Here is a 121896-nt window from a genome sequence, read left to right as displayed (position 1 = left end):
TGCGCACAATGAAATTACCGGGTAGGGCAGAAGTGAAAGGCGAAGGCGATAGTATTGTAAGCCCGGCTGTACCAGCCTCTTGAGCTGAGGTCAGTTACCCATTATCAAAAACTGAGCTGTTAAGTATAAAAGCAGAATTCCCAGACCCAAGGAAAAACTCAAATGCCACCTGCAAGTACCTTTCACAGGAGTATTATGTACATAAGTTTACTTGCACTGTAGGGGGGGGGGGGGGGGGAAGCAAGAGCTCATGAACTAAATCTTGTCAAACCCACTCCAGTCCTTGTTGTAGATCACATTCCTCCTGCACAAATTCAGCAACAGACAAATATAACAAACCCACAGACAGTTCAAAACAGTCAGGGATCACCTGCACAAAGCCATTTGGGACCCCAGGCAGCTAAGACATAGTCAGCAAAAGAGAAACTCATGGCAGGGACCGCAGGGAGGTAAGTACACACCTAGAAACATAGGTCCAGTTAAGTATACCATGGCCCTAGACACCAGACCTAATGGCATGCTTTACATGTGGTAAGTACGGCCATAGAGCTAGATATTGCAGGAGTCAAGTAGCCTCACAGCACAGATTATACCCACATGGAAATGCAGGGACACCCAGCGGCCTCACACAGACTCCCTACCACCAGTATGATAACCAAGGACCCCAGGTGGGCAATCATGCCCCACACAGTGGCACACACAATCAGATGTCAGCGGTAGGAGTCTCAGGGCAAATACAACACCTGCCAATACTTGCTGATAGCAATATACAGATAGGTCCATTAAATGATACACATACTTTTGCTAGCATCCAATGCACCAGCAAACTTGCTGGGCCGTGACCTACTATGCAAACTCAAAATCACTAGAAAGCAATGCACAAGCGCTGTTAGACACACCTGTCACAGCTATCACCCAACATACACACACTCCTACTTCTAAATCACATAGCCTTACCACAGAGCAAACAGTTTCTACAGTAGGTAATGAACCAGAGTTGCAATATGGAATAAAAGAACTTATATCAATGACATCACCTGTATATAGAAAACCCAACATACCCCTAGATGAACAACAGCTCATATTACTTATAGACATCTTCCCTTCAGTCATTCACTGGAAGCTATGTAACTCCTTAAACATATACTTCAAAACCTTATTTCATAAATATATTTGTCATAACTTTATATGCAAGTTAAATGTTTTGTTTTTGGCACAGCGTTTACAGTACAGTACAACATTTTTTCTATGTGTATGTATGTGTAGGTATGTGTATGCATGTGTATATACGGTATATGTGAATGCATTTATGGAAAAAAACATTTATGTTTCTTGTTACTATGAATTTTATGAATTATATTAACATTACTATTTATTTTCACAGTGTTTAAGCGCATATAGTTTGGACGATGATGAAATATTTATATATTTTTTCCACCCACACATTCAACCCCGGGTGTATTTTTATTACCAAATACATGTGGTGAATTTTTTAAACTTGTTCCTTTCTTTTGGCTACCGCCCGCTTAATTGAGTCACCTGTTATTTCAGACATCTCCTTCTAAATAACGCCAAGGACATACCACAAAGAAGTAACGTATCTACTGACATAATTTAATTTTTTCTCTACCTAATTTTCCTCATATTGCTGTTTTTTTCTCTAAATATTATATTTTCAAACCTTAATGGTCATAACCCTTAATTGTATTTACCTGTAGTTACCCTAGGGTTATTGTTATAATCTATTTCTGTTGTATCAGCTTACCATGTTTTTTCCCATTCCCAGATCATTTTAGATTTCTGCATGTTTCTTTGCGTTCAGCTTCAGCTGAAATATAATGAGGAGTTTTGTCTGTGTGTAGCTGAACGGGTGCATTAAGTCTCCTTATCAGAGGGCCTAGTCTCCCTGGCTGCTCTCATTGGGTATTATCTCCTGTATATGTGTTTCCCTACTCTCATCCCATGCTGGTCATAGTTCCTGGTTGCTGCAGGAGCCCTCATCACTCTGTTCCAATCTCAGGCGTTAGAATTCTCACCCGCCTCTCAGCATCCATCAACAGTGTCAGCTCTAGTGTCCAGCTTTTGCTCCGTACCAGCCTTCTATAAAATTACCTTGCTGTATTATGTATCTTTATTTTTTTCTTTAGTATTAGTTAAGCACTAGCTGCTACATATAATACTATTCCTCCCAGCAAGGAGGTTATCTCAGTTAAGCTCTCCTCAGTATTAACCTCTGCCCGAGAGTCCCTCATCCCCTCAATACTTTAGTTTTAGTTATTATGCAATGCACTTGTTTGCCTTCCCTCCTCCCACTGATCCTCACTGCCCATGTAGTTCTCTTAGGGTTCAGTTCCTGCCGGCTTTGATCCAGGTCACCTAGGGGTTGAGCTCACACTACCGCCAGTGGCGTAAGTCCTGGTGGGCATCCCAATACCGGTAGACATATAGAGTCTTATGAGAAAAGCGGCTCTTATAGGCAAGAAGACCTGCTGAGTGTGTTCTATGAGTCTCAATCCCAGGTGTACAGGGGTCACTGCTTAAAGACCAAAGCACCATTGAATTCCAAAGGAAGATCTCCATTCCGATGTAACAGTTATTTAACCATATAACAACACAAGAGTTTTATTATTGTAATGGGGAAGTCAACAAAGTGGTACAAGCATTATAAAATAACACAGGTTTGGTTTTGTGACAAGGTTGTCCCAAAAGGGAGGGAGAGTAGAACATATTTGGTATACACGAAGATATTGTTACTTTCAATAGCTGTATGACGCATATTTCAGTAAGTTATACATTAGAAAAGATATAAAAGTGAAAAAAGGAAAAGTATGTAGTATAATAGATGGAACAATATGAATGTTGCGTGAAAGTTTGAAAACTAGAAGAAGGGTCCGTTTTCAGAAGGACAAAAGAAAGAGACTATTGTAGTAAGCAAGATAATGAGATACCACCTAGTCATCCCACACACGACAATGATATTGCAGTGTCAAAGGAAACTGTACAGTCACAAAACACAATAAAGACACTGATTCCATGTTACTTGACAATGAACCACTATGAGAAATATAGAAATTATCCTGTTCATATGGAAAATAAATATTGTATAATAGTGAAATGTTAAACCTATGAAAAAACAACTCAGACAATTGTACCAGTCTTGTTTATAAAAGGAAATATCATTATGGAAGGGAAAATGGATGTGTACCAGATAATAAGTTATTAATAACGGTATCTGTAGAGATCTGTACAGATAACAAATAACAGTTTAGTTTTCTTTTCCTATGAATGTAATGTAATGGGAGAGAATACCCCGCTCTACACAAGCAATATAGAATAACTCTCTCCACCTTATAAGAAATATGTTTTAGTATATTATAAAGTGTTTAGCGGGCAGCCAGAAACACTGGTTGGCCACATTTTGATAGACAAATATGTATATTTGATAATAAGAGTCTAATCCACAAGCACACTGCCCTATAGGTCTTTGGCCTAGGAGGGTTCCACCATGGTAATAAGTTTGTTGTCAACAGTCACAGGGAACACAGTGTGGAGTTGGCGTAGTCTTCCATACACACCAGTTGATGTCTATTGCTCCACTAACCCTGTTCCCAAGAACCTGTTTCCATATTAGATTTTCATTGGCACATGCTCAGATTATAGAGTAAACCCGAAAGAAGATCATGCTGAATGAAATAACAGCACCACAAATTATATCTATGCCTTAAAGGAAAAAGATACACCAGAGCGCAGTCTCCTCACAGGCAAACAGCAATGCTGGGACAAGCTGGCATGATATGAAGCCTGGTGAGTTTATGAATGGTCCACAATTCTCTTTTCAGGTCTCCTTATACAGTAGATCACTGGGGAAGGACCAGGTCAAGGACTACCTCCACCTAGAAAGTTGCTGAGAGAAACCCACCTGGAGAAGCTAAAAGCACCAACGAGGGGGGCTGATCTCACCCTAGGTTTGGAAGAACTGTTCAAAGGACAGTAAATAGTTTAATGCCTTGTTTGGTAAGGATGGTAAAATGGAAGAATGTGGGACAGATGAGAATGTCCTGCAGCCCTGAACCTGATAAATAAAAGGAATCACAAATCCCTATAAGGTGTATTAAGTTTAAGAATAGACCTGTCCATGATAGATTGGATGGCAGATAATATATATTTCATACAAGATCGAACAAGGGGGGAAACAGGATGTGGAGTGGAACCAGGTTCCTGGTGATGTGGCAAGTAAGGTAACAATTCACTTGTGGGTTCCATATGACTGACAACATTTTTCCCTACATCATGGTCCATAATGGTTTAAGGAAAATAACATACAGTACAGTATGTTCCCCACACTGACCATGGCATATGAAAATATAATGAACAACGCTAGGAATATGTACTAAATGATGTATAAATAAGATACTGATCAATATAATCACCTATCAATTGAGACACGCTTATCAAAAGTATTTATATCCCGTGTTTATAGAGCTAAAATACAATTATTTACAATTAAACTACTATAAAACCATACCCGTACTGATATGCCTTTTGGCTTGTAATATAGACTTGTGATAGACCTAGTAAGTTTAACTTTTTTATACTAGCTACAATTATCAATGCACCAAGTTCAGCTATAGGTCTGATAAATGAAGAACTCAGAAAAGTAAGAGATGGTATGATGCAAAATAGAGTAGCCATTGATTACCAGTTACTTAAAGCAGAAAGTGGTTGTGAACAATTTAAAGGAATGTGTTGTTTTAACATCTCAGATAATTATAACCCCATTGAACAGAAGGTTAAGTTGTTGCAGGATATACAAGAACATATGGCCCAATCGGCTGATTGGGACCCCTTCGGATGGATGGGAGCCGGAATTTCAAAATGGCTTTACCATATACTACACTATGTTATGATAATAATACTTATAATTTTTATAATTTATGTAACAATCAAATGCCTGCCTATTCTTGGACGATCGTGTGGGAAAATACTCACATGGCCTGAAAGGAAGCCACGAACCAAGCTTATGGTAATGACTCCCATTACCCACACTGCAGTAGCCCACTCATAGTGAATCAGTAGTGTTATCACACATAGTCAGATTATCAGAAATATACCCTAATAGGTGCTTACACGCTCATGCATCATATATGTACACTTAGTAAGAAGGAACCTCAACCTATAGCCAGGTTGAAGAAGACAAGAATACATCCTGTCGCTACCTCTTTCATTTCTCTTATCTATCCAAGTTTTCTGGAGGGTTGAGACTTTTCGCATCGATACTCAATGGACTCGTGCCAGCGATTGCATCCAGAGAACGGATTTTCCTTTTCCTATCTCACATCTCACATCACACTCATTTGAAAATTAATTTGAATTATGATGAATATTTGATTTACTATATGTTGTGTTTAGAGACTAAACAAAAGACAGGAATGATGGAGAAAAATCAAATATACATCTGTATTGCCTCAGAAATTGTGCTTTCAAACTTATAGTTAAATATCTGTAACTAGCACTTTAATTCCCATAATGGTCAGCCATTCTTACAGTGAAGTTTTCTGTCAACCTTTGTCCTAGCTTGTGACTAAGAGCATACGTGCTTAGATAAAGACCCTTGTATTTAGATAACCAGAACTGAATGACATTTTATGGGGTTTGATAAATAAATATCAGATGAACCTTCGGCTCTGAAAAGAGCACCATGACACATGAACAGGAATAACCTCTTTGCTGATGAAGCTTATTGAGAGACCCTATTGGTGTGAATGGGAGATCCAAGACTCATGGAACCAGTCTGCCATCTTCAGGAGAAGATCAGCCATTACATCTAGCCCAGCTGACCATATTTGAGATTTCCTGTTGGTGACCATCAACCAATCAATGATCCCCTTGTTATCTGAATACACGCCCCATTGATTAATCAATTATGAATTATTGTATAATTATGTACTATATAAGTAAGCCTGAAATCCCCTGAAGGGACGGGCATCATTGATGAAGTCTGTCTTGGGTCACATCTCTCTGCGCAGAAAATAGTAGGCGTGGCCTCTTCTTTGATAATAAATACTATATGCTGAATATCATCACAATGGAGACTCCCCAATTCTTTTAAAATAATTAGGCATTAACACCTTATATACCTAAGTGGGCGCACTTTAACTTTGGCCTAATGCCCTCTAATGCCCTCTAATGTAGGGGTAATATCAGGCCTAATGCCTGATATTACCCCATGGGCCTAGTGCCCGCCTGCTGCGCCAAAAGGCCTGTGGCCTGACTGTCCCCCATGGGCCTAATGCCCGATCTCTGGTGGTCTAGGGAGGGGTGGTGGTAGCAGGGGGCACCTTAAAAGGGCCTACCTGACCCAGTGGGAGAGGCACCAGGGGGAGCTTCGTCAGCTATTTTCTTCCCACCCCTGGTGGCCTCTCCAGCCCGCACCTCAGTCTTCTGCCGCTGGCCCGTCCTGGCCAGTTGCGCTGCCGCTTCTCCGCATCCAGCCACTGCTGGTCATCTTCTCTGGTGCCGCCCAGGTCTTCAGGCCTCTTCTGCGGCTTTAGGAACTCCCTCCGTGACGTCCTCTTCTCTCCAGCGCCGCCTGACTCTTCTGCGCTTTTCCGCGTGGTCTTCCTCTCCCTGCTCCCGGCGGCGTCTGACGTTAGATGCCGGGGCCATGGTACGGCGCTGTGAGCTCTGATTGACTCGCCGCAACCGCTTCCTATTTGCCGGCGCTCCGCAAGCCGTGATTGGCTCACGGAGTGCGCCTGATTTGAAAGGCCGCAGGCGGCACTTCCAGTTGGCTGCCGAATCGGCACCAAGTTTGAAGTGCCGCTCCCTCGGCACTGCCCGTCGCCGTACTTTGACCAGCGGTGGGAACAGATACACCGTCCCAGCGCCAGCCACCGCCGCACCCTGCAGGGGACGCAGATCTTCTGCACTCCGCCGCTACACTGATGTGCCCTGTGATACAGGGCACATCTCCACAAATGCCCGTGCGATCGTAATTTTCGCACCATCCTGTCACTGACAGGCGATGCCTGTTGTTGTTGTCCGATGCGCATATGCATTGTGGTGCATATGCATGCGTAGTTAGTACCTGGTCGCCTGCTGTTCGAAAACGTACAGCAGCGATCAGGTCTGAATCACCCTCTATATTCAAGCTGCAGAGCAGCACTTTAGTTCTTATTGGATGCAGCTATCTGCAACAATTATTGTGTGCAGTACAGTGGTGAATGTCTTACCAGTCCTTTCTTGCCAGTCTTTTCTTGCTGGAAGATCTATAGAAGTGAAGGTTTAATATGTTCTACTTCTACCCTAATCTAACGGCTTTATATTGATCTCAAAAAGCCGTCCACATACAAATTTTAATCAGAGGAGCAGGAAACACCTTGGAGAATTGCAATAGTCAGGACATTTGTATGCAAACACCATAGTTCTATATCCTGCCGGGAATTGTACATAAGGTGTTGATCTTGATACACTTTATTATAAACACTGCATATTTATGATCAAATATTAATCGTTATTTCCTTGTATCATGAACAATACCATAAATAGGATGAAAACTGTTTTGACTAGAGATGAGCGGGTTCGGTTCCCTGAGAACCGAACCCCCCCAGAACATCCCGTCCCGAGCCCAAATCCGAGTCCTTCTCAGGACTTCCTGCCAGACTCGGAAACCAGAACGAGGCAAAATGTCATCAGCCCGCTGTCGGAATCTCGCGGGTTTTGGATCCCATATAAACAGCCGCGCGTCACCGCCATTTTCACTCTGGACTTGGAGAGTGAGGGAGACAGATCTCTGTTTCTATCTGTGGGTGGTGGCATCGGGTGGGTTTAGTGTGTGCTCTGTACGCAGGCTTGGTTCTAGACCTTGTGGTGCCCAGGGCGAAAGTTTCCTGTGGTTCCCCCCCAGGTAAAACAGAGTTGGTGCGCGCAGAAGGCGCGCGTCCAAAAATAGGGGTGTGTCTTCTTCATAGGGAAGACCCCTGTAGCTGTGCCCCTGGCACCTGTGACCCCTGTAGCTGTGCCCACAGTAGATTTGCCCCCAGCAGCTGTGCCCACAGTAGATTTGCCCCAGTATCTGTGCCCCCTGTAGCAGTGCCCCCAGTAGATTTGCCCCCTGTAGCAGTGCCCCCAGTAGTTGTGACCCCAGTAGCTGTTCCCCCCAGTAGTTCTGACCCCTGTAGCTGTGCCCCCTGTAGCTGTACCCCCAGTAGATTTACCCCCAGTAGCTGTGCCCCCCTGTAGCAGTGCCCCTTGTAGCTGTGCCCCCAGTAGTTGTGCCCCCAGTAGCTGTGTCCCCTGTAGTTGTGATCCCAGTAGCTGTGCCCCCAGTAGTTGTGACCCCTGTAGCTGTGCCCCTGGCAGCTGTGCCCCCTGTAGCTTTACCCCCAGTAGATTTGACCCCAGTAGCTCTGCCCCCATTTGATTTACCCCCAGGAGCTGTGCCCCCCTGTAGCAGTGCCCCTTGTAGCTGTGCCCCCAGTAGTTGTGCCCCCAGTAGCTGTGTCCCCTATAGTTGTGATCCCAGTAGCTGTGCCCCCAGTAGTTGTGCCCCCTGTAGCTGTGACCCCTGTAGCTGTGCCCCCGGCAGCTGTGCCCACAGTAGATTTGCCCCCAGTAGATTTGCCCCCAGCAGCTGTGCCCACAGTAGATTTGCCCCTAGTAGCTGTGCCCCCTGTAGAAGTGCCCACAGTAGTTGTGACCCCAGTAGCTGTGCCCCCAGTAGTAGTGCCCCCAGTAGTAGTGCATCCAGCAGTTGTGACCCCTGTAGCTGTGCCCCCAGTAGCTGTGCCCCCAGTAGTAGTGCCCCCAGCAGTTGTGACCCCTGTAGCTGTGCCCCAGTAGCGCCGCTTACAAACACACAAAAAAAAAAACAAATAACAACACAATACTTATCAGCCCTGCTCCTGATTCCCAAATGCTGCTGCGCTGCCCTCCGTCTCTGGCCACCGGCTACTCTCTATGGGAGAGACGTCATGACGTCACTCCCATAGCAGCGCCGCACAGACACTAGAGGTCAATTATGACCTCTAGTGTCTGTCACTGGAGCCAGCTGCAGTGGGCAGCCAAACAGCCCATGGCGCCTGCTGCAGCCGGGGAGTGGGGGTCAGTAGCAGCTCTTGCCATGACAGCGGCGCCCCGGGCAAAAAGCCCACTTGCCCATGGCAAGAGCCGCTACTGTCTGTACAGGTGCTGCTGCAGTCACTGTGGTGTACCTGTGCTGTGTTAGGGGTGCTGTCCTGGCTGTCACTGGTGTTTCATGTGCTCCAGCTGTACATGGGTGTTGCTGTCCTAGCTGTCACTGTGTTGCAGGGGCACTGTATGCTGGAAAATATAGGGGTGCTGCTGGCCCTGTATGTTGTAAAAATTCAAGGGTGCAGTTTTTAAAAATTAAAAGCACATGTGCTTCTGTATGCTTTAAAATATGGGGTGCTGCTGTTCAAATAACATTACACTGGCTCTATATGTTGTAATAATTCAGGGGTGCAGTTGTTAAAAATTAAAAGCACACTGCTGTATGCTGTAAAATATAGGGGTGCTGCTGGCCCAGTATGTTGTAAAAATTCAAAGGCGCAGTTGTTAAAAATTAAAGGCACACTGCTGTATGCTGTAAAATATAGGGGTGTTGCTGTTCAAATAACATTACACTGGCCCGGTATGCTGTAAGTATACAGGGGTGCTGTGAAAATAAAGGGGCACTTTTCTGTGTGCTGTAATAATAAAGGGGGGCTGGCCTGTGAAATGAAAAACAACAATATGGAGGAAAAAATAGTGGAAGATCAGGAACCACTTCCAGTTCCTAGCACTAGTGCTGAAGCCGCTGCTGCCACCAGTCATGACATTGACGATGCAATTCCATCAACGTCGTCTGCTGAGGCCGATGCCCATTGTCATAGAGAGCATGTAAAATCCAAGAAGCAAAAATTAATAATCAGAAAAAAAAGAAATTATGTGATGAGAAACGTAAAATGTGCAATATGCCATTCACGACACGAAGTGGCCTATGTTCATGACTGGTGGCTCAGCCTCTCATGAGGATGGAAGCCCTCCTCCCTCTCGAAAAATTTAATAAATTAAGCTTGTTAAAGCACAGGAAAATACAACTGTGCGTTCAGAGATATCACAAATTCCCAAGGAGAGTTCAAGTGTGTCCGCGGTTGCAATGTCTAGGCCTGACCTTCCCAAGACTGTATGGAAAGAGGAGGCTACTACCACCATTTGTACGCCCCCTGCAAGTGCTGGAAAGAGCACCGCCAGTCCAGTTGCTGATATTGAGATTGATGATGTCACTGTAGCTGTACACCAGGATGAGGAGGATATAGGTGTTGCTGGCGCGGAGGAGGAAGTTGACGATGGGGATTCTGATGGTGATGTGGTTTGTTTGAATAAGGCACCAGAGGAGACAGTTGTTGTCTGTGGGATGAGAAAGTCCATTGTTATGCTTGGGCAAAATACCAAAAAAGCCAGTGTGGAATTATTTCTCCACAAATCCAGACAACAGGTGTCAAGCCATGTGTTTACTTTGTAAATCAGTAATAAGTAGGGGTAAGGATGTTAATCACCTAGGAACATCCTCCCTTGTACGTCACCTGCAGCGCATTCATCAGAAGTCATTGTCAAATTTAGAAACTTTGGGTAAGAGCGTAAGCAGTCTACTGACACCTAAATCCCTTCTTCCTGTTGTACCCAAGCTCCTGCAAGCCACACACCACCAACTCCATCAACGTCAATTTCCTCCTCAGTCAGGAACATCAGTAGTCCTGCAGGCCATGTCACTGGCATGACTGACGAGTCTTCTCCTAACTGTAATTCCTCAGGAGGATCCTTGAGTGGTACGCCTACTGCTAATTTCCTGCTACTTACTGATTGGATGTTCCTATTATAAATATGGAGACTCCTCACAGTACAGTCAGTTCTTGATAAAGGTCCTGTTAAAGACCGAAATGCGTTGAACAACGGTACTGTGAGTAGCCTTGGATGACCTAAGTCGGACTTTTAACCATTGGAATCTTGCTGAATGTTTTTTTTGTTGTTGTTTTTTGTTTTAACATTTAATTTTACTGAAAGCATTTTGATGTACTTTTTGGACTTTTGTGAATAAATCCCCTTTTTAAACATATAAAGAGGAACTTTCTCCCGTGTATCTTTACTTGAAAATATTCTCTGCCATAAATCATGTGACATCGGACAAAGATACCTTGATAGGAGTTAACTATCCATATAACCAGTGAGTTGTGGTACGCACATCATTGATTTTAGAAAAAAAGATACCTTTATGTGCATGTTTTATCTACATCTTGTGTAAGTTGGGGTACGCATCCGACTGGCTATAAAGATACATTTATGTGATTTATCATCATATTTTTAGCGTGAGTTCTGGGTACGCTTCTGATATCTCTATTCCAGTATTACAAGGACATCTATTTGTCAAAGATACCTTTATGGGTTTCCACTCACTTGTCTCTGTGTGAGTGGGGTACGCCCTTTTTCTTCTAGGGTTGTGGAAATTATCCTGATTGATGTGAAACTGTTCTACACATTTGTTCCTTCCTTTTTGTTTTTTATGAATATTGGGATAACCACATGATACTTCGAGAGGAGGAAAAACCAATCAGAGAATTTCCCAAGTTTCCACATGAAGGATACCCTTTCTCTTCAGCAATAAGGGATGTATTTTGCATATTAAGTGTTTTATGTGCACCCTGGACACAGAAAAATTCCACTCCATTCTGTTATTGCTTATTGTTTCTGTAAAAACTGTGATTTTTACTTCGGTATTTATAATGGACGGGCAGCAACAACAGCAGCGGCACCAGTAGCAGCATCTAACAAACACCAACTCGTTCCTAGGCAAACTATGCTGTGTATCACCAGTTTCCATAAGAGGCGCACCGCTGACAACCTCTTACAGAAACTGAGGGACATCATCGCACAATGGCTTACCCTTCTTAGACTCTCCTGGGGATTTGTGATATCGGACAACGCCACCAATATTGTGCGTGCGTTACATCTGGGCAAATTCCAGCATGTCACATGTTTTGCACATACAATTAATTTGGTGGTGCAGATTTTTATTTTTAAATGACAGGGGCATGCAGGAGATGCTGTCGGTATTACAGAAAATAGCGGGCCACTTTCGACATTCAGCCACTTCGTGCCAGCAAACACTACTGAACCTGCCCTGCCATCACCTGAAGCAAGAGGTGGTAACGAGGTGAAATTCAACCCTCTATATGTTTCAGGGGATGGAGGAGCAGCAAAAGGCCATTCAAGCCTATACAGCCACCTACGATATAGGTAAAGGAGGGGGAATGCACCTGACTCAAGCGCAGTGAAGAATGATTTCTGTGTTGTGCAAGGTTCTCCAACCCTTCGAACTTGCCACACCTGAAGTCAGTTCAGACACTGCCAGCTTGAGTTAAGTAATTCCCCTCATCGGGCTTTTGCAGAAGCAGCTGGAGAAATTGAAGGAGGAGCTAGGACAGAGCGATTCCGCTAAGTATGTGGGACTTGTGGATGGAGCTCTTCATTTGCTTTGCCAGGATTCAAGGGTGGTCAATCTGTTGAAATCAGAGCACTACATTTTGGCCACCGTGCTCGATCCTAGGTTTAAAGCCTACATTGTATCTCTCGTTCCAGCAGACACAAGTCTGCAGAGGTGCAAAGACCTGCTGGTGAGAAAATTGTCAACTCAAGCGGAACATGACCTGTCAACAGCTCCTCCTTCATTTTCTCCGGCAACTGGGGCTGGGAGGAAAAGGATAACATTTCCTAGCCCACCTGCTGGTGGTGATGCAGGGCAGTCAGGAGCAAATGTTGACATCTGGTCCGGACTGAAGGACCTGCCAACAATTACTGAATGTCTACTGTCACTACATTGATGCTGTTACTATTGAAAGAATAGTGGACTATTATATCATTGAAAGCATCCAAGTAGGCATGTCAGACAGTCCGTATGTATACTGGCAGGATAAAGAGGCAATTTGGAGGCCCTTGCACAAACTGGCTTTATTTTACCTAAGATGCCCCCCTCCAGTGTGTACTCCGAAAGAGTGTTTAGTGCAGCCGGTAACCTTGTCAGCGATCGGCGTAGGAGGTTACTTCCACAAAATGTGGAGAAGATAATATTCATCAAAATGAATTATAAATTCCTCCAGGAAGACCTTTACAAGCAATTGCCTCCAGAAAATACACAGGGACCTATGATGGTGGATTCCAGTGGGGACGAACTAATACTCTGTGAGGAGGAGGAGGATGTACACACTGAAAGGGGTGAGGAATCGGAGGATGAGGATAAGGATGACATCTTGCCTCTATAGAGCCAGTTTGTGCAAGCAGACATGAATTGCTTCTTTTTTGGTGGGAGGATTAATTGCTTCTTTTTTTTGTGGGGGCCCAAACAACCCAATCATTTCAGCCACAGTCATGTGGCAGACCCTGTTGCTGAAATTATTGGATTGTTAAAGTGCATGTCCTGTTTATACAACATAAGGGCCCAAGGACAATTCCATTTTGCACCTCTTTTTTTCTTTGCAGTATGTGCTCTTTGGGGCCTAGTTTTTAAAACTGCCATCCTGTCTGCCACTGCAGTGCCACTCCTAGATGGGCCAGGTGTTTGTGCCGCCCACTTGTGTCACTTAGCTTAGTCATCCAGCAACCTCGGTGCACCTCTTTTTTTTCTTTGCAATATATTATCTTTGGGGCCTAGTATTTAAAACTGCCATCCTGTCTGCCACTGCAGTGCCACTCCTAGATGGGCCAGGTGTTTGTGCCGCCCACTTGTGTCACTTAGCTTAGTCATCCAGCGACCTCGGTGCACCTCTCTTTTTTCTTTGCAATATATTCTCTTTGGGGCCTAGTTTTAAAAACTGCCATCCTGTCTGCCACTGCAGTGCTACTCCTAGAGGGGCCAGGTGTTTGTGCCACCCACTTGTGTCGCTTAGCTTAGTCATCCAGTGACCTCTGTGCAACCTTTTGGCCTAAAAACAGTATTGTAAGGTGTGAGGTGCTCAGAATAGACTGGAAGTGAGTGTAAATGAATGTTATCGAGGTTAATAATACTGTAGAATCACCCCCAAATTCTGTGATTTTAACTGTTTTTATCAAATACCATTTAGATCCAAAACCAAAACCCAAAAGGGTGGTTTTGACAAAACCAATCCAGATCCAAAACACAAGCGTGTTCCAGATCCAAAACCAAAACACAAAACACGAAATGTGCCCGCCGCACATCTCTAGTTTTGACACATTAATAAATTGTGGTAATCTCATACTCATGCAGTAATAAATGCAGTGATAAATGGCATTAAATTATATTTATGATTCTGAGTGTACCTGAAACATAAAATACATTTTGCACCAAATAGTTTAAATATAATAACACACCGATTGCACCTACTGTATGTGTGCTTACTTTGTTTTATATTTACATTTTATTAACCTAGATCAGTGGCAAATGCAGGATTTATAGAGGGGGATTTCCAAATGCAATCCACAATTTCCCACTCTGCGGAACAATGTACTAAGGGGGTCATGTACTAAGCAGTGATAAAAGTGGAGAAGTGAGCCAGTATATGTTTACAGTATTCAAATTATAAATGTTACGTCAATGCTGATTGGTTGCCATGGGCAACTTCTCCACTGGCTCACGTCTCCACTTTTATCACTGCTTAGTATATGTCCCCCTCAGTGCCGGAGTCTGGGGGAGCGTTATAACAATATAATAACAACCCTAAACATTGGTCTTTTTATATACTGGAAACTGTATGGAATAGAGTATTAATATTTACATTATACATTATAGATGGTCTACAATATAGGCTGTATCAAAAATATTTAAAAATAATATAAATAAGTGGTCAGAAAAAGCTTGAACATCCCATAATAGATAAATACGCAAACATAACAGAACCAGTACTGCACTTTCTAATTCTTCCACCTAATGGTAAGGCTCCTGTCTCTTATTCCTGTCTCTTATTCTCTTTGGTCCAGTGCATTGATTGAGGATCCACACACACAGCAAACTTGGTAGAAGTAGCTGCTACCACTGGGCATGTTCAGCAGTTCTGCTCTGTCCCTTAAACTGCATGATGTGGCGGCAGCTCTAGTAATTGTATTATGTAGCATTACTATTGTGGTCATAATTTAATTTATGTAGAGTAAGTAACTTGAGGATTTTGCATAGACAACAAAACCCCTGGCTGTTACTAATTGTAAGGACTTGTATGCCTGTCCCAGGGTGAGTTCAGGCCTCTGAATAGGGGGGCTTGGCTGATCACCAAGAGGGAAGGTGAGCCGGTACATAGTATCCAGGCCTGACTGGGGGTCCAGGGTAGGACAGGTATGCATAATACACCACCAAGTTGGCTTGGCCATCTTGGTATTGGGAAGGGGGTTGGTATACCTGAGAGCTCCAGTATTCACAAAGGGTGTGGCTATGGCCCATCTACTTCAGGAGCCTAGCCGAGAGCTTGGGTAGGCTATAACATGTGTCTGCAGGCAACAAGCCTGGTGGGTACTGGGTTAGATACCTGGCATTGTCCCAATTTTCAGGACCTTAATCTGTGGATGGCTATTTATTTTTGGTGTTGTCACACGCATGACACAAGATGCAATTTTTGAAATTATAAAATGTTTAAATTATTGTTTGAAATCCAAAGCGTAATAGAGATAAATTAACAAGATTGTGGTATATATTCAGCATGCTTGCCATACCATATACCAGTGGTTCCCAAACTGCATGCCTAGGCACCCTGAGGTGCTGCGAGGATCTTGCAGGGGTGCCTCGAGTTGGTGTTCCAGGTCCAAATCAAAATATTTATGGTCAAAGTGATAGGCAAAACCAGTGCTAGCGGCTGCCCATCATAAAACATGTGGACTATCAGAAGCACAACTGTGCACCACCACATAACGGACCTTAAGGGTGACAGATAACCACAATTAGGGAGGCCAATCCAGGGATCGGGATCGCCGCGATCCTGGCATTTAGGGACAAAAACGTCCGGGATTCAATCCCTGGATTGGAAGCTCCAATCCTGGGGATTGAGGGATCAGCGCTAGCGTCCTCAGTACGCTCAGACGCTGCCCGGCTTCCGCCTCCTGGCTCCCCAGCGCAGCATGAGAGGTCACACACCGCTGGGAACAGCCAGGAGCTGCCGGGAGAGAGCAGATGAAGTGTCCCACCCGCCCTCTCCGGTGTATGGTGAGTTATGTGTGCGGGGCGGGACGGGTTGAGGGGGGCGGCCACACAGGGAAATGCTAATCCCAGGGATCCTGGGAATCCTGGGATTGACCATTTTTCAATCCCGATACCTGGGATTGAAAAAATGGCCCGGGATTGGCACAATGTACTTAATTTTATATTTTTTTCCAAATTGATCAAAAAAACTTTTACCCTAAGGTTGCCGTGAAAACAATGCTGATATTTTAGAGTGCTGCAATTCAAGAAAGTTTGAGAACCACTGTCATATACCATTTGTATAAAATTAGAAGATAATGCACTATTAGTAATTTTCCCTGTTTTCCTCCCAAAAAGAAGGCAAATAGACACAGTGGCAGATGTATTAACCTAGAGTAGGTATAAGGAAGTGATAAACCAGTGATAAGTGCAAGGTGATAAACGCACCAGCCAGTCAGCTCCTAACTGTCAATTTGCATATTGGAGTTGATTGGCTGGTGCGTTTATCACCTTGCACTTATCACTGTTTTATCACTACCTTATTCCTTCTCCAGGTTAATATATCTGCCCCATAGTTTTATAGTGGACATATTGATAAACATACAGAAAATCAAGTTAAACCATAACCTTTATTGTATTCAATAACATGGTCAATAATATGGTACAGTAGGCAACTCAATTGATAGCTAAATATTAAAAACAATAGCAAAGTGTAGAGGATTAAAGAAGTGGCTAAAAAAATATTTCAGAAGCTGAAGCGATAATGTTGCGCCGCATAGATGGCTCAACAGCAGAGGCAAAATCTACCGACTAATTGACGGTATCCGTTTGATAGATAGACAGTGTCTAGTTAGACAGTCAATAGATAGACACCATCTGTTAGACAGACATTAGGTTGACAGGGTCAAAAGGTCCACATGAAAAGGGTAGACAGTACAAAAGGTCGACAGGTCAAAAGGTCGACATGGTCAAAAGGTCGACATAAAAAAGATAGACAAATGTTTTTTTTTTATGTAACATGTTTTTGGACTATTTCATACCTTCTCTATCCATGTCGGCATAGAGTTGGTTATAAACCTTGTGGCGAGTGCAGCGAGCCACCGAGCCTGAAGCGTGGCGAGCGCAGTGAGCCCCGTGAGGGTATGCCTTTCTACAATTGGGGGTCCTAGATGACAAAACTATCCACACAAACCACAAAAATGCAAAAAACATGGTGTCTACCTTTTTCATGTCGACCCTTTTCATGTCGACCTTTTGACCCTGTCGACCTAATGTCTGTCTAACATATGGTGTCTATCTATTGACTGTCTAACTAGACACTATCTATCTTTCATACCGGAACCCTGATTTACATATTATACCTTGTTGTGGATTATTGTGTCAATGAATAAAGATAATTCTTCTCAAATGTTGTAAGTAGTGGTTAAATGCTTTATAACAGATCTTTTAGTATTATGTTAATTCATTTATTCTTATTGCCTGCATTTAGTGAAGCATGTGATTGTATCATATTTTAAATATCAGGCATATTAAACTTTTGCTCAAGTATTATCAGCAACCTAGGGGCAAACCACGGATCAGTGACTACTATGTCTATATGAAAGAATGTATGTGTTAACCCCTACTTGCTTACTTTATACTATATTTTTCTACCAACGGTTAGATCTCAACAGCGAGTGCCTATGTTACTAACACGGGACACTTAAAGGTTATGTCGACTCAATTTATTTGTATATCTCTATGGGACTGTTGGGCACAGGCAGCAACTGCCTTTAATACAGTACCAATTATTCTATTATGAAACGCAGTGATACATACTTGGAATAAGCTGTCTCTATACCCATTTATGGAATACAACGACACATGCTTAAAACAGCTATCACTTATCTTCACTGGTATATAGACTTAATTGGGCATCACATTGTTATTTAACAGCAGCAGCAGCAATTTATTTAAATTGAAGTCAATCAATGTTCATAGCATCTTATACGTAGGAAGAATGCATAGTGAATACTTACGTTGCATAGGACATTGAAAGCTGTAACAACTCAGCAGGTAACCGTGGGCACAAAAACTAGTACTGACAATTTTGTCCATTTATTTTTCGGTACACACATACGGTGGATGTTGAGAGTATTTGACATGTATGAGAAGTGTAGGGTGAATACTTACGCTGTATAGGATACTGGAAGCTGAAATTATCCAGCAAGCTGTCAGCTGTGGGCACACAAATCGGTACACACAATAGATTAATCTGATATTTGAGTACATTCTACATATACCCGATATTGGCAGTTCTTGCAATCTTCGGAGTGGATATTTTTAATTCTTATCACTTTTCTATCTTTGAGCACAATTTCTTTTGGATTCTGTATTCAATTTTACCTATATATTTCGCTATGCTGACCGATATACGGCCTCCTCACTGAATCACAAGTGAAGTAATTAGCTCCACCTGTGGATCTTTTAAAATGTGTCAGTGAGTAATGACTGCACCTGTGCACCAGCTAGGTGGTCTGGAAAACATGAAATGTTGGTAGCTTTCTAAGACCTGGGTTGGCTACCCCTGGGTTAGGTAGTTAGAAAAGAGTCAGCTTCTGAAATGCTTGATGCGCGTTTCGCATAGTCTTAATGATGGCCCATGATTTCTGTAAGAGCTTTGAGTCTTTTTGGAGAAAAGCACTATATAACTAAAATCCTTATTAATGAATATTGATGTATCTTGGGGCACATGCACTGTAAGAAATACATATATTCGCAAATCAGAAATTGATGTACATCTAACTCTAAATGACCCCTACACTTCTGAAGCAGTAAAGTGAAAACCATTTTTGAACTGATTCCAGTGAATGTACAGTCAGCCCATTGCTGCCGGCGGTAATCAGGTGTCAGGTTATCGGTAAAACATCAGCACAGCAGATTCTGTAATCTCTTTGCTGCTGCTCCATTCTTTGTGTGTCCCATAACCATCCCAGTCAAAGGCAGCAAAGTCTCCACACTGTTTGGGGTTTTCTTGCGGAATATAGCCCCCGCCTCCGATGCAGTGCTGAAAACCCCAAAATATAAATAAGTTTAAACAAATCTCCAGGGGAAAAATACATTCTCAGTCAGTGTCATTCGACTTTTCATTAATCCCTAATACATTTTCAATCTCTTCAGGGATGTTTATGCATCGATGGCAGATTCTAGTGGCAACTAGCAGGGGCAGATTAGGAATGAAGATTGGCCGTGGAAAAATTTGTACAGGTGGCCTTACATGGGCAGCAGAGGTGTAAGGTCTAGCCAAGGGCCATGGCAGCAACACCCTCCCTACCAAGACTTGCCATGTCCAACATAAAGGGGAAAGTTAAAAGAAAATAAGATTAAACATTAGGGGAACATATACGATACATATTTAAAATTAGGGAAACTATATAATTCTTTAGAAAAATTTATTTTTTAGCTTATTACACCAACCGTATGCCAATTACCATTTACTCAATCCTATATGTCAGCCAAACTGGCAGACAGCAAATACACTAGATCATCCTCAATCACAGGCTAAGTGGCAAAGTCATTTTTATATTCTGTATGCCAATTGTTTTACAGCTATACATTACAACTATAAATGGGACCATGTCATTGAAAAAAACAGCCCCCCCCCCCCCCTTCCCCCCGTAGGCACGTCGGCCCACCGGGGATCTTCGCTGTGGCCCGATGTTAGGGGGGAGTGGCGGACCTGCACTCTTGCTTATCCATCTAAACAAGCCTGCCCCCCCCCCCCCTCCCCCTCCTCTTGGCCATCCTGATCATATTAGTGATCACTTCACTTCACACACTGCAGCGTCAGACCCTATCAGAGCTACAGTCCCTGCGGGTGTATTTTATTACAGTACATTGCCATGATAACAATTTAATTATCGGGTCTGAAATCGAATAATTGCTAAATATGCTACAGATGAAAGAAAAACATGTGAATGAGGAAAACAAACCTCCTCAAAACAAATAATTTTAATTGTTACTCTGTTTACCTCTACTGAGACTTAAAAGCATTAAGTACAGCAGTAGTCCTGACCTATGGCTCAAAATTATTCTCAGTGGAGATAATGAAGACACAATCAGAAGACCAATAATTTATACCAATAATTCTTTCCTTTTCATTTGTAATAAACTTCAGTACCTGTTCTGTATCACAGGCGGTCACTCTTATTCCCGCACACAGAGCCAGTGCAGCCTTTTCATTGTTAAAGACGCGGAACTGAACAAATCCAGCAACAAACTGACCTGTGGAATATAAAATGTTAGTACAATTATTTTTCTATAAGATGTTCCTCTTGTATTCCAGGTGGATAAAACTTACTTCTTCCATTAGGCGAGTAATAATTTGCTGTCTTCTCCGCATTTCCAAAATCATACACAACAGGTACTGCAGGTCCATTGTTTGTTGGGCAGCTGCCAGCATTGTATATAACTGGGTATTTCTGAAAGAGGATAATGGCTTTATACTCATGAAATGTATATCTACGTATGACAGTATGTATAAAGCTGCTACAAACACAGCCTCACTTCTTTCTCAGCCCCCAGTGATCACTCCTTCATGAAAGCCCCCCACACTTGCCCTCCCCAAAAAACACGATCCCTCCACATCAATGGGGGAGGGGCAAAGATGAGGGGAAAGTGAGGGACCCGAGATGAAATAGAGGGGGATAGCCATCCCCATGGTCCCACCCACAAATTCTCTCCCCATGCAAAGGGAATGGGGGGGGGGGGGTACAGATGAAAGTGTGGGGTGTGTGTGTGTGTGTGTGTGTGTGTGTGTGTGCGTGTGTGTGCGTGTGTGTGTGTGGCAGAATGGGACACAGTGACAGAGTGGCAGAAAGAGACAGAATGGAGAACAGAGATTAAAGAAACACAGGGTATGTCATGAGGCTGAAGAGACACCAGGGGATGGAATGAGGATGTAGAGATGCATTGGGTGGCATGACGCTGGATAGACTTAGGAGGTGGCATAGGGTTGGAGATAAACAGGAGGTAGCTTTTGGCTGTCGAGAACATTGAGGGATGTTTCTGTAGAAACACAGAGGGGGTGAGACTATAAAGCCGCCACTCTAGCTAGCAACTCAGTGAATGACGGGTTTAAAATTACTAGTCGGTATAATATTCCTGTAATGCCTCTGTATATTGTCTTGTCCCTGCACCAGAGACAGAATTAATAGTGTCTAAGATTCCCATGGCTGTACTGTGGGTTTCTCTAAGCTGAATTTAATGGATACAGATATCTGCAATAATCACTATGTACACAGTGTTATCTTCATGGATAATAAAAAATATACAGTATTACATTTTGTTAGAAAGCAGGACACTCGTGCATCCCCACTGTTCTTACATGCTGGGCACTAGGACCAAGGGAGGTCTGACCTTCGATCTGATGTGCTGCTGTACCATGTGAGTACAGAGGTACCATGTAAGTACAGTGGGACTGTGTGAAGAGTGACACGGTGGAGACACAAGTCTTCCAACTAACTCCAGAGAGACCCCACTAATTACCTGCATAAAGCTGTTCCAGCAACCCTCCACCACTACCTGCAAGCAGCATACACTTACCGGCTGGTGGCTGTATATAACCCCACTACACCCAAGCTCTGCCATCATCAGTGTGTATACAACAGTGAGTATGGCTGTACCTGTTATTCTTCCATAAACCAACACCAATGGTTAAGTAACTGGGCTGTTCATAGCTTGAGTCATCCTCTGATGTGTGCCTATATAACTATGCAAAAAAACAACCAATGCACACAAATCATTCACAACACATTTTACCTTGTACAGTTTGAAAAGGTTTCCACCCTCAGCAGACAGGAAGCCATTATCTGTGTGATATCGTAGAAGGGAGGAATCCCTCCATTTGGATATTGGTGTCTTGTTTGGCACATGCCATATCCCCACGTCATTAGCAGATATATCATAATAGCCAGGATTCTGACCACATAGGAGTAGACATATGTATATATCAGAGAAGTCTCACCTTCATAATACAAATTAAATACAATCTTAATAAATAACAGAAATCTTGAGTGGTATGGCATCAGTGATTCTTACCTTGTAGTCATCACTAGTGGCTCCATCTGGCAAACCAAATGTGGCATAGTTTGCCCAGTTACCATCTCCTTCAGGGTTATTTATATTGTTCCCCTGTTGGCTAGACCAGCGATCTCCAATAGTGCATTTCCCAAACATATTGTTTTCATGGACACTGGCTACCAAAGTCCAACCTCCTCCATTGGTGGTCATGTCACAGAAGGTTTGATAAGACACACCATCTTCGCTGGTTAGTGTATAGATTCCATCTGTAGTAAAAGCCATTAACACTCATTCTACTTCAAATAAAGTGAGTGTTATACATTTATAAGCATTTATTCCAAAGCGTAACAAAATTTTGAACTTTCCTATGCATATTAGGACTTCTCCTCAGTGCATGCTTGATAAAACGTTGATGTCTACATTGGTAGCTACTGTATACAATACATCCATCAGCCAAAACATTAAAACTAATGACAGGTAAAGTGAATAACATTGATTATCTCATTACATGACAAGGTGTTGACCTGGCTTCCAAATTACCCAGATCTCAATCCAATCAAGCATCTGTGGGACGTGCTGGAAAAACAAGTCCAAACCATAAAGGGACCACCTAGCAATTTACAGGAATTAAAGTATCTGCTGCTAACATCTTGATGCCAGATATGATAGGACACCTTAAGAGGTCTTGTGGAGTCCATCGTTCAATGGGTCAGGGCTGTTTTTGTTGAACAAGGGGGGCCTGCACAATATTAGTCAGGATGTTTTAACGTTAAGGTTTTTGGATGTTTGTACTATGTTATCTTCTACCATGAATCCAGGGCCGGACTGGCCATAAGACCCACCGGGGAGATCCCCGGGAGGCCGACACTACTGCGGGGCTGGCCTCCGGCTGAGTGTCTTTTTTTTTTCTTTTTCCCCAGTGTGATTTTTTTTTTTGCTGCCGATAACCGGCAGAGCCACCTAGTGGCCATCAGCAGCACTGACAGCACAACCTCTGCTCAGCCTCAAGCAACACAGGAAACGTCATGTGTGATTACTTTAAGGTTAGGGTTAGAGTACATAACCTACCCCTGTCGGGATCATCATCTGGATGCCGGCGTTGGTATTCTGAGTGCCGGCATCCTGTGCGCCGGGATATTCTACCGAACCCAACACAGCTAGTGTCATCGACGTTTCGATGCTTTAATGCAGAGGTTCTCAAACTCGGTCCTCGGGGGCACACACAGTGCATGTTTTGCAGGTCTCCTCACAGAATCGCAAGTGAAATAATTAGCTCCACCTGTGGACCTTTTAAAATGTGTCAGTGAGTAATTAATACACCTGTACACCTGCTGGGTTACCTGCAAAACATGCACTGTGTGTGCCCCCGAGGACCGAGTTTGAGAACCTCTGCTTTAATGTCTCGTCGTCAGGATATAAAAATTGCAAAACACTGACCTTGCAAAATGATGTATAATGACATCCAAAGAATCCATAATAAGAATACATAGTAATATCTACAGTATATCGATAATACATTAAAAACATTCAGCTTTAAGATAGAAACATCTATAATACATTACATATTATTATTATTATTATTATTATTATTATAGATGTTACTATGTATTCTCATTATGGATTCTTTGGGTGTCATTATGTATCCTTTTGCAATATTGTATTTTTGTTTATTTGCTGGATTATTGTATGTTTTATATATCTATTATTTGTTGTATTGTAGCCACGGCTACTGGCTGGTGATGGTGACGGCATTAGTGGGCGTCATCGCAGCTGGCTTGGGTGCCGGTGGCGGAACACGTGGTGATAGTGGTCAGTGTTTGTTTTCAATTTTTATATCCTAATGATGAATCATTAAGAAACTTGACATTAGCTGTGTTCTAGTTTTCTTTCTTTATTTGAGTTCTGCCGTTGTGCTGTTTATATTGGACTCCCCGCCAGGGATACCAAGGAGGGCATCGGGATCAGAGATCATTTCAAATTGTTAGTGCTGCCCTTTGTTGCACCTGGGCCCACCACTCACTAGTTCCGCCGCTGCCCAGCCCTGTATGTGTGCCAGCCCCTTCTCCTGAACTCAGCCCTGTGTGTCAGCCCCTGCACCCAGCCATGTGTTTATTAGAGATGAGCGCCTGAAATTTTTCGGGTTTTGTGTTTTGGTTTTGGGTTCGGTTCCGCGGCCGTGTTTTGGGTTCGAACGCGTTTTGGCAAAACCTCACCGAATTTTTTTTGTCGGATTCGGGTGTGTTTTGGATTCGGGTGTTTTTTTCAAAAAACACTAAAAAACAGCTTAAATCATAGAATTTGGGGGTCATTTTGATCCCAAAGTATTATTAACCTCAAAAACCATAATTTACACTAATTTTCAGTCTATTCTGAATACCTCACACCTCACAATATTATTTTTAGTCCTAAAATTTGCACCGAGGTCGCTGTGTGAGTAAGATAAGCGACCCTAGTGGCCGACACAAACACCGGGCCCATCTAGGAGTGGCACTGCAGTGTCACGCAGGATGTCCCTTCCAAAAAACCCTCCCCAAACAGCACATGACGCAAAGAAAAAAAGAGGCGCAATGAGGTAGCTGTGTGAGTAAGATTAGCGACCCTAGTGGCCGACACAAACACCGGGCCCATCTAGGAGTGGCACTGCAGTGTCACGCAGGATGGCCCTTCCAAAAAACCCTCCCCAAACAGCACATGACGCAAAGAAAAAAAGAGGCGCAATGAGGTAGCTGTGTGAGTAAGATTAGCGACCCTAGTGGCCGACACAAACACCGGGCCCATCTAGGAGTGGCACTGCAGTGTCACGCAGGATGGCCCTTCCAAAAAACCCTCCCCAAACAGCACATGACGCAAAGAAAAAAAGAGGCGCAATGAGGTAGCTGTGTGAGTAAGATTAGCGACCCTAGTGGCCGACACAAACACCGGGCCCATCTAGGAGTGGCACTGCAGTGTCACGCAGGATGTCCCTTCCAAAAAACCCTCCCCAAACAGCACATGACGCAAAGAAAAAAAGAGGCGCAATGAGGTAGCTGTGTGAGTAAGATTAGCGACCCTAGTGGCCGACACAAACACCGGGCCCATCTAGGAGTGGCACTGCAGTGTCACGCAGGATGTCCCTTCCAAAAAACCCTCCCCAAACAGCACATGACGCAAAGAAAAAAAGAGGCGCAATGAGGTAGCTGACTGTGTGAGTAAGATTAGCGACCCTAGTGGCCGACACAAACACCGGGCCCATTTAGGAGTGGCACTGCAGTGTCACGCAGGATGTCCCTTCCAAAAAACCCTCCCCAATCAGCACATGATGCAAAGAAAAAGGTTAGGTGGTATACAATTATGGACGGACTGCCTGCCGAGTGCAGACACAGAGGTAGCCACAGCCGTGAACTACCGTACTGTACTGTGTCTGCTGCTAATATAGACTGGTTGATAAAGAGATGTCGTAGTAGTATGTATGTATAAAGAAGAAAAAAAAACCACGGTTAGGTGGTATACAATTATGGACGGACTGCCTGCCGAGTGCAGACACAGAGGTAGCCACAGCCGTGAACTACCGTACTGTGTCTGCTGCGACTGGATGATAAATGATATAAAAAATATATATATATCACTACTGCAGCCGGACAGGTATATATTATATATTATATAATGACGGACCTGCTGGACACTGTCTGTCAGCAGAATGAGTTTTATTTTTATAGAATAAAAAAAACAACAACACACAAGTGAAGTCACACGACGAGTGTTTAACTTTTTCAGGCAATCACAATATAAGTATACTACTAACTATACTGGTGGTCAGTGTGGTCAGGTCACTGGTCAGTCACACTGGCAGTGGCACTCCTGCAGCAAAAGTGTGCACTGTTTAATTTTAATATAATATTATGTACTCCTGGCTCCTGCTATAACCTATAACTGGCACTGCAGTGCTCACCAGTCTCCCCCACAATTATAAGCTGTGTGAGCTGAGCAGTCAGACAGATATATAATATATATAGATGATGCAGCACACTGGGCTGAGCCTGAGCAGTGCACACAGATATGGTATGTGACTGAGTCACTGTGTGTATCGCTTTTTTCAGGCAGAGAACGGATATATTAAATAAACTGCACTGTCTGGTGGTCACTCACTATATAATATTATGTACTCCTGGCTCCTGCTATAACCTATAACTGGCACTGCAGTGCTCCCCAGTCTCCCCCACAATTATAAGCTGTGTGAGCTGAGCAGTCAGACAGATATATAATATATATAGATGATGCAGCACACTGGGCTGAGCCTGAGCAGTGCACACAGATATGGTATGTGACTGAGTCACTGTGTGTATCGCTTTTTTCAGGCAGAGAACGGATATATTAAATAAACTGCACTGTCTGGTGGTCACTCACTAGTAAACTCTCTGCACTCTCTACACTTCTACAGTACTCCTCCTAGTCCTAAGCTCCAGTAAATCTCTCTCTCTTATAATCTAAATGGAGAGGACGCCAGCCACGTCCTCTCACTATCAATCTCAATGCACGTGTGAAAATGGCGGCGACGCGCGGCTCCTTATATAGAATCCGAGTCTCGCGAGAATCCGACAGCGTCATGATGACGTTTGGGCGCGCTCGGGTTAACCGAGCAAGGCGGGAGGATCCGAGTCTGCTCGGACCCGTGAAAAAAACCATGAAGTTCGGGCGGGTTCGGATTCAGAGAAACCGAACCCGCTCATCTCTAGTGTTTATGCCAGCCTCTGCTCCTGTACTTAGCCCTGCTCCTATACCCAGCCCTGTATGTGTGCAAGCCCCTTCTCCTGTACCCAGCCCTGTATGTGTGCCAGTCCCCTTTCCTGTACCCAGCCCTGTGTGTCAGCCCCTTACCCAGCTCTGTATGTGTGCCAGTCCCCACTTCTCTACCCAGCCCTGTATGTGTGCCAGCCCCTGCTCCTCTTCCCAGCCCTGTGTATGTGCCAGACCCTGCTTCTCTACCCAGCCCTGTGTGTCAGCACCTGCACCCAGCCTTGTGTGTGTGCCAGCCCCTGCTCTTGTACCCAGCCCTGTGTGTGTGTGCCAGCCCCCACTAAAGGGTCAGGAGTTGCTATTAACTGGGTTTGAACTAGTGATGTGCACCGGAAATATTTCGAGTTTTGTGTTTTGGTTTTGGATTCGGTTCCGCGGCCGTGTTTTGGATTTGGACGCGTTTTGCCAAAACCTCCCTGAATTTTTTTTGTCAGATTCGGGTGTGTTTTGGATTCGGGTGTTTTTTTTTACAAAAAACCCTCAAAAACAGCTTAAATCATAGAATTTGGGGGTCATTTTGATCCCATAGTGTTATTAACCTCAATAACCATAATTTCCACTCATTTTCAGTCTATTCTGAACACCTCACACCTCACAATATTATTTTTAGTCCTAAAATTTGCACCGAGGTCGCTGGATGGATAAGCTAAGCGACACAAGTGGCCGACACAAACACCTGGCCCATCTAGGAGTGGCACTACAGTGTCAGGCAGGATGGCACTTCAAAAAAATAGTCCCCAAACAGCACATGATGCAAAGAAAAAAAGAGGTGCACCAAGGTCGCTGGATGGCTAAGCTAAGCGACACAAGTGGCCGACACAAATACCTGGCCCATCTAGGATTGGCACTGCAGTGTCAGGCAGGATGGCACTTCAAAAAAATAGCCCCCAAACAGCACATGATGCAAAGAAAAAAAGAGGCGCACCAAGGTCGTTGTGTGACTAAGCTAAGCGACACAAGTGGCCGACACAAACACCTGGCCCATCTAGGAGTGGCACTGCAGTGTCAGGCAGGATGGCACTTCAAAAAAATTGTCCCCAAACAGCACATGATGCAAAGAAAAAAAGAGGCGCACCAAGGTCGCTGTGTGACTAAGCTAAGCGACACAAGTGCCGACACAAACACCTGGCCCATCTAGGAGTGGCACTACAGTGTCAGGCAGGATGGCACTTCAAAAAAATTGTCCCCAAACAGCACATGATGCAAAGAAAAAAAGAGGTGCACCAAGGTCGCTGGATGGCTAAGCTAAGCGACACAAGTGGCCGACACAAACACCTGGCCCATCTAGGAGTGGCACTGCAGTGTCAGGCAGGATGGCACTTCAAAAAAATTGTCCCCAAATAGCACATGATGCAAAGAAAAAAAGAGGCGCACCAAGGTCGCTGTGTGACTAAGCTAAGCGACACAAGTGGTCGACACAAACACCTGGCCCATCTAGGAGTGGCACTGCAGTGTCAGGCAGGATGGCACTTCAAAAAAATTGTCCCCAAACAGCACATGATGCAAAGAAAAAAAGAGGCGCACCAAGGTCACTGTGTGACTAAGCTAAGCGACACAAGTGGCTGACACAAACACCTGGCCCATCTAGGAGTGGCACTGCAGTGTCAGGCAGGATGACACTTCAAAAAATTGTTCCCAAACAGCACATGATGCAAAGAAAAAAAGAGGTGCACCAAGGTCGCTGGATGGCTAAGCTAAGCGACACAAGTGGCCGACACAAACACCTGGCCCATCTAGGAGTGGCACTGCAGTGTCAGGCAGGATGGCCCTTCAAAAAAATTGTCCCCAAACAGCACATGATGCAATGAAAAATGAAAGAAAAAAGAGGTGCAAGATGGAATTATCCTTGGGCCCTCCCACCCACCCTTATGTTGTATAAACAGGACATGCACACTTTAACGAATCCATCATTTCAGCGACAGGGTCTGCCACACGACTGTGACTGAAATGACTGGTTGGTTTGGGCCCCCACCAAAAAAGAAGCAATCAATCTCTCCTTGCACAAACTGGCTCTACAGAGGCAAGATGTCCATCTCATCATCAAACTCCGATTCCTCACCCCTTTCACTGTGTACATCCCCTCCTCACAGATTATTAATTCGTCCCCACTGGAATCCACCATCTCAGGTCCCTGTGTACTTTCTGGAGGCAATTGCTGGTGAATGTCTCCACGGAGGAATTGATTATAATTCATTTTGATGAACATCATCTTCTCCACATTTTCTGGAAGTAACCTCGTACGCCGATTGCTGACAAGGTAAGCGGCTGCACGAAACACTCTTTCGGAGTACACACTGGAGGGTGGGCAACTTAGGTAAAATACAGCCAGTTTGTGCAAGGGCCTCCAAATTGCCTCTTTTTCCTGCCAGTATACGTATGGACTGTCTGACGTGCCTACTTGGATGCGGTCACTCATATAATCCTCCACCATTCTTTCAATGGTGACAGAATCATATGCAGTGACAGTAGACGACATGTCAGTAATCGTTGCCAGGTCCTTCAGTCCGGACCAGATGTCAGCACTCGCTCCAGACTGCCCTGCATCACCGCCAGCGGGTGGGCTCGGAATTCTTAGCCTTTTCCTCGCACCCCCAGTTGCGGGAGAATGTGAAGGAGGAGCTGTTGACGGGTCACGTTCCGCTTGACTTGACAATTTTCTCACCAGCAGGTCTTTGAACCTCTGCAGACTTGTGTCTGCCGGAAAGAGAGATACAACGTAGGTTTTAAATCTAGGATCGAGCACGGTGGCCAAAATGTAGTGCTCTGATTTCAACAGATTGACCACCCGTGAATCCTGGTTAAGCGAATTAAGGGCTCCATCCACAAGTCCCACATGCCTAGCGGAATCGCTCTGTTTTAGCTCCTCCTTCAATGTCTCCAGCTTCTTCTGCAAAAGCCTGATGAGGGGAATGACCTGACTCAGGCTGGCAGTGTCTGAACTGACTTCACGTGTGGCAAGTTCAAAGGGTTGCAGAATCTTGCACAACGTTGAAATCATTCTCCACTGCGCTTGAGTCAGGTGCATTCCCCCTCCTTTGCCTATATCGTGGGCAGATGTATAGGCTTGAATGGCCTTTTGCTGCTCCTCCATCCTCTGAAGCATATAGAGGGTTGAATTCCACCTCGTTACCACCTCTTGCTTCAGATGATGGCAGGGCAGGTTCAGGACTGTTTGGTGGTGCTCCAGTCTTCGGCACGCGGTGGCTGAATGCTGAAAGTGGCCCGCAATTCTTCGGGCCACCGACAGCATCTCTTACACGCCCCTGTCGTTTTTTAAATAATTCTGCACCACCAAATTCAATGTATGTGCAAAACATGGGACGTGCTGGAATTTGCCCAGATGTAATGCACGCACAATATTGCTGGCGTTGTTCGATGTCACAAATCTCCAGGAGAGTCCAATTGGGGTAAGCCATTCTGCGATGATGTTCCTTAGTTTCCGTAAGAGGTTGTCAGCTGTATGTCTCTTATGGAAAGCGGTGATACAAAGCGTAGCCTGCCTAGGAACGAGTTGGCGTTTGCGAGATGCTGCTACTGGTGCCGCCGCTGCTGTTCTTGCTGCGGGAGGCAATACATCTACCCAGTGGGCTGTCACAGTCATATAGTCCTGAGTCTGCCCTGCTCCACTTGTCCACATGTCCGTGGTTAAATGGACATTGGGTACAACTGCATTTTTTAGGACACTGGTGACTCTTTTTCTGACGTCTGTGTACATTTTCAGTATCGCCTGCCTAGAGAAATGGAACCTAGATGGTATTTGGTACCAGGGACACAGTACCTCAATCAAGTCTCTAGTTACCTCTGAATTAACGGTGGATACCGGAACCACGTTTCTCACCACCCAGGCTGACAAGACCTGAGTTATCCGCTTTGCAGCAGGATGACTGCTGTGATATTTCATCTTCCTCGCAAAGGACTGTTGGAAAGTCAATTGCTTACTGGAAGTAGTACAAGTGGTCTTCCGACTTCCCCTCTGGGATGACGATCGACTCCCAGCAGCAACAACAGCAGCACCAGCAGCAGTAGGCGTTACACTCAAGGATGCATCGGAGGAATCCCAGGCAGGAGAGGACTCGTCAGACTTGCCAGTGACATGGCCTGCAGGACTATTGGCTTTCCTGTGTAAGGTAGAAATTGACACTGAGGGAGTTGGTGGTGTGGTTTGCAGGAGCTTGGTTACAAGAGGAAGGGATTTAGTGGTCAGTGGACTGCTTCCGCTGTCATCCAAAGTTTTTGAACTTGTCACTGACTTATGATGAATGCGCTGCAGGTGACGTATAAGGGAGGATGTTACGAGGTGGTTAACGTCCTTACCCCTACTTATTACAGCTTGACAAAGGCAACACACGGCTTGACACCTGTTTGTCCGCATTTGTGTTGAAATAATTCCACACCGAAGAGCTGATTTTTTTTGTATTTTGACCAGGCATGTCAATGGCCATATTTGTCCCATGGACAACAGGTGTCTCCCCGGGTGCCTGACTTAAAAAAACCACCTCACCATCAGAATCCTCCTTGTCAATTTCCTCCCCAGCGCCAGCAACACCCATATCCTCATCCTGGTGTACTTCAACAGTGACATCTTCAATTTGACTATCAGGAACTGGACTGCGGGTGCTCCTTCCAGCACTTGCAGGGGGCGTGCAAATGGTGGAAGGCGCAAGCTCTTCCCGTCCAGTGTTGGGAAGGTCAGGCATCGCAACCGACACAATTGGACTCTCCTTGGGGATTTGTGATTTAGAAGAACGCATAGTTCTTTGCTGTGCTTTTCCAGCTTAAGTCTTTTCATTTTTCTAGCGAGAGGATGAGTGCTTCCATCATCATGTGAATCTGAACCACTAGCCATGAACATAGGCCAGGGCCTCAGCCGTTCCTTGCCACTCCGTGTCGTAAATGGCATATTGGCAAGTTTACGTTTCTCATCAGACGCTTTCAATTTTGATTTTTGGGTCATTTTACTGAACTTTTGTTTTTTGGATTTTACATGCTCTCAACTATGACATTGGGCATCGGCCTTGGCAGACGACGTTGATGGCATTTCATCGTCTCGGCCATGACTAGTGGCAGCAGCTTCAGCACGAGGTGGAAGTGGATCTTGATCTTTCCCTATTTTAACCTCCACATTTTTGTTCTCCATTTTTTAATGTGTGGAATTATATGCCAGTATCAATAGCAATGGCCTACTACTATATATTCTGCGCACAACTGAAATGCACCACAGGTATGGATGGATAGTATACTTGACGACCCAGAGGTAGGTACAGCAGTGGCCTACTGTACCGTAATGCTATATATTATATACTGGTGGTCAGCAAACTGTGCAAAACTTAAATGCACCACAGGTATGGATGGATAGTATACTTGACGACACAGAGGTAGGTACAGCAGTGGCCTACTGTACCGTAATGCTATATATTATATACTGGTGGTCAGCAAACTGTGCAAAACTTAAATGCACCACAGGTATGGATGGATAGTATACTTGACGACACAGAGGTAGGTACAGCAGTGGCCTACTGTACCGTAATGCTATATATTATATACTGGTGGTCAGCAAACTGTGCAAAACTTAAATGCACCACAGGTATGGATGGATAGTATACTTGACGACACAGAGGTAGGTACAGCAGTGGCCTACTGTACCGTAATGCTATATATTATATACTGGTGGTCAGCAAACTGTGCAAAACTTAAATGCACCACAGGTATGGATGGATAGTATACTTGATGACACAGAGGTAGGTACAGCAGTGGCCTTCTGTACCCTACTCCTATATATTATATACTGGTGGTCAGCAAAATTATGCACTGTACTCCTACTATATACTACAATGCAGCACAGATATGGAGTGTTTTTCAGGCAGACAACGTATACTGATGGTCACTGGTCAGCAAAACTCTGCACTGTACTCCTCCTATATAATATACTGGTGGTCCCCAGTCCCCACAATAAAGCAGTGTGAGCACAGATATATGCAGCACACTGAGCACAGATATGGAGTGTTTTTCAGGCAGACAACGTATACTGGTGGTCACTGTCAGCAAAACTCTGCACTGTACTCCTCCTATATAATACAGCTGCTCCCCAGTCCCCACAATTAAGCAGTGTGAGCACAGATATAGGCAGCACACTGAGCACAGATAAGGAGCGTTTTTTACAGGCAGAGAACGGATAAAACTGGTGGTCACTGATCAGCAAAACTCTGCACTGTACTCCTCCTATATTATACAGCTGCTCCCCAGTCCCCACAATTAAGCAATAAGCAAGCACAAATATTTGCATCAACAATAAACGGAGAGGACGCCAGCCACGTCCTCTCCCTAACATTTCCAATGCACGAGTGAAAATGGCGGCGACGCGCGGCTGCTTATATAGAATCCGAATCTTGCGAGAATCCGACAGCGGGATGATGACGTTCGGGCGCGCTCGGATTAACCGAGCCATACGGGAGAATCCGAGTATGCCTCGGACCCGTGTAAAATGGGTGAAGTTCGGGGGGGTTCGGTATCACTAGTTTGAACCTATTTCTGGGGTGATTCCTGGCTCCACGGGTGGGGATATTTGTGATTTTTGGGCATTGAGTTTGGTCTCTTTGTTTTAATGATAGTATGTCTTTTTGCTGCAGGTTTTGGTGTCTGTGTTCAGTCTCGGTGGCGGTGGCTGGGTGTTATTTGGAATATGGAGGTTTGGGGTTTGTAACTGCAGGTTAAAGGTCTGTGAGTGTTGGGGCCACAACTACCAATAACATTGAAACCAACATCTTCCACACAGTAGTGATGTACTTATCTTGCCTGCTTTGGTGTTTGTTCCGCCTACAATTAATTTGGTGCCGCCCATGGGGGCCACTTCTAGAATTTTTTCCAGGGCCACTTTTAGTTCCCAATCCGCTCCTGCATGAATCCATAAATCAAATACAATATACTCTACACCTGATGCAGAGCAGGGAGCAAGACTGGAGAGAATGGGAAATGGCATATGCTGGGTTCCTTTACTAGTAATATAATAATCGGTTATGGTCTGTCCTGTCTCTGTCATACACTCCTGATCCCTCCACTAATGGGTTACTGCATGGGATGGAGGGAAGGTATAGCGGAAAGTAAGGGGTTAGCAGAGTTGAGTTCAGGAGATGTGGATTGGCTGAAAGATTGAGTGGCTGGGGTAAGTAAGTAGGGCGTAAGACAGAGAGACCCCTCAATGCGGTGAATTATGTGTCCAATATGAGAGGAGTTATATTGGATGGTCTGTGTATGTTTTCCAACATGTTCTTTATTTAGGCTGGCCAATAAAGTCCAAAGTTAAATTAATGCCTGTAGCATTCTTCATATAAGGAAGACATTGCCCTGTGATATCACTAAATCACAGACCAAGTGAATAAATATATCTTGTAAATTTATGGTATATAATGTGCTGCATTTCATATTTTATACTATGCACTGTTCCTATATACCTATCTAAGAATAGAGCCTAGGTACCCCTGCTGGATATTGGGCATGCTAACGGCAGTCAGTAATCAACTTCCACATTTCATTATCTTCTAAAAAGAAAAATGAAAGAGAGCCTAATAAATATAAAACAGTTTCTAAATTTAAAGCATAACAGTATGCATACAATGACAAAAAGTAATATGTATTTAAAGTACTGTACCTTGTTGTAGCCTATCACAACACATAACGCCAGGGAAAGACACTTCATATAGACCAATTAGGCCCATGGTTATGGCACTGTTATTAAAGGGGCAGCAGAAAAACAGCATAATGATAGCTCTTTAACATGCTGTCCTCCAGCTCCTGTAGAACTACAAATCCCAACATGCCCTGCCACAGTTTTAGCATCCCTTAATAGCAAAACTGTGTCAGGCATGCTGGAATGTGTAGTTCAATATCTTCTCTTATTTTTGTAGACAGATGGTTATTAATCAGCGACAATTTTATTTGATGGGAATGAGGTAACAGGTGTGTTGGGCATTGACACAACAGGTAGAGTGCACAACATGTGATTTTGGTAGATATTTACATAATTTCAGACCTTATTAGCTGCAGATTGCTATTGGTACGGGCCCCACAAAACAGCTGATCGAGATCAACCTCTGATGTTGCTCTGTATGGAAAGTAAATGTGACTCGACATTGTCCACATCAGAGAATGCTGTCCTCATTTGACTGCCCTGATGTACCACTGTTGGATCTGTCCATTTTGGTGGCACCCCAGGACCCCTCCCCCGTATACATTTTGGTGGTTATACCAGGGGGTTAGATTTGCCAGTGAATGTGGCCAGTTTAAGGATCCAAAGCTTCTCTTAGGGCTTCAGTTCAATCAGGACAACTCTAGGGGTGGGATGCAGCAATCAGCATCCTGCCACTCTCCGCATGCATATCGGCGTTTATTAAAACTAGGGGGGTGCACCGGGCCATTTTTCGGGTTTTGTGTTTTGGTTGGTTTTTCCAAAACTACCCTTCCAGGTTTTGAATTTAAATCTGGATTTTTTTCGAAAAAATAATCAAAACAGCTAAAATAACAGAATTTGGGGTGTTTTTGTTCCTACAGTATTATTAACCTCAATAACATTCATTTCCACTCATTTCCAGACTATTCTGAACACCTCACAGCTCACAATTGTTTTTATCCAGTTTAAGCCAAAAGGTTGCACCGATGTAGCTGGACAGAGCAGCAGCAGCCCTTGGATGTATATACTGGGAGGACAAAATCTAAAAAAAAATAATGTATTTAAAAAAAGATGCATTAGGCAAGGCTCAAGATTTCAGTTCACAAAAAGATGATTAAGGCAAAGAAGAATAAAAAAGACAATATTTTAGATTTAATTTAATTTATTTGAATTTCAATTTATTTGAATTTAATTTCTTTAACTTATTTAGAATCAAATTCTTCATTTCCTCAAAGATATCTTCGATATGCAGAAAGTCGTGTGGAGAGTTTATTTATATTCATTTAATTTAAATTTATCTAATTTATAATTATTATTAATAATATTAATTTCAATTAATTACAATGTGGTGATAAGAAGAGTTATGGAAATAGGACAATAAGTTATAATAAGAATATGTGCTACAGACACCACACCCTGAAATGGACGGAGCATGCCTGAATGTAATCTGGGAGGATACAGCACAAAATATAAAAAAATAGATGTCTTTTATTTTGGGTGGACTGACAGAACACCCCTAGATGGATGGAGCAGCTGCAGTTTCTGGATGTATACTGGGATGACACAGCACAAATATTAATTTAAATCAAAAGATATTCTTTTTTATATCACACACCGGTGGTTACAGTGTTGCACAAATGAATCAGAAATATATATAATAATTACACACTGCAGTTGACTAAACTGACAGCGTAAACAATGCGTTTATGAGTAGGAAATAATATACTGTGTCACAGTATTTATGAAAATAAAATAAAAATTGTATAGTACACTGGGTTACAGCACAAACTAAAAAATAATATATATTTTTTATAAGGATAATTTTAGGCTTTTTGTTTTTAGCTTTTATTATTTTAATTTTACACTGTGGCGGAGCCACTGGATGGATGGACAGATCACCCCTATCAGATACAGCAGACAGAGCACCCCTTTGAATACATAATAGAAATATATTTTTGACTTTGGATCACACACAGATATATAGCAGTAGTGTACGGCAGCCGCAGTACTAGTTGTCACTGAGTGACGCACCAATAGAAATATATTTTTGGCTTTGGATCAGACGCAGACATATAGCAGTAGTGCACGGCAGTACTGGTAGTCGTCACTGAGTGACGCATCAATAGAACTAAATTTTTTGCTCTGGATCACACCCAGAGGACATATAGCAGTAGTGTATGGCAGCTGCTGTACTAGTAGTCACAGTGATGCACCAATTAAAATATTTTTTTTGCTTTGTATCACACACAGAGGATATATAGCAGTAGTGTATGGCAGCCGCTGTATTAGTAGTCACAATGACGCACCAACAGAAATACATTTTTTGCTTTGGATCACACACAAATATATATCAGTAGTATACAGCAGTACTGGTAGTTGTCCCTGAGTGACGCACCAATACAAATATATTTTTTGCCCTGGATCACACACAGAGGATATATAGCAGTAGTGTACGGCAGTACTGGTAGTTGTCACTGAGTGATGCTCCTATAGAAATATATTTTTTGCTCTGGATCACACACATAGATGATTTATATAGCAATAATGTATGGCAGCCGCTATACTAGTAGTCAGTGTGACGCACCAATAAAAATACATTTTTTGCTCTGGATCACACACAGATATATATAGCAGTAGTGTACAGCAGTACTGGTAGTCATCACTGAGTGACGTACCAATAGAAATATATTCTCTCCTGCCCCCCTTCCCTAACCTGCCTATCCGATTACAGCACAGAAGGAACACATCCTTACTGTGCACTCTCCAAGTCTGGGGTGAAGATGGCGTCGATCACCAGAAGTATATATAGAATTCAAAACCCACGAGATCCAACAGTGGGATGATGAAGTTTTGCCTCGTTTTCGGATCCGAGTTAGGCATGAAAAACCGAGCCTGACTCGGATCCGGGCTAGGATCTCAAAGTTTGGGGGAGTTTGGTTCTCAGAGAAGCAAACCCGGTCATCCCTAACTAAAACCACAATGGACAGCTCTTGCAGTAAGAGCTGTCCTTTGCGATGTGTGGAATTCCAGGTTTAGGAGCCAGGAGTCCGTCTACGCAAGGGGTGCAGGAAGGGATCCAGTTGGATCCCTCTCAGAAGGGGCAATCTGATAAACGACCTTAGGCTTCTATAGGACAAGGCCATCTGAAGATGGCATTGCCCACTGCATCCAAGCGCCTGAATCTATCGCATTTCAGGGCTTGGTACATATGTGGTACCCGGCTAAACTCTATAAACAGCATTTAGGGAGGTTTGGACACCCTATGTGCGATAGGCCGTCTGCACACATATCACTCGTTGCTGTCATGTGTAAAAGGCGCGATTTATCCGAGTTGCAAAAAGGGATGATTATCGGCTTTCAGACCAAGGGTGGCAGTATTTCTAAAACAACGTAGTTTGTGAACTGTTCGCATGCTGCTGTGGTGAAGGTGTATTGTGACTGGACAAATAGCACCATTGCGAATAACCAACGTGGAAACTGCAGAGCACTACGTACCATTGATGTGAGAGGTGAACGTCGACTATGAAGGTGCGTTAAGGCTGAAGACACGCTACAGTGGAGCAGCTCACCGCCAAAATGAACCTGGGGACTACCAGACATGTGACTAGAATGACAGTTCAGCCCGTCTAGCTGCTGTCTGTGCTCTGGCTACTAGCTGGTGGTCATAATAAGTATGATCTACCGGCTGACAGGATGCCGGCTGTCATTATCCCAACAGCTGCATCCTGTCTGCCTGAATCCCCGGCAGCAAGTCCCTCGCCGTGCTCACCACGCTGCGGGCCTGGTGGCGAGCTTTGGTTCTATTCCTACTTGGTTGGTGGTGCGGGAATTAGGGGCGGATGTCGGGATGCTGGCCACCAGCAAAATACCAGCTGTCGGGATTCCGGCGTCGGTATCCTGAATGCTGGGATCTTGACTGCCGGCATTTTGATTGCATCCCCATAATAATGTGACTTGACCATGTACAAAATGTGTATGTGTATGTGTACTGTCACATTACTCACCTCTAGCACCAGACTGAGATTGCTTAATTTCCTTGCAGCTCCTATACCGGTAATAACTTCCCCCATTGTTATTCGACTGGCTGAAGCAATTGTGATCATCTTGCCAGCATGCCAGTAGATTCAGAATGCTCAGCTTCTTCTCGTGAAGGGATGGACCATCTGAGAATACAAGAAAAATGTTAAGATATCACACAGCTTTTATTTATTTATCTATTTTAAAATCCTTCTCTCATTTTCCTTTTCTTCAGTATTGCATAAAGCACACTCCTCTTCATTGGCTTTGAGTGTGTAGGTTTCTGCCCACATTTAATGTATGAATTTTTAAGCCCGGGGGCATGTAGGAATTATGGGCCTAATTCAGAGTTGATCGCAGCAGCAAATTTGTTAGCAGTTGGGCAAAACCATGGGGGTCATTCCGACCTGATTGCACGCTAGGTTTTTTTTGCAGCGCTGCGATAAGGTCACAACTGCGCATGCGTATGCACCACAATGCGCAGGCACGTCGCATGGGTAGAAAGCGGATCGTTGCTGAGCGATGGATTTTACGAAGAATCCATTCACACAGCCGATCGCAAGGAGATTGACAGGAAGAAGGCGTTTGTGGGTGGCAACTGACCGTTTTCTGGGAGTGGTTGGAAAAACGCAGGCGTGTCCAAGCGTTTGCAGGGCGGGTGTCTGATGTCAATTCCGGCCCCGAACAGGCTGAAGTGATCGCAGCGGCTGAGTAAGTTGTGGACAACTCAGAAACTGCACAAACTTTTTTGTACCGCTCGGCTGCACATGTGATCGCACACTTACAAAGCTAAAATACACTCCCCTATAGGCGGCGACTATCTGACCGCAGCGCTGCAAAAAATAGCTAGCGAGCGATCGGGTCTGAATTGTGCACTGCAGGGGGGGGCAGATATAACATGTGCAGAGAGAGTTAGATTTGGGTGGTGTGTATTCAAACTGAAATCTAAATTGCAGTGTAAAAATTAAGCAACCAGTATTTACCCTGCACAGAAACAAAATAGCCCACCCAAATCTAACTCTCTCTGCACATGTTATATCTGCCTCCCCTGCAGTGCACGTTTTTGCCCAACTGCTATCAAATTTGCTGCTGTGATCAACTCTGAATTACCCCCTATGTTTTATTGTTGGATTACTGTAGGTGTAGAGTGATAGTTACTGGTAGGCACACCCCTACCATTATGCCAGGTACGCGGCTGTATAAATCTGTCTATACACAATACTATCTATTGTACAATACATCTGCCGCCGTTTCTTGAATCATCCCATTGGCTGTCAGGCATCTACATTCAGTGATATGGAACATGCGCAGGCAGTGCGGTGGCCACCGCTCCCTCTCCTCAAGTCCTCTCCTCCTACATTTGGAGTTCCAGTCTGCATGTCAAAATATGAAACTCTGCTGCTCCAGACTACACAAACCGAGGAGCTGGCATCAAATAACTTATTCCTGGAGAGGAGAATTGACGATCTATTCCATTAGGTATAAAATGCTCTGCTTCTGAATTTCTCTCTTAATTTATGATTGCCATAACCTGTGTTGAACTAGTTCAGTGGTTCTCAAACTCAGTCCTCCGGACCCCACACAGTTCACATTTTCTAGATCACCTAGCAGGTGCACAGGTGTATTCATTACTCACTGATACATTTTAAAAGATCCACAGGTGGAGCCATAGCCGGCCATAGGCAAAGGCAAACTAGGCAATTGCCTAGGGCATTTGATATGCCTATGGGCATCAGCAGCTTCTGCTGATTAAAATGATATGCAGCATGCCTATATTCTGTGTGTAGCATTTCATATGCAGATACAGCCACAGTCTCACACAGTATATAGGCATGCTGCATATCATTTTAATCAGCAGAAGCTGCTTGTGCATCCTAGCCACATAGCAATGCAAATAAGATGCATTTTCATAAAGAAAAAATGTGCCCGACGTTAGCATTGAGGCAAGATTTATGAGGACACATCTGTATCCAAGCAGAGGCAGAGGTCACAGTGTTAGTGGCAGTGTGAGTGCTGTGTGCATGTGAGTGGGTTGTGCAGTAGTGTTTGGAATATGTATAAGGAGCATTATGTGTGTCATGTAAAAATGCATTAATAATGTGCAACATATGTGTAAGGGGCACGATGTGTGTCATTATGTGTATAAGGGCATTAATAATGTGCGGCATATGTGTAACAGGGTACTACTGTTTGTGTGTCATTATGTGTATAGGGGCACTAATAATGTGCAGCAAATGTGTAGGGGCACTATGTGTGTCATTATGTGTATAAGGGCATTAATAATGTGCAGCATATGTGTAAGGGACATTATGTGTAAAAGGGCATTAATAAAGGTTGTCAAAATGTGTAAGGCACATTATGTTTATAAGGACATTAATAATGTGTCTCATATGTGTAAGGGGCATTACTGTGTGGCATTATGTGTATAAGGTGCTTTACTATGGCATTGCATATAGAAAGGGCACTAGGGTGTGGTGTAATGTGAATAAGGAGCAATTCAGTGTGATGTAATGTGAATAAGGGACTCTACTGTGAGGAGTAATGTTTATAAGGTAAAGTGATACTACTGTGGGATGTAATATGAATTATGGACACTATCGCATGATCTAATGTGATTAAAGTTGCAGTACTGTGTGGCGTAATTGGAATTGGGGTTACTATTGTGTGGCCATGCCCCTTGCCAGCAAAAACACATCCCTTTTTGGGCTGTGCGCCAAATGTGCCAACTGTTCCTATTTAAAATATAGGGGGTACAAACACCAAAATAAGGACTGCTATGGATGAGGGGTGGTGGTGCTGGGAAAGAGGTACAAGGTCAGAGGCGGAACCAGCGGTGGTGCTAGGGGGCACCAGCCAAAATTTTGCCTAGGGCATCATGTTGGTTAGGGCCGGCTCTGGGTGGAGCTAATTATTTCACTTGCATTTCTGAGAGGAGACCTAGAAAACGTGAACGGATTGGGGTCTTGAGGACCAAGTTTGAGAACTTGTGCACTAGTTGATGGATAAGAAAAGTGTTTCAACACAGGTGGTAGCAATTATAAGTTAAAAGAAAGGGAAGTACAGGAGCAAATAATTTTGTACCTAATGGAATGGGTCATGTTGGAGGGTATGAATGAGTGCTGACAGGGTGAGTGAATGTGTTTAATGGGTGCTGGGAGGGTGAAATGACTAATTAGTGGGTTAATTAGTGCTGGTTAGTGGGAAGTTATTAGGTGCTCAGTGAGGGTGTTAATGGGTTGATGGGTGCTTTATGGGAAGATACAGTGGATAGAATTTGGTAATGTGTGCTGGGAGGGTGAAATGATAATCAATTGGAGAATAATAGGTTAATGGATTCTCAGGGGGGATTGATTGGTACTTGAGTGAGTGGTTTAAGAGGGGGCTAATTGATTCATGAATTCTTGAGGGGAATGGGTGATGGCTGGGGAGAAGTTAATGGTTGCTAAATGGGGCAATGGGTACAGGATGGGTAAAGGATGGAGGTGAATGGGCATATTGGGTAATCTGAGTATACAACAGTGTTTAATAGATTTCAGACAGGATGTGTGTTGTGTAGGTTCATGCCAGGTTGCTTTAGCAGGGTGACGCTTCCTGCTCATTTTGCAGATGGAAAAATGCGTCCTGACCCCTTTTGGAGGACTACATTTAGCTCCAGATGAGAGTCATTTGGCTTGTAGGGGGAGGGTGCCACGCTACCTCCTGTACTGTGAGACCGGGGGTTGGACTTGGATGTGTTTACATGTGTTATGGTGTAATTCATTAATGGAAACACTGATGATTGACATAATTATGTATTGTGCGCACTGATGTGTGACAAATTGTGTATTGTGGGCACTGATGTGTTGCATATTATGTATTGTGGGCACTAATGTGTGGCATAATTATGTATTGTGGCACTGATGTGTGGCATAATTATGTATTGTGGCACTGATGTGTGGCATAATTATGTATTGTGGCACTGTTGTGTGACAGATTGTGTATTGTGGGCACTGATGTGTGACAGATTGTATATTGTGGGCACTGATGTGTGGCATAAATAATGTATTGTGGCACTGATGGGTGACATATTGTGAATTGTAAGTTAGAGGAACTCCCGCACCAGATTGTACATTAGTGATCCTTTATAGGGAATATTATAATATAACATATTGTGCTGATAAATATTTCAGCGCAATTGTATTCAAGTGGTGCTGCTTGTTGATCTGAATATATGAATATGTAGAGAACGAAGAAAAGCAAATCAACTTTATACAGCAGCACTCATTCCCTAAGTTCTTTTTTCATAGCAAATGTACTTTATTCAAATATTTTAATAGAAATAATATAAACTTGGAAAAAGATTCTCAATACCCATATGTGATGTAAGTGCCTTTATTATTATCACATATGATGTATTATATGTCCCCTTATAACAAAGGGGACAACTGAAGTGAAATATTAAAACAATAGAGACAGAATAACGTGTAAGAAAAAATTAAATGTATGTGTATAGAGATGAATTTAAAAGAAAATGCTGATACGCTGTCTTGATTTATAAATCAATAAATGCCTGTGATAAGAGATTGTCAAATGATTTGTTTAATTTATTGAAACAACCACTGACTCCTTTTGGCCAGTGATGTTTGTTCAGGGTTACAAAATGTATCAGTGTTGTAACAATTCTAGTACATTCTCAGTTTTGTGGATCAAAGTGCAACATTTGTTGCTATATGGTAATGCAATAAGAATGTTAGAGACAACACTGCATATATCCGGATGACAGTTTGTCTGTCTATTTATCTACAAATTTAAGGCTGTTGTTGCCTTCAGTAATGCCGGTATATGATTGCACGCTGACAAATGGTAATTTGATATAATCAAATAATAATATCAAATTACCATTTGTCAGCGTGCATTTGTCTCTAACATTCTTATTGCATTACCATATAGCAACAAATGTTGCACTTTGGTCCACAAAACTGAGAATGTACTAGAATTGTTACAACACTGATACATTTTGTAACCCTGAACAAACATCACTGGCCAAAAGGAGTCAGTGGTTGTTTCAATAAATTAAACAAATCATTTGACAATCTCTCTAATCACAGGCATTTATTGATTTATAAATCAAGACAGCGTATCAGCATTTTCTTTTAAATTCATCTCTATACACATAAATTTAATTTTTTCTTACACGTTATTCTGTCTCTATTGTTTTAATATTGCACTTCAGTTGTCCCCTTTGTTATAAGGGGACATATAATACATCATATGTGATAATAATAATAAAGGCACTTACATCACATATGGGTATTGAGAATCTTTTTCCTAGTTTATATTATTTCTATTAAAATATTTGAATAAAGTACATTTGCTATGAAAAAAGAACTTAGGGAATGAGTGCTGCTATATAAAGTTGATTTGCTTTTCTTCTTTCTCTACATATTCATATATTCAGATCAACAAGCAGCACCACTTGAATACAATTGCGCTGAAATATTTATCAGCACAATATGTTATATTATAAATATTCCCTATAAAGGATCACTAAAGTACAATCTGGTGCGGGAGTTCCTCTAACTTGAAATTCTAAATTATTAGGGTGTTTGCATTGCATAAACCCCTCTCTTTCCCTGCACAGAATTGGTAGTATATATATTTTTAGATCAAATTGGTCCAAGTTGCCTGATCTCTTTCAGGACAACAGGAAAATCTTATTTAAAGAGGAAAAAGAAACTATATCCAGTGTGTAGAATTATGAGTGGTTTCAGCCTCAGCAAAGAATTGGGAAGTAGGAGAGAAAGATGGAATGAAGAACAGGGATCACTATTTAGTGATGCCCACATTAACAGCAAACAAAGTCATTGGATGGAAAATCTAGTAGAGCTAAAAAACCTACTATACAAACAAACGAAGGCACATTGGAGTAAGATCACATTCGATAATTACATCAAGTATGATATGACACCAAGAGGTCTTAGACCCAAAGTATTCCCATCATTTGAATTGGAGGAGCATTTAAAAAAGGAATGGGAACAGGCACTCCTTAAATGCTCCAAGAATCTTATTGACATCTTGATAAAGCATGATAGCAGACAACTGGAACATTGCTCCAATAAAATAGAGAAAATTGGTGAGAAACTTAAAACATATGAAAAAGAGGAAGAATTTCAGAAAATGTATGAGAAATATAAAAATTATCTTGACAAATTCGAGAATGGACTTATGGAACGAAAGAGAAATAAATTCCTTAGGGATAAGAATGATTATATTCAGAACACTGTTTATAAATGGAATCTCAAACCAAGAAGGCGGGATGTGGAGGGTTCGGTTAATTATAGCTCCTCAGAATTAGAGTCATCTGAAGGGGAAGGAGCAGTAATACATCCAGAGATAAATGGCAATGGGCCCGTTTTTTAGGATTTGGTCCCAACCCCAGGGAAGGAGACCGCGGACCAGACGATCTCAGAAGACCAGACGGGGAGGCAGGAAACACCAGAAAAAAAGATGCCAGGGATTGGAAGAGATATCCACAGAGAACAAAACGACCTTACAGGAGAACATAACAGATGATGAGTTACAAATCATCAACCTTACCAGCAAAATATTAAATCCAGTCCAATTAAAGCTTTTGTCCAGAGGTTTAAGTTTCTCACCAGTACATGAAATAGATCGGTTTGATGTCCAAAAGGACCTATGTCTATATGTTAGAAAATTACTCCTAAAGAAATTCCATAGTAACAGGGAAAGAGAACGAGAACACACATCCAACATAAATCAGGAAACATCATTTGTCCTCAGTGAGGAAGAAAGACAAGCCTTAGCCACGTTGGAAGAATTGGCAGAGAATTTTCAAGCAACACAAGAAGAAAATCCCCCCACTGCAAGACCTATTCTGAAGAAAAAAAATCAACTTTTTTTCCCAATTCACAAATCTGTCCTCAAGTACAGGTATTTTTAGATCTGGTTTCACAGGAATTGGATAGGATTTTTATCCAAAGACGAATAAACAAGGAAAATAATGTCAGCAGAGAAGAACAGAGAGCCTTGAAAGAAATCACTAGTTGGGATGATGTATTCATAAAACCCTCAGATAAAGGGGGTAACATTGTTCTGTGAAGCAAGGAAGCGTATATTAAAGAGGCATACAGACAGCTATCTGATGTCTCTACATATAAGAGACTTATCTTTAACCCCACTGCCAATTTTCACAAACAATACAGTATTCTCATTCAAAATGCCCTGAAAGATGGGATCATTACTAAAACGGAAGCAGAATTCTTGGATGTGAAAGATCCTAAGACACCCACCTTTTATATGCTACTGAAGGTGCACAAACACAGAGATCTTCCACCAGGAAGGCCCATAATATCTGGGATTGAAAGCTTAACAGAAAAAGACAGTGTATTTGTAGATGAGAACCTTAGACACTTTGTCCTGGAATTACCTTCACATATAAGGGATTCTATGGACGTACTAAACAAGTTGGAGAACTTGGACCTCCCACCAAACACATGGTTGTGCACCTGTGATGTGGAATCGTTATACACGAGTATAAATCACAACACAGGAATCAAAGCAGTTGAATATTTCTTGAATATGAGGAGACATGAGGAGTTCAGTGGTTTTATTCTACAATTACTTGAATTTGTTCTAACCAAGAACTTCTTTCTCTTCGACGACAAATATTTTCTGCAGGTCCGGGGCACAGCTATGGGCAGCACGTGTGCCCCGACGTATGCTAATTTATATCTAGGATGGTGGGAGAAGGAGTGGGTCTTTAACCATACCAATGAAAAATATACAGATCACATCATTGGGTGGCATAGATTCATTGACGATGTCCTTATCATCTGGGAAGTGGAGCAAGAGCTATTTGAAGAGTTCATGTCAGCCCTTAACAACAATGAATTCAATTTGAGGCTGACATTTGACATTAACTTTCGAAGTTTCACGTTCCTGGATCTCACTATCACGAAAACAGAGGATAACAAGTTGGTCACAGACATCTTCCGCAAAGCTACAGCTACCAATAGTATCCTACATCATAGTAGCTCACATTTCCCAGCTACCTTGAAGGGTATACCAAAGGGAGAATACATCAGGCTGAGAAGAAACTGCTCTGAAGATATCACCTTTGAAGAAAGAGCGAAAGAACTTAAAAATCGGTTGGAGAAAAGAGGATATAAAAGAAAAACCTTGGAATCGGCATATAAGAATACCAAAAAGATGCCAAGAACCGATTTATTAACACCAAAACAGAAGATCGAAGGATAAACCCAGACCAGGTTTATAGGCACCTACTGCAAGGAATGGAAAAGTATCAACCAAGCCTTGCAGAAGCACTGCCATGTCCTTATGACAGACGAAGACCTCAAGAAAGAAATTGGCAGCAGGATCCAAATTAGTTGGAGAAAATCTCCAAACTTACGAGATAAATTAGTGCGTAGTCATTTTATTAGAGCAAAGAAACAAGATCCTCCAGTGGAAGGTTGTTATCAATGCGGAAAGTGTAAAGCTTGTGGCTTCATACAACCAACTAAAACTTACTCTAACAAATATAATGATGCAGTCAAAATTCGGGGTTTCATCAATTGTGCCACGCAAGGTGTCATTTATTGCCTGACTTTCCCTTGTGGGCTAAGATACGTGGGCATGACCAAAAGGCAGCTAAAAAAACGCATATTTGAGCATGCAAGCCACATTAAGAATGCCCAGCGAGATCATGAAAACATGAAACAACTTACAAGTGTTGCCAGGCATTTCAGGAGACAACATGGAAGTGACCCCACTAAGATGAAAGTCTTTGGACTTGAGAAAGTAGAAATGGGGATAAGAGGTGGTAATATCAATAAAGAGCTCCTGAAAAGAGAGTCTAGACAGATCTTCCTACTCAATAGTCTTACGCCGTTAGGACTAAATGAAGAAATACACTATTCAGCCTTCCTGTAAATGTCAGAGGATGGGGGTGTCATCAATGTAGCCAGATGGGTCTAACTGAATAGACCAACATCTGGACAATTGCTAACATGCATATATATTTAAATTCCACTCTAAAAACATGCAAAATATTGGGGGGGGGGGGGGGGGGGGGAAATGAACAAAAATTGGCCTCTATACAACATATACATACTTACCTTGGGAAAAATAAGGGTTTCTATATGAACGATAGCATGTGTACATTTGATTCACATGTACCTGAAATCCATGCACTTACCTGTAGCTTATATTTTCTCAACACATACTTATGTGAAGGTCACTTATCTACCTATAGTTTATATGTACTTACCTGGAGTCCACACAAGGAGAAGAAAATTGGTGTAAATTTATTGGTATATTTAATATATATTCATCAGAAGTTCATTAAGATATTTACAGTTGATATACATTTATTGGAACCCATGTAAGAAGAGGTATATTACTACAAATTCAAAAATTAACAAAAATTGATAGTTCAGCTTCAACTGATGGATGTAAGGGGAGGTAAATTCTAGAAGTATGGGGGGGAAGAAAATGAAATACTAAGGGCCTAGATAAATGGTGGCCACACAACCAAGATACATTTGTTACCTAGCCACAAAAATAAAATAGCCAATGGATATATTTCTGGCCAATAGAAGGATCCGGAATGATAACAATAAAATGACATTAATGTATCCGAGGTTTCCACAAAATTGGCACCACTGGAAATAGTAATAAAATCAAATACTATTTTCTCGGTGATTGGGTTAAAAACATAAGACATATTTAATAAATGTATGTATAGGTCACAGAACACTTATTTATAAGGAACACAATCCGTAAGGAATAATCATATTTTTATGGGCATTAGGAACACTATAAAGGCACTTTATTATAGACACCAAATACATTGTTGTCATGTCTTTAATTTATTTTTATTAAATATAAATTGATTAATAGAACACATTAGTTCTTACACTACTGAAAAATAGCGTTACATCTATAACAGGTTCTTATAAAAGTAGAAAATATTGAATAATTAATAACACTTATCTGCACATGACCATATAACAATAAAATTTATGTGGTCAGATAGCTGACAGTAGCTATTCTTTTAAACATAATAAAATCACGTTCACACTATAATTTATTTCTAAGACACTACACATGATCATATTACATGATCATATAATTTATTTTATCACACTCATCATTAATCACTTTCTAATTTATGTAGATAACACAAGCACAACACAGTTTGGTTTTTCACTCAGTTTATTTGTAATAATTTATTTGCACACACGGTCACTATTTTAAACGAAACTTGTTTATTTTACATTTCACAGTTTATTTAATCTCTCACTTTTATCACCGTTTGATTATTCAGTATAACAAAAACCTTGAATACAGAACTATAATCAATAGAACATGTTTTATCCCTCCAATTTCCGTAACAAATACATTATTAAAATTAATTAAATGTATATAGGCACACCATCTGTATATATGTGGTAAGATCTTTCTATTATCACAAACTAATGCATGTTTAGAAGTGGTAATCCCATACAGAATGTCTAGCCCAGCATGTAGGAACTGAATTTGTCGTGATTGTGGGATTGTCTGTCGTTTCCCAGGGTGACGAGACTTGACAGATCTAGTAATTACAGATTCCAGGGCGCTCTCAATCACTCAGGAACAGGCCTGCTCACTCATTCAGGGATGGGGAAAGGACCAGTGCCGCGGGTGGCTGCAATTAGCGGCTATCGCTGAGCCGCTTAGTAATCACTAACCAGAGAGAAGGTTAGATGCGCTGCAGCTGCCGGCAATTAGCGGCCGCCGCATACAGAGTCTCTGAATACAACAGACAGGGATTTGAATTCCCTGTCCGGATAATAGGATTGGCCCATCCAATGCTGCTCTCCTCGGATTGGCTATGATTAACAATAAATATGCTCCCTGAGGCGGGCGCCCATGACTATAAGCCCTGACGAAGCTTAATAAAGTGAAATGCGCATCGGCTCAGCTGTGCGCTGTCAATAGAAATATTATCATGTATTAACAACCTGTGCATACCAGAATATTAGGAAGGGGTATTTGTTAAACTAATAGATACATGCTGGCAAAATATATATAGAAGATAGGAGGGTTTGCTCTTAGTACTAGCCACTTGCCTGCAATCAATTCTACCATACATACCAGAGGGGTAACTCTTAATGTGTACCTGTGCTGCATGGCAATACCAGCCAGACTTTGCAGGCAGTAACAGGGACCTGAATTGTTATATGTGTATATGGGAAATCCAAACAAGCTATTTATATCTTTGAAAATTCTGACATGCTTGATTTACTGTGAACACATGTCACTGGGATAACAACTAACAGTGATTATGTAATGATATAACTATCTATCTGGAAACTACATAGGTTTGGATTAACTGTTTATCTATGACAGCATACTTGCAGTAGTATTTAAACATATACATAAATCCTATAGAAGATTGCATATAAATTAAGATCGCTTGTTTAAAGCTCTCCAATATGCACTAAGGTGTTTTTTTTTTATGAGGGCATGTTTGTGCCGCTGTGCAATACCAACTTGATACTGAGATAATAACAGGTCCTGTAAATGGTCACATTAAGATATAAGAGAATAAAATAAACCATCTATATCTCTCAAAAATCTGGCATGCTCCCCCCTGTTTTATTGTGAACATATATCACTGGAACCATACAGGGGTCATAAAAGGATTAAATCACCAACTCGAGATTCATATGTGCCTGGATTAGCTGCACACGTTTAAACAGCAATTTTTGCAGCAGCATTAATATGCATACATTTACTTTATATTCCCCTCTTATAGAATCCCATAAAGAGGTGTCTAAGCAGGCTTATTCTTAAAACAGCACAGTACTAAATTGCAATCTTCATCCTAGGTATTGCTGTGATAGCAGGATACCAATTTAGGAGTAGTGGCTAGTGAGCATACATTCCAACAGGGGTAACTTATAATACCCAATATCAAATTACCATTTGTCAGCGTGCAATCATATACCGGCATTACTGAAGGCAACAACAGCCTTAAATTTGTAGATAAATAGACAGACAAACTGTCATCCGGATATATGCAGTGTTGTCTCTAACATTCTTATTGCATTACCATATAGCAACAAATGTTGCACTTTGATCCACAAAACTGAGAATGTACTAGAATTGTTACAACACTGATACATTTTGTAACCCCGAACAAACATCACTGGCCAAAAGGAGTCAGCGGTTGTTTCAATAAATTAAACAAATCATTTGACAATCTCTCTAATCACAGGCATTTATTGATTTATAAATCAAGACAGCGTATCAGCATTTTCTTTTAAATTCATCTCTATACACATAAATTTATTTTTTTCTTACAAGTTATTCTGTCTCTATTGTTTTAATATTTCACTTCAGTTGTCCCCTTTGTTATAAGGGGACATATAATACATCATATGTGATGATGATAATAATAAAGGCACTTACATCACATATATAGGTATTGAGAATCTTTTTCCAAGTTTATATTATTTCTATTAAAATATTTGAATAAAGTACATTTGCTATGAAAAAAGAACTTAGGGAATGAGTGCTGCTATATAAAGTTGATTTGCTTTTCTTCTTTCTCTACATATTGTGAATTGTGGCACTTATGTGTGACAGATTTTGTATTGTGGCACTAATGTGTAGCATAACTATGTATTGTACTGTTTTGTATATCAGCACAGTGGCCCTCTGCATGAAGGTGCTTGTCTGTCTCCTATACTACATTGGGCCACTTGGGAAAAAAATTCTTCAAGTGTGCAGGGCCATCCAGGTCCCACCCTCTGACTGAAAACAAAATGTGCAGACTAACTCTACTACCTGTTAATATTGGGGGGGATTCATGTTGGTAGAGTGTTGCGGTTTCTGATAGGGATGTTAGTCCACACAATGGCACTTAACCAGGATCATTGATTTTTTCAGATAACAGAGATAACACCTTGTAGTATATAGAAGATGTTCTGCAGCAGCAGAAACTCACAGTATACATGTGAAGCAGTACAGCAGTAACACAGCATCTCAGTACACACAGGGTGAAGCTGTGGGGTAGACAAGGTCACACACATGGGAGAACAGAAGCTACACGTTAGTGCAGTTGTCTCTCCCAGGAAGAACTCTCTCAGACTGTGCACTAAGCACCTCCTCATGCAATCACTAACTCAAGGAGGGAAAACACTACAGCAGGGAAGCTGCCTCTAGTGCTGGGAATGGAGAAAGACAGCAGAGTAATCCACTGTCTAACACCCCGCCCCCCCCCCCCCCCCCCCCTCGCTCAAGGCTGTCTACGGTTACATACATTTGCAGAACACCTTATCAAAACATTTCTCAATGTAGTTTTCCTGTAACCGAAAACACATTCATAAAGCATGGTAAGCAAACAGTAAAACAAATCAATATTTCTCAAAAGTATTCCAATCCACATTTTGTCATGAACATATTCAGTAAGTGTGATGACAGTCCCTTTTTCAACATATCAGCAGCATTGCTCTCGCTTGCTATGTGCTATGTAATCCACATTGACAGACTTGTTACCCACTAACTCACGGATAAAGTGATGTCTAATGGCAATGTGTTTGGACCGTCCATAATGCTTGGTGCTAGAAGACAAATCAATTGCTTCCTTGTTATCACACACAATGTAGATAGTCTCACTGTGGTAAAGAAGGCTAAGCTCACATCCATAAAGCTTATTTTGCAGTTTCTGTAAGTGCCATGTACTTCGCTTCAGTGGTGGATGGGGCAACAGTGGGTTGCTTTCTGCTCGTACAGCTGATGGCTGCGCCTGCCAAAACGAACAAGAATCCCGTATAGGAACGACAGTCATCCTCATCTGATCCCCAATCGGCATCACAGAAAACTTCCAAAGTCGTACCTTTTTACTTTGTAAACCATCAACTTTAATGAACTTGTACCTTTTAAATACCTTAAGATTCTTTGGACTCAGGGCCGGCGCTACCATTAGGCAGCTGCCTATGGGCGGCAGCCACTAGAGGGCGGTACAGAACTGCTGAGTAAGTTTTACTTAAAAAAATATTTTGTGCTAACCTAGCGGCGGTCGCGGCGCAAGTCTGGCCAGCCGCAGCCACCATTATCAATCATCTTCACCCCCAGACAGGGCCGCCTAGGTGAAGCGTTTGCTGTGGCCGCCACCCCCCCTCCCCCCTCCCCTCCCCTCCTCCCCTCCTCTCCTCCCCTCCCCTCCTCTCCTCCCCTCCTCCCCTCCCTCCCTCCTTGCTGATCGATCCCAGAAACAACCGCCCGGGCCAGCAGCCAGCAGGAGTAGCTGCGGCTCCCGTTCACCTCTGCAGCTACACTGGCAATAACTCAGCCAGGCAGGCTGCAGTGAGGGGGCGCATCTCATTCTCACCAGAGGACAGCTGATGGGCCTCCGGAATGCTAGCACAATACGAGGGAGAGAGCCTGCACACGTGTGATAGGAGACTACTGAAGAGAACATTACATTGGAAGGTATGCGGTGCGTGCACCAAGAGATTTACAGCCGTAAATACCAGCTACTTTAACCCTTAAAAGGGTACTGTACTGTGGGGGAGTCTCTTTTGGGACACAATTATCCTGGGAGCAACCTGACCTAAAATAGCATTTTTTTTACTTTCTATCTTATAGACTGGCAGACATATTATATATATATATATATATATATATATATATATATATATACATTTTGCAATAAGGCAGCACTCTGGAGACTTGAAATTATGTGAAATGATGGTGTATTTAATTTATATACCATTATATCAGTGGCGTAAATATTGCCCCCGCAGCCACTGCGGAGGCGCAGGGCTGCGGGGGCGCCGCAACTGATTCAGAGCAGATTGACATGCGGACGACTCGTCCGCATGTCAATCTGCTAAATGTGTCTTCCAAAATGGCCGCCACCATGGAAGAGACATGCTAGAGGTCATACTTGACCTCTAGCGTCTAGGAAGTGCCGGGACCCACGATAGAGCTGGCCACAGCCGGCGGTGACCTGCCGCCCTGCTACCGTGGAGCGGCGGGGGCAGCAGCAGCAATGGGGGGATCGGGCAGTGGTGCCCGCGGCACACGGAGTGGTTTGGGCAGCTTTACTCCCCATGAAACCCAGTGCATGAAATCCCTAGCAACAAGCATTACCCCCTGGCAATGAGCGTGACACCCTGAGCAGGAAACCCCCGGCAACAAGTTTGACACCCTGAGCATGAAACCCCTGGCAACGAGCATGACACCCCGAGCATGACACCCTGAGCATGAAACCCCTGGCAACGAGCATGACACCCTGAGCATGAAACCCCTGGCAACGAGCATGACACCCTGAGCATGAAACCCCTGGCAACGAGCATGACACCCTGAGCATGAAACCCCTGGCAACAAGCATGACACCCTGAGCATGAAACCCCTGGCAACGAGCATGACACCCTGAGCATGAAACTTCTGGCAACGAGCATGACACCCAGCGCATGAAACCCCTGGCAACAAGCATGACACCCTGAGCATGAAACCCCTGGCACCGTGCATGGAACCAAGATCATGAAACCCTTGGCAACGAGCAGGTCATTTAAAAGTAATTAGAAGCCTTACTGTAGGGCTTAATGTGTAGTGGGCATTGCGGTGTGTGGCATAATATATAACGGGCATTGCAGTGTGTGGAATAATGTATCACGGACATTGTGGTATGTGGTATAATGAATAACGGGCATTGCGGTGTGTGTCATAATGTGTCACAGACATGACGGTGTGTGGTATACTGTATCATGAGCATTGTATGTGGTACAATATATAAGGGGCATTGTAGTGTGTAGCATAATGTATAACGGGCATTGTGATGCATGGCGTAATATGTCACAGGCATTACAGTGTGTGTCGTAATGTGTCACAGGCATTATATGGTGTGTGGTATAATGTCTCAGGGACACTGCAGTGTGTGGCATAATTTATAATGGGCATTGCGGTGTGGCATAATGTGTCACAGGCATTACGGTGTGTGGCATAATGTTTAAGGGCCATTGCAGTGTGTGGCATAATGTGTAATGGGAATAATGACAAATAATGTGAAGGGCATAAATCAGGATAATTTTTTTCCCTATGGTCGCCAATGTCTCGGCGTGCAGGTTGCAAAACCGGGGTATAAGGTAGTGTTTTCCTACAACACCACGCCACTTTCAGCGAAGCCACACCCATTTTAGTGAAGCAACCCCTCTTTTTTGACACACGCGCCCTTGGCGCACGCACATTCTTCACTTTGCCAGTGCCAAATATGGGGGGGGGGGGGGGGTGCCAGAGAGTTTTTTGGCTTGGGGGAAAAATTTCTAGTTACCCCACTGCAATATATATATATCTCTATATATCTATATATCTATATATATATATATAATATACAGCAGCAGGCACGGCACTCCCCATGGATGGTCAGTCAAAACACCGGTGCCTCCGTGAACAAAACAATCCACAGCATACAAACATCACGGTGATATAAAAGAAACTTCACAATTCACATGATTTTGCAGCAACTAAAATTTCTAGTTACACCACTTCAATATATATATATATATATATATATATATATATATAGTACAAGTTCGCACACACTTAATGTGAATGAATCCTTGGGTGCTCAGTCAAATACATCCAGTAATCATCTCTACAGAAGTCCGCAATGGACAAACAGCATTAGACCAGCACACCACCTCTTAGAAAAGTAGAAAAAATAGCATTCTTTAATTTGTAAATCGCTTCAGGCCTTCAACAAAGGGTGTAGTACGGTATGCCGGCGCTCGGGCTCCCGGCGACCAGCATACCGGCGCTGGGAGCCCGATCGCCGGCATACCGACAGCGTGGCGCTCGCCACGCTGTGCTGGGCACGGTGGCGCGCTACGCGCGCCACACTATTTTATTCTCCCTCCAGGGGGGGGTTGTGTACCCCCACGAGGGAGAATAGTTGTCGGTATGCCGGATGTTGGGATTCCAGCGCCGGTATACTGTGCGCCGGGATCCCGACATTCGGCATACAGAAGACCACCCTTCAACAAAACATAGCAGCATTTATACTCATCCGAATATCATGGATGCAGTCAGCATATTGGCAAATGGCTATCCCTACAGCCCGTTTCGGTTATTGCACCTTTGCAAATTAAAGAATGCTCTTATATATATATATATATATATATATATATATATATGCATTTCTGTACTGGTGCACATTTTGGTTTTACATGCCAGCTGATTTCAGCTGGTGCGCTAGCACACAGCCTCTCAGCCATGTTAGCGCACACAGCCTCTCAGCCATGTGAGATACAGTGATTCCTTCATTCTGAATCTGGAGCCATCCGCGGGCCAATCGGCGCTCACGAACCGGCAGCCAATTTTGATGTGGCATAATGTGTAAGGGCATTACTATTGTGTGGCATAATGTTATAACATTATATGTCGTACAGTAATGCCCTTATAAGGGGCAGTCCTACTGTGTGTCAAGACATGAATGGGCTCTACCAGAATGTGACTGGGCTCTGTGTGGCAGAACTTGAATGGGCTCTACCTTGCTGTTTAGCCTAAATGGCCTCTACTGTGGTATAACGTGAATAAGGGGCACTACTGTGTGACATAACCTAAATAAGGGAGGGGGGAGTAGGTTTAAGATTTGCCTAGGGTGCCGAGAAACCTTGCACCGGCCCTGTTTGGACTGCAATCCAGTGTTGCCTCCTAGGGTTAAATGCAAACTGGCTTGCCCGGCTCACTGCATGTGTGATGTTGGGGTGAGTTCCAATACTTGCATACATCAAGCTACCAATAGCACTTTAATAAGCAACCTCTCTCATTTCCTCTGTCTCCTCCTGGCTGGTTGGTGACATGGCCTTTACCATCTTTATGCTTTTGTCAATAGGAGTACTCACTGGTTTTGCATCAGACATTCCATACTTGCAAAGTATTGCTTCAATATATGTCTGTTGATCAATTGTAAATGTCCCATCTTTCAGGTTTTGTACAATGCTCATGCCTAACAAATGATTTGCAGGGCCTAAATCCTTTAGTTTGAATCTTTGGGGGTAATTCCAAGTTGATCGCAGCAGGATTTTTGTTAGCAGTTGGGCAAAACCATGTGCACTGCAGGGGAGGCAAATATAACATGTGCAGAGAGAGTTAGATTTGGGTGTGGTGTGTTCAATCTGCAATCTAAATTGCAGTGTAAAAATAAAGCAGCCAGTATTTACCCTGCACAGAAACAAAATAACCCACCCAAATCTAACTCTCTCTTCAAATTTTATATCTTCCTCCCCTGCAGTGCACATGGTTTTGCCCAATTGCTAAAAAATTTCCTACTGCGATCAACTTGGAATTACCCCCTTTGTTTCAGCTGCTGTTTTACATCAGCAATGTGCTCTTCTTGACCTGCTAGCAATAGATCACCCACATACACAACTATGATGAACCACTTTTCTTCTTATTTGGCCAATCACATCAGTCCCTGCCCCAGTGGAGCTTACAATCTATATTCCCGCACACACATTCACTCTAAGGTTAATTTTGTTGGGATCCAATTAACCTACAAGTATATTTTTGGATTGTGGGAGGAAACCGAAGTACCCAGAGGAAACCCACACAAGTACGGGGAGAATATACAAACTCCACACAGGTAGGGCCATGGTGTGAATCAAACCTATGACCTCAGTGCTGTGAGGCAGTAATGCTAACCATTACACCATCCGTACTGCCCACTATACTATAGTTTTATAAAACTATAGTTTTGTGATATAAGCAGTGATCAGTCTCTGACCTAACAAAGGTTATCTTTAGCAACACAGCATCCAGCTTTACATACCAACAATGACCACTTTACTTTGAAATATATTCTTGTCATAATGTTCAGGTGGAACCATATAAATCTCCTCAATTAACTCTCCATTTAGGAATACAGAATCAAAGTCTAACTGGTATAACAATAAATCATGAAGTGTAGCAATGGCAATGACTAACCTCAAGTTGCTGTACCTTGCAAAAATATCTCTTAGTAGTAGATCCCGTATTTTTGTGTGTATCCTTTAGCAACAAGGTGGGTTTTATAACGAGCAATAGTCCCATCTGCATTCAGCTTTCTGCAAAAGACCCTCTTGTTCTTGATTGTCTTACGGTTATTCGGCCTGTCAACTACAGTCCATGTACTGTTATCATCCAGAGCTGACAGCTCTGTATCTATTGCTGACTTCCATTCTTTCCAGTCGCTACTTGATTTTGCTTCCTGTATATTTTGGGGTTCTCGGTAAGCTATATTTGCATATTCCTCACTATCTTTTGGATGGAACACCTTTATTGCTCCTCATGGAACTTCTGTTTCCTGATTGGGTATCCGCATTAACACATTCAGGTTCAGGCACGCTTTCCGCTGCCTGTAAATCCAGCGATACATATTGTTGCTGTGATTTCTGTTTCACTGTTCCAGTGATTGGTGCTGTCTTATGGAACACCACATCTCTAGACTTTAGAAGATGTTTGTTTGTAATGTCCCAAAGCCTGTTTCCTTTGCTTTCTTCACAGTATCCTAGCATAATACATTCCACTGACTTTGGATCTAATTTCTGTCTTTTCTCCTTAGGTATATGTGCAAAAGCTTTACAACCAAAGACACGGAGATGATTGACAGCTGGCTTTTTCTTTGACCACGCCTCCAGTGGCATTTTATCTTTTACAACTACTGTGGGCACACAGTTTTTAAGATATACTGCAGTAGGCACTGCTTACAACCAAAAGCTTTTCTCCAGGCCTGCGTCACTCAACATAGTTCGTGCTCTCTGAACAACTGTATGATTTGCACACTCACTCACACGGTTTTGTTCTGGCGTGTAAGCAATTGTTAGTTGATGCTATATGCCATATTTTTTTAGGAACTGTGCTAAAACTCTGTTGTCATACACTCCACCATTGTCGGATTTTAAGACTTTTAATTTCAGACCCATCTGAGTCTCCACCGGGTTCTTGAATTCCACAATTTTATTGACAACTTCACTTTTAGCTTTTCATGAAATACACGTGTCATCCTTTTGGCATCATCAATAAATGTTATAAAATACCAGTATCCACTCATTGATTCCATCTCCATCGGACCACATACGTCAGTATGCACTAGGGCTAGTGGTATTTCCGCTTTACTAGTAGACTTAGGAAATGGGGTGCGAGTCTGCTTTCCTTTTATACAACTCTCACACACAGGTCTCTCAGTATTACTCACAGTGATTCCAGTTGCCATTCCATCGAGTAGTTTCTGGAAGTTGTCATATCCCAGATGCTCTAGGCGCCTGTGCCACAGCTTCATCGACTGGTTTGAATCAGAGGCCACCATTGCAGAACACTGCTCGGTGTCTAGGACATACAGTTTGTTGCACCGGGTTGCTGAAGCAATTACAGTCCCTTTCTCATTTTGCACCATACATTTGCCCTTTGCAAACGGGACTCTGTAACCCTTTTTCTCCAGGACGCTTATAGCAATGAGAATGCGTCCCAGCTCTGGCACGAACAAGACTTCTTGGATGTCCGTAATAACTGTTTCACTTAGACGCACTGTGATTGTCCTAAATTTTGAAGCAGTAAGGACTTTGTCTCCAATCCCTTTTACTGTAATGGGTTCACATGCTGTCAGTGAATTGAACCATTCCTAATTACAACTGAAATGCCTTGTGGCCCCCGAGTCCATGTACCAGCAATCCTTCTTGTGACTATCTGCTACATTCAATGCTGACTCATTTGGTTTGTCACACTTCTTCTGCATACCACTGCAATTTCTCAGTCTGCAATCTGAGGCCTTGTGCCCCACCTTGTGACATATAAAGCACTTGATCTTGAGCTTTCTGGACTTAGTACCTTTTGTGAATAAGCAGAACCCTCAGCATGTGTCTCGACACGTTCTTGGAACTGCCGCAGCTTGGCTCTTGCAATTTCTGTTGTCAGTTTGGTATCATTAGACTCCAAAGCTACTACCAGGAAATCGAATTCTGGTGTCAAGTTCTGTAACATCGCCACCACAACTTCCTCGTCGTCCACCTGTGCCCCACAGATGCCAACTGCTGAGGTATTGACAATATTTTATCAATATAATCGTTCATGTGCTTACAGGCACTTAACTTTGTCCCGTACAGCGTTTGCCTCAAGTTTATTCTTCTCTTTAGATCTTTGTCCTCATACGCCATTTGCAGAGTTGCCCACATATCTTTGGCTGACATTTTCCCGCTGATAATGGAGTAGACGTGTTGTTCCATGGCAAACCTATCGTCCCGATGGCTCTTTCCACTTCAACTGGGTTTGGGTCTGCTCCTGGCCCAATTGTGACTTTCCACAACTTCTCCTGCTTAAGCTGCTTCTCCATGGCGAATTTCCACGTTGTGTAATTCTCTGAGCTTTTTAGCTTTGTAAAGTTCACGGTGTTCCCTGTACTGTACATTCTTCTCTATATCTACTAAAAGTACTCCTTCTTTAATCAACTGCACTTTTATTTCTTATGTACCTCTGTTTTAGAATGCCTTTCCAAATTTGGGTCTTGGGCCCATAACCTGTTGGCAGAGTGTTGTGGTGTAAGATACGGATGTTAGTCCACACAACGGCACTTAACAAGGATGATTGGTTTATTCAGATAACAGAGATAACAGCTTGTGGTATATAGAAGATGTTCTGCAGCAGCAGGAACTCACAGTATACATGTGAAGCAGTAGAGTGGTAACAAAGCGTCTCAGTACATCCAGGGTGTGGCTGTGGGGTATACAAGGTCACACACACAGGAGAGCAGTAGCTGCACATCAGTGCAGTTGTCTCTCCCAGGAAGAACTCTCTCAGACTGTGTACTAAGCACCTCCTCATGCACTGAGCTAACACTAGGAGGGAAAACACTAGAGCAGGAAAGCTGCCTCTAGTGTTGGGAACGGAGACAGACAGCAGAGTGATCCACTGCCTAACAATTCAGACCTAATGCTGCTGTGCATTTTCGCACAGAGGGCGATCAGGTCATAACTGCGCATGCATATGCACTACAATGCACACGCATGTCGGACAACAACAGGGCATCGCCAGTCAGCGACAGGATGGTGCGAAAATTCTAATCGCACGGGCGTTCGCAAGGTGAATGACAGTAAGAGGCCGTTTGTGGGTGGTAACTGACCATTTACTAGGAGTGCCCGGAAAAACGCAGGTGTTCCCAAGCGTTTTCAGGGAGGGTGTGTGAAGTTAGCTCCGGCCCCAATCAGCCTGATTCTATCCCACTGAAGGAGTAAGTCCTGGGCTGCACAGAGACTGCACACAGTGGATTTTTGCAGCTCGGCGTATACATGGGATCGCACACTTGTACGTCGAATTTACACTCCCCCTGGGGGCGGCGACTATCTAAACGCAGGACAGCAAAGTTAGCAGCCCAGCGATTAGGTCTAAATCACCCCCATTGTCCACAACAATCTTTCAAGCATACATAGTTCATGCAAAACTTGACATTTCTTTCTATACTAAACAACCTACTAACTCACATAGGGGGTCATTCAAACTCCTTCTTCTTGTCAATCTCCTTGCAATCGGCTGTGCAAATGGATTCTTCGTTAAAGCCATCGCTCAGCAACGATCCGCTTTGTACCCGTACGACGCAACTGCGCATTGCGGTGCATACGCATGCACAGTAGTGACCTGATCACTGCGCTGCGAAAAACGGCAGCGTGCGATAAGGTCGGAATGACCCCCATACAACACTGGTGTGTGACTAGATCATGTAGCTCTGCTAAGGATAATTCCCATTAACAACTGGCTGGACGAATTGTTTGTGGCAATTAACATTAAGGGCTGTATTCAATTAAAGTTGGAAGTTCCGACAAGGCGGAAAGCCGGCACTTTCCTTCGATGATCAGAACTTTCCGACACTTCAATATTCAATTGAAGTGCCAGTTTTCCGCCCTGTCGGAAATTCCGACATTTGAAAAACACATGGATGAGTGGAATCTCTGCTCTTCCATGTGTTTTTGACACCGGCGCTGAAATGAATGGTTGAAAGGGAGGGGGAAACGACCTCTACTGAATAGGCTGCAGTCGGATCCTCTCCTTTGGAGTGGATCCGACTGTAATTGAATATAGCCCTAAGTATTAAACTGCTATTGCCCTCTTGTCTCTATATCCATTTATTAATACTCTAAGTGTAATAGCCTCTGAGTTGCTGGAGGTGTGGGACTTTGTGCGAGTCTGCCTGTTTTTTTTTAAAGCAGCAATCATTTATATGGCAAAAATTCCTGCTTTTGCTTTATAATTGATTGCTGTTTTTAAAAAAATGGGCAGATGCACGCCAACTCTCCTGCCTTCTGATTACCTCCTTCCACACCTGCCTCCAAGATTTTGCACGTTCTGCTCCCTTTCTCTGGAATTCTCTCCCTCTCCCCCTCAGACTCTCTACCTCTCTGCAAAACTTCAAACGGGCTCTTCATAATCAAACCCAGCAAACTCTATCCTAAGCCCTAGGGCCCTCATTCAGAGTTGTTCGCTCGATCTTTTTCATCGCACCGCAGCATTTTTCCGCAAACTGCGCATGCGCAATGTTCGCACTGCGGCTGCGCCAAGTAAATTTGCTAAGAAGTTTGGTTTTTTACTCACGGCATTACGAGGTTTTTTCTTCGTTCTGGTGATCGTTGTGTGATTGACAGGAAGTGGGTGTTTCTGGGCGGAAACTGGCCGTTTTATGGGAGTGTGTGAAAAAACGTTGCAGTTTCTGGGGAAAACGCGGGAGTGGCTGGAGAAACGGGGGAGTGTCTGGGCGAACGCTGGGTGTGTTTGTGACGTCAAACCAGGAACGAAACTGACTGAACTGATCGCAGTGGCAGAGTAAGTCTCGAGCTACTCAGAAACTGCTTAGAAATTTCTATTCGCAATTTTGAGAATCTTTCGTTCGCAATTTTGCTAAGCTAAGATTCACTCCCAGTAGGCGGCGGCTTAGCGTGTGCAATGCTGCTAAAAGCAGCTAACAAGCGAACAACTCGGAATGAGGGCCTATGTGCCATGCTCACTGTCTACCCCTCCCCTTTAGAATGCATGTTCCCATGAGCAGGGCCTTCTTTTCTCATGTGATTTTCCTTCTTTTACTTAAATCATATTCTATTCCATACTAGCTTTGATGGCACCAAATCCCTCGGTTTTCTGCCACCCTAATACTTATTTCCGTGACGTCTGATGATGCAGCTATGTTAATATACTCTGTACTTGTCCTATACCAGGCATGTCCAAACTGCGGCCCTCCAGCTGTTGTGAAACTACATATCCCAGCATGCCCTGACACAGTTTTGCTGTCAGAGAATGCTAAAGCTGAGTCAGGGCATGCTGGGATGTGTAGTTTCTCAACAGCTGGAGGGCCGCAGTTTGGACATGCCTGTCCTATACTGTCTTCAGTTGTAAGTCACTGTTTTCTTGTTTTGTTTATATGTTTATGTACTCTGTAACTGTGCGCTGCGGATCCCTTGTGGCGCCATATAAATAAAGGATCATAATAATAATAATAATAATAATAATAATAATAATAATAAATAAAAGCTTGACCATACTGTATGGATTCACTGTAATTAGTTCACAGGTTTGATTGCATATAACCTAACTCCAGTGCTAAAATCCATCATGTGTAATTCTTATGTGTCTGGGATTATAAGGCTGGCCTCGTACCCCTAGCTAAATGGAAGAATTATATCAAAGTTTTAAATAAACTGGGATAAAATGAGAAAGTAAGCGTGCAGGTGAATAGGAAAGAAGGAATTTAAGGAAAGTTGAAACTGAAACAAGAGATGAGGTTTAGGGTAAACTGAAAGTGGCAGTAATTGGCAATGACTATAATGCAGAATTTTAGATTTGACTCACCACATGAGTGTCGACCAGGGATGAGCAGAGCCGGCAGGACCACCAGAATGTACACGGTCATCTCCTAGAGGGAAATCATTGATTAATCCTTTTATAATACAAGTACAGTACAGTACAGTATAGTTCCTCCATCACTATGCTGTAAAATGACCAGTCACTAAGTTCTTACCATTCCTTCGCTTATTGTCTTCTGGAATGATATTGAGTGTTCTGAATATTACGTTTTAGCCTTCAGAGTACAACCTCCCTCATTCCAATGGTAAAGGGTCAAACATCTAATGCTGCCAATCAAAGGGGAAGCCTAATATAGTGTATCACTGACTTGATGTGTAAGCTATTCATGCCTTGAGAAGATCTTGTTTGTTGATCTTGAGCATAGTTGTTATTATTTAGGTCACACAATGAATAGAGCTTTTGATTATTATGCAATGCCTTTGCTTGTCATGCATAGTCACATAATCACCATGTTCTGTACATACCACACATCAGACAATCCAAAAAATAACACATTAATCCAATAATTAGTTTCCATTTAAAGGGGGGTATTCTATTAGCCGCGATCATGTGATTCATGATCGCGGCTAATATTATCGCACCTATCTCCCAAAAAACGGAATATTGCACCCAGGTGGTCATTCCGAGTTGTTTGCTAGCTGTTTTCAGTCGCTGCACAGCGATCAGGCAAAAAAGTGGCATTTCTGCGCATGCGTATGCGTTGCAATGCGCACGCGCGACGTACTTTCACAACAGCCGAAGTAGTTTCACACAAGGTCTAGCGACACTTTTCAGTCGCACTGCTGACCGCAGAGTGATTGACATGAAGTGGGTGTTTCTAGGAGGTAACTGACCGTTTTCGGGGAGTGTGAGGAAAAACACAGGCGTGTCACATACAAACGCAGGCATGCCTGGGGAAACGCAGGCCGGGCTGGCCGAACGCAGGGCGTATTCGTGATGTCAAAACAGGAACTAAACAGTATGAAGTGATCGCAAGCTAGGAGTAGGTCTGGAGCTGCTCAGAAACTGCACGATGGGGGTAATTCCAAGTTGATCGCAGCAGGATTTTTGATAGCAATTGGGCAAAACCATGTGCACTGCAGGGGAGGTAGATATAACATGTGCAGAAAGAGTTAGATTTGGGTGGGTTATTTTATTTCTGTGCAGGGTAAATATTGACTGCTTTATTTTTACACTGCAAATTAGATTGCAGATTGAACACACCACACCGAAATCTAACTCTCTCTGCAAATGTTATATCTGCCTCCCCTGCAGTGCACATGATTTTGCCCAATTGCTAACAAAAATCCTGCTGCGATCAACTTGGAATTACCCCCAATATTTTTTTGTAGCAGCGCTGCAATCCTTTCGATCACACTTCTGCTAAGCTAAAGTACACTCCCAGAGGGCGGCGGCTTAGCGTTTGCACGGCTGCTAAAAGCAGCTAGCGAGCGAACAACTCGGAATGAGGGCCCCTGCGCGCTTCCGTTTATCGCACCTATCCTATTCCATAACGGGATTCGCATGATAATTCTTGCCGGCAAAAGTGGTAATAAGTATAGGAGAAAATGGGGAAATCTGCCTGTACCCCCAAAAAGCAAAACTAATATATGAAAACATTATAGAAGTCTATTATTGATTACAATAAAAGTATTTGGTGTAATTAAATTAAGTGAAATGTCTGTTATATGCATTTTCTTAAAAAAATTTAAAAAAAATTATAGAAAGCAATTTTTTACAGCAAAATAAGTGTGTCATTAAATTCAAGGTACATTAAAATGGGTATAAGTTTATATATGGGTCATTTTAGAGGACTTAAAAAAAAAAGTAGAAACAGACTGATTACTCCCATCTGCAAGTCTAAAAACACTTGTCCCACTCAAAACGCACCCAAATATACCTGTCCCATACCTTGTACCCCAATTTCCATCACTTTGCATTTTTTGACCCCAAAATTACATGTAATTATTAGCAAATTAAAAATAATTGAAAACTTCTAAGTGTCTAATTAGTCATTCAGGGGGGTATCCAAGGGGTTCTGAACCAAAACCCGCCATTTTAGCTCAAAATAGGGATTCTGCACTACTTATCACCAGCTCTGAGCTGGTGAAGAAAAATCCGTGATAAGCCCTATGGAAACATCGCTGGTAACAGGATACAGAATTATCGCATTTCTAGCAATTAATCGTGAAACCACGACATCACGACTAATAGGATAGCCCCCAAAGAGACACTAAGGCAGCTGTGGTCACTGTGGGGACATGTGTATCTGGCACTGGGGGCATATCTGGCACTGTGGGGACATGTATATCTGGCACTGGGGGCATATCTGGCACTGGGGACATGTGTATTTGGCACTGGGGGCATATCTGGCACTGTGGGGACATGTGTGGTGCCCTGACTAAGGGGATGCCCCTTTGGGTGGGCCTGGACAGAATACCACAACCAAGGCAGTCTGTGAAGCCTTGCCATGCAGAGACTGCGGGGGTTAAAACTCCCTCCCTGGTTGCTAGGCAACTGCAGTGCAGAGAGAACAGAACCAGGACAGCTTTGGGACCCAGGGGCAAGTGTCCGTATCCCTACAGAGCGGGAAGCCTAACAACTGCCCTGATTGGAGAGCACGACACGGCAAAAAGGAGAGGACGGAGAGCGCCGTGCTGGACGGAGTGACAGCCGCTGTCTGAACCTGTGCCCCCGGCGCGTGACGGAGTGCAGAGACGGGGCGTGCTGCCACTGGTCGCTGGACAGGAGAAGAGGCGCCGCGCTAGAGAGAGACGGTGTATCTGGCACTGTGAGGACATATGTGTATCTGCCACTGTGAGGGCATATATGTATCTGGCACTGGGGGGCATATCTAGCACTGTGGGGACATGTGTATCTGGCACTGGGGGCATATATGTATATGGCACTGTGGGGCATATATTTATCTTGCGCTGTGGGGCATATGTGTACCTGGCACTGTGGGGCATATATATCTCTGGCATTGGGGACATGTGTATCTGGCAGTGGGGGCATATCTGGCACTGTGGGGACATGTGTATCTGACACTGGGAGCATATCTGGCAGCATATCTGGCACTGTGGGGACATGTGTATCTGGCACTGGGGACATGTGTATCTGGCAGTGGGGGCATATCTGGCACTGTGGGGACATGTGTATCTGGCACTGGGGACATGTGTATCTGGCAGTGGGGGCATATCTGGCACTGTGGGGACATGTGTATCTGACACTGGGAGCATATCTGGCAGCATATCTGGCACTGTGGGGACATGTGTATCTGGCACTGGGGGCATATATGTATCTGGCACTGTGGGGGCATATATGTATCTGGCACTGGGGGCATATATGTATCTGGTACTGTGGGGACATATGTGTATCTGGCACTGTGGAGGCACACATTTTTGGCATTTTTATATGTATGTGGCACTGTACTGGGGCATTATATGTATGTGACACTGTACAACATGACAAAAAATGGGGTTATGACACAAGGTGATACGCCTACAAATGTCATACCAAAAGGTGTGCACACAAAAATGGAGTGTGGCTTTGTGACAACTAGGCCACGCCCCTATTTTATTTGTGTGTGCCTTTGGCACGCGCATGATGGTGGCTTTTGCCCTTGACTACAGATCTTTTCTGGCTCTTTGCCTCTGGCAGGTTGGCCACCCATGCACTAAGGGGTGTATTTACTAAGCATTGGTTTAGGCTTTTTAGGCAGATTCCTGGTGGTTTTACAATCAGATGATCTACCAAATGCAAATCTGACGGGGATCAGACATTAGAAGACAATTGAACTTAGGCTCACAATTGATTTTTTTTTAATTATAGAAGTATAGAACACCCTGAATTACTATGTGGTGGGTTTCGAACCCACTGCAAAGCCAACTGGAAAGACGCCCAAATAGACCTGCCACTGGCATATGAGTTTGTGACAAGCACTGACCAGATTACTGTAATCTGCAGGCTTTGTTTACACTGTAAAAATGTGTTTCATTTAAAAAACAACATTGTGGGATTATCCCCCTAAAATGATAATCTATCCCGTGGTCTCTGAGCTAAGGCTGGGGTGCACAGAGATGTAGCCCATACATGACTTTTGCTGGGTTTACCATGTGCTAAAGAAATAAAAAGATATAAATCAAGGAAACAAAATATTTTATGTGGCTGATTGTTGTTGGGGCATTACACAGAGCCGTTGTCAATGCATGATGTTGGGGCATTACACAGAGCCATTGTCAATGCGTGATGTTGGGGCATTACACAGAGCCATTGTCAATGCGTGATGTTGGGGCATTACACAGAGCTGTTGTCAGTGCATGATGTTGGGGCATTACACAGAGCCGTTGTCAATGCGTGATGTTGGGGCATTACACAGAGCCATTGTCAATGCATGATGTTGTGGCATTACACAGAGCCATTGTCAATGCGTGATGTTGGGGCATTACACAGAGCCATTGTCAATGCGTGATGTTGGGGCATTCGACAGAGCCATTGTCAATGCATGATGTTGGGGCATTACACATAGCCATTGTCAATGCATGATGTTGGGGTATTACACAGAGCCATTGTTAATACATGATGTTGGGGCATTACATGGAGCCGTTGTCAATGCATGATGTTTTTGGCATTTCACAGAGCCGTTCTCAGTGCATGATGTTGGGGCATTACACAGAGCCGTTGTCAATGGTGATGCTCCTTTGGGTGGGTCTGGACAGAATACCACAACCAAGGCTGTCTGTGAAACCTTGCCATGCAGAGACTGCAGGGGTTAAAACTCCCTCCCTGGTTGCTAGGCAACTGCAGTGCAGAGAGAACAGAACCAGGACAGCTTTGGGATCCAGGGGCAAGTGTCCGTGTCCCTACAGAGCGGGAAGCCTAACAACCGCCCTGATTGGAGAGCATGACGTGGCAAAAAGGAGAGAATGGAGAGTGCCGTGCTGGACGGAGTGACAGCCGTTGTCTGAACCCGTGCCCCCGGCGCGTGACAGAGTGCAGGGACGGGGCGTCCTGCCACTGGTCGCTGGACAGGAGAAGAGGTGCCGTGCTAGAGAGAGCCTGGACCCGATGGTTATCTCCCCGCCTGTCAGCCGCTAGAGAGAGCCGCAGCCGCGGGAAGGGGAGCGCAAAGCCGCCGGCTGCAGCCACAGCAGGGGAACGGAGGAGCAGGAGATTCCCCACAGTACACGGCACTACCACGCAGCACACAGGAGGATCCCCAGCAGTCAGTACACTGTGGAGTCTGTGACTGCGACCACCAGCCCCTATCAGTAGCCACAAGCAGCAGAGCAAACAGCAGGTACTCACTGCTGTACAGGTACTTGTTTCCTATTTACCCCAGTCAGCTTACACACAGTGGGGTCTATTATTACAAGGGTCCCCCCTTGAATTAAGAAGGGTAATGTCATGCCCCTCAATATTCCAGTAATTGACTTACCTTTTCCGTGGATACAAGTACCCCCAACACCCAGTTATTTATTGTTGCTGTGTTATCGTTAAAGTTACCCACCCTGCACGCCTTCCTACAAATACTTACCTGGTGTCCGCTGACACTATCTCAGGAGTTCATCAGTGTCGTGCAGGCCCTACTAATCCGAGAACCGAATGTTATTAATGGGCGCACGGTGCCACCCTGTGAACAGTCTACGTATTGCGCCATTCTAGCGCCAGAGCATTTCTTGCTTTACAATCCTTAAAGTTGGTAATTGTACCATAATGTCTGATGTTGTATGTGATTCATTGACTAAACCAGTTCGTAATTTGTGATTGATATTTGCCGTTTTCAGATACCTTAGTAATAAGTTCTGATATGCTGATACGTTATGTATGTGCCTCACTCTAAACACGATTGACCTTATAGCGGTGACCAACTACCTCATTTAAAATAAACTTGTTGACACCATCCATTTGTATTTTTCTTAACTGTGGGGTCCTCTTTGGGGTATCCATCCTCCTGCCACAGGCTCCGACGGAAGAAGCTGGTAGAGGTCTGGAATCAGCCAGCGCCATCTGAGAAAAGCAGGTACGACTCTTCTCCAACACAGGGGTGATATCGCAACTGTGTATCTGGCAGTGGGGGGATATCTGGCAGCATATCTGGCACTGTGGGGACATGTGTATCTGGCACTGGGGGCATATATGTATCTGGCACTGTGAGGACATATGTGTATTTGCCACTGTGAGGGCATATATGTATCTGGCACTGGGGGGCATATCTAGCACTGTGGGGACATGTGTATCTGGCACTGGGGGCATATATGTATATGGCAATGTGGGGGCATATATGTATCTTGCACTGTGGGGCATATGTGTACCTGGCACTGTGGAGCATATTTATCTTTGGCACTGGGGACATGTGTATCTGGCAGTGGGGGCATATCTGGCACTGTGGGGACATGTGTATCTGGCACTGGGAGTTTATCTGGCAGCATATCTGGCACTGTGGGGACATGTGTATCTGGCACTGGGGGCATGTATGTATCTGGCACTGGGGGCATATATGTATCTGGCACTGTGGGGGCATGTGTATGTGGCACTATTGGGGCATGTGTATCTGGCACTGGGGGCATATATGTATCTGGCACTGTGGGGACATATGTGTATCTGGCACTGTGGAGGCACACATTTTTTGGCATTTTTATATGTATGTGGCACTGTACTGGGGCATTATATGTATGTGGCACTGTACAACATGACAAAAAATGGGGTTATGACACAAGGTCATACGCCTACAAATGTCATACCAAAAGGTGTGCACACAAAAATGGAGTGTGGCTTTGTGACAACTAGGCCACGCCCCTATTTTTTCGTGTGTGCCTTTGGCACGCGCATGATGGTGGCTCTTGCCCTTGACTACAGATTTTTTCTGGCTCTTTGCCTCTGACTGGTTGGCCACCCATGCACTAATGGGTGTATTTACTAAGCATTGGTTTAGGCTTTTTAGGCAGATTCCTGGTGGTTTTACAATCAGATGATCTACCAAATGCAAATCTGACAGGGATCAGACATTAGAAGACAATTGAACTTAGGCTCACAATTGATTTTTTTTAAATTATAGAAGTATAGAACACCCTGAATTACTATGTGGTGGGTTTCGAACCCACTGCAAAGCCAACTGGAAAGATGCCCAAATAGACCTGCTACTGGCATGCGAGTTTGTGACAAGCACTGACCAGATCACTGTAATCTGCAGGCTTTGTTTACACTGTAAAAATGTGTTTCATTTAAAAAACAACATTGTGGGATTATCCCCCTAAAATGATAATCTACCCCGTGGTCTCTGAGCCAAGGCTGTGGTGCACAGAGATGTAGCCCATACATGACTTTTGCTGGGTTTACCATGTGCTAAAGAAATAAAAAGATATAATGCAAGGAAACAAAATATTTTATGTGGCTGATTGTTGTTGGGGCATTACACAGAGCCGTTGTCAATGCATGATGTTGGGGCATTACACAGAGCCATTGTCAATGCATGATGTTGGGGCATTACACAGAGCCATTGTCAATGCATGATGTTGGGGCATTACACAGAGCCATTGTCAATGCATGATGTTGGGGCATTACACAGAGCCATTGTCAATGCATGATGTTGGGGCATTATACAGAGCTGTTGTCAGTGCATGATGTTGGGGCATTACACAGAGCCATTGTCAATGCATGATGTTGGGGCATTATGCAGAGCTGTTGTCAGTGCATGATGTTGGGGCATTACACAGAGCCATTGTCAATGCATGATGTTGGGGCATTATACAGAGCCATTGTCAGTGCATGATGTTGGGGCATTAAACATAGCCATTGTCAATGCATGATGTTGGGGCATTACACAGAGCCATTGTTAATACGTGATGTTGGGGCATTACATTGAGCCGTTGTCGATGCATGATGTTTTTGGCATTTCACAGAGGCGTTGTCAGTGCATGATGTTGGGGCATTACACAGAGCCATTGTCAATGTGTGATGTTGGGGCATTACACAGAGCCATTGTCAATGCGTGTTGTTGGGGCATTACACAGAGCCATTGCAAATGCATGACTAGGTAGGACATAAGCGCATATAAAAATAATGAAATGTTTCTGTTAGCTATTCATGCCAAGTTCTCAATGTATTCTGGTGCTATATACTGTATATTCTGATGAAACCACTGAAATATAGAGATGAAGAAATACGACAAGGTTTACATATGATCGGCAGTCCAGTGATCAATGCTATATTGTTATTGGATGGTGCAAGTTATCCATTAAGGACATTTGCTTCTGTATTGGTTTTGGATGGTTAAGTGGACAAACTTCACTAGCATGGTATGCACACCTGAGTTTAGTGAAACCAAGTACATCCTCTGGGTAGCTGTGCAGTTGGTACAATCAGCACCTGTGAGGTCACAGTATGCTATACAAATAGTTTCATTTGTTATAATACCTTGTTATACGTAATTTTTTGTATAAGCTACTAATTGCAACATTGAAGCATGCTTGTCGAACTGACCAGTTCTTTGAATAACTAATTCTGAATAACTAAAGCTGGGTACATAGTGGGTGATATAATGGGCTTTCTAGAGAATAGCCGATATATCGTTAGCGGGTTGGTGGGTGTGTACACTCTATATGTTTGTGAACGACTTCGGTCACAGACAGATTGCGTCGGCTGTGCAGCACTGCAGATGTCCGATATATCTGAAGATATATCCGTGCTCTTGATGTGTGTAAGGGCGGTCCACTGACCACCAGTGTACTTGCTGTAGGGACTGACGTCAGGACAACACATTGACTGGTCATAAGTGTATATCCTTACCTGAATCAGCCACAATGTCGGTGCAGTGTGTACCCAGCCTGACACTCCATATTGGCTAATAAGCAGTGCTAACAAAGGACCCTCCAGTGTCCGGCTGCAGCCTGGGTCTGTCCAGAGGAGCCTGCTAGCTGATCTACAATGGTGCTTCCATAATCACTGAACCACTCACCAGTGTTGTGACGCCGGTGGGAGGTTGGTGGAGCAGCAACGCTGGCATCCTATAGGACAAGCCTAGCGCTGCCTGCTCTGAGGAAAATACACAAAAACAAAAAATAAATAAAAGCATAAAATAAAGCTCGGGGCTGATTAAATGCAAATTAGAAAATAAAGTAGAAGAATCCATAGCAAACAGTAAATACATATTTTTGAAGCACCAATGTATACTAGGAAAATCTTAACACACCTCTACAGGTCTAGAACTTGTGTCTAGCCTGAGAATTATCAGTGATTAATAATCATTAATTACCTGTCCTGGGTCTCCTACTGCTGTGATTCATCTTTGATCATTGCCATGAGACATTTGGAGTCAAGGTGGCCTTGCAATAGTCCGCGATGTACTGTAGTTTGCTTGATGTTCCCCTTCATATGTTGTGTCATGGAGTAGATCCACCTGTAAAAAGAAAGAGACATGATAATATGTTCCTGGTGTACATTGATACTTAGAAAATAGATTATATGTGCATCTATCTATGTATCTATCTAAAAGCAGCAAAAGAGACCTAAAAAATACCCATTTGAATGCACCCGCCCAGTTGTGTTGTCAATCACAGTAGAAATAATTATGTTTATACAGAAACAATTAAGGAGCGCTAGTAGCATACATATATATATATATATATATAAATGTAATAACACAAAAGTAACAATAATAAACATTTAGTAGAAATATAATACAAATACAATGTAGTTTAGCAGTAATAATGATATATGTTTGCTGACCTAAAATAGCTTAATTAATAAGCAAGTTTGCAGTCCATGAATAAATGGTGCTATGCTGGTAACGTCCAAAGTTAATAAAGCAGGTGTGCAATAGATATGTCAGTCCCGGACCTTGAAGCAGGTATGAAAGAGTAAGTTATGCTCACCCCTGCTCGAGATTTTATTTCTCACCCGTAGTTGGTATTGGTTGCTGATTCCCGTCAGTAGCGGTGCTGCAGAGTGAGCTCCAAGCGGCTGCTGGATATCCCTTTCTTGGACGTATCAGGAGGGAATGCCACGAGCTCACCGTGGCGGGTCTATAGACGGGGCTCCTCAAGCACAGCGGCGGTCAATTGATGTAGTGTGTCCGGCAGTACGGGCAGCAGGGGAGAGCATATTCAGACTTTGGTTTAGAATAGGTCAATGATAGTTTCCAGCAATGGACCCGCAGTGACTGCAACCCTCAACGCGTTTCCCCACCAAAACAGTTGGCGGTTTTTTCAGGAGGTGTGGATAACCATTAGGCAGGTGGAGAAGTATTTAAATTCGTTATAGCCAATCGGCTCAAGAGTCTCGTTACTCACACCTGGAAGATGTAATTAGGTTCCACTCGTTGCTAAATTGGTTATATAGAGTCCATTCATTATTAGAAGTAAGACAATGGCAATAAAAAAGGGGAAAGATTTGCTTTGTATATGTATGTATACACCATTATAGCTTGATATATAGGTTCATAAAAGTATAAAGAACATAACAAATAATAATAATAATAGACAGCAGTGAAAAACATAAAAAAACTTACACATATATATATATATATATATATATATATATAAGTATGGTATATAGGCGGCACTCGTGGACTTAATTCAAATAAGAAACCCGGACACTCCTGGGTTGAATACAACGTTTCGGATTTATTATCCTTCATAAATCCGAAACGTTGTATTCAACCCAGGAGTGTCCGGGTTTCTTATTTGAATTAAGTCCACGAGTGCCGCCTATATACCATACTTATATCAAACTCAGAAGGAAGGCACCGGGCAAGATGTCTACATTTATTTGGCGGAGTGCCGAGTATATCTTTACTCTATATATATATATATAAATATGTAGGAGTATAAATACAATCAACGTATCCTAATAGGACACATCATATTAATATTCAGATTAAACTATTTTCGCCTTAGATTTATTTAAAGATCAAGTTTTACTAGTTTTATTTTTATTTTTATTAGTTTGTCCGTTTTTCACCATTCTCTAGAAACAAATAACACTTAAAATAAGTAGATACGGCATCACAGAGGAGTCTCTTAGTTAGTCCGTCACTGCAGTACTGCAAAGTATATTTATATTTATTCAAGGATCCTCAGTTGTTGTCAAGGATCCTCAGTCTACAGTAGCTCAATGAGTACGTTGCAGGATTACAGTGAGGGAAGTCGCCGGTTCAATGCCAGCAAGTCACATTCAATTTATATATTTTTTTTGTATAGAGTAAATTAAATTATAAATTGATGTATTACATTCTAAATGTATAAATGTATAAATGTATAAATAGTTTTAGTATATACGATTTATAAGGTAAAACATTTTATCTACCTCATTAATTGTGGGGGCATATGGAGCCTCCAATATTGAGAACTGTTTCTTTTTAAACAAAATAATAAGTAATATGCCAGTGTTTCTCCGGACAGATGAGATCTTTGAACCTTACTTATTCCAAAGGTAAATAGAAAAAAGAAAACAAGAAAAATATTGAGGGAGTAGAAGGATTGGGATACCAAAGGAACTATACAGGTAACCATATGAAGGGTAATCGTAACAAAGGCATCGACATTCAGTATTTGTCAGTTTTCTTAGTCTCAATATTATACAAAGGATGCCTATTATTATTATCTAACAGATTTTAAGAGTGGATTAATTTTTCGTGACACGATGTTGGGACATGCCACATGATAGGTCAATCACTATAACTTAGGTTAAAGCAAAGTAGTAAATAATCTCATTTGATCTTTTGATTTTATTTTTCATTTTTCATCTTTGTTTTTGTTTATTATTATTCTTTAAGATCCAGTGAACAACAAACTCACACTCAAAGTAGGTATAGATTCCGGCATAGCGCGGTCACAACCGATATGGTTAAAAAACCAATGTAGGCACAGACCGGACTAAATTCGTACCCATTGCAGGGTGGACTCGTCTGGAGTAGATATTATTAATTAGCCATTGGATCTTAAATTCTACAGATAATTATTTAAAAGGGAAAAATGGGAAAAAATGGATGGGGTAAATGGGGAAGGGGAACCACATAATGATGGCAATAGCTAGTTTAAACATTATTAAGCTCAATGTTTTCGTTAAGACCTAAAGGAAACAGAGTGTCTAAGTTACAAATCCAGTATGCTTCCCTACTACAGAGATGGTTATATCTGTCCCCACCTCGAAATGTCTTATTTATGTGTTCCACCCCTTGAACAGGTAGTACCCCACAATCACCTCCATGTAGTGAGTTAACATGTCTAGGTACGCTGTGATTCGTTGATTTCTTTAGAGTTAATCTTCTATGTTATAGAAACCTAGTATTCAGTGTACGGATGGTTCTGCCCACATATTGAATCCCACAATTACAGGTGATTAGGTATATTACAAAGGTAGTTTGTCAGTTTATGTTGCCTGTTATATCAAATAATTTCTTAGCTCTGGGTGATAAGAACTGTTGACTTTCGTTAATATATCTACAGGTGATACATTTTGGCTTCTTACATCTGTAGCAACCTGTTCTCAGTGTGCTTGTTCCAGGGATAGATATAGGTATCGGAATAGCGTTTTTCATCCTAGCGGAATTGGAACTGGATGATGGTATATCATTAGATATTTCAAAATCACTAGGGGACAGATAATTTTGAAGGTTACTGGCCTTCTTAAAGATGACTTTGGCTTCCTTTTCTAGGTAGCTTGCAAGGATTCTATCCATTTTGAGAGTTGGAACATTTTTGTTAATAATTTTCTTAATTAAGTGTGAAGCAAATGCATTGATCCTCGAGGCTCCCCATATATAGGTTGGCAAAACTTGGTGCGAACCTGGTGCCAATGGCAGTACCATGTGTCTGAAAATAATAATTAAATTTGAAATAATTACGTGATAATATGAAGTGAATAGCACCTAAAATAAATTGATTTAAATTTACAGAGATGGAGGTATCAAGATCTAGGTAGTGTTTGATTATTTTCAATCCATTACTGTGAGGGATATTTGTATAGAGTGATTCGACGTTGCAGGTGGCTAATAGATAGTTTTCCTGCCACTTGATATTCTTGATCAAATGTAAAAAGTGAGTAGTGTCCCTAATATATGATTTAAGGCTTTTAACAGAAGGTTGCAGAAATGAATCCACAAATGCTGATAGGTTAGAGGTAAGTGAACCTACACCTGAAATAATGGGACGACCAGGAGGTGAGGTGAGAGACTTGTGTATTTTGGGGAAGTGATAGTAAGTAGGAGTGATAGGGTGAGCATTAAACAGAAAGTGATATTCAGTTCTGGATATTGCGCCACACGCCAGAGCATCCACAAGTATCCCCTTGAGTTCACTCACAAAACCCAATGTAGGGTCTCTGCTTTGTTTGGAATACAATTTTGTGTTGTTGAGTTGCCGATATGCTTCCTGTAGATAGTCGGAGACATCCTGAATGACCGTTCCTCCCCCCTTGTCAGCAGCCTTAATTATAATTGATTTGTCCTTTTTTAGAGATTTAAGGACACGTCTCTCATTGATATGTATATTATCCCTACATTTCTCTGACGTCCTAGTGGATGCTGGGGACTCCGAAAGGACCATGGGGAATAGCGGCTCCGCAGGAGACTGGGCACAAAAGTAAAAGCTTTAGGACTACCTGGTGTGTACTGGCTCCTCCCCCATGACCCTCCTCCAAGCCTCAGTTAGATTTTTGTGCCCGAACGAGAAGGGTGCTCACTAGGTGGCTCTCCTGAGCTGCTTAGTAAAAAGTTTAAGTATAGGTTTTTTATTTTCAGTGAATCCTGCTGGCAACAGGTTCACTGCACCGAGGGACTAAGGGGAGAAGAAGCGAACTCACCTGCGTGCAGAGTGGATTGGGCTTCTTAGGCTACTGGACATTAGCTCCAGAGGGACGATCACAGGCCCAGCCATGGATGGGTCCCAGAGCCGCGCCGCCGGCCCCCTTACAGAGCCAGAAGACTGAAGAGGTCCGGAAAATCGGCGGCAGAAGACGTCCTGTCTTCAATAAGGTAGCGCACAGCACCGCAGCTGTGCGCCATTGCTCTCAGCACACTTCACACTCCGGTCACTGAGGGTGCAGGGCGCAGGGGTGGGGCGCCCTGAGACGCAATAAAAACACCTTATATGGCAAAAAATACATCACATATAGCTCCTGGGCTATATGGATGCATTTAACCCCTGCCTAATTATTCCTTAAAAAAGCGGGAGAAAGGCAGCCGAGAAGGGGGCGGAGCCTATCTCCTCAGCACACTGGCGCCATTTTTCCTCACAGCTCCGTTGGAGGGAAGCTCCCTGACTCTCCCCTGCAGTCCTGCACTACAGAAACAGGGTAAAACAAGAGAGGGGGGGCACTAATTTGGCAGATAAATCTATACAGCAGCTATATAAGGGAAAAACACTTATATAAGGTTATCCCTGTATATATATAGTGCTCTGGTGTGTGCTGGCAAACTCTCCCTCTGTCTCCCCAAAGGGCTAGTGGGGTCCTGTCCTCTATCAGAGCATTCCCTGTGTGTGTGCTGTGTGTCGGTACGTTGTGTCGACATGTATGAGGAGGAAAATGGTATGGAGGCGGAGCAATTGCCTGTAATAGTGATGTCACCCCCTAGGGAGTCGACACCTGACTGGATGGTCTTATGGAAGGAATTACGTGATAGTGTCAGCACTTTACAAAAGACTGTTGACGACATGAGACAGCCGGCAAATCAGTTATTACCTGTACAGGCGTCTCAAACACCGTCAGGGGCTCTAAAGCGCCCGTTACCTCAGATGGTCGACACAGACCCAGACACGGACACTGACTCCAGTGTCGACGGTGAGGAAACAAACGTATTTTCCAGTAGGGCCACACGTTACATGATCACGGCAATGAAGGAGGTTTTGAACATTTCTGATACTACAAGTACCACAAAAAAGGGTATTATGTGGGGTGTGAAAAAACTACCCGTAGTTTTTCCTGAATCAGATGAATTAAATGAGGTGTGTGATGAAGCGTGGGTTTCCCCCGATAAAAAACTGCTAATTTCTAAAAAATTATTGGCATTATACCCTTTCCCGCCAGAGGTTAGGGCGCGTTGGGAAACACCCCCTAGGGTAGATAAGGCGCTCACACGCTTATCAAAACAAGTGGCGTTACCGTCTCCTGATACGGCCGCCCTCAAGGAACCAGCTGATAGGAAGCTGGAAAATATCCTAAAAAGTATATACACACATACTGGTATTATACTGCGACCAGCAATCGCCTCAGCCTGGATGTGCAGTGCTGGGGTGGCTTGGTCGGATTCCCTGACTGAAAATATTGATACCCTGGACAGGGACAGTATATTATTGACTATAGAGCATTTAAAGGATGCATTTCTATATATGCGAGATGCACAGAGGGATATTTGCACTCTGGCATCAAGAGTAAGTGCGCTGTCCATTTCTGCCAGAAGAGGGTTATGGACGCGACAGTGGTCAGGTGATGCGGATTCCAAACGGCATATGGAAGTATTGCCGTATAAAGGGGAGGAGTTATTTGGGGTCGGTCTATCGGACCTGGTGGCCACGGCAACGGCTGGGAAATCCACCTTTTTACCCCAGGTCACCTCTCAGCAGAAAAAGACACCATCTTTTCAGGCTCAGTCCTTTCGTACCCATAAGGGCAAGCGGGCAAAAGGCCACTCATATCTGCCCCGGGGCAGAGGAAGGGGAAAAAGACTGCAGCAGGCAGCCTCTTCCCAGGAACAGAAGCCCTCCCCCGCTTCTGCCAAGTCCTCAGCATGACGCTGGGGCCTTACAAGCGGACTCAGGCACGGTGGGGGCCCGTCTCAAGATTTTCAGCGCGCAGTGGGCTCACTCGCAAGTGGACCCCTGGATCCTGCAGGTAGTATCTCAGGGGTACAAATTGGAATTCGAGACGTCTCCCCCTCGCCGGTTCCTGAAGTCTGCTTTAGCAACGTCTCCCTCCGACAGGGAGGCGGTATTGGAAGCCATTCACAAGCTGTATTCCCAGCAGGTGATAATCAAGGTACCCCTCCTACAACAGGGAAAGGGGTATTATTCCACGCTGTTTGTGGTACCGAAGCCGGACGGCTCGGTGAGACCTCTATTTTAAATCTGAAATCCTTGAACACTTACATACAAAGGTTCAAATTCAAGATGGAGTCACTCAGAGCAGTGATAGCGAACCTGGAAGAAGGGGACTATATGGTGTCTCTGGACATCAAGGATGCTTACCTCCATGTCCCAATTTGCCCTTCTCACCAAGGGTACCTCAGGTTTGTGGTACAGAACTGTCACTATCAGTTTCAGACGCTGCCGTTTGGATTGTCCACGGCACCCCGGGTCTTTACCAAGGTAATGGCCGAAATGATGATTCTTCTTCGAAGAAAAGGCGTCTTAATTATCCCTTACTTGGACGATCTCCTGATAAGGGCAAGGTCCAGAGAACAGTTAGAGGTCGGAGTAGCACTATCTCAAGTAGTACTACGACAGCACGGGTGGATTCTAAATATTCCAAAATCGCAGCTGATTCCGACGACACGTCTGCTGTTACTAGGGATGATTCTGGACACAGTCCAGAAAAAGGTGTTTCTCCCGGAGGAAAAAGCCAGGGAGTTATCCGACCTAGTCAGGAACCTCCTAAAACCAGGCCAAGTGTCAGTGCATCAATGCACAAGGGTCCTGGGAAAAATGGTGGCTTCTTACGAAGCGATTCCATTCGGCAGATTCCACGCAAGAACTTTTCAGTGGGATCTGCTGGACAAATGGTCCGGATCGCATCTTCAAATGCATCAGCGGATAACCCTGTCTCCAAGGACAAGGGTGTCTCTCCTGTGGTGGATACAGAGTGCTCATCTTCTAGAGGGCCGCAGATTCGGCATTCAGGACTGGGTCCTGGTGACCACGGATGCCAGCCTGAGAGGCTGGGGAGCAGTCACACAGGGAAGAAATTTCCAGGGCTTGTGGTCAAGCATGGAAACGTCACTTCACATAAATATCCTGGAACTAAGGGCCATTTACAATGCCCTAAGTCAGGCAAGGCCTCTGCTTCAGGGTCAGCCGGTGTTGATCCAGTCGGACAACATCACGGCAGTCGCCCACGTAAACAGACAGGGCGGCACAAGAAGCAGGAGGGCAATGACGGAAGTTGCAAGGATTCTTCGCTGGGCGGAAAATCATGTGATAGCACTGTCAGCAGTGTTCATTCCGGGAGTGGACAACTGGGAAGCAGACTTCCTCAGCAGACACGACCTCCACCCGGGGGAGTGGGGACTTCACCCAGAAGTCTTCCACATGATTGTGAACCGTTGGGAAAAACCAAAGGTGGACATGATGGCGTCCCGCCTCTACAAAAAACTGGACAGATATTGCGCCAGGTCAAGGGACCCTCAGGCAATAGCTGTGGACGCTCTGGTAACACCGTGGGTGTACCAGTCAGTGTATGTGTTCCCTCCTCTGCCTCTCATACCCAAGGTACTGAGAATCATAAGAAGGAGAGGAGTAAAGACTATACTCGTGGCTCCGGATTGGCCAAGAAGGACTTGGTACCCGGAACTTCAAGAGATGCTCACGGAAGACCCGTGGCCTCTACCTCTAAGAAAGGACCTGCTCCAGCAGGGACCCTGTCTGTTCCAAGACTTACCGCGGCTGCGTTTGACGGCATGGCGGTTGAACGCCGGATCCTGAAGGAAAAAGGCATTCCGGATGAAGTCATCCCTACCCTGATCAAAGCCAGGAAGGATGTAACTGTGCAACATTATCACCGTATTTGGCGTAAATATGTTGCGTGGTGTGAGGCCAGGAAGGCCCCTACAGAGGAATTTCAACTGGGTCGTTTCCTGCATTTCCTGCAAACAGGACTGTCTATGGGCCTAAAATTAGGGTCCATTAAGGTTCAAATTTCGGCCCTGTCGATATTCTTCCAAAAAGAACTAGCTTCAGTTCCTGAAGTTCAGACGTTTGTCAAGGGGGTACTGCATATACAGCCTCCTTTTGTGCCTCCAGTGGCACCTTGGGATCTCAATGTAGTTTTGGGGTTCCTAAAATCACATTGGTTTGAACCACTCACCACTGTGGACTTAAAATATCTCACATGGAAAGTGGTAATGCTGTTAGCCCTGGCTTCAGCCAGGCGTGTCTCAGAATTGGCGGCTTTATCCTATAAAAGCCCTTACCTAATTTTTCATACGGACAGGGCAGAATTGAGGACTCGTCCTCAATTTCTCCCTAAGGTGGTTTCAGCGTTTCACTTAAACCAGCCTATTGTGGTACCTGCGGCTACTAGGGACTTGGAGGATTCCAAGTTGCTGGACGTAGTCAGGGCCCTGAAAATATATGTTTCCAGGACGGCTGGAGTCAGAAAATCTGACTCGCTGTTTATCCTGTATGCACCCAACAAGCTGGGTGCTCCTGCTTCTAAGCAGACTATTGCTCGTTGGATTTGTAGTACAATTCAGCTTGCACATTCTGTGGCAGGCCTGCCACAGCCAAAATCTGTAAAAGCCCATTCCACACGGAAAGTGGGCTCATCTTGGGCGGCTGCCCGAGGGGTCTCGGCTTTACAACTTTGCCGAGCAGCTACTTGGTCAGGGGCAAACACGTTTGCTAAATTCTACAAATTTGATACCCTGGCTGAGGAGGACCTGGAGTTCTCTCATTCGGTGCTGCAGAGTCATCCGCACTCTCCCGCCCGTTTGGGAGCTTTGGTATAATCCCCATGGTCCTTTCGGAGTCCCCAGCATCCACTAGGACGTCAGAGAAAATAAGAATTTACTTACCGATAATTCTATTTCTCATAGTCCGTAATGGATGCTGGGCGCCCATCCCAAGTGCGGATTGTCTGCAATACTTGTACGTAGTTATTGTTACAAAAATCGGGTTATTATTTGTTGTGAGCCATCTTTTCAGAGGCTCCTCTGTTATCATGCTGTTAACTGGGTTCAGATCACAAGTTGTACGGTGTGATTGGTGTGGCTGGTATGAGTCTTACCCGGGATTCAAAATCCTTCCTTATTGTGTACGCTCGTCCGGGCACAGTATCCTAACTGAGGCTTGGAGGAGGGTCATAGGGGGAGGAGCCAGTGCACACCAGGTAGTCCTAAAGCTTTTACTTTTGTGCCCAGTCTCCTGCGGTGCCGCTATTCCCCATGGTCCTTTCGGAGTCCCCAGCATCCACTACGGACTATGAGAAATAGAATTATCGGTAAGTAAATTCTTATTTTTCCTCCCTTTCCATTTCTGTTTTTTTTTTTATAGTTCTGTCCCTTTTTCCTATTCTTTACGTTTTCGCAGAGATTTTTTAGATCTTGTAAAGTAGTGGAATAGAATGTTTCAATATAGACACTTTTGTAATACGTGGGATAGAACTCACTTTTGTTACGAAATATCTTTATATTGTTCATACTATGTGTATCATTGATTGGTACAGTTTGCAAAGTGTCTCCCTCAGTTTGTAGATCTAGCAAAGTGTCTAGAGCGAATTGGTCATTTAAATCCAATGTTATAGGAGTCCCCGTGATTCCATTCTTTTTTAAATTCTTATTTAGAAAATATCTTTTTCTACAAAGGTCACGTGTGTATCTATTTAATTCGATCTAAAGATTGAAAAATTTGGGATCTTTAGCAAACTTTAAGCCTTTGACTATAATAGCCTTCTCACTCTCAGATAGAGATCTAGATGATATGTTAAATATCCCTTTATTTCTAAGTTTTGTTTTTGAGTTTTTTTGCGGGATTTGTTTCTTCCTCCTCTACATCCTCTAGATTGGGGGTCTCTTCCTCTCTTTGGCAACTTCGAATCTAGAGGACTGAATCTGTTTTGATTCTTCCAGATGGGGTATAGCTCCTGTTCTAAAAAATGTGAGGAGTCAGCGGTTTTACTTGTCTCCTCACATCTCGCAGAAGTTTGATATGGATTTTTTGGTCTCGCTCCTTTTTGAGCGTACTCCCTCTTATGTGTCGAGGTTTCAGCATGGGTAGAGGGTGCTACCCTTCTCTCATTTCTATAGTCTACCTTCGGACTTCCTCTATTTTTTGGGGTGAATACATTTGTGGCCATAGTTCAATTTAGTATCTTTATTCGGTGGATCTGCTATTTTCTTTTAAAGGTTAGTTTGTTTATATATATATGTGGTTCTTCTCCCACCTCTATTGTAGGTATTGTCTATATTATTAGTGTAGTCATACCTGTCTCGATCTAATTTTTTGTTTTTATTGGAGATAATCTCCTTCTCAAATTTCTCTACTCTTTGATTCAAAGTATAGTCAAGATTATTAAAATCCCCCCTTATGGCGAAGGGTTTTAACATATTTTGGACTTTTTTCACCTCTATACATATATTAGTAACTTTGGTATCGCGATATGCAACAAGAAGTTCCATCAAGGAAAAGGAACAGCTGTCCAGAATCTCGTTCCACTTTTTTGTGAGGTCTGCATCATCCTTAAAAGAACAAGTCTTATGTATCCTTAGACCCCTGGAGATCATTTTTACTTTAATATATTTGGATAGAGTCATTTTATCAAGTCAGTGTCTAGTTTTGGCTTTCAAAAGGCTTTCTAATCTATTAAATAGATGATGCATATCTAGTGGATTTGCCTCAGTGGAAAGAGATTTTGCAGCTATACATTCCTGTAATAGTACATTCCATCTCTTGTTTCTCTCAATAAATCTCCTCAGGGATGCCATTAGCCTAACAATAATATAACCTCAAAATACAATATAGCAAGAAGCTTCCCAAGTAGTTTAGCCAGAATCTAAACAATTTATACAAAATATTCGCCCTGCTAAATCGGGCGCTAGAGTACTATTACAACAAGAGATAATAAGATTAAAAAACCTATATAAGCAATTGGTTTAATAGCAGCTCCTATAGGGCAAACTGGATGCCTAAATAAAAATAGAAATAATTATGTTTATATAGAAACAATTAAAGAGCGCTAGTAGCATATATATAAAAATTTTATAACACAAAAGTAACAATAATAAAAATTATGTAGAAATATAGTACAAGTACAATGCAGTATAGCAGTAATAATGATATATGTTTGCTGAGCTAAAATAGCTTAATTAATAAGCAAGTTTGCGGTCCATGAATAAATGGTGCTATGCTGGTAACGTCCAAAGTTAATAAAGCAGGTGTGCAATAGATATGTCAGTCCCGGACCTTGAAGCAGGTATGAAAGAGTAAGTTATGCTCACCCCTGCTTGAGATTTTATTTCTCACCCGTAGTTGGTATTGGTCGCTGATTCCCGTCAGTAGCGGTGCTGCAAAGTGAGCTCCAAGCGGCTGCTGGATATCCCTTTCTTGGATGTATCAGGAGGGAATGCCACAAGCTCACCATGGCGGGTCTGCAGATGGGGCTTCTCAAACACAGCAGCGGTCACTTGATGTAGTGTGTCCGGTAGTACAGGCAGCAGGGGAGAGCGTATTCAGACTTTGGTTTAGATAAGGTCAATGATAGTTTCCAGCAATGGACCCACAGTGACTGCAATCCTCAACACGTTTCATGCCAAAACGGTCGGCGGTTTCTTCAGGAGGTGTGGATAACCATTAGGCAGGTGGAGAAGTATTTAAATTCGTTATAGCCAGTCGGCTCAAGAGTCTTGTTACTCACACCTGGAAGATGTAATTAGGTGCTGTCAATCACTGCTGGCGTGTGCAGCGATTGTATGGGCAGTCAGCTGACTGCCCTTACACAAAGCACGATGCACCAATATATCTTTTTATATTTAGCCCATCAATTGTGCTGCAGGGCCAATGCAAAGGGCCAGAGTTCAGCGGCCAAGCAGGACGCCAGCCGAACTCAGACTTTGTTTAAAGGGACAAACACTTACAAGGCAAAACCATGCCTTGTAAGTGATGTCCCTTTAAAAAAAGTCAGAGTTCAGCCGGCATGCCTTGTAAGTGATTGCCCCTTTAAAAAAATGTCCACATTCGGCCGGCATTCTGCACAGCCGCCAAACTCAGTCGTCATTATGTAACAGGGAAGTACAGTGTAGTGTTGTTGCGAGTGCAGGTGTCAGTTGACGTACCTGGATTCTTTGCCCGGGATCACCTCTTGGACCGGATCTACTGTTGGAACCCTAGGCAAAAAGGCGAGGAACCCCAACCCCAGAGGACCCAACACATACAGTGAGTCACCAGACTTTAGGACGGTGACATAAAGATTTATTATTCAGGATCAGAGTGGTCACTGCTGTTGAATTAATTAGTTAAGAGGCAAAAACAATTCACAATATAAAGCAAGTAATGCAAACTCAGATATACAGTAGTATTGCAAAAAATTTCCTTAAACAGGTATGAAGCCACAATATACTGTTCACATTTACACTAAGTCATTAATCCCATGAAGTGACCTTAAATATCCACTGGGTGGCAGTCTAACCCTTCTTGGTCGCAAGTTGTTTAACTAATGCCTGTACCTAGTTAAGAGTTCAAGTTCAGAAGCAGTGGAAAGATATACTAGAGTTCAGAAGCATTAGAGTTATATTAATTGCAGGCTCAAAGATAACAGGTCAGGGTAGTTGCTGGCAGTCAATAAGCATTATGTAATAATAAGTCAGGTAGCTTAGAGATAAAGCCAAAAATACCATTCAGTTCAGTTGCTCCTAATAAGAGATGGGCATGCAGTTAGTTTAATACACAGGCAGGTGAGAGATGTCTGTTAATAGCAGATGAATAGCAAAGAGTGTCGCAGTCCAGTTCAGAGCACTTTCCTCATAAGACAAACATAAAAGGGTCAGCTGATAAGCAGAAGACAGCGTGTATTCAAACAGCGAAAGCAAAGCCATGCAAGTTCTTTGGGTGAGCCTATAAGCTGGCCTGTATCATAAAGGGAGAATTACCTTTCTTTGACTTGTATGAATCTCTCCCCGTTGGGACAGTAACAAAGGTCTCTATGTATTTTATGCAGATGTAATTACTGGGTCTCCAACTGCTGAGTGTTAACCTGAGGGACTGGTGCAATTAGGGATACTTCAACGTCTGTCTCTACGGTTGGCAGCTTTGCTGAGGGGAGGCAAGGCTCTATAGTGTATACCACAAGACTGGGTGCTACTTCAATCTGTCAAACCCAAAACCGTGTTTCACCGGTGGGTCTCTGCTGCTGCACGGAGTGACGTGCCGTTTCCCCCTCACAGCTCAGCTTCTCCTCTGTGGGATTCGTCCGTTCAATTTGACATGGCGGGTGGCGGTGTTTAGCTCCAGCTTCTGATCCCTCAGCGGTGGCTCCGCTCTCCTTAGGGCACACCCTCCGTGCCCGCTTCTCCTTATCACACACTGGCGCGAACTCCACCTCCTGGATTTCCGCTCTGCTCCAGCCAATCACTGCTCTGTCAGACTTCCTGCTCACCTATCAGTGACAGGTAAGATCCAGGGTCCTAGTGCCTGCCAGGTTCAGATTGTGGTGCTGCTGACGTCACTGGGTCCAAGTCAAGGAGCGGCACTAATCCTTCTTGGGGTCATCAAACTAGCCAGTGAATGAGACTCCATCAAGATTACTTAAGGGGCTCAATTAATGAGTGATAGTGCCTGCATGTATATATGACCCCCCAAGCGTCCATATAACAGGGGTCCATTTCCAGAGTGTCACATATTACCCCGCTAGAAGCATGCATGTCCTTACGCAACATTGCCGAAGGCAAAAAGTTCTGAGCAACAGTTTTGCAAATGCACACTCAAGTCTTCAGTGTGGCACAATCACAGGGTGCATAAGCAATATATTCAAAATAACCACATACACATTATATACATTTCAATTGGTACATAGCACAGAAATAGCAATTATGAAGACATGTTACATCAAAAGAGATCAATCACAGTACCTTCGAGGTAACGTACCTCTTGTACTGCGTTCTGGGCTCTTATGGACTGGGGACAGCACCCCCTCGGCCGGATAGGATACAATACAAAGTGTGTCATCATATGCAATAAATATCTCTTTCCTGGGTCTTGGGGCTACTGGATTCAATGAGCTCGGAGTTGTGCTGCCCATAAATAGTAAGAGCTCTATGGGGTCATGGAATAGAATGCCCCCTGGGGTTCCCCGCCCTTCTGCTAGAGGTGAGTCTTTCTCTACTGCCGGGATTTCAACGGTGCAGAGCTTCACTTAGTCACGGGGAACAGTACTCAAATGTCCAACAGGTCTTTGGATTTGGTAGGTATATAGTCTATCAGCTGGAACTCAGACAATCACATAGGGAATATCTTCCCACATGGCACCGATTTTAATTGACTGGTGATTTTTCTTCTTCCAAACTCTATCTCCGATCTGGAGGGGCATTGGCTGGGCATCAGAGTTATAATTTTTCTCCTGGCGGTGATGTACCGTTTCCATCCGCTGTTCAACCAGTTGCCAAGCAGTTTCTATCTGATGCTGATGCTCTTGCACCCAGTCAGTCTGCATGATGTTAGGCTCATCCACCACTGGTGCTAGCTCTAAGTCTTTTGGGAGTTTGCCCTGTCTCCCGAACATCAGGTAGAATGGAGTGAATCCCGTGGAGCAGTGCTCTGTATTGTTATAAAGGTAGGTCAGTTCCGGAAGGTTAGGCCAGTGGGTACGTTTCTCTGCTGAAAGACTTCGGAGCATTACAATTACAGTCTGGTTGGCTGTCTTGCATAGGCCATTCCCCTGCTGGTGATAGGCCGTAGTCTGCAACTTTTTACAACTGTAGAGGGAACAGAGTTCTTGGAACAACTGGGACTCGAATGCGGGGCCTTGGTCCATGAGAACTTTGTCAGGGTAACCGTAAGGGTGGACAAAATGCTTGAGGAACAGGTCAGCTGTTGTTTTTGATGTAAAGTCATGTGCTGGTACCACCACCAAGAATTTGCTGTAGTGATCTGTGATGGTAAGGGAATACTGGAATCCAGCGTGTGATGTTAGTGTATTAGAATGCTTAATAGTTGTAGACACTCCCTTACTAATCTGTGTAAGCCTGAATCTTCAGTGATGGTCCCTAGGACCAGGGGGATGTTGGGAAGTGGGTGGTCCAGTGTGCAGTGTGCTTGGAGTTGGTGATGGAATAAACAGCACAACAGTAAACTCACATGTCTCTGTGTCCTGATGACTGGATTTACAAACAAATGAACAAAACACAGCGGAGCTAAATGCTCAAGTTTTACATGGTCTAAAGCAACAAGTTCAAGTGGGCGAGTGCTCAATATCGGATGTAGAGGACCCTTTTGAGACGAACTAGCTGGTCTTTTCAGGTTACATGTCCTGCAATCATGACACCACTTGTCAATATCGGATCTCATCCTGATCCAAAAGAATCTTTGCCGAAGTACTGCCTTCATCTTCTTGGTCCTGAAATGTCCTGACTGGTTGTGGTAGGAGGTAAGAAACATGTCAACTTGTTGTTTAGGTACTACAATTTGAGAGATGGGCTGGTGGGTACCGGGATCAAGGCTGGCTGGGATGACAAGGCCTTTGTCGGAGGCTAATTTGGTTACGGTGGCGCAACAGTTTGATCAGTTCAGGATCAGTTCAGGATCAGTGGCAGCTCTCTGGGACTTATTTAGATGAATCAGGCCCATTAAATCTTGTAACACAAGACTGGCTTTCTATACTTGTGGCCAATCAACCCAAGATTGCCCTGTGGACCATCATCATATGTGAGGTCTGTATTGGCGGTAACAGGGTCAGAAGTAACTATTGGTTTTCTTTTCTTTGGAGGCTTATACACAGGGGTCTCAATATCTTCAGACGAATCCTATTCCTCCTCTGCGACATCGGTGGTAGGGGGTCGAGACAAGGCATCGAAATTTCCATTGGACTTGCCACTCCGGTACAACACTGTATATCTGAAGTTGGCAAGGCATGTTATCCATCGCTGCTTCAGCGCTCCAAGACGGGCGGAGGACAAATGCGCCAGTGGATTATTGTCTGTGACAATCACAAAGAGTGTGGCTGTTAGATCATTTTCTAATTTTTCAGTGACGGCCCAGATGAGGGCAAGGAGCTCTAGCTTAAAGGTGCTGTAATTTTCGCTGTTTCTTTCGGTCTTCCTTAGACCTCTGCTGGCATAAACTATAACTCTCTCTCATCCATCTTTTATTTGAGAGAGTACAGCTCCCAATCCTCGTTGGCTGGCATCTGTATAGACCTGGAAAGGTTTCTCATAGTCCGGATATGCAAGAAGTGGGGCTTCCGTTAGTGACATCTTCAAATGTTCAATAGAATTTTGTTGCTCCTCTGCCCATGTGACCAGGGCAGTACTCCGCCTCTCTTAACCTGACTTGCCACATAGTAGTTCGTGAAGTGGTGCCGCCACATTGGTGAAATGCTGAATAAAGTGTCGGTAATACCCAACGAAACTGAAGAAGCTGCGGACATCTTTCACTGTATGGGGTACAGGCCAGTCCCGTACTACCCGTATCTTCTCAGGGCCAGGCTTCACCCCTTCAGAGCTAACTATGTGGACCAGATATTGCACACTTGGTTTCAGAAGATGGCACTTGGACGGCTTTAACTTTAGAACACATTTAGTCAATTGAATGAAGACTTCCTCCAGATGTTTCAAGTGCTCGTCGTAGGACTTCAAGAATATGATGACATCATCAAGATATAATAGGACCATCTTGAAGTTCCTGTGCCCCATGCAGTGTTCCGTAATGCGTTGGAATGTGGCACGGCCATTACAAAGCCTGAATGGCATGCGGACAAACTCGAACAGACCCATGGGAGTCGTGAACGCGGTCTTCTCCCGGTCTACTGGAGCCATTGGGATCTGCCAGTATCCGCTCGTTAAGTCAAGAGTTGAGAAGTACTGAGCTGTCTTAAGTGCTGTCAATGATTTCTCTATTCGGGGCAGTGGATAAGCATCTTTGTGCATCACCGTATTCAGTTTCCGATAGTCAATGCAAAATCTGAGGCTGCCGTCCTTCTTTCACACAATCACTAACGGTGCTGCCCATGGACTATGACTTTCACGTATCACACCAGCTTCCTTCATCTCATGTATCATATTTCTCACTGGCTGGTACATGGTGGTAGAGGCCTGTGTCTTTCCTTATCTGGCAGGTTAGTTCCAGTAGGGATGTGATGCTGGATTCCCTCAGCCTTTCCAAAGTCTGATGAGTGCTGACTAAAGGCTTTGGCATTCCTGCACACAACCTGAAGTATGCCCTCACACGGACTCTCTGGAGTATCTGGGCTGCCGATCTGTACTTCACTCCACCATGGAGTTTCACCAGAGGTCATACTTGTCTGGCCAGCCACCGCTCCCTCAGAAATCTAGGGTAGAGCCAAACCCAGGACATCTTGAAAGTCAACCAGAATGACTCTAGCCACCGGGCAGTGTCAAAACAATCGGACTGGATAGATATGTGGGTTTAATGTCCGGACAGGTACTCTCCCACATGTCACTGTAGCCAGTGTTCGTGCCACCGCGAACGGTTGCTGTCCATCGAAGTCACAGGGTTCAAGCATTGCCTCATACTCTCGCCCCCCAGGGCCGATCCAGGCCTTGCATCACATTACGTGCTCAGAATTTGGTCGCAGGATGACGTGTTGGCGATTGGTGACTCTCGCCTTTCCAACCTCTCCCCTCGTATTGGTGAATCTCTTTTGCCCCTCAAGTACCTGACTGTCTGCTGAAGAGTCTTCCGCTCCATCAGGGCCGCAGACCGCATTTCCAGTTTAAGAGCCTCCACCAATGCTTCCGGACAGTTCTTTAACATGTTCATCCCTAAGATGACCGGAGGCAGATATTCATTGTATGTAGTAATGACCAGACACCCTTGCCGCTCCAGGTTAGCCTTGCCAATAGTTAGGTCAGCCTCCCAATAGCCGTGGAACTTGGTTTGCTGTCCATTACTGGCCAATATTACTGGCCAATAGGTGTGACCAGGTATTTGGTGGACTCACTATTTCAGATAAATCCCAGTGTCTCTGGAACTCTGAAGTTGGATCGTCATCACCTGTGAGCCTGTATCCAGAAGAGCAGACACCTCCACCCCATTAACTTGGATATTTAGATGGGGACACTCTCCGACATATCGAGGCCACCACCCCCCGGCTTTGATGGACCTACTTATGCATCTCCTCCTGAGGGTTGGTCCCTCGCCTCAGGGTCGGGTCATTTAAAGTGTCTCTCAATGTGCCCACTCTGCTTACACCGCCTGCATATAGGTCTTCCTTGGGCATCAAATTGGTCCGTGGGACATTGCCCTGATTCCCGTGGCACATTCCACCGTTGTTATCCTTTTCCACCTTGATCCCGGTGCCATCCCTTGCGTTTAGCTTCAGCCTGTTCCAGCTGTATTTCCTTTAACTCCTTCATTTGATAAATTAGAAGTGAGTGCACCCACACTCGAAATAATAGGATGCCCAGGAGGTGAAAAGAGTGACTTGTTCAGATTAAATGTAGAAATAAAACAGATGTCTAGAATGATCATATAACTAATGGTCTCTATAAAACTACAGCTCTTTTTCTCTCTTTCTTCTCTTTTTTGGTGTACATGAGAGATATATATATATATGAAAATCACGACTATATATGATCACCAAGCTTTGTGAGTTTTTCTAGACATCTTCCTGACATTCAATATATTGATATCTAATTGGCTAAAGATAATTTCAATAGTTTCCCTTTTAAATATCTAAAATTGCACATATACAAAAAAGAATAAAATTAAATAAAAAATAAAAAAATAAAAAATAAAAAAGTAAAATAATGAACCTTGACAACTATAACGGAGATCTGACCACTGAGAGATTCTATCTCTTGACTCTATGGGTGGATGTCTGACTACTTACCATGTAAGCCACAGAGGCTTTTATCCACAAAGGGGTGGAAATGTATTACTACTAGAGCTAGCTATGGGGATTGTATAATTACTCCATTTCTCTGTGATGCCAATATGTCTGTATTTTGTATTTATATACACTTTGTTTAATATACATCTAGTCACAATATCTGTATTTTTGTATGTGATACTATATAAAATTAATTATATTTTTTACTTCTATATATGTTTTAAACCTAATTGATCCTCTGCAAATGATTTGGCTGTCGTAATAATTATGCATAGGTGCTAATCAATTAACAGGACTTTTCTATTGGCTGTACCCGCTTTAAAATACATTGGATTCAGACACCTGAGGAAGCCGCCGAGGTTTAAAGGCGGGGAAACGCATCTGTGTTTTCTTCTCCAACTGACAGGATCTAGTGGTGTACACTTACAAGCCGGCCGGCTGAGAATTGACCCCACTGCAAACGGGGATCAGAGGAGGAGGAGGGACCAGTGGGGAGGAACGGGAGCCGTCACGGCTAACCCGCCAGCACATTCCTCTAACCATCAAGGCACCACTAAACCAGAGACCATCATCCCCGCAGTGCGTGTTTGGAATCAGCAATCTGGTGGACTGAATGCCGTGACTGCCTGCTCCGGTAATTCCACCTTTTGGACATATATACCTGCACTATATGCCTGCACTGATTGCTACTGGGAGCGTCTGGAAACAGCTAGCACGCTAATTAAATAATAAGGTGCTACAAATAGTGCCGTCTGAGTTCCAGGTGAATTTGAGAAGAGACTTGGACAAATATCCTATATATCTTGGCTGGTGAGACATTCCAATTAAAATTTCTACAGCTCATCTACTTTACAAAGTTGGCTATTGAGTTAATGATTAGACACATATGTCTTCAATCTATAAACTTCAGATGTGTGCTAGAGATGAGCGGGTTCGGTTCCTCGGAATCCGAACCCCCCGAACTTCACCCATTTTACACGGGTCCGAGGCAGACTCGGATCCTCCCGCCTTGCTCGGTTAACCCGAGCGCGCCCGAACGTCATCATCCTGCTGTCGTATTCTCGCGAGATTCGTATTCTATATAAGGAGCCGCGCGTCGCCGCCATTTTCACTCGTGCATTGGAGATGATAGGGAGAGGACGTGTGCAGCGTTCTCTCAGTTGTGTTCAGTGTGCTGTAAATATCTGTGCTCAGTGTGCTGCAAATATCTGTGCTCAGTGTGCTGAAAATATCTACGTTCTCAGCCTGAAAAACGCTCCATATCTGTGCTCAGTGTGCTGCAAATATCTTTGCTCAGTGTGCTTTATTGTGGGGACTGGGGACCACCAGTATTATATAGTAGGAGGACAGTGCAGAGTTTTGCTGCATAGTGACCACCAGTACAGGTTGAGTATCCCATATCCAAATATTCCAAAATACGGAATATTCTGAAATACGGACTTTTCTGAGTGAGAGTGAGATAGTGAAACCTTTCTTTTCTGATGGCTCAATGTACTCAAACTTTATTTAATACTCAAAGGTATTAAAAATATTGTATTAAATGACCTTCAGGCTGTGTGTATAAAGTGTATATGAAACATAAATGAATTGTGTGAATGTAGACACACTTTGTTTAATGCACAAAGTTAAAAAATATTGGCTAAAATTACCTTCAGGCTGTGTGTATAAGGTGTATATGAAACATAATGCATTCTGTGCTTAGACTTAGGTCCCATCACCATGATATCTCATTATGGTATGCAATTATTCCAAAATACGGAAAAATCCCATATCCAAAATTTCTCTTGTCCCAAGCATTTTGGATAAGGGATACTCAACCTGTATTATACGTTCTCTGCCTGAAAAACGCTCCATATCTGTGCTGCATTGTAGTATATAGTAGGAGGACAGTGCAGAATTTTGCTGACCAGTGACCACCAGTATTATATCAGTACGGTACAGTAGTCCACTGCTCTAGCTACCTCTGTGTCGTCAGGTATACTATCCATCCATACCTGTGGTGCATTTTAGTTGTTGTGCGCAGTAGTAGGAGGACAGTGCATAATTTTGCTGACCACCAGTATTTAATATATAGCAGTACGGTACAGTAGTCCACTGCTCTACCTACCTCTGTGTCATCAAGTATACTATCCATCCATACCTGTGGTGCATTTTAGTTGTTGTGCGCAGTAGTAGGAGGACAGTGCATAATTTTGCTGACCACCAGTATATAATATATAGCAGTACGGTACAGTAGTCCACTGCTCTACCTACCTCTGTGTCGTCAAGTATACTATCCATCCATACCTGTGGTGCATTTTAGTTGTTGTGCGCAGTAGTAGGAGAACAGTGCATAATTTTGCTGACCACCAGTATATATTATATAGCAGTACGGTACAGTAGTCCACTGCTCTACCTACCTCTGTGTCATCAAGTATACTATCCATCCATACCTGTGGTGCATTTTAGTTTTTGTGCGCAGTAGTAGGAGGACAGTGCATAATTTTGCTGACCACCAGTATATAATATATAGCAGTACGGTACAGTAGTCCACTGCTCTACCTACCTCTGTGTCGTCAAGTATACTATCCATCCATACCTGTGGTGCATTTTAGTTGTTGTGCACAGTATTAGGAGGACAGTGCATAATTTTGCTGACCACCAGTATATAATATATAGCAGTACGGTACAGTAGTCCACTGCTCTACCTACCTCTGTGTCGTCAAGTATACTATCCATCCATACCTGTGGTGCATTTTAGTTGTTGTGCGCAGTAGTAGGAGGACAGTGCATAATTTTGCTGACCACCAGTATATAATATATAGCAGTACGGTACAGTAGTCCACTGCTCTACCTACCTCTGTGTCGTCAAGTATACTATCCATCCATACCTGTGGTGCATTTTAGTTGTTGTGCGCAGTAGTAGGAGGACAGTGCATAATTTTGCTGACCACCAGTATATAATATATAGCAGTACGGTACAGTAGGCCATTGCTATTGATATATTACTGGCATATAATTCCACACATTAAAAAATGGAGAACAAAAATGTGGAGGGTAAAATAGGGAAAGATCAAGATCCACTTCCACCTCGTGCTGAAGCTGCTGCCACTAGTCATGGCCGAGACAATGAAATGCCATCAACGTCGTCTGCCAAGGCCGATGCCATAGTAGAGAGCATGTAAAATCCAAAAAACAAAAGTTCAGTAAAATGACCCAAAAATCTAAATTAAAAGCGTCTGAGGAGAAGCGTAAACTTGCCAATATGCCATTTACGACACGGAGTGGCAAGGAACGGCTGAGGCCCTGGCCTATGTTCATGGCTAGTGGTTCAGATTCACATGAGGATGGAAGCACTCATCCTCTCGCTAGAAAACTGCAGTGCCACTCCTAGATGGGCCAGGTGTTTGTGTCGGCCACTTGGGTCGCTTAGCTTAGCCATCCAGCGACCTTGGTGCACCTCTTTTTTTCTTTGCATCATGTGCTGTTTGGGGACTATTTTTTGAAGTGCCATCCTGTCTGACACTGCAGTGCCACTCCTAGATGGGCCAGGTGTTTGTGTCGGCCACTTGGGTTGCTTAGCTTAGTCACACAGCTGCCTCATTGCACCTCTTTTTTTCTTTGCATCATGTGCTGTTTGGGGACTATTTTTTAAATCTGCCATCCTGTCTGACACTGCAGTGCCACTCCTAGATGGGCCAGGTGTTTGTGTCGGCCACTTGGGTCGCTTAGCTTAGCCATCCAGCGACCTTGGTGCACCTCTTTTTTTCTTTGCATCATGTGCTGTTTGTGGACTATTTTTTGAAGTGCCATCCTGTCTGACACTGCAGTGCCACTCCTAGATGGGCCAGGGGTTTGTGTCGGCCACTTGGGTCGCTTAGCTTAGTCACACAGCGACCTTGGTGCACCTCTTTTTTTCTTTGCATCATGTGCTGTTTGGGGACTATTTTTTGAAGTGCCATCCTGTCTGACACTGCAGTGCCACTCCTAGATGGGCCAGGTGTTTGTGTCGGCCACTTGGGTCGCTTAGCTTAGCCATCCAGCGACCTTGGTGCACCTCTTTTTCTCTAATGTCCTAGTGGATGCTGGGGACTCCGTAAGGACCATGGGGAATAGACGGGCTCCGCAGGAGACTGGGCACTCTAAGAAAGAATTAGTACTACTGGTGTGCACTGGCTCCTCCCTCTATGCCCCTCCTCCAGACCTCAGTTAGAATCTGTGCCCGGAAGGAGCTGGGTGCATTTTAGTGAGCTCTCCTGAGCTTGCTATTAAGAAAGTATTTTAGTTAGGTTTTTTTATTTTCAGAGAGCTTCTGCTGGCAACAGACTCTCTGCTACGTGGGACTGAGGGGAGAGAAGCAAACCTACTAACTGCGGCTAGGTTGCGCTTCTTAGGCTACTGCACACCATTAGCTCCAGAGGGTTCGAACACAGGAACTTAACCTTAGTCATCCGTTCCCGGAGGCGCGCCGCTGTCCCCCTCGCAGAGCCAGAAGACAGAAGCCGGCGGATGAAGCAAGAAACCCACACACTCCGGTCACTGTAGGGTGCAGGGCGCAGGGGCGGGGGGCGCCCTGGGCAGCAATTGAGTACCTCCTGGCAAAAGCAGCATATATACAGCTGGGCACTGTATATATGCATGAGCCCCCGCCATTTTTTACACCAAATCGCGGGACAGAAGCCTGCCGCTGAGGGGGCGGGGCTTCTTCCTCAGCACTCACCAGCGCCATTTTCTCTCCACAGCTCCGCTGAGAGGAAGCTCCCCAGGCTCTCCCCTGCAAACTCACGGTAGAAAGAGGGTAAAAAGAGAGGGGGGGCACATAAATTTAGCGCAATAATCATATATACAGCAGCTACTGGGTAAACACTAAGTTACTGTGTGATTCCTGGGTCATATAGCGCTGGGGTGTGTGCTGGCATACTCTCTCTCTCTGTCTCTCCAAAAGGCCTTGTGGGGGTCCTGTCCTCATATAGAGCACTCCCTGTGTGTGTGGTGTGTCGGTACGCTTATGTCGACATGTTTGACGAGGAGGGCTATGTGGAGGCAGAGCAGGTGCAGATGAATGAGGTGTCCCCGCCGACGGCGCCGACACCTGATTGGATGGATATGTGGAAGGTGTTAAATGATAATGTAAACTCCTTGCATAAAAGGTTGGATAAAGCTGAAGCCTTGGGACAGTCGGGGTCTCAGTCCATGCCTGATCCTACAGCGCAGAAGCCGTCAGGGTCTCAGAAGCGCCCACTATCCCATATTGTTTGACACAGATATCGACACGGATTCTGACTCCAGTGTCGATGGCGATGATGCAAAATTGCAGCCTAAAATGGCTAAAGCCATCCGCTACATGATTGTAGCTATGAAGGATGTACTGCACATATCAGAGGTAAACCCTGTCCCTGACAAGAGGGTTTATATGTTTGGGGAGAAAAAGCAAGAGGTGACTTTTCCCCCTTCACATGAGTTAAATGAGTTATGTGAAAAAGCTTGGGATTCTCCTGATAGGAAAGTGCTGGTTTCCAAAAGGTTACTTATGGCGTACCCCTTCCCGCCAACGGACAGGATGCGCTGGGAATCCTCCCCTAGGGTAGACAAAGCTCTGACACGCTTATCTAAGAAGGTGGCCCTGCCGTCACAGGATATGGCCTCCCTAAAGGATCCTGTGGATAGGAAGCAGGAAGGTATCCTGAAGTCTGTTTATACACATTCAGGTACCATACTGCGGCCGGCAATTGCGTCGGCCTGGATGTGTAGTGCTGTAGCAGCATGGACAGATACACTGTCTGAGGAACTGGATACCTTGGACAAGGATACTATTTTACTGACCCTGGGGCATATAAAAGACGCTGTCCTATATATGAGGGATGCCCAGAGGGACATTTGCCTACTGGGCTCTAGAATAAATGCAATGTCGATTTCTGCCAGAAGGGTCCTGTGGACTCGGCAATGGACAGGCGATGCCGACTCTAAAAAGCACATGGAGGTTTTACCCTACAAGGGTGAGGAATTGTTTGGGGACGGTCTCTCGGACCTAGTTTCCACAGCTACAGCTGGGAAGTAAATTTTTTTGCCATATATTCCCTCACAGCCTAAGAAAGCACCGTATTACAAAATGCAGTCCTTTCAATCACAAAAAGGCAAGAAAGTCAGAGGTGCGTCCTTTCTTGCCAGGGGCAGGGGTAGAGGAAAGAAGCTGCACTATACAGCTAGTTCCCAGGAACAGAAGTCCTCCCCGGCTTCCACTAAATCCACCGCATGACGCTGGGGCTCCACAGGTGGAGCCGGGAGCGGTGGGGGCTCGTCTCCGAAAATTCAACCACCAGTGGGTTCGCTCACAGGTGGATCCCTGGGCTATACAGATTGTGTCTCAGGGATACAAGCTGGAATTCGAAGTGATGCCCCCTCACCGTTACCTAAAATCAGCCCTGCCTGCTTCCCCCATAGAAAGGGAAGTAGTGTTAGCGGCAATTCACAAATTATATCTCCAGCAGGTGGTGGTACAGGTTCCCCTCCCTCAACAGGGAAGGGGTTACTATTCCACAATGTTTGTGGTTCCGAAACCGGACGGTTCGGTCAGACCCATATTGAATTTAAAATCCCTGAACATTTACCTGAAAAGGTTCAAGTTCAAGATGGAATCGCTCAGAGCGGTCATTGCAAGCCTGGAAGAGGGGGATTTTATGGTGTCTCTGGACATAAAGGATGCTTACCTGCATGTCCCCATTTATCCACCTCATCAGGAGTACCTCAGATTTGTGGTACAGGACTGTCATTACCAGTTCCAGACGTTGCCGTTTGGTCTCTCCACGGCACAGAGAATATTTACCAAGGTAATGGCGGAAATGATGGTGCTCCTTCGAAAGCAGGGTGTCACAGTTATCCCATACTTGGACGATCTCCTCATAAAGGCGAGGTCCAGAGAGCAGTTGCTGATCAGCGTAGCACACTCTCAGGAAGTGTTGCAACAGCACGGCTGGATTTTGAATATTCCAAAGTCGCAGCTGATCCCTACGACTCGTCTGCCCTTCCTGGGCCTGATTCTGGACACGGACCAGAAAAAGGTGTTTCTCCCGGCGGAGAAGGCTCAGGAGCTCGTGACTCTGGTCAGAGAACTCTTAAAACCAAAACAGGTGTCGGTGCATCACTGCACGCGAGTCCTGGGAAAGATGGTGGCGTCATACGAAGCCATTCCCTTCGGCAGGTTCCATGCGAGGACCTTTCAGTGGGATCTGTTGGACAAGTGGTCCGGATCGCATCTTCAGATGCATCGGCTGATCACCCTATCCCCCAGGGCTAGGGTGTCTCTTCTGTGGTGGCTGCAGAGTGCTCACCTTCTCGAGGGCCGCAGGTTCGGCATACAGGACTGGGTCCTGGTGACCACGGATGCAAGCCTCCGAGGATGGGGAGCAGTCACTCAGGGAAGAAACTTCCAAAGGCTGTGGTCAAGTCAGGAGGCTTGTCTGCACATCAATATCCTGGAACTAGGGCCATATACAACGCCCTGAGTCAAGCGGAGCCTCTGCTTCGCAACCAACCGGTGCTGATTCAGTCAGACAACATCACCGCAGTGGCTCATGTAAACCGCCAGGGCGGCACAAGAAGCAGGGTAGCGATGGCGGAAGCCACCAGGATTCTTCATTGGGCGGAGAATCGCGTGCAAGCCCTGTCAGCAGTGTTCATTCCGGGAGTGGACAACTGGGAAGCAGACTTCCTCAGCAGGCACGACCTCTACCCGGGAGAGTGGGGACTTCATCAAGAAGTCTTCACACAGATTACAAATCGATGGGAACTGCCACAGGTGGACATGATGGCATCCCGCCTCAACAAAAAGCTACAAAGGTATTGCGCCAGGTCAAGAGACCCTCAGGCGATAGCTGTGGACGCACTAGTAACACCGTGGGTGTTCCAGTCGGTCTATGTGTTTCCTCCTCTTCCTCTCATACCCAAGGTGCTGAGAATCGTAAGAAAAAGAGGAGTGAGAACAATACTCATTGTTCCAGATTGGCCAAGAAGGACTTGGTACCCGGAACTGCAAGAAATGCTCACAGAGGACCCATGGCCTCTGCCTCTCAGACAGGATCTGTTGCAACAGGGGCCCTGTCTGTTCCAAGACTTACCGCGGCTGTGTTTGACGGCATGGCGGTTGAATGCCGGATCCTGGCGGAATAAGGCATTCCGGATGAAGTTATTCCTACGCTGATAAAGGCTAGGAAGGACGTGACAGCAAAACATTATCACCGTATATGGCGAAAATATGTTGCTTGGTGTGAGGCCAGGAAGGCCCCTACAGAGGAATTGCAGCTGGGCCGGTTCCTGCACTTCCTACAGTCAGGAGTGACTATGGGCTTAAAATTAGTGTCCATAAAGGTCCAGATTTCGGCCCTATCCATTTTCATTCAAAAGGAACTGGCTTCGCTTCCTGAAGTTCAGACGTTTGTAAAGGGAGTGCTGCATATTCAGCCCCCTTTTGTGCCACCAGTGGCACCTTGGGATCTTAACGTGGTGTTGAGTTTCCTGAAATCTCACTGGTTTGAGCCACTTAAGACCGTGGAGCTAAAGTATCTCACGTGGAAAGTGGTCATGCTATTGGCCTTAGCTTCGGCTAGGCGTGTGTCAGAATTGGCGGCTTTGTCATGTAAAAGCCCCTATCTGGTTTTTCATATGGACAGGGCAGAATTGCGGACTCGTCCGCAATTTCTGCCGAAGGTGGTGTCATCTTTTCATTTGAACCAACCTATTGTGGTGCCTGCGGCTACTCGTGACTTGGAGGACTCCAAGTTGCTTGATGTAGTCAGGGCTTTGAAGATTTATGTAGCCAGGACGGCTGGAGTCAGGAAAACTGACTCGCTGTTTATCCTGTATGCATCCAACAAGCTGGGTGCTCCTGCTTCAAAGCAGACTATTGCTCGCTGGATCTGTACCACGATTCAGCAGGCTCATTCTGCGGCTGGTTTGCCGCATCCAAAATCAGTGAAAGCCCATTTCACAAGGAAAGTGGGCTCTTCTTGGGCGGCTGCCCGAGGGGTCTCGGCATTACAACTTTGCCGAGCAGCTACTTGGTCGGGTTCAAACACCTTTGCAAAGTTCTATAAGTTTGATACCCTGGCTGAGGAGGACCTTGTGCTTGCCCATTCGGTGCTGCAGAGTCATCCGCACTCTCCCGCCCGTTTGGGAGCTTTGGTATAATCCCCATGGTCCTTACGGAGTCCCCAGCATCCACTAGGACGTTAGAGAAGATAAGATTTTACTCACCGGTAAATCTATTTTTCGTAGTCCGTAGTGGATGCTGGGCGCCCGTCCCAAGTGCGGACTTTCTGCAATACGTGTATATAGTTATTGCTTAATAAAAGGGTTATGTTATGTTATGTTGGCATCTGTTGTTTGATGCTCTGTTGTTGTTCATACTGTTAACTGGGTATGTTATCACGAGTTATACGGTGTGATTGGTGTGGCTGGTATGAGTCTTACCCTGGATTCCAAAATCCTTTCCTTGTAATGTCAGCTCTTCCGGGCACGGTTTCCTTAACTGTGGTCTGGAGGAGGGGCATAGAGGGAGGAGCCAGTGCATACCAGTAGTACTAATTCTTTCTTAGAGTGCCCAGTCTCCTGCGGAGCCCGTCTATTCCCCATGGTCCTTACGGAGTCCCCAGCATCCACTACGGACTACGAGAAATAGATTTACCGGTGAGTAAAATCTTATTTTTTCTTTGCATCATGTGCTGTTTGGGGACTATTTTTTAAATCAGCCATCCTGTCTGACACTGCAGTGCCACTCCTAGATGAGCCAGGTGTTTGTGTCGCTTGGGTCGCTTAGCTTAGTCACACAGCGACCTTGGTGCACCTCTTTTTTTCTTTGCATCATGTGCTGTTTGTGGACTATTTTTTGAAGTGCCATCCTGTCTGACACTGCAGTGCCACTCCTAGATGGGCCAGGTGTTTGTGTCGGCCACTTGGGTCGCTTAGCTTAGTCACACAGCGACCTTGGTGCACCTCTTTTTTTCTTTGCATCATGTGCTGTTTGGGGACTATTTTTTGAAGTGCCATCCTGTCTGACACTGCAGTGCCACTCCTAGATGGGCCAGGTGTTTGTGTCGGCCACTTGGGTCACTTAGCTTAGTCATTCAGCGACCTCGGTGCAAATTTTAGGACTAAAAATAATATTGTGAGGTGTGAGGTGTTCAGAATAGACTGGAAATGAGTGGAAATTATGGTTATTGAGGTTAATAATACTATGGGATCAAAATGACCCCCAAATTCTATGATTTAAGGTGTTTTTGAGGGTGTTTTGTAAAAAAACAGCCGAATCCAAGACACACCCAAATCCGACAAAAAATTTTCAGGGAGGTTTTGCCAAAACGCGTCCGAATCCAAAAAACGGCCACGGAACCGAATCCAAAACCAAAACACAAAACCCGAAAAATGTCCGGTGCACATCACTGTGAGCTTATTTACAATATCAGCCGTTTTACTGATTGTTTGAGGTTTTACAAATACAGGTTGAGTATCCCTTATCCAAAATGCTTGGGACCAGAGGTATTTTGGATATCGGATTTTTCCGTATTTTGGAATAATTGCATACCATAATGAGATATCATGGTAATGGGACCTAAATCTAAGCACAGAATACATATACACCTTATACACACAGCCTGAAGGTAATTTTAGCCAATATTTTTTGTAACTTTGTGCATTAAACAAAGTGTGTCTACTTTCACACAAATCATTTATGTTTCATATACACCTTATACACACAGCCTGAAGGTAATTTAATACAATATCTTTAATAACTTTGTGTATTAAACAAAGTTTGTGTACATTGAGCCATCAAAAAAACAAAGTTTTCACTATCTCACTCTCAGTCAAAAAAGTCTGTATTTCGGAATATTCCGTATTTCGGAATATTTGGATATGGGATACTCAACCTGTATATGTTTTTAAGTCTGTTTATTAAAATAAGTAATATATATTTTTGACTAAGCACTCCTTATCATTGTTTCTACTTTAATAATTATTAACCCTATATAGTAGTTTTTTTGACATCCAGATTGTCCTATAGGAGCTGCTCCATAGTATCACAATATATATCATCTATTTTTATTGAACTAAAGTTTTGTACAAATGGTGATTTATGTGTACAGGTGTTAGATTTTATTCAATCGTGCGCCCGATATATTTTCATATGCGCTCTAATACTATTGAACGCACTTGAAAATTATTATTTATTGCCTCCACATACACAACTGGGCTCTTGTTGCTATCCCTCTAACTCCTTCTATAAGCAAGTTTATCATGGTCTCATCTGCTTCCTCAGTCTCTTTTGGATCTCGGGCCTGTATCGCCCGCATGGCTTCTTGTAGCCCCAGTGCGCACTCTCGTAGGGACTCGTAGTTGTTTCTTCTGGGCATACAGACGAACCTTTAACTCTGCAATTGTCTGTAAGTTGAAGATACCGGCCAACTTATTCAAGATGCCGTCAGCTGTCTTTCGCCCTTCATCAGACCAGGATCTTACTTCCCGCAATGCTGCACCTTTTAGTTGCCCGATGACGACCTCCAATTTTTGTTCCTCGTTAAGGGGTACATCCTGAACATAGATCTTAATTTTTTTAAAAAGAACTCGTGCCAGCCGTTTTAGTATATCCCGAGTATATGGGAAGCCACCAGGCCCCAAAATAATAAGGCATTGTGATCAGTGCAGCCTGTGATGATGCAGCTGGTGGTGACTGGCCTGGTGAAGTGGGTAACCTCCTTCGGACTGTAGTTGATGCGGGCGTCTGATGTTCCTCTGGTTCCAACATCCAGAATCCTGTCCATGAACTCCAAGTTGTAACAGGCAAGTACGGCGTAGTGTTGTTGCGAGTGCAGGTGTCAATTGACGTACCTGGATTCTTCGCCCGGGATCACCTCTTGGACCGGATCTACTGCTGGAACCCTAGGCAGAAAGGCGAGGAACCCCAAAACCAGAGGACCCAACACATACAGTGAGTCACCACACCTTATGACAGTGACATGAAGATTTATTATTCACGATCGGAGTGGTCACTGCCGTTGAATTAATTAGTTAAGAGGCAAAAACAATTCACAATATAAAGCAAGTAATGCAAACTTGGATATACAGTGGTATTGCTAACATCAGCGTGCAATTTCCTTAAACAGGTATGAGGCCACAATATACTGTTCACACTTACACTAAAACATTAATCCCATGAAGTGACCTTAAATATCCACTGGGTGGCAGTCTAACCCTTCTTGGCTGCAAGTTGTTTAACTAATGCCTGTACCTAGTTAAGTGTTCAAGTTCAGAAGCAGTGGAAAGATATACTAGAGTTCAGAAGCATAAAAGTTATATTAATTGCAGGCTCAAAGATAGCAGATCAAGGTAGTTGCTGGCAGTCAATAAGCATTCCATAAAAATAAGTCAGGTAGCTTAGAGATATAGATTTTTTTTTAACCCCTGGATGCCTACATGGACTGAAAAGGACCGAACTACACCGGATTGTTGGTGAGTATTTTTTGTGTGTGCAAAAGATGGATTACTGAGTAATACCTTTGGCGCTGACTATGAGCTGCTTAACTAGGAGCTGTCAATATACCAGGGTTAGTTAGGCCCCACAACTAAAACAATACAAATAAAAATTGGCGCTTGAAAACTGGATAATAAATTTTTTACAATTTTAATAAATTGATTTAAAAAGATAATACTGTTGCAACAGATAACTAAAACACAATGTGTATGTTTATATTAGGGCATATCTTAGCACTGCAGATAATAAAAAGTTCCATAGAACATTATATATAGAAGTCAAGGTTTTGCTGGTACTCAAATAAAACAGTTCATCCACATAATACTGCCACAGTCCAGGAACAAATAGAGGCGAATGGAATATTACCAACTGCTGTTGGAGATGACCTTAGGTAGCTTGGTTCAAGATACTGCTTGGTCCAATTGAATGCTCAGGTCCATTAATGCAGGTATCCGATTCGCAGATGAAAAAGTTCCTATATCCGACTTCGAGGCTTTTAATCTCAGGATGAAGAGACAGAGTCCAGCTGTTCCGCTAACGCATTTCGCTGTTTCACACAGCTTTTTCAAGGTGATATGCTGCAGTGTCTGGGTGCCCTTATTTAGTGACTAATATATTCTCATTGTCTGTCACTAAATAAGAAAATTGGATATTGTTGGAATACTAGAATTTTAATATAATTATAGATTGTCACACCTGTAATGTATGGGCCATTAGCACTGCTATATAAAAAGGGCACCCAGACACTGCAGCATATCACCTTGAAAAAGCTGTGTGAAACAGCGAAACGCGTTGGTGGAACAGCTGGACTCTGTCTCTTCATCCTGAGATTAAAAGCCTGGAAGTCGGATATAGGAACTTTTTCATCTGCGAATCGGATACCTGCATTAATGGACCTGAGCATTCAATTGGACCAAGCAGCATCTTGAACCAAGCTACCTAAGGTAATCTCCAACAGCAGTTGGTAATATTCCATTCGCCTCTATTTGTTCCTGGACTGTGGCAGTATTATGTGGATGAACTGTTTTATTTGAGTACCAGCAAAACCTTGACTTCTATCTATAATGTTCTATGGAACTTTTTATTATCTGCAGTGCTAAGATATGCCCTAATATAAACATACACATTGTGTTTTAGTTATCTGTTGCAACAGTATTATCTTTTTAAATCAATTTATTAAAATTGTAAAAAATGTATTATCCAGTTTTCAAGCGCCAATTTTTATTTGTGTTATTTTTTGGGGGGGACTGGTTTTTTTTCATTTTTTCAATGTTTTTTAACCCCTGTATGCCTATTTGGACTGAAGAGGATTGAACTACACCGGATTGTTGGTGAGTATTTCTTTTTTTTACAGGTACCCTAATGGATTCTACTGGAGAAGGGGACGTGAATGGTGGCGTGGGATGTAGGTAAGTAAGTGTGAGAGTGTAAGTGTGTAAGTGTGTTTTAATAAACTTATACTGTCACGGTGTGTGTGTGTGTGTGTGTGTGTGTGTGTGTGTGTGTGTGTGTGTCTTTATTTTGATATTTCTTTTGTTGTTGAACTACAGGTACCAGCAGTACAATAGACAATATTTATTTTTAAACCTTTTTATGTCTATCAGCCCGCCATCAACAACACACAGATGGCGGGGACAGCCTCGGGCTTAATCCCTGGCACTTGGGTGCCTGGAGGGGGGACCCCTTTATTTTAGAGTTCCCCACTCCCCCAGGGAACCCCAGACAGGAGTGACTAGTTGGAGGGTTGTGATGCTGCGGCCACAGGGACCTATATAAAAGTGTCCCCCGGCTGCTGCATCACCTCCCTGGCAAGTGGAGCCTGGTGCTGGTTTTAAAAATATGGGGGACCCCTACTTCATTTGTCCCCGTATTTTTGGAACCAGGACCGGTCCAAGAGCCCGGTGTTGGTTGTTTAAATACGGGGAACCCCCAGTCAATTTTTCCCTTGTATTTTTGCAACCAGGATCGGCTCAAAGAGCTAGGGGCTGGTTATGGTTTTGGGGGGGACCTGCACATGTTTTTTTTTTTAATGTTTTTTTTTTTAATGTTTTTTTATCACTTTCTTTACTTTTACAGTCAGAAGTATGCACAGATCTCACTGGTCTGTGCATGCTTCTGGCTAAATTGCCAGTCTGAACCTGGTCTGTTATTATGCAGATTTTTAGTAATGTTTTGTGTGCAAGTGGAAAAATCGCATCCTATTACATTTGCGGTTTTGATTGTTTTCAATGGGAAAACATCTGGATGTGATTTTTACCTTGCGACTTTTGGTATAGGCAGAAAACATGCGATTATGATTAAAATCGCACTCTATTACATTTACGATTTCCAAAAAACATGCGATTTTGCGGCAAAAATCGCAATTCTTCAAAAATTGCACTCTATTACATCTAGCCACTAGAGTTATAGAAAGGAAGATACTGAATGTAAACAGTGATGGGGGAGGAAGGGGGGGGGGGGGTCGGGGTTGCAATCACACACCTGCTATACCCTCAGCAGGTGAATGAGACTGGCCAGAAGAGCTTACAATCTAGCCCCGTGAGGACAAGCTAAAGACCTGAAGGGGACTGGTTGACAAAGAATTGGGACGCAGGAATATAAACAGTGAGGTGTGTGTGTGTGTGGAGGGGGGGTGATCACACATCAACTTTGCCTGCAGCGAGTAGTCTGCTACATTTGTGGCACCCCACTAAAAAACCCATCTACTTCTGCATATTATTGTTATTTATGATATATTTTATGAGGTGTGCCTTATTAGTTGTAATAATATATTTATTTGTTGTCAGTAAAATATGTATTGTGACCCTTATGACATTGGTAACAGTGGGGTGTAGTGCTGGCCATTTTATTTATGCATCATCCATTGGCGGCAGTGGACTATCAAGTCCCCTTTTTTACACATTATGGCAGCAGAGTCCCCTTTTTGCACATTACAGCAACAGAGTCCCCCTTTTTATTCATTACGGCAGCAGAACCCCCTTTTTACATATTACGGCAGCAGAGTCCCCCTTTTTACATATTACGGCAGCAGGGTCGGGAGAGGATTTGGGGGGCGAGGAGAGAGAGAGACTATTTCCCTACTTACACTACAGCACTTGCATCTGTACTCAGCTGCTGGCTTCTGTCCCCCAGGAGTCCATCTCCAAACACTGCAAGAGGGAAGGCAGGTTGGGGGTAGAGGGGGGAGCGTAGCGCATGGGAAGCACATTCCATCCATGATGCCTACAGCTGTAATCAGCACAGACAAGGCGGAGGGCAAGAGTGAGTGGGCGGGGCCTTGGATAGCTACTGAAGGTGACAGTAGAAGCTGCGGCCGGAGAGGGGGAGCCAGGAGGGAGGCTTTCAGCTGCAGCGCTGCCCTGCTAGATCTGCAATGTAGGCAATGGTGAGAGGAGTCAGGTATCGCTGCAGCTAGCGGCGGTGGTCACAGCCCTGCGTGTGTTGCCGGTGGCCCTGTGCCCACAATGCATATGCGCTCTGTGCCAGGCTCTGCTGGCACACACCTAGTTATGGCCCTGCCAAATACTGTAACTCACCATCACATCACTATCTTCACTGAGGCATGAGGCCCATGCACAGGACATCCGCTGCTAGACCAGCATCAGATTTGCATCATTCTTTAGCTCTGGTCCTGGGCAGGTGGTGTTTCGGGCTTGACATGTCAGATGGGAGGGAGAAGGTTTAGAATGGGTTAAGGGGGCAGGTCTGTTAGAAAGATATTCAGCTTATTGGTAGCTGGTCTTAAGGGAGGGACCAACAACAGGAGCTTGGCTGGACGGAGACCGGGGTTGTCTGACAGTAAAATTGTGAATGCTGCATCACGGGAGTGGTGGGCGATCAGTATGTACACCAAGCTATGCTCCCTGCACCCCCCATGCTGTCCCACCCTTGATAGGACACCATTATATCCCCTGGCTTCACCCTGTACTGTCCCTAATCCACTGTTTTCTCCTTAGCTGCCTAAAGCTGCCTAAGGGAAGCGCTGGCGAGGTTTAGGGATTAGGGATAGTGGGGAAAATACTCATCAGAAATCGCCAATGCAATGTGATCCAGAAAAAGGCACTGCTGCCACCGGTACAAACTACGAAACTGTTAGATCACAAGGGACTGTTTGCTGACAGTTCTTCATGTCGACATAATGAATGTCAATATGATAACTGCCAGCCAATTGTATCCAACTCCCACAAAAACTCAGGAGGCTTCTCACTGTATAAAGATGGGACAATTCCTTTGTACAAGGATACACAAGGCCCATGGAGACAGATGCCCACAGTATGCATCATGCAGCCAGCAGCAGCACATGCACCCTGGGTGACAACACATGACTTTGTGCTAGGCTGCCTTAGTGGGGTCACTCTATGCTGTGCTGTATGTTATATTTCACTACACAGTCACCATTACTGTTTGCAGAGAGCTCACTGTAACAACCCCGCCCATCACCTCCCAATCTCCGCCCCCCCCTCAATGTAGGCTCTACCTCTTCGAGGTCCGCGATTCTGAGTTTGCATGATGAAATGTACCATTAGAAAAATGTATAATAAAATAAAACTAAATAAACACACAACTGCCTGACCGCCTTACAAGGAATGCTGCTGCACTACCTCAGCTACTCTACGGTTTAGCCGCATGGTCACGGGATGCTCCGACGCCGGTAGCATAAAGAAACAGCCGGGCTGCCCATGTATGAGAGGGGAAGATGGCCCCTTCTCTTTCTCCAGACTCCTCCACTGCATCCTCCTCCCCCTCTAGCCAGACCGCAGCTCTGCTCACCAGCTTAGCCTCATTCTGTTAAGGGGGTCCGGCGGCTTGCAGAGTACCGGCGGGTGGCATGTAATGAGCCTCCGGCTGTAGGCCCCTTCATTCTGGCGGGGCCCTAGTGCATTGCACCAGTTGCACCGCTGCAAGTTCCGTCCCTAGGACTCTGCTGCAATTATGCATTTTAAATCTTGATTTTCGTAAGTGATGCAAATTTGAAAGAAGGAATGTTTATAGGGCCACAAATAAGATAAGTAATGGATGATGAAAATTTTCAGGAACTGTTAAATCCACTGGAAAAAGCAGTCTGGCTGTCATTCGGAAATATCTGTTCTTGTGTTCTTGGAAATGATAAAGCAGAAAACGATCGTGCATTTTCTCACAGCCTGCGATCAGGTCCGAACTGCGCATGCACCGCAATGCACAGGTGCGATGGATGGCAACAACGGGGAGCGCTGTCCTGCAATAGGATTCTGCGAGGAATCCGAACGCACGGTCGTACGCAAGGAGATTGACAGGAAGAAGGCATTTCTGGGTGGCATCTGACCATTTTCAGGGTGTGGTTGGAAAAATGCAGGCGTATCCAAGTGTTTGCAGGGAGGGATCCTGACGTCAATTCCGGTCCCGGACAGGCTAAAGTGATCGCAGCGGCTGATTAAGTCCTGGGCTGAGCAGAGACTGCACAAAAATAGTTTGTACAGCTTTGCTACACATGCTAAAATACACTCCCCCTGTAGGCGGCGACTATCTGATCGCAGCAGTGCAAAAATCGCCTGCTAGCAGGTCTGAATTAGGCCCATAGTGAGTGATCTAGTGAATTCATACACAGCTATGAGCAGAGAAAGCTGTGCTGGGACCGGGCTCTGGTGATCAGCTGTTTTAAAAAAACAACAACATACTTACCCGTCCAGGAGCCCGTCCAGGATCTGGCGTCCGGCAGTCCAGCACTAGCAGCGATGACCGGCTCCCTGGACTGGAGAGTATATTTACAGTGCGGGAGGGGAGGGAATGGGGGGGGGGGTTCCACAGCACATGGGGGATAGTCGCGAGGTAGGGTTGACCAGTGGTAGTGGCGATGTCGGCGGTGGTAGCGCATGCGCAGCAGTACATTGGGGTGTTTTTTCACGAAAAATACCCCGATGCTGCTGCGGATTGTCATCGCAGGGACAGGGCTTGCACACACTTTCACTCACTCTTTCCAGCCACTTACATAAAGAAGTCTGGCAACTCGTCCTACTGTTTTGAAGGCAGCAGCCTGGCCCCGTGTACCTTAGCCCCTTATTCCCGTGTAGCTCCTACCCCTTTTAGATCCACCCAGCACAAATGCACTGCCACTGTGATGTGAGTCTGTGACAGGGGAGGGTAGAGGAGGCTTCATGATGACAGCGCCGCTGCCTGTCATAGAGTGTGACAGGAGCATCAGCCGGCATCAGCAGGGAAACTCAGCAGCGGGAATGCAGAGCAGCCAGAGCACCTCTCCTGCCTGGCGGCTACCTGCTTTGCAGCCCTTTGCTGAGCGGTAAGCGTCGGGCCTGCCTGTACTGGTGATGAGCTCATGGTCCTTGTGGTAAGACAGTGATGCTAACCCCTGTACCACAGTCAGAGCTGTCCCATACATTTATACTTAAAGATCCAATTCTATAAAAACCACAGTCACTTTTTTTGGGAGACACTCTCAGTCTTCAGAACTGAAAAGGGCATGGCATGTCAGTATGTGGGGTGCCGTTGTTTAAATGCTTGTGTTAGGGAAGCCAATCCCAGGGCATTTTTTTCAATCCCTGGATTCTGGAATGAAAATAGGAATCAATATATATATATTTCTGAAGCGGGGTACACTGTGTTCCACAGGGAATACATTGGGGTGTAGAGATGGATCTTGTTCCAGAGGCACCAACAGGCTAAAGCTTTAGACTGTCCCAGAATGCATTGCGGAGCATCCTCTATATTACCCCGCCTCCAGGCACTGTGAGCTCAGTTTTAGAGTTGGTGTCTGCATGAAGCAGGTCACTTAACAGGGGGGCTGTGCTAGGCAGCCCTGAAAAAGCTTTTTAGAAGACTTCAAGGGCTGCAGCACTTCATGTGTCAGTGTGATGTACTGCTCTGCGGCTCCATCACCTCCCCAGAGGCGTCACATACTCCCGCCTGCTCTGTTACCGGGTACTTGCGGCGGAGGTGTTCCGGTTCCTAGGCAGATCACCTCAGACGCTCTCCTGGATCGTGTGGCTGCTACTAAGGGAGGAGGTAAGAGGGTCCCCCAGGCGGGACCCGCCATTAAATAACATTCCGGTCATGGTTTAAGGAGACGAACCGCAATGCTGGCGTGGATACTGTGACAGAGCAGGGACCCCACTATATTCATTCACCAGGGCACGGGAGCACAGGTCGTGTAGTAAAATATCCACTTTAGGATAGGGAAAAATGCGCTTCACCTGTAGCCCCTCCCCCAGCTCCAGGCAACATCTACTGCTGGTGTTCCCACCCTGGAGCTGCCTCACACTCTCCCTCACTCCCTGACTGAGACGCTGGTTGCCATCTTCTCACAGTAGCTGCGACTGGTCTATGGGACTACAGGGCAAGGTCTCCTTTGTAAATCCGCCTGATTCATCAGTGCTGAGATTTTACAGACACTTAAGTATTCTACATGTCATTTTAAAATAGTGTTAGTTAAGAACAAGTGTACCTCTACCAAAATATATTGTATGAGTATTCTGATATTATGCATCCGGTCCCGGACCGCGCATTGTTAGAAATATATATATATATATTTACTAGACCAGTGCAGTTTTATTGTCTCACTAAAATAATTATTTGAATTGTCACTGTGACTGTGTGTGCCTGTATCTGCTGTGTGGATTTAACTTTCAGTGTATCCTAGCTATAGCTATCACTGTATTCTGTACCCTAAAGGACTAGGTGCGTCAGGGTCTCATATATAGTGCTTCACAGTATTTAACATTAAGTATATTCTACTCTGTACTCAGTCACACCATACCGGATTTATTCGCTGGTGTTGTGTACTGTGTACGCTGTCACATGCTAAGGAATTTATTGCAGGTATTGTACTCTGTCTGGCTGTATCGTACTCATATGCTCTGCGGTTACATTCACTAAAATGTCTAACACAAAGGGCGGGAAATCCACGGACGCTCCTGTATCATGCAGCGCATGCGCCAGAGAATTGCCTGAGGGGGAAGCTTTAAATGATGGTCTGTGTAACATGTGCCATACATCTCCCAGTCAGTCCACAGCTCCTGAAACCAATCAGGAACCACCTTAGACAGCATTTTCAACTATGCTCAATACGCTTGTGACACGCTTTATGCCCCCTATGGGACCTCCTGTGCCATTGCAGCCACATATTGTCCTATGGTAAATCCACCTTGGGTGGATAATTTGGCTACCCAGTTGCAGCAATTGAATCAATCTTTGGTTAGACAAAAACCTACCCCACATCCCTTTAGGGGTCAAGGGGTCATCTAAGTGGCCCGCTTCCTCCTCACAATCCACTAATATATCAGATGATACTTCTGATGAGGATGGGGGTATACTGATCCATCAGACACTGATACAGTTGCTTCTGATGAGGAACCTACAACTGAGGTTGATGTCCCTGACCTAGTGGAGGCTATTATGCTGATTTAACAAGTCGATGATGATGTAGATCCCACTACTTCATCTAAGAAACCTGCTAAGTTTAAACATCAGACGGTAACTAAAGTAGTCTTACCACATTCTGACCATTTAGTAGACATTAGAGATGTGCACTGGACATTTTTCAGGTTTTATGTTTTGGTTTTGGATTCGGTTCCACGGCCATGTCTTGGACTCGGATGCGTTTTGGCAAAACCTTCCTGACATTTTTTTGTCGGATTCGGGTGTGTTTTGTTTTCGGGTGTTTTTTTTTAAAAAAACCCTCAAAAACAGCTTAAATCATTGAATTTGGGGGTCATTTTGATCCCATAGTATTATTAACCTCAATAACCATAATTTCCACTCATTTCCAGTCTATTCTGAACACCTCACAATATTATTTTTAGTCCTAAAATTTGCACCGAAGTCGCTGGATGACTAAGCTAAGCGACCCAAGTGGCCGGCACAAACACCTGGCCCATCTAGGAGTGGCACTGCAGTGTCAGACATCATGGCACTTAAAAAAATTAGCCCCAAACATCACATGATGCAGAGATAAATAAAAAAAAAGAGGCGCAAGATGGAATTGTCCTTGGGCCCTCCCACCCACCCTTATGTTGTATAAACAGGACAAGCACACTTTAACAAACCTATCATTTCAGTGACAGGGTCTGTCACACGACTGTGGCTGAAATGACTGGTTGGTTTGGGCCCCCACCAAAAAAGAAGCAATCAATCTCTCCTTGCACAAACTGGCTCTACAGAGGTAAGATGTCCACCTCCTCTTCATCGTCCGATTCCTCACCCCTTTCACTGTGTACATCCCCCTCCTCACAGATTATTAATTCGTCCCCACTGGAATCCACCATCTCAGGTCCCTGTGTACTTTCTGGAGGCAATTGCTGGTGAATGTCTCCACGGAGGAATTTATTATAATTCATTTTGATGAACATCATCTTCTCCACATTTTCTGGAAGTAACCTCGTACGCCGATTGCTGACAAGTTGAGCGGCTGCACTAAACACTCTTTCGGAGTACACACTGGAGGGGGGGCAATTTAGGTAAAATAAAGTCAGTTTGTGCAAGGTCCTCCAAATTGCCTCTTTTTCCTGCCAGTATACGTACGGACTGTCTGACGTGCCTACTTGGATGCAGTCACTCATATAATCCTCCACCATTCTTTCAATGGGGACAGAATCATATGCAGTGACAGTAGATGACATGTCAGTAATCGTTGGCAGGTCCTTCAGTCCGGACCAGATGTCAGCACTCGCTCCAGACTGCCCTGCATCACCGCCAGCGGGTGGGCTCGGAATTCTTAGCCTTTTCCTCGCAGCCCCAGTTGCGAGAGAATGTGAAGGAGGAGTTGTTGACGGGTCACGTTCCGCTTGACTTGACAAGTGTCTCACCAGCAGGTCTTTGCACCTATGCACACTTGTGTCTGCAGGAAAGAGAGATACAACATAGGCTTTAAACCTAGGATCGAGCACTGTGGGCAAAATGTAGTGCTCTGATTTCAACAGATTGACCACCCGTGAATCCTGGTTAAGCAAATTAAGGGCTCCATCCACAAGTCCCACATGCCTAGCGGAATCGCTAAGTTTTAGCTCCTCCTTCAATCTCTCCAGCTTCTTCTGCAAAAGCCTGATAAGGGGAATGACCTGACTCAGGCTGGCAGTGTCTGAACTGACTTCACGTGTGGCAAGTTCAAAGGATTGCATAACCTTGCACAATGTTGAAATCATTCTCCACTGCGCTTGAGTTCGGTGCATTCCCCCTGCTTTGCCTATATCGTAGGCAGATGTATAGGCTTGAATGGCCTTTTGTTGCTCCTCCATCCTCTGAAGCATATAGAGGGTTGAATTCCACCTCGTTACCACCTCTTGCTTTAGATGATGGCGGGGCAGGTTCAGGAGTGTTTGCTGGTGCTCCAGTCTTCGGCACGCGGTGGCTGAATGCCGAAAGTGGCCCGCAATTCTTTTGATCCACCGACAGCATCTCTTGCATGCCCCTGTCATTTTTTAAATAATTCTGCACCACCAAATTCAATGTATGTGCAAAACATGGGACGTGCTGGAATTTGCCCACATGTAATGCACGCACAATATTGGTGGCGTTGTCACAAATCCCCAGGAGAGTCCAATTGGGGTAAGCCATTCTGCGATGATGTTCCTCAGTTTCCGTAAGAGGTTGTCAGCTGTGTGCCTCTTATGGAAAGCGGTGATACAAAGCGTAGCCTGCCTAGGAACGAGTTGGCATTTGCGAGATGCTGCTACTGGTGCCGCCGCTGCTGTTCTTGCTGCGGGAGGAAATACATCTACCCAGTGGGCTGTCACAGTCATATAGTCCTGAGTCTGCCCTGATCCACTTGTCCACATGTCCGTGGTTAAGTGGACATTGGGTACAACTGCATTTTTTAGGACACTGGTGACTCTTTTTCTGACATCTGTGTACATTCTCGGTATCGCCTGCCTAGAGAAATGGAACCTAGATGGTATTTGGTACCGGGGACACAGTACCTCAATCAATTCTCTAATTCCCTGTGAATTAACGGTGGATACCGGACACACGTTTAACACAACCGCAGCTGCCAAGACCTGAGTTATCAGCTTTGCAGCAGGATGACTGCTGTGATATTTCATCTTCCTTGCAAAGGACTGTTGGACAGTCAGTTGCTTACTGGAAGTAGTACAAGTGGTCTTCCGACTTCCCCTCTGGGATGACGATCGACTCCCAGCAGCAACAACAGCAGCGCCAGCAGCAGTAGGCGTTACACGCAAGGATCCATCGGAGGAATCCCAGTTAGGAGAGGACTCATCAGACTTGCCAGTGACATGGCCTGCAGGACTATTGGCGTTCCTGTCTAAGGAGGAAATTGACACTGAGGGAGTTGGTGGTGTGGTTTGCAGGAGCTTGTGTACAAGAGGAAGGGATTTAGTTGTCAGGGGACTGCTTCCACTGTCACCCAAAGTTTTTGAACTTGTCAATGACTTCTGATGAATGCGCTCCAGGTGATGTATAAGGGAGGATGTTCCTAGGTGGTTAACGTCCTTACCCCTACTTATTACAGCTTGACAAAGGCAACACATGGCTTGACACCTGTTGTCCGCATTTCTGTTGAAATAATTCCACACGAAGAGGTGATTTTTTTTTTGTAATTTGACCAGGCATGTCAATGGCCATATTCGTCCCACGGACAACAGGTGTCTCCCCGGGTGCCTGACTTAAACAAAGCACCTCACCATCAGAATCCTCCTTGTCAATTTCCTCCTCAGCGCCAGCAGCACCCATATCCTCATCCTGGTGTACTTCAACAGTGACATCTTAAATTTGACTATCAGGAACTGGACTGCGGGTTCTCCTTCCAGCACTTGCAGGGGGCGTGCAAATGGTGGAAGGTGCCACCTCTTCCCGTCCAGTGTTGGGAAGGTCAGGCATCGCAACCGACACAATTGGACTCTCCTTGGGGATTTGTGATTTAGAAGAACGTACAGTTCTTTGCTGTGCTTTTGCCAGCTTAAGTCTTTTCATTTTTCTAGCGGGAGGATGAGTGCTTCCATCCTCATGTGAAGCTGAACCACTAGCCATGAACATAGGACAGGGCCTCAGCCGTTCCTTGCCACTCTGTGTCGTAAATGGCATATTGGCAAGTTTACGCTTCTTATCAGACGCTTTTAATTTAGATTTTTGGGTCATTTTACTGAACTTTTGTTTTTTGGATTTTACATGCTCTCTACTATGACATTGGGCATCGGCCTTGGCAGACGACGTTGATGGCATTTCATCGTCTCGGCCATGACTAGTGGCAGCAGCTTCAGCCCGAGGTGGAAGTGGATCTTGATCTTTCCCTATTTTACCCTCCACATTTTTGTTCTCCATTTTTTAATGTGTGGAATTATATGCCAGTAATATATCAATAGCAATGGCCTACTGTACTGTACTATATATGTATACTGTTGGTCACCAAAATGCTGCACTTTAATACTAGAAGCTATAGAAAAGTATACATATTATTGTATATATATCAGTACAGAGCAGTGTAACTGTGACACATGTGTCCTGACAAGCAGTATAGCAGCTATAGAAAAGTATATATATTACTGTATATCAGTAGTAGTACAGAGCGGTGTAACTGACACATGTGTGTCCTGACAAGCAGTATAGAAGCTATAGAAAATTAATTAAAATTATTGTATATATCAGTACAGAGCGGTGTAACTGTGACACATGTGTGTGCTGACAAGCAGTATAGAAGCTATAGAAAATGATTTAAAATTATTGTATATATCAGTACAGAGCAGTGTAACTGTGACCATATGTCCTGACAAGCAGTATAGCAGCTATAGAAAAGTATATATATTACTGTATATCAGTAGTAGTACAGAGCGGTGTAACTGTGACACATGTGTGTCCTGACAAGCAGTATAGAAGCTATAGAAAATTATTTAAAATTATTGTATATATCAGTACAGAGCAGTGTAACTGTGACACATGTGTGTCCTGACAAGCAGTATAGAAGCTATAGAAAATGATTTAAAATTATTGTATATATCAGTACAGAGTGGTGTAACTGTGACCCATGTGTCATGACAAGCAGTATAGAAGCTATAGAAAATGATTTAAAATTATTGTATATATCAGTACAGAGCGGTGTAACTGTGACCCATGTGTCCTGACAAGCAGTATAGAAGCTATAGAAAAGTATATATATTACTGTATATCAGTAGTAGTACAGAGCGGTGTAACTGTGACACATGTGTGTCCTGACAAGCAGTATAGAAGCTATAGAAAATTATTTAAAATTATTGTATATATCAGTACAGAGCGGTGTAACTGTGACACATGTGTGTCCTGACAAGCAGTATAGAAGCTATAGAAAATGATTTAAAATTATTGTATATATCAGTACAGAGTGGTGTAACTGTGACCCATGTGTCATGACAAGCAGTATAGAAGCTATAGAAAATGATTTAAAATGATTGTATATATCAGTACAGAGCGGTGTAACTGTGACCCATGTGTCCTGACAAGCAGTATAGAAGCTATAGAAAAGTATACATATTACTGTATATCAATAGTAGTACAGAGCGGTGTAACTGTGACACATGTGTGTCCTGACAAGCAGTATAGAAGCTATAGAAAATTATTTAAAATGATTGTATATATCAGTACAGAGCGGTGTAACTGTGACCCATGTGTCCTGACAAGCAGTATAGAAGCTATAGAAAAGTATATATATTATTGTATATATATCAGTCAGGGCCGGCGCTACCATTAGGCAGCTTCAGGCAGCTGCCTATGGGCGGCAGCCACTAGAGGGCGGCATGCTCCTGCTTAATCGCAGCCCGCAGTCTTATCCTCCCTCCCTCCTCCTTCCTGACTGCAACAGGGGGTGTAAAAGGGGAGTACGGCCAGCCTTCCTACCTGTTTGTACAGCCACTGGGGAGAGAATCAGCGCGGAAACACCCGGGGACTCCTGAGGCGAGGGGTTAAAATGCAGTGTGCCTGGAGGAAGGGGAGTCTCTGGGGCGTGCTGTGACCGGAGGATCTGTGAGGAGCGCTGATCGGCTCCGTTCAACTGAGGTAGACAGCAGAGGCTGAAGTCCTGTGTGTCAGCCCCGGAGTGCTCTGGCAGCCTTTGTATCAGTGGCACTGCAGTGACAGCGGGGATTTCCACTGTGAGAGAGAGAGAGCATCGGGAGCAGAGATGACCTATGACACTCCTGCCCATATAAGGAGTATATGATGGGCAGCTTCAGTGAGGAAATCCCTGACAGGGGAGGGAGAGAAAGCTCCGCAGAGAACAGGGCTTTGCAGTGACCTCAGCCCGCCCATATAAGGGAAAGAGCAAGCAGCTGCAAACGGGGAGAGCCTGGAGGAGAAAGCACTGCAGAGTCAGCATCCAGAGGGAGCCCTAATGGGATTCTGGTATCCATTCCAGAGGAGGCTCAACACAAGTAAGCAGGGACATTGCTGGTACATGTTACTCACACACCTTAGTGACCTGTATTAGAGGGTACAATTCTTGTTGATGTGATACAGTGCGACCCATTGTCAGCACTTCACCTAGCTTGCCCCCTTCCTTATGTCACCACCCTGACTGTTAGCAGCAGCAGAGTCTTGTGTCAGCGTGTCCACCAAGTAGTTTCCGACTCCCACAAGCCAGTAACAACTTACCTCAGCCCAACAGTGCCAGGCAGGCAGAAGTGCAGAGGAGGCTGGAGAGGAGAGTATAGAGAAAGAAACTGAAATTGACAGGAAGAGGGGAGGTGGTACAAACCAGAGCCGTAACTACGTGTCTGCCAGGTGTGCCTGGCACACAACGCAGTCGCCCTGAGGGCGCACGGCCAGCAACTATGTCAGCGGCTTGTAATGAGTCAAATTGACTCATTACTAGCCGCCTGTGCTGTGTGCACCGCCAGAGGAGAAGTGGAGCAGCGTCAGGGGAGGATCCAGAGGAGGAGAAGGAGGGAGGGGGACTGGAGCCACAGCAGCGCTATGTAATTGGTAGCGGCACCGCTGCAGCAGTTCTTCTGCTTCCGCATTGCCAGGCCGGCGCTGCTATGAATGCTGGGATGCACTTCCCCCATCCCAGCATTCACAGCTGCGGCGGGCAGCCAATGCGGAAGCAGAGGGACTGCTGCAGCGGCGCCACCACCAATTACACTGTTCTGCTGCGGCTACAGTCCCCCTCCCTCCTCCTCCTTCTCCCCTGCCCGGGATCTGCCAGCACCGAGGAGCCTGACTGCCTGAGCCAGCGGGGAGAGATGGTAAGTATCTGTCTGTGTGTGTGTCTCTCTCTCTCTCTCTATCGACACTGTTTGCCGTAATGTGTAAAAAGGGGACGCTGTCTGCTGTAATGTGTAAAAAGGGGACGCTGTCTGCCGTAATGTGTAAAAAGGGGACGCTGTCTGCCGTAATGTGTAAAAAGGGGAACTGTCTGCCGTAATGTGTAAAAGGGGCTCTACCTGGTGTAGTGGTGCTACTGTGCGCCGTAATTTGAATAATGGAGACTACTGTGCACCGTAGTATGAATTAGTATTATTTTGTGGCCACACCCCTTCCCCATGAAACCACACCCCTAAAATTTTTGCGTGCCTACGACACGCACTGCCCGTGTTTGTCTTTATATTTATTTATTTATAAACAGGAAAGGGGATATGGGGCACAGAATCAATAAATATATATACACGAAGGGGAGTGACTAACATTTGCAACTATAATTAAAGAAGGAAACATAATAGGCACTCACTAGGTTTCATGAAAAGAATATATTATATTATAAAAAGATTGGATTCATATATATACGTTTATATAATACATATATAATGTTGTTTCATTGTTATGTATAATGTGTACCCTGGGAGCCATCAAAGCACACTGCAGGCAGTACTACTGTGTGGCATAACTTGGATGTGTTCTACTGTGTGGTTTAATGTAAATGGGCTCTACTGTAGTGTAACGTGAACATGGGACACTACTGTGTGATGAAACATCAATAAGAGGCACTACTGTGATGTAATGTAAATATGGGGGGGGGGTTAGGTTTCAGTTTTGCCTAGTGTGCCGGAAAACCTTACACCGGCCCTGATATCAGTACAGAGCAGTGTAACTGTGAAACATGTGTCCTGACAAGCAGTATAGAAGCTATAGAAAAGTATATATATTACTGTATATCAGTAGTAGTACTGAGCAGCGTAACTGTGACACATGTGTGTCCTGACAAGCAGTATACAATCTATAGAAAAGTATATATATTACTGTATATATCAGTACAGAGCAGTGTAACTGTGACACGTGTCCTGACAAGCAGTATAGAAGCTATAGAAAAGTATATATATTACTGTATATCAGTAGTAGTACAGTGCAGTGTAACTGTGACACATGTGTGTCCCGACAAGCAGTATAGAAGCTATAGAAAAGTATATATATTACTGTAATTATCAGTACAGAGCAGTGTAACTGTGACACATGTGTCCTGACAAGCAGTATAGAAGCTATAGAAAAGTATATATATATATTATTGTATATATCAGTACAGAGCGGTGTAACTGTGACCATGTGTCCTGACAAGCAGTATTGAAGCTATAGAAAAGTATATATATTATATACTGGTGGTCCCCAGTCCCCACAATGCAGCACACTGATCAGATATTTGCAGCACACTGAGCACAGATATGGAACGTTTTCAGGCAGAGAACGTAGACATTTTCAGCACACTGAGCACAGATTATTTGCCGCACACTGAGCACAGATTACGGAGCTTTTCAGGGAGAGAATGCAGCCACATCCTCTCCGTTCAATCTCCAAAGCACGAGTGAAAATGGCGGCGACGCGTGGCTCCTTATATAGAATACAAATCTCGCGAGAATACGACAGCGAGATAATGACGTTCGGACGCGTTCTGGTTAACCGAGCAAGGCGGGAAGATCCGAGGCTGCCTCGGAACCGTGTAAAATAGGTGAAGTTCAGGGGGGTTCGGATCCCGAGGAACCGGACCCGCTCATCTCTAATAGACATACATCAGGAACCCTGGTCTTCTCCAGGAAAGAAATTCTCCCTGTCTAAAAAGATGCTAGCTCGTTATCCTCTCCCTGCTGAGTTGTGTAACAAGTAGGAAAATTCACCGCCAGTGGATTCCCATGTCACCCATCTTGTGGTGTCATCTACTCTGCCTGTCACCACTGTCACCTCACTGAAGGAAACGACAGATAAACGTGTGGAGGGATGCCTGAAGTCTATTTACTCCCTTACAGGTGCTGTACATAG

The 121896-nt window shown here is 44.2% G+C and overlaps 1 protein-coding gene across 2 annotated transcripts; it reads right to left on the bottom strand.

Annotated features, from left to right (window-relative positions):
- Nucleotides 1-17490: 17490 nt before the first annotated feature.
- LOC134944659 (intelectin-1-like) lies at nt 17491-63782 on the bottom strand. 2 transcript variants are annotated; one of them, XM_063933420.1, is made up of 8 exons: nt 63712-63782; nt 63543-63606; nt 38675-38833; nt 22253-22500; nt 21974-22132; nt 20514-20634; nt 20334-20437; nt 17491-19220 (listed from the first exon to the last, which is right to left on the bottom strand). In XM_063933420.1, exons 1-8 carry the CDS (start codon nt 63712-63714, stop codon nt 19068-19070), a joined length of 1011 nt encoding a protein of 336 aa, XP_063789490.1. In that variant the 5' UTR covers nt 63715-63782; the 3' UTR covers nt 17491-19067. The 2 variants fall into 2 exon arrangements, with proteins under 2 accessions (XP_063789490.1, XP_063789489.1); XM_063933419.1 differs by lacking the exons at nt 63543-63606; nt 63712-63782 and adding an exon at nt 51682-51813.
- Between the last annotated feature and the right edge of the window lie 58114 nt (nt 63783-121896).

This window comes from Pseudophryne corroboree, chromosome 7 (assembly GCF_028390025.1).
Source record: "Pseudophryne corroboree isolate aPseCor3 chromosome 7, aPseCor3.hap2, whole genome shotgun sequence".
In the NCBI taxonomy this organism is placed as follows: Eukaryota; Metazoa; Chordata; class Amphibia; order Anura; family Myobatrachidae; genus Pseudophryne; species Pseudophryne corroboree.
The sequence above is the reverse complement of the archived record's forward strand: the minus strand, read 5'-3'. Positions and strand labels throughout refer to the sequence as shown.

What these genes read in the sequence shown, in the direction of transcription:
- LOC134944659 (XM_063933419.1), bottom strand. Translation starts at nt 51,766, where the DNA reads ATGTGTGTGACCTTGTCTACCCCACAGCTTCACCCTGTGTGTACTGAG. An exon ending in TACTGCTTCACATGTATACT is followed by an intron (nt 38,834 to 51,681) that starts GTGAGTTTCTGC and finishes TTGTATTCTCAG; the next exon opens with ATGGTCCATCCCTTCACGAG. An exon ending in TTACTCGCCTAATGGAAGAA is followed by an intron (nt 20,438 to 20,513) that starts GTAAGTTTTATC and finishes TATATTCCACAG; the next exon opens with GTCAGTTTGTTGCTGGATTT.